Here is a 144,179-nt window from a genome sequence, read left to right as displayed (position 1 = left end):
GTTGGCAATTGCCTCGTTCGCATTATGGATGTCCTGCTAAGCATTAAAGGTTTCCCTAAGCTCGCTCATATTCATGATTTTTAATTCATTTCGTTTTGATTTGCGAAATTTTAAAAGTAAGCAAAGCCAGATCACCTGTTCGAGCCACTGACATGTCGGAGTAGCAGTAGCTAAAAACTAATGCGCCTATGGAATTCGGCTATAACACTAAGGGGAGACCCTTAGTCCAAAACACATTATTTTTGGAAACATCAATGTCTTGTCGATGTTTTTTCAAAAACTCTGATAAAATCGATGTCCGCGAAAATCTGTTTCTCCACCTCTATCGAGTTGGAACAAAAATCGATTATAGCTCGATATTACTATCGATATTTCCAAATATTCGCATTATAAATGCACTTACGTGAGTTTTGTTATCGCAATTAGCCTTATCACGCAAAACTATCGTATACACTTATTTAACTTTGTACAAAAAAAATATTTGTTTCAATTTGTATATGAAAATTAAACGAAATTGGGACAGCAACAGTAATGCTAACAAACCTATAGTTTATAGGAAGGATAGGAAGGCAATGATGAAAAACATATTTCCAAACAGTAAACCGAAATGTTTCCAATACGCTGTGTGTATTTACAAAGGCTGTCTTGAAGAGTTTGTAGGAGTAATATCCTTAATCATATTTCAGGCATTTGAAAAAATCCAACAAGTAACAGCCTAGTTATACTTACGCACGTCCCCTATCAATATCGGAATAGGAGCAATGAAGCAGAATAGGCTGTTACACCTAAACTATTTTTTTTTGAATCAAAAATTGAACTGAATATTCTGCATAAATTTCAATTCAATCCGAGAAAAACTAACGGTCGTTTCAAACGATAGGCCTTGCCGGTCAAAACTCAAATTCTACTGAACTGATCCTTTTGAAAATTTGAACATTACTTCTTCACTTAAATAAGCATGTAATGAAGAGAATTTTATTTTCTTCTATTTTTATACCCTTGCAGAGGGTATTATAATTTCAGTCAGAAGTTTGCAACGCAGTGAAGTAGACATTTCCGACCCTATAGGGTATATATATTCTTGATCAGCATCACTAGGAGAGTCGATCTAGCCATGTCCGTCTGTCCGTCCGTCTGTCCGTCCGTTTCTACGCAAACTAGTCCCTCAGTTATTTTTATTATATAAGTCGGAACGAGCCGGGTCGGACGACTAAAGCATATAGCTCCCATAGGAACTATCGGAAAAATAAATGAAAAATTTTTTAACTTTGCTGTTTTTTAATTTTTTTTTTTGCGGGTCGCGCAGGTTCGCGCAGGTTGCGGATAGCGAATGGCCCTACAAGGTCAGTTGTGAGTAGCAGTCCCGGGTAGGACTAAGGTGTAAACCGGTCCGTGGCAAGAGTCAGTAACTGCTGCAGACACAGCGAGCGTTGGCTCCTTCTGCGTAAAGTAAATTCACCTATGCGGAAAAGCGGAGTGCCGCGCAGACACTCCGATCCCATAAAAGGAGCAAAGTTGCCAACCCCTCAGTCGAATGGCTGAAGAAGGTGGAATGGGCAGAGGAGGTGTTCCCGAATTATGGCCAAGAACGGCTGAATAATGAGACCGCACAGCCAAAGAGGCAGCGATCCATAGAATTGCCTGGATCGAAGGTTCTACCAGCCCTCTCATATACGGACAAGTGGAGGAAAGTGGAGGGGTATCTGGCCGTCATTTGTGTGGCACTGTTTCGGGGCTTCCCACTAAATTCGCCATTCTGCAAGGTGGTGGGCTGCGACAGTCAGAGATCAGCTGACCTCTACAAGATGATGACAGCTCAGCTTGGAGAGGTCTACAAAGGGGCGAAAATTGTCACACTTGACTGGTGTGACGTCACCAGTAGACCCTGAGCGAGGATTTGGCTGCCGTCCATGTTGCAAAAGTGCAACCCCCATCTTCCCACGCACGACTGGAAGGTCGTAAGGGTGGAGCCATTTGAAGGGCCGATCGGCCAGGCCATAGTCGTGCTGAACAAAGAGTAGGTTTCCCCAATGGAAGCTGCTTACGGGGAGCTGAACTTCGGTTTCAGCGCGATCAGTACACCAATTTACAAAGGGCGCACCTTAGTATTTTTTTGCTTCATAATTTCAGCAAGGGAGACAACACCGTTTAACTACCAGCAGCCACGATCAGGCTAACATTGGCCAACATGGCCTTCAAAAAGGAGGACCCCCCAGACAAGCTAGTCAGGAGGACTGGTCGAAGATCGCGAGGTGTTCAAAATAGGCCTGGTAATCAGCTGCGACGCAAACGCTCACCACAGTCAGTGGGGAAGCCCTTCAAGCAACAACAGGGAAGAGTGTCTTTTTAGTTTCATCCATGGCTCAAATTAACAACCCCACTTTTATCACAAGAACTAGACAAGCGGTCATTGACCTTACCTTAGTATCGGGTCCTCTACTCGACGCAGTGAGAGAATGGGAAGTCTCGAATGAGAACTCCTTCTCTGACCATAGATTCATAGAAACCACGCTATCACTAGACGCTCCCACTCCAGTTGAGTTAGTTTACCTCAGACGAACATGGAGCATCTTTCCATGGAGCCCCCAAATGAACAAAACAATCTATCTAGCCTAGACAATCTAATAGGAAAATTAACTGAAGCTTGTAATACGGCCTTTAAAATAGCCTACCTCCTAAAGGAGATTAAAAAGCTCCTTGGTGGAGCTTGAACTGAATATTCTGCATAAATTTCAATTCAATCCGAGAAAAACTAACGGTCGTTTCATCCGATAGGCCTTGCCGGTCAAAACTCAAATTCTACTGAACTGATCCTTTTGAAAATTTGAACATTACTTCTTCACTTAAATAAGCATGTAATGAAGAGAATTTTATTTTCTTCTATTTTTATACCCTTGCAGAGGGTATTATAATTTCAGTCAGAAGTTTGCAACGCAGTGAAGTAGACATTTCCGACCCTATAGGGTATATATATTCTTGATCAGCATCACTAGGAGAGTCGATCTAGCCATGTCCGTCTGTCCGTCCGTCTGTCCGTCCGTTTCTACGCAAACTAGTCCCTCAGTTTTAAAGCTATCTGCATGAAACTTTCTTTTTATTGCAGGTAGTATATAAGTCGGAACGAGCCGGGTCGGACGACTAAAGCATATAGCTCCCATAGGAACTATCGGAAAAATAAATGAAAAATTTTTTAACTTTGCTGTTTTTTAATTTTTTTTTTGCGGGTCGCGCAGGTTCGCGCAGGTTGCGGATAGCGAATGGCCCTACAAGGTCAGTTGTGAGTAGCAGTCCCGGGTAGGACTAAGGTGTAAACCGGTCCGTGGCAAGAGTCAGTAACTGCTGCAGACACAGCGAGCGTTGGCTCCTCCTGCGTAAAGTAAATTCACCTATGCGGAAAAGCGGAGTGCCGCGCAGACACTCCGATCCCATAAAAGGAGCAAAGTTGCCAACCCCTCAGTCGAATGGCTGAAGAAGGTGGAATGGGCAGAGGAGGTGTTCCCGAATTATGGCCAAGAACGGCTGAATAATGAGACCGCACAGCCAAAGAGGCAGCGATCCATAGAATTGCCTGGATCGAAGGTTCTACCAGCCCTCTCATATACGGACAAGTGGAGGAAGGTGGAGGGGTATCTGGCCGTCATTTGTGTGGCACTGTTTCGGGGCTTCCCACTAAATTTGCCATTCTGCAAGGTGGTGGGCTGCGACAGTCAGAGATCAGCTGACCTCTACAAGATGATGACAGCTCAGCCTGGAGAGGTCTACAAAGGGGCGAAAATTGTCACACTTGACTGGTGTGACGTCACCAGTAGATCCTGAGCGAGGATTTGGCTGCCGTCCATGTTGCAAAAGTGCAACCCCCATCTTCCCACGCACGACTGGAAGGTCGTAAAGGTGGAGCCATTTAAAGGGCTGATCGGCCAGGCCATAGTCGTGCTGAACAAAGAGTAGGTTTCCCCAATGGAAGCTGCTTACGGGGAGCTGAACTTCGGTTTCAGCGCGATCCGTACACCAATTTACAAAGGGCGCACCTTAGTATTTTTTTGCTTCATAATTTCAGCAATGGAGACAACACCGTGGAACTACCAGCAGCCACGATCAGGCTAACATTGGCCAACATGGCCTTCAAAAAGGAGGACCCCCCAGACAAGCTAGTCAGGAGGACTGGTCGAAGATCGCGAGGTGTTCAAAATAGGCCTGGTAATCAGCTGCGACGCAAACGCTCACCACAGTCAGTGGGGAAGCCCTTCAAGCAACAACAGGGAAGAGTGTCTTTTTAGTTTCATCCATGGCTCAAATTAACAACCCCACTTTTATCACAAGAACTAGACAAGCGGTCATTGACCTTACCTTAGTATCGGGTCCTCTACTTGACACAGTGAGAGAATGGGAAGTCTCGAATGAGAACTCCTTCTCTGACCATAGATTCATAGAAACCACGCTATCACTAGACGCTCCCACTCCAGTTGAGTTAGTTTACCTCAGACGAACATGGAGCATCTTTCCATGGAGCCCCCAAATGAACAAAACAATCTATCTAGCCTAGACAATCTACTAGGAAAATTTACTGAAGCTTGTTATACGGCCTTTAAAATAGCCTACCTCCTATAGGAGATTAAAAAGCTCCTTGGTGGACCCAAAACCTCTCGGAACTCAGATCTAGCTGCAGAGCCCACATCAATAGGGCAAAGGCTATATGCGAGGATGCGAAATGGCAGCAATATAAATTTAAGATAGCTTTACATAAGAGAGCAATTAGAAAAGCAAAAAGATCTGCTTGACAGATTTTCTGCTCAAATATAGAGGAAACAACTGAGGCCGCCAGGGTCAGGAAAATACTCTCGAAATCATCCCCATCTCTGGGATACCTGCAGATAGTAGACGGCTCATGGTCTGACTCGAGCCAAGAGTCCTACTTCTAGACATTCAATTCCCAGAAAGTGTACCGGCGGAACCTCTCCCAGAAAATGAAGCTGGCTCAGGCATCAATCTGGACACGCTTCTATCCGAACGAAACATAAAATGGGCCACAAACAGCTTCACCAGAAATTGATCACCTATCACCTGAACATATACAACATGCAAGACAGCCGGCCATTAATTGGCTAGGAAAAATTTTCCGAAATAATCTAGCAATAGGAACCCTACCGTCAACATAGAGGGAAAAAAGTGGTCTTCATATCTTTCAGACCGATAAGTATGACCTCCTTTTTTTTTTAAAGTTTTGAGCGGTTGATTGGACTGCACATAAGGACTAACATCTATCCGAACGAAACATAAAACAGCTTCACCAGGGATTGATCACCTATCACCTGCACATATACAACATGCAGGACAGCCGGCCATTAATTGGCTAGGAAAAATTTTCCGAAATATTCTAGCAATAGGAACCCTACCGTCAACATAGAGGGAAAAAAGTGGTCTTCATATCTTTCAGACCGATAAGTATGACCTCCTTTTTTCTTAAAAGTTTTGAGCGGTTGATTGGACTGCACATAAAGACTAACATCGACCCAAAATAAATATCGGCAGCACAGCATGCATTCTCAAAAGGAAAATCCACAGAATAAACGGTAGTCAGCCAAAGCGATAAGGCTCTCCGTTTCAAGAAATTTGCACTAGTTGCATTCCTAGACATAGAAGCCTTCACAATGTACTTACCACAGCCATGATCGAATCCCTCGGACCCCAATTGCGGAACTAATCCATAAATTGCTGATAAGCAGAATGGTAACATCTACATTGGGAATTTCAACAAAATCCCCTCAGGGAGTGGTACTGTGCCCCTACTATGGAACATCGCAGTAACTGCTATGTAAATTAGAAGGAGGCGGATGCAAGGCTGTGGCATATGCAGACGAAGTAGCCATCATCTTTACAGGCAATCTGATAACCGCGAAGCTAAAAATATGCTCTGACTGGACTGCAGAGAAAGGACTGGGAGTAAATCCCTCAAAAACTGAACTAATGCTGTTTTCTAATAAATATAAGGTTCCACAATTAAACTCCACATTCTCTCCTTCAGTAACAACGCTAGATACCTGGGGTTAGTACTAGACAAGCGTCTGAAATGTGAACATAGAAATAGTCAAGCCTATTCTTCTTTACGTAGTATCGATCTGGTGGCCTGCGCTAAATACGCAGACAACCACAGCAAACCTAAACCAAGAGAGAACGATAAAAGCAACAATTGCCCTCTACACTTGCAAGAAAGCCATCCGCACAAAATGGGTCATGACCCCAAAAATCGTCAACTCGATATTCATAGCAATAGTCAAGTCTATTGTACTCTACGGAGTATCTATCTGGTGGCCTTCGCTAAATACGCAAAAAACCACAGCAAACCTAAACAAGGTTCTGCTGATGGCATCCCTATGCATAAGTGGTGCCCTTCGCAGTATCCCATACAACGCGCTGAACGCTATGTTGAGCCTTCATAGTCAGGACTTAGCCGGCATGGAACGGGCTAGAATAGCGGCGGTTAGGTTGAGAGACACCGGATAATGGAAATACCATACTTATGGTCATGTCAGAATTCTGAAGCAGACAAATCAATCCTAAACAAAACGGACCTATGTAAACCAATATAATTTGACAACTCCCCTTTTGAAATCCAAGTAGAGAAGACTGGGAGCACGGTCAGCCGGAGCCCACAAAAGCACATAGCATCTACAGTGAGGGCTTAAAACTAGATAACCACGTCGGCGGAGGTATATACTCTGATCAACTTAACAATAGGAAATCCTTCAAGACTTCCTTAACACTGCAGCGCCTTCCAAGCCAAAAGAAAAGCATGTAAATAACATCAACTGTCAAAGAAGGTTGATTAAAATATACAGCGATAGCCAAGCTGCTATTAGGTCTATATATGAGACCAACACAAATTCTCATACAATATCAAACTGTCGCAGAAATCTGCACGATATGGCTCCGCAGTGTAACATTAACCTGATATGGGTTCCTGGACATCGGAACATCGCAGGCACTACTATACCTCTCCTTCCGGATAAGGAAAACATTGGTATGTCGATGAATACCTGTTAGATAAATATAAAAAACCATACAAACGACAAGCCAATCTGGCATAGCAGATCTTACATTCTACCAGGCTAGCCGCATTTCTCGCCAAACATGGCCCATTATAGAATCGAAAAGAACGACGAAATTACTAAGACTCAAACGTAACGAGTGCGGAATGATAATACGGGTACTCACAGAACACTGGTTAGTGAGTTCACATGCCAACAGACTGGGCGCACCCCAAAATAATTTCTGCAGCAGCTGCAAGGACGAGGAGGAAGAGGAATCGGTGGAACACCTGTTCTGTTCCTGTCCGGCCCTATGCAGATTGAGATTAACTCACCAAGGAGATCCCTTCATGATAACTCTCTCAGAACTTGATAACACAAGCCTAACAAGAATAATAACGTTAATAAAAGCAACCGCATGGGAGCTATGCTAAATCAGCTGCATCGGAGCAGCAGACACTAGTCGCGTGTAGCACCACTAGCCTATGACGATTACAAGACTGGAACTATAAGGATCCTGGCTAGGAGCTAAGCTAAGCAAAGCTGTTAAGGAAACACTGAATTTCAGAACAGACTCAACATTTTTGTGGACGGACTCTGAAATTGTTTTGTGTTGGCTGAAAGCCAACAGCAAAAGGTTCAAAACGTTTGTAGCTTAGTGCCAGGAAAAAATCTAAGAACTTACAAATTCGAGTGAGTGGAGGCAAGTACCCACAAAATTAGGCCCCGCTGACAAAGCAGCAAAGATATCAATCTTTGAATTTTCATCAAATGAATTTTGGCTGATATGACCAAAGATCTATGCAAAAGTCTGGATCAATGGTCATTAGTAAAAATAACCTTTAGTCGAGAACGGTCTGATGGAAATGACAGGGAAATTTTTAAGGGCAGTTATTTATTTTTCCAGACGTCACAAGGTTCACTAATTGGATGAGATTTTTAAGAACTAAAGCTTGGGCTATAAGGTATTTGGCAAGCTTTAGCCAAGTAGAATAAATTTTCCAAGTATTGTAGAAATTTTTATTTTTCTAAATATACGACAAGATTGTTGCCAACAGTGAAACTTAAGCGCAATGAATCGGTGTCAACTTAAATAAGGACAATTGTTGAGACTCAGAGGGAGGCTAAATAACTTATGTGACGAAAAAAGGAATGTAGTTTTTTAAAATCAAATTATCTTTAGTAGTGATCATCCTAAAACAAATCTTATTATATAGTACACATTACCATGTAAAACAATGCCATATGTGAATAGAAACTGTAATTGCCAATATCGGTGAAAGGTTTTGGATTACAAAATGTTGGAATACAATCAAACACGTAATAACTCAGCATTGTAAAAACAGAAAAACTAAGCCGCAATCTCAATTAATTAGACAGCTTCCAAGATGTCGCGTTAAGCTAACCGAGAGAGAGTTTTGAAATTTGAAATTAAATATTTCGGCCCAATAAAAAAACCCAGAACAGAAGCCATATTAAGCGGTATGGGGTTATATTTACATGCATGGCAACACGGGTGGTGCATCTTAAGATAGCTTAAGATAGGATAAGTCTTCCGGCAATGCGTTTATGCATGTATTTTGTCAATTTGATTGAAGGCGTGGACTTTCAAAGAAATTATATTCAGACAATAGTACCAAATTAGAGCGAGCCGACAAAGACATGGCCAGATGCCAAAATTACACAGTTTCTAACGACAAAAGGTTGCACGTGGTATTATAACCCGCTCTTGTCCCCTCACATGGGAGGAGCTTGAGAAAGGCTCATACAATCTGTTAAAAAATATTTAGAATAACTAAATGAAAGGTTTCTTAGAGAGTAGTTTTTAAAAACACTGTTGATGAACAGTAGACAACTTTTATTTGTGCCTTTAGACTCTCTTTCTGCGCCAAACGATTTGTTAATAGGTCCTAACTATCGAGAATCGTTTTATACTAACAACACAAATATTGATTTGAGACTTTTAAATATGTGGAAATCGTAGCAAGGACTAGCGGACATTTTTTTGGTTAAAGTGGAAAAAGGAACACACACAATTTCTTATTTGTAGTCGTAAGTGGACAAAAGGCAGTAATGTTTTAAAAGAAGGTAATGTGGTCTTGTTGATGAAATCTGATTAGCCTAGAAATGTATGGCCAAAAGGTATTCGTGCTTCATAAACCATTTATTTATTTATTTATGTATTCGCCAATGGATGGATAAATCCTTATCTGGCTAACTTAACTTTAAAACTAAATATTGTCAAAATATATACATCAAAAGATGGGCGTGTACGAATTTTCAACAATTGTAAGATTAAAAACAATATTTATAGAAGACCTACTGTAAAATTATTTAAGGTTGATGTAATACCCAACATATTGTGAACTCTAAATATACCCGTCGACTATATTCAAGTTATTTACGTCTCCAATACTTGAAGGAGGAATTTTATCGAAAGTGTTGTGAGAAAGTTGCCACTTCTTAAAAATTTCTTCACTTTTTGTCAAGCTATTGGTCAAGCCAGTCGACAAGCGCACAAAGTCTTGAAAACTGGGAAAAATATGTTCAAAAAACGGTTTAAAAAAAAATTAACAATTACAATTTAATTTATTATTTATCTTTCATACTTAATAGTATGAAATTCATGTAACAGTGTTTAGTTTCTATGACAACTTTTTTTGGGTGCTCACTTCTTTAAAGCGGATGTGTGCAGACGCTATAAGCGAATATTTCGGCCTATCGGTATGCAATGTTCTGATACTATCACCCCTAGCTCAATTGTTTAAGCCAAAATTCAAAATTAAACAGAACGCTTACAACGCTTCAATAAAACCTTAGTACCTTTAAATTCAAGGGGGAGTAGGGTTAATTAGTGTAAAAAATAGCACATTTGAAGAAACAGTTAAAATCTGTTCTTAAATACCAATGGTATGATACCAATATTCCAATAGTGGAAATACGGCGACGACGGCAATTACTCTAAAGCGTTTCGGGAAAAAGTTGAATTGCGCAGCTGCGCTCAACTCGCTACTGGAACATCCGAAACCTTAAAATCAAAATGATATCAAAAGATAATTAATAACGCCGATTTTCGAAATTGAAGTTTTGCCCTTTTTTAGAACACTAAGAAGTTATACGTTATTGTTATACCCTTGCATATGGTATTATAATTTCAGTTAGAAGTTTGCAACGCAGTGAAGGATACATTTCCGACCCTATAAAGTATACAAATCAGCATCACTAGGAGAGACGATGTAGCCAGGTCCGTCTTTCCGTCCGTCCGTCTGTCCGTCCGTTTCTAAGCAAGCTATTTTGAAGCTATTCGAAGCAATTTTCATGAAACTTTCCCAAAAGTTATCTTCCTTATGCAGGTAGTATATAAGTCGGAACAAACCGGATTGGACGACTATATCATATAGTTCGCTTAAATACAATCGGCGAAAAAAAATTACAGCTTAGCTGTTTTTAAATTTGTCCGTCTGTCAGTCTGTCAGTCTGTCCGTCAGCCCGTCCGTTTCTACGCAAACTAGGCTCTCAGTTTTAAAGCTATCTGAATTAAACTTTCCTAAAAAATGTCTTTCTATTGCAGTTAGTAAATAAGTCCAGATAAGAAGTCGATAAGAACGAGACAGATCGAACGACTATAGAATATAGCTTCCATAGGAACAACCGGAAAAATAAAAATACAAAATTATAACATTGTTGTTTTTAATTTTTTGTTAGTTCTTAGACATATAGTAACGGTTAACTATTTCACAATTACGGTTTACATTTCATCAAAACCGGACGACTATAACATAAAGCTTCCAAGGAAGCAATAAAAATATTAAAATACCATTTTTTTTAAATGTAACTTTTTTATTTTGTAATTTTTTTTAATTCTTGTTGACTTATTAATAATTTGATAGTTCAGAATTACGCTTTTAATTTTATTAAAATCGGAAAACGATATTAAATAGCTGCCAAGAAACTATCGATTAATTGAGCTGCAAACCATCATAGCTTCAAAGTTTTAAACATATAACAATATTTCTATTGCATAAATAGCTGCAAGGGTCTATGAACTTCGGCTTGCCGAAGTTTGCTTCCTTACTTGTCTTTCTATATGTATTAACTTTGTTAACAATTATGTTAGTAATGGTTTGTTTTAATTTCATTTAATTCGGGGGTGTGCATTAAGATATATATTTTTGTTTTGAATTGGGCAGTGCTTTTACTGGCTAACCGGGTTCTTGTGCAAGCTAAGTTGTTTTTTCTTTGGGATACACAGATGCGTAACATAGAAAACAGATAAGACGATTTCAGATCCATGTTAAATTTTTCGGCAAGCTCCGTAATATTTTTTTGTTCAAATATTAAAGACATATCTGACGATGTTGTTAAAAATTACTTTAATTTAATTATATTTTCCACAAACTTCGAATACATAAAACAAAGAGGAGGTCTGAAAGGCTTTGGCTATTAGGAGACGAATGTTACTGGGCACTAAGTTGTCGGAGCATTCCATACGTTTTGCCTACTGTGGCATTTATGTGATCTTTCCACGCCTAGGTTTGAACATTTGGTGACACACTCAATGATCGAGTTTTCAATTCAAAGGCTTGGCAAAATCTGCAAATCTCGTTTTTTTCCTAAAAATTTCTAAGGATTTTGTTTTGTCTGGATTAAGGACCAGACCATTTCTGTGGGACCATTAACATATATTTGACAGTTTATCGTTACACACATTAACACATTCAAATATTTGATAAAATAGACAACTTACATACTTTTGGACGTCATCTGCATACATATGTACATCGCAGTTAGACAATACAGAGAATAGAAAATAACAAAGGCCCAAGAGCTGAACCTTAAGAGACCCTACGACGAGTTTTAAAAAAGAACGAAATAGTAGTTGCAGATTAATCTGGTTGTAGACGATTTACAATATACAACAGCAAGAGTCGAAAATTTTTACATATCGAGCAGTTTAGTGCAAGAAATGTCAAAGTAAACTGTATCAAACGGCATAGAATATTTTGCACACCCCATATGAAAAATAACAAGAATTGAACAAGCTTAAACTACTTAAAAAGTTAAAATAAAATAAATAGTAAACTACAAAATATTTTTCGCATACGAGGTGGTGAAGAGAAAGCCGAGTAAACACGGCTCTAAGAGTTTTTAGTCTCATCATCTTCATAGTCTCTTTTAAAAGGTTGTGGTTTTCTACAAAGAGTTACTCATTAATGTTGAACGGTGATTGCGAGTCGATTCCGAGGAAAGCCCAGACCAGTGATTGTTTAGTCTGGCGTCGCCGCTCCCCAGCAGTACGCAGAAAGAGTAGTTTATCCTGTATGGAGTCAAATTTGGGGTTCGGGGCACTACTTCCGAAAAGTCCTAGTATTCGATTAATTTCAAATTTTCAGGGTCGATGTATTTTGGGGTCTTGATTACGAATATATAGACCCTTTTTTTGTTTTTTGTCAATAAATCCAATAACACAAACTTTTTTAAATAAACCTTTAAGCTTTTGAGATCTAGTTGAAATACACATTAGTGACTTTGCGTAAAGCTGAAAGTTTGGGAAAAAAATGCAGAAAACTGTTTCCTTCAAACCGTCTTTTTAAAATGAGCACGCAATTAATTTTACCGGTCTTGTATCACCAAACTTGTATCGGTATTCCAATTTTGAAACAAATGTACAGAAATAGTTTTTTAAATTTCTGAACGACAAGTGCAGTAGTTTTGACAAAAATGCTGATTTGCTACAAATGCAGATTACATAAACAAAATAAAGTTTTCACACGGCAATCTTAAAACATAAAACTAAGATTTACAACCATGATAAGTATTCTTCATTTATTTATTTATCTCTAAAAATGCTGATAATTGTGAGTTTCTAGCTGAAATTGGTCTTTATTTTGTACCAGTCAATTGGAATTTGTTGTTATACAACAAATATTAACTCATTCGCTCAAATTCATTGAACTGGGTATTTAAATTTAATTTATTCTTACTGGTCCTCAAGAACTAGTGAATGGTTCGAAGGGAGGCTTAGCTGAGGCCACCAGGAGGGTCGCAGGTTGCGGATAGCGAACGACTTTCTGGGAAGGTTAGTTGCGAATAAGCGCAAGCAAATAAGCAACCCCGGACAAACAGCGGGTATACCGATGGAGGTATACCGACAAGACGCTTGTTTGGCCGTCTTAACACCGTAGCCTTACACACCCTCTCCCTCACAACTACCTACCTCCATCCTATCCCCCACATCTCACCTCGGTGCCGGACTAAGTTGCCATCCGACCCGTGCCGATAGTCAGCCTGGCTGGAGGCCCGAGTTAACAAATAGCCCAGTCGCAAACGGAGGGTTCAGGCAAGTGGCGACCGTCTGTCCTAACTACGCCTTACCCGGGTACGGCGGATCTCTGCCCGGGCGGACTATATACTTCTCCGCAACTCGTGGGACCCCATGAAGAAGACAACAAATACAAAAATCCCGCAGGATATCCCTGCAACCGGTGTCGCAAGAGGACAGATCACTCGACGGCGACAGACCTCAGGCGGCAGCGCACCCGCCTAGGACTTCACCAGCAGCCCAGGCGAGAAGACCTGCGCAGTCATTCCCAGCCAGGGAGCGTGGTGCGCCAGCAGGAGCTACCCTGCCAGCACGCCCACCTCTCGAATCTGAAAGGCCAACCTCTATCAGACAGCTGAAGAAGCAGGACGCTCTTCCAGCCCTAGGACAGCCCGGAGGACTGGACGACCCCAACAGGCGTGGCCTGCCAGGGTCGAAGGTAAAGTGGTACCTTAGGTATCTCATGCAGGGCATGACACCGGAGGAGGCCTTGAAGAAGGCAAAGGAGCCGAGGGAGCAGCCGGCATTGGGGGCAGCACCGGCTGGCAAACGGCTGAACACCAGCCGCACACCACCAACGGATACCCCCAAGAGGTCTAGGCACGGCACAGGGGCTAGTGAGACGTCCTCACGGGTCCCTGGGCAAGAGGGGCCTAGCACATCGGAGGCTGCCAAGAAAGCTACGCTCATCAGGGTGGCCATACTCCCGGAGGGTTTCCCGGCGGCCAGCATGTCCGCGGTGGAACTATCCGGGTCATGGACGAGATGCTCACGGCAGCGTGGAGCGGTCCGGTCGTTTTCAGGGGAATCAACTTCAGGGTGGGTTACCTGATTATCGACTGCCTGGATCAAAGCTCAGCTGAGTGGCTTAAGGTTGCCGTACCTCACCTGCGGACGTGGAAGGGAGTACCCCTAGAAACCCGCACGGTAGCAGACATCCCGGCAGCTTACAACGCCACGTTGTTCTGCCCGAGGAGCTCAGACCGAACCAATGAGGAGATACTAGCCTTCATTGGTTTCCAAAACCGTGTCGAGACGGACGCCTGGAAGTTCATCTCCAGGAAGAACGACGGAGCTGGTGCACTCCTGGTCGTAGGGATGGACCAGACCGGAAGGGATGAGATAGTGGAGCGTGACCACAAGCTCAACTTCCGGTTTGGCCACGTCACCGAGAGCGGTCTGAAAAAGACTAAGAAAGCTTCGGAAGAGACGCCCAATAACGACATCTGTTAGGCTGTCGAGGATACCCTCGGACCACTGAGCGTGGAGCCGAAGTTGCAGAGTGGGGAGCAGGATGGACAATCCATCACCAGCATGGACATTGGGGACGACCAAGGGGATGGACACCCTATGTAATCCCAAGAGCTGGCCCAGGAGCTCCTCCTGGACGACAGCTGCGAAGAAGTCGAGGTTACCGTGATAGACGGTGGTGGAGAGACTTACTCTCTCTCTTCCCCAGACATCACGGAGCACCAACATCCATCGGGCCAAAGCAGCATCTGCTGTCTTGGCGAGGATGTTTACCTCCCAACACCTCGGGCTAGCCCTTGTACAGGAGCCATGGTGGCACCATGGCATTAAAGGCCTGTACACGAAAGACACTAAGGTAATATGCGATCCAGGAGGATTACCTCTCAGATCATGCATCGTTATAAGGAAATATATCAATTATAGTATCTTTTCAGAGTTCATGAGCAGAGACTGCGTCGCCGTAGCCATCAACGGCACAGGAGCTGCACCAAAGCTAGCAGTGGTCTCCGCCTACTTTGCCGGGGAGGAGGCCTGTCCACCGCCAGGAATACCCGGGCTTGTGGACCACTGCCTGACAAACAAGATCCCCCTCATCATAGGATGCGATGCCAACGCGCATCATGTGATCTGGGGCAGCACGGATGTCAACAACAGAGGCGAGCAATTACTAGAATTTATTTTAAACAATAACGACATTTGTTACTAGGGTACGGGAAGAGGTGCTAGACATAACTCTAGCAACCAATTCAATTAAACCCCACATTAGGAACTGGCATGTGTCACCAGAAGAATCCATGTCCGACACACAGGACAATTTTGTTTGATGTAGCCTTCAATACAAAAAGATGTAACCCTAATAGAAACCCCAGAAAATCAAACTGGTACAAATTCAGGTCATGTCTAGAGCTCAATCTTTCCAACGAACCGTCAGGATACCCTAGACATCCCTTGGAATTAGATAGAGCGGTAGACAACCTAGGTCACGAAATAGTGAATGCCTTTAAAGACAGTTGTCCTCTAGGCAGACAGAAGCGGGAAACAGACGCACCATGGTGGAATGCTAGTCTTGAACGACTACGAGTAACCACTCGGAAGCTCTTCAAAAAACCAAAAACTGATAGGAACTGGGAACTATACAGGCAAAGCTTGACGCTCTACAACAAAGAGATCAGGAAAGCCAAACGGAAAAACTATAGGAACTTCTGTGAGGCAATAAGTAACGTCAACGAGGGCGCGAGATTGCACAAAGCAATGGCTAAAAGTGCAACGGATAGTAATTTAGCCCTGAGGAAAGGGAATAACACCTTCACCTCCACGGATCGGGAGAAATTAGAATTGCTATTTGACACGCATTTCCCGGGAAGTACTCCCACTACGGGAAACATAATGCGTGATCAACATAGAACCCCTAGGACAGTAGCTAGTGACTGGGCAGCAGCCAAGTCTATAGTTACGCCCGAGAAACTCAAATGGGCTATTGGAACCTTCCAACCATTTAAATCACCGGGATTAGACATGATCTCTCCAGCTTTCTTACAGCAGGGGCAGGAACTACTCCTAACCCGCCTAAGAAGACTAATGGTGACCAGCCTAGCCCTTGGGTACATCCCAAGTGCATGGTGCAGCGCTAGGGTGGTCTTCATCATCCCCAAGATCGGGAAGAAAGACATCACCAGCCCAAAGTCCTTCAGACCTAACAGCTTAACTTCGTTTTGTCGTAAAACGTTGGAAAAACTGGTAGACTACAATACCAAAAGAACAGCTCTCAGAGACTGTCCGCTGCAAAACACAGAGCATGCATACAGAGCAGGCCGTTCAACAGACACTGCACTTTATCAACTATGTCGCACCCAAGAAGGGGCAATTGACAGCAAATCGCCAGGGGCAAATTTGAAGCGACACTCTGCGACATCGTCCAACTCGGACTAAAGACAACGCTAGACTGGTGCAGGGAGGTTGGACTCAACTTAAATCCTGCTAAGACAGTCATCGTTCCCTTCACAAGGAAGTACAAACTACAGAGAATGAGACAAATCTCACTGCTAGGAACTCCTATAGAACCTAGCCGAAACAGGCTGGCCCTCAGATGGATTCCGGGATATAAGGATATATCCGGAAATGAACTTGCCGATAAAATGGCAAAACTAGGAGCCGAACAGCCCCTGATAGGACCAGAGCCCTACTGTGGCATAGGGAGGCACACTATAAAGGAATACCTTAGGAAAGAGGAAGGCGCCATGAGGCAAGAACACTGGAGGAATACCCCAGGCCTAAGGCAAGCCAAAACTCAAATAAATAACAACAACAAGAAGAGGTTCAAGGAACTTATTCAACTATGGAAAAATTCACTAAGGATCGTTACCGGATTACTGTAGACTGAAAAGTTACCTAGGTAAGATGGGAATAACCAGCAGTAGAACTTGCAGATTCTGCGACATAGAGGACGAAACCTCTAAACACATCATCGCAGACTGTCCGGCATTAGCAAGTATAAGATGTAAAATCTTAGGAACCAGAACTCTTACACCTGAGCTCCTAGGAAGAATCAACCCACTAAAACTCCTCGACTTTATTGGGGGTACAATAGATCTTACAGGTCGCGGTACACTAAACACCCCGATACTAATAATAATAATACTGAGAAATCAAAAATATTACTTTATAGGAGAAAAACTAGCAGTTCAGATAAGGCCAACCAGAACAGGTGTAATAGATGCAGAGTGTCAATGCTTCTGGAGATTGTGACTCAAGAAAAGAAAATTATTAATTTGCTGTTCTACATTTTAATTCGGTCAATGATATTATACAGCTGCCATAGAAACGAGCAAATAATTTATCGCAACATCGACATCGCTTCCTTGTTCTTAAATACTCATAAATATAATCGTTTTATAGAATACAACACAATCAAGTGCAAAAATCGGGTCAAACGGCAAAGAAGAAATGACAATTCCGCAAGCGGGTTCGGCCATGCAGACAGGCATGGATGAAAATCTCGGGCTATTAAATGAAAATAGATTTTCCATTCTAGCGGAAACTTAAGCCCCCACCTATCTTTATTCGGAATAAGATCTCCAACGTCCTAGTCAACAAAATAGTTGAGCTTGTCGGAAAAGATATCTTTCATGTTCCGCTTATGAAAGGTAATATAAGCGAAACCAAACTTCAAACTAAAACCGAAGATGATTTCCGAGCAGTGTCGAAGTACTTAAACGATGTCAAAAAGAATTACTACACGGACCAGCTGAAAAGTTGCAAAGGCCCCTCCGAAATTATAGAGGCTTTAAAAAAAACGGTTTTTGCGCAAAAAATTTTATAAACATTATGAACAAAAAAAAAAGAAGCCGCAACCACTTTTCAAGGTCGAGCTGGAGCCAGACAGCAGAACTTTGAAAAAAAAAGGCAGTGCACTTACCCGATCTACAAGTTGCGGTACCTTCTGCACCGTAGTATCACAGTAGAAGAGCCGCACAAACGGAACGGCCAGTGCAATGCACAAATTGCCAGGAATACGGACACACCAGGGCTTACTGCACCCTCAGGTCAGTTTGTGTAGATTGTGGAAACTGCCACGGCTCCGAACCCTGCCCTGCCGACAAGGAAGACTCTCTCACTAAAATGTGTGTAAGCTGCCAAGGAAACCACCCAGCAAACAACAGAGGCTGTCCAGTCTACAAGGAGATGAAAAGTCGGATGCAAGGAGCGACAACGGTACGCCAGAACATTAACATGAAATCACAAACGACACCGGAAGTTTTCTTCGCAAAAGCAGCCAGGTAATCATTTGGCCCTTCATTTCCTACGCCAGTGCTCTAAGATCAGGCACAGCTCACATAGAGCCGAAAATTGATAACATAAAGCAGGCCATGGGACAGCCACAAAGTACCATGGAAACTATGATGATAACTTTGCAACAAAATATGATGGAATTTATGTCCTTCATGAAATCCACCATACAAACTCTAATGCAAAACCAAAATATCTTGTAACAAATGCTTGCAGCTCAGCAGTCAAAATAAATTATGCCTAGCCTTCGAATAACTCTGTGAAACGCCATCGGTGTTTCACGCCATAACTCAATTTCTGAACGAAAACCACATCGACGCATCAGACACCACTTTCACCAACGGTTTGCAAAAAATTAATTGCAAGCTACATCGATAAAATTACAGTTTGGCAACTGCAACCTTGCCATTGCCGCTGTCTACTGCCCACCCCGTTCTACAGTCTCCGAAGACCAATTCATGGACTTCTACAATTCACTTGGAGAGCGATTCATAGCAGCAACACTGGGGATCCCGCCTTGTGACCCCCAAAGGAAGGCAACTATATAATGCACTCATCCTACATACTGGCTTACAGATCCTAGAAAACTACCTGATTTAAGTGATTTTGCTGTGACAAAAAATTTTTCTCGCAATCTAATATCTGCAAAATCGCTTTTGGAAATATCATCAGACCACTCACCAGTGCTAATTACTCTTCTTCAAAGCCCGGAATTAATCGAGCACCCTTGCAGACTGACGTCGCATCGAACCAACTGGATGAAGTTCAAAAAGGACGTAGGTTCCCACATTAAACTAACTAACTAGCTCAACATCAAGGAGGACATCGACTGCTATGCCGATGCACTGGAGTCTGTACTCGTCGCAGCAGCCAAAGTCTCTACACCGCAAGGGAGGGATGGGCACACACACCAGCACAAAACTAACCTTGAAATCAAACAGCTTGTTTTGTGATTTTGCTGTGACAAAAAATTTTTCTCGCAATCTAATATCTGCAAAATCGCTTTTGGAAATATCATCAGACCACTCACCAGTGATAATAACTCTTCTTCAAAGCCCGGAATTAATCGAGCACCCTTGCAGACTGACGTCGCATCGAACCAACTGGATGAAGTTCAAAAAGGACGTAGGTTCCCACATTAAACTAACTAACTAGCTCAACATCAAGGAGGACATCGACTGCTATGCCGATGCACTGGAGTCTGTACTCGTCGCAGCAGCCAAAGTCTCTACACCGCAAGGGAGGGATGGGCACACACACCAGCACAAAACTAACCTTGAAATCAAACAGCTTGTTTTGTGATTTTGCTGTGACAAAAAATTTTTCTCGCAATCTAATATCTGCAAAATCGCTTTTGGAAATATCATCAGACCACTCACCAGTGATAATAACTCTTCTTCAAAGCCCGGAATTAATCGAGCACCCTTGCAGACTGACGTCGCATCGAACCAACTGGATGAAGTTCAAAAAGGACGTAGGTTCCCACATTAAACTAACTAACTAGCTCAACATCAAGGAGGACATCGACTGCTATGCCGATGCACTGGAGTCTGTACTCGTCGCAGCAGCCAAAGTCTCTACACCGCAAGGGAGGGATGGGCACACACACCAGCACAAAACTAACCTTGAAATCAAACAGCTTGTTTTGGAGAAAAGACGTTTGAGGCGTGCTTGGCAAACCAGCAGATCGGCATCCTCAAAGCATAGCCTTAAGGAAGCTGGTCGCAGACTTACCAGGGCTCTAAGGCACGAAGAAGAAAAAGCACAACGCCAGTACATTGAGAAACTTTCACCCACCAGCATCCCTTGTGGAGGGCCCACCCAAATCTAAGTGCGCCGGCCAAAACAGTAACTCCCATAAGAGACTCTTCAGGCAGCTGGGCCAGAAGCGACAAAGACAGAGCTTGTACATTTGCTTTACACCTTCGAAATGTTTTTTGGCTGAAAATAAATTCATTCATGCAAATAATTCATTCACACTACCGTCGCCGTCAATTCAAATTGGAACTGAGACGCCGCCAATTCTGTTTCAATTAAACGAAGTTGCAAAACAAAAAAGGCCTCAGGAGGTGATCTAATAACTCCTAAGTTGCTCATTGAACTCCCAAACTGTGCAGTTGAGGTAATTTGTAAACTCTTTAATATAATTACACGACTTGGCTACTTCCCAAAAAAATGGAAAAAGTCGGTAATCATAATGATCCGAAAGCCAGGAAAAGATCACACAATACCAGCTTCATACAGACCGATAAGTTTACTCTCGTGTCTGTCACAACTGCTCGAAAAATGCCCATTGACGCGCATAATCCCATATCTGAAAGAGCACAACGTTATTCCGGCACATTAATTTGGCTTTCGAGAAAGCCATTGAAAAATAAACCAAGTCAACAGATTAACAAGATATTCCCACGAACGAGCGGCTAACTACTTCTACATTCGCAGACGATACCGCGCTCATAAGTCGGTCCAAATGCCCAATTCAGCCAACAGCACTACCAGCTGATCATCTCGTGGTAGTGGAGAGGTGGTTATCAGACTGTCATATAAAAATAAATGCGCAAAAGTGTAAACACATAACGTTTACTCTTAACAGACAAACGTTAACTCTGAATAACACGCCACTTCCACAAGCTGACGATGTAAAGTACCTTGGCGTCCACCTAGACAGGAGACTTACATGGCGGGGACATATCGAAGCTAAGAAAATTCATCTAAAACTAAAATCAAATAGCCTCCATTGGCTCATAAACGCTCGCTCCCCCCTCTGCCTGGACTTCAAGATTCTGCTCTACAATACAACGCTTAAGCCAGTCTGGACTTACGGCTCTCAATTGTGGGAAAACGCGAGCAGCAGTAACATCAACATTATCAAAAAAACTAACTTTGTTATTTTGTTTCTCCTCGTACTTGTGATTCGGAATTCCAAAAAATCAAAGTCGTATAAGGGGTGTTCAGGTCTAAAAATTTTAAAAATTCGATTTTAATTGCATGTTTTTGAAAGTTTAAACTTTCTAAATATGATCCATAAAAGAATTTTCAAAATCGAATTATTAAAGGAGATATAGCCGATTTTGTGACGTGGCGTCCGAGCCATTATAAATGTTTGCTAAACTTTAAACACATTTTTCTCGAAACTACTTTTTTTCAAGTGGCTGTTTCTGGATCAAGTGGCTGTTTCTGTTATTGGACCAGTGAATACGCTACTTATTGTGGCGTCTTATATACCGCCGAAGAATACCTATTCTTTTTACAAGGCCCATCTGGAGAACGTGACCAATATCTATGATAATCTACTGGACCAACAGCATCTCTGCGTTATTGGTGATTTTAACCTGTCATCCCTTACCTGGGCGAAGAACCCTGACGCGCATTCCTTACTGCCAAGTAACTTGCATCAGCCACATGAGGTTCTTTTCATCGACAATCTATTCAGTATGGGCTTAATACAAGTTAATAATGTATTTAATGATTTATATAAGCTCTTAGATTTAGTATTTCTTAGTCCCGATATAAATTTTTCCTTAGCTTAATGTAATTTACTTATCAGCAATTGCGATGTTCATCATAGGCCATTGCTTCTAAAATTAGACTTTTATAGTTTTTCGCCTTCAGCGGATAATTTTTCCAAGTTCATTTTCACTGAAAGCTGCCTTCGTTCTATCAGAAGCGATATTTCCTCAGTTGACTGGCAATCAATTCTTTCGCATGTTAGTTTGAAGTTGTGTTATGATCACTTTTTAGAAGTTTTTTTAAACATAATTAAAAATAATGCACAAGAAAAAGTGGAAAATTCATTTAAGCTGCCTTGGTATACAAAAGGCCTAAGAAAGCTGAAAAATCTTCGCAATAAGTTTTATAAAAAATTCTAAGTATCGCGTGATCTGTGTGATTGGAATAGGCACCTGCAACACAAACGTGAATTTGAGTTTTTAAATAAATTTCTTTACCATCAGTACATAGCAGCCGTCGAGAGCGGGTTGAAACTCCAAAACCCCAAATCTTTTTGAAGGTTTGTCAGATCCAAAAAAAACGTTTTTTCAGTACCCTCTGATATGTACCTTGGAAATTTAACTTCTCATTCTGATATAGAAACTTCAAATCTTTTTGCTTCTTTTTTTAAAGCTAATTTTGAACGAGCAGAAGATTGGCATGATTCTCAAACCCTTGATTCAATTACAAGATTGGTAAACATAGGTTGCGATGGGATTCCTGCTTATGTCCTCAAATGTTGCATTGAAGAGCTATGTGTACCCTTGAAAATTATTTTTAATCTATCACTTTTGCTGATAGATGGAAGGTTGCATACGTGACTCCAATTCTAAAATCCGGGCCCAAGAATAACATTGCCAGTTATCGCCCTATTGCTAAAATAAGTAATATTTCTAAGCTTTTTGAGAGTATTGTTGCCTCCAAACTTTCGTTTCTTCAAAAAAGATACATAAGCAACTGTCAACGTGGTTTTGTATCAGGTCGGTCAACCACGTCAAACCTAGCAGTTTTCAGCAAATATTGCATTCAAGCCTTTAGTAAGCACTGCCAAGTTGATACCGTATACACGGATTTCGCTAAAGCTTTTGATAAAGTTTGTCACTGTGCCTTGTTGGCAAAACTTGCACATTTGGGCATTCACTCAGCTATGTTAAACTGGATAAGATCTTATCTAAACCATCGTAGCTACAAAGTGAACATTAATGGAAAATTTTCGGAACCTTATTTGGCAACATCTGGCCTTCCGCAGGGGAGTGCTTTGGGACCCCTGATTTTCATTATTTTTATAAATGATGTACAAATCAATATCTCTTCAGAATGTCTCCTCTATGATATGACGATTTAAAAAATTTTTGGAGAAGTCGAAACTCCAGCAGTCTTACTATCACTGCAGTTAGACTTAGATTTCTTGAGTTCATGGTGCCGCCGAAATTTACTTCCGCTAAATATTAATAAATGCTTTTATGTTAGCTACAGTAATTGCGTATACAACCTTATAACCACGTACGGTATTGCAGGGCAGCCCTTAAATGTTCAACAAGGATGCTTAGATCTGGGTGTAATGTTTGATTCTCAGCACACTTTGATTATATCATGCCTAAAGCGTACGCTATGTTTGGGTTTGTAAAGCGGAACTCAGCGTTTTTCATGGATCCCTATACGAGGCTTGCGCTCTATTCAACATTTGTGCGCTCTAAAATAGACTACGCGGCTTTTATCTGGAATCCCTCAGCCAATATCCACATAAATAGAATAGAAAGGCTACAGAAAAACTTTCTAAACTTCGCTCTCTTACCCTTAAGAATTTCTGAACCCTTCCCCCCTTATCAGCAGCAGTGTCTCCTCGTTCACCTTCCCACACTTGCCAATCGCAGAACAATCATCTCCATCTGTTTCATCGCCGACCTGGTGGCCGGAAAAATTGACTGTCCAGAACTTCTTTCAAAAGTAGGCTTTAATGCTCCTGCTAGGCACCTCCGAGATTTTTCTCCCTTTATTGTTGAGTTACGCAGGACTAATTACTCACCAAACGAGCCAATTTATAGAGCCTTGTGTAAGTGCAATAAACTTCCAACTAACATGCGGCTTAATTATTTTTTTAGCAAGTCTGATTTTAAACCTAAATTGATCGATTACTTTTGTCAATGTTAGTGCGTAAGAATAATGTTAAATATATAAGTAGCCAGTTAAGGAATGAATACCGTTGGCGAAATAAATAAATAAATAAATTAGATTTTCTTTAAAATATCTAAACTTTGATTAATATTCGTGTAGATTTAAAAATTTTGATGCTTTGACGTAATTCTGAAATCTAAAACCATTATAGTAATAAAAAAGAATTAAAAAAAAAAATTAAAAAATAGAAAGGTAAATTTTTAAATTTTTTTATACAAGGTAAAATAAAATAAAAAGTAATTTATTATTTGAACAACAGATGACTTTAGTGATCTGTATCTAGAGTTGTATAAGGCGTTAGAAAGTTTAGCTTTTGTACTATAAAAGCTTCTTAGAAAAGTTTTGTGATTGATAACATATACGCTTTGAGAGTTCGATAAATATGGAGACCGGCAAAGAAAAAATTCGCTGTATTTTACAATTTAGCATTGATATAGGCAAAAACGCAAGCCAGGCAGCTGAAAATATAAATGGAGAATATGGCCCTAATACTGTAACTACCAACCATGCACAATTCTGGTTTCGTCGATTTCATTCTGGGAATTTTGATGTTAAGGATGAGGCATGTTGCAGAAGGCCAATCGTCAAAAATGCCGACAAAATATTGGAAATCGTTGCTCAAAAACAGTTTGGAACCATTTAAAAAAGGCTGGATACACAAAAAAGCTCGATGTATTAGTGCCACATGAGCTTTCAAAGAAAAACTTTGGGATGCTGATCAAGAATATATATACTTTATAATGTCTGAAATGTCTCCATCACTGCGTTACAAACTTCTGACTGAAATTATAATACCCTTTGCAAGGGTATAATAACAAAAACACAAAGCAAACACAATTTAAAAAAAAAAGACAAACAAAAAGTAAAAATAAACAAGAAAGGAAGCAAACTTCGGCAAGCCGAAGTTCATATACCCTTGCAGCTATTTCAAAAATTAAATACTCTTGAAAACGTTAAAATTTTGCGTGTATGCTTAAAAACATTGAAGCTATTATGATTTGCAGCTTAATTTTGATAGTTCCTATGGCAGCTATACGATTGTTTCTATGGGAGCCGATTTTGTTGAAATTTAAACCGTAATTCTGAAATATTTAACCATTACTATATCTCGAAGAACTAAAAAAAAAAATTAAAAAACACCAAGGTTATAATTTTTTTTTATTTATTTTTCCAATTGCTCCTATGAGAGCTATATGCTATAGTCGTCCGATTTTGATGAAATTTAAACCGTAATTCTGAAATATTTAACCATTACTATATCTCGAAGAACTAAAAAAAAAATTAAAAAACACCAAAGCTATAATTATTTTTTATTTATCTTTCCGATTGTTCCTATGGGAGCTATATGCTATAGTCGTCCGATCCGGCTCGTTCCGACTTATATACTACCTGCAATAGAAAGACAACTTTTGGGAAAGTTTTATTCAGATAGCTTTAAAACTGCGAGACTAGTTTGCGTAGAAACGGACGGACAGACGGACGGACAGACGGACGGACAGACGGACATGGCTAGATCGACTCTTCTAGTGATGCTGATCAAGAATATACATACTTTATAGGGTCGGAGATGTCTCCTTCACTGCGTTGCAAACTTCTGACTGAAATTATAATACCCTCTGCAGGGGTATAAAAAAATTAAAAGCAATAATAAAAAAAGCCTTGTCCGACTTTTATTGTCATATTGTTTATTAGACGCGTTTTTTTCGAAAGTCGGTTGTCAAGACTTCAACCGATCTTCGAGAAATAATAAACAAGGTCTTAAATGAGAGACTTTTTTTTCAGATACAAATACTTTAAAAAAGTGTAACTTTCACCAAAATCTTCATTTAATACCCTTTCAGAGAATACTATAATTTCAGTCAGAAGTTTACAACGCAGTGAAAGAGAAGTTTGCCAACCTATAAAGTATATATATTCTTGATCAGCACCACTAGGAGAGTCGATCTAGCCATGTCCGTCTGTCTGTCCGTTTCTACGCAAACTAGTCCCTCAGTTTTAAAGCTATGTGCATGAAACTTTCCCAAAAGTTGTCTTTAAATCGAATTATTTAAGGAGATACAGCCGATTTTGTGACGTGGCGTCTTAGCCATTATAAATGTTTGCTAAACTTTAAACACATTTTTCTCGAAACTACTTTTTTAAGGTGGTTAACATGATATTTCAAGCTCAACTGAACCGGTTCCTTTGAAATTTGGTATATATCTTATATTTATAACACTCTATCGCGTCTACCTCGGATTAAAAAAATTTTGATTATAAGTACTTTTAAAATATTTGAAAATATTAAAACATATAAAAAAATGTATACTAAAATTTTTTTTATCTTAGAAAGTGCACCCAGTGAAAACAAGAGGCAAATAAGATTCTTACTTGAGGAGAAGAATATTTTTGTTTTTTTGTAAGCCAGTATATTCAGCATACATTTTTTGAATTGTAATGGGACCCGAAGGCGATTCGCCTCTCGCATTCTTTTCCCATTATTAGTAATGCAGATTGTATACGCCCTTCATTAAAAGTCGGCCATGCCTTTGCCAAAGTAATCCAGGCTGCAATTTATTATCTTCTGATTACTGGAGATCAAATAATGCACTCGCCATTTTTTATCTAAGACCCAAACTGGGTTGTTGAAGGGTGAACCAAATGGTCGTATTTTACTTTCTCTCTTCGGCAAGCCGAAGTTTTTATACCCTTGCAGCTATTGCCGAAATTAGATTTTCTTTAAAATATCTAAATTTTGATTTATATTCGTGTATTTTTTAAATTATTGAAGCTTTGACGTAATTCTGAAATCTAAAACCATTATAGTAATGAAAAAGAATTAAAAAAAAAAAATTAAAACATAGAAAGTTTAATTTTTTAATTTTTTTTTTATACAAGGTCAAATAAAAAGTAATTTATTATTTCAACAATAGATGACTTTAGTGATCTGTATCTAGAGTTGTATAAGGCGTTAGAAAGTTTAGCTTTTGTACTATAAAAGCTTCTTAGAAAAGTTTTGTAATTGATAACATATACGCTTTGAGAGTTCGATAAATATGGAGACCGGCAAAGAAAAAATTCGCTATATTTTACAATTTAGCTTTGATAATGGCAAAAAAGGCAAGCCAGGCAGCTGAAAATATAAATGGAGAATATGGCCCTAATACTGTAACTGCCAACCATGCACAATTCTGGTTTCGTCAATTTCATTCTGGGAATTTTGATGTTAAGGATGAGGCATGTTGCAGAAGGCCAATCGTCAAAAATGCCGACAAAATATTGGAAATCGTTGCTCAAAAACAGTTTGGAACCATTTAAAAAAGGCTGGATACACAAAAAAGCTCGATGTATTAGTGCCACATGAGCTTTCAAAGAAAAACTTTGGGATGCTGATCAAGAATATATACTTTATAATGTCTGAAATGTCTCCATCACTGCGTTACAAACTTCTGACTGAAATTATAATACCCTTTGCAAGGGTATAATAACAAAAACACAAAGCAAACACAATTTAAAAAAAAAAGACAAACAAAAAGTAAAAATAAACAAGAAAGGAAGCAAACTTCGGCAAGCCGAAGTTCATATACCCTTGCAGCTATTTCAAAAATTAAATACTCTTGAAAACGTTAAAATTTTGCGTGTATGCTTAAAAACATTGAAGCTATTATGATTTGCAGCTTAATTTTGATAGTTCCTATGGCAGCTATACGATTGTTTCTATGGGAGCCGATTTTGTTGAAATTTAAACCGTAATTCTGAAATATTTAACCATTACTATATCTCGAAGAACTAAAAAAAAAATTAAAAAACACCAAGGTTATAATTTTTTTTTATTTATTTTTCCAATTGCTCCTATGAGAGCTATATGCTATAGTCGTCCGATTTTGATGAAATTTAAACCGTAATTCTGAAATATTTAACCATTACTATATCTCGAAGAACTAAAAAAAAAATTAAAAAACACCAAAGCTATAATTATTTTTTATTTATCTTTCCGATTGTTCCTATGGGAGCTATATGCTATAGTCGTCCGATCCGGCTCGTTCCGACTTATATACTACCTGCAATAGAAAGACAACTTTTGGGAAAGTTTTATTCAGATAGCTTTAAAACTGCGAGACTAGTTTGCGTAGAAACGGACGGACAGACGGACGGACAGACGGACATGGCTAGATCGACTCTTCTAGTGATGCTGATCAAGAATATACATACTTTATAGGGTCGGAGATGTCTCCTTCACTGCGTTGCAAACTTCTGACTGAAATTATAATACCCTCTGCAGGGGTATAAAAAAATTAAAAGCAATAATAAAAAAAGCCTTGTCCGACTTTTATTGTCATATTGTTTATTAGACGCGTTTTTTTCGAAAGTCGGTTGTCAAGACTTCAACCGATCTTCGAGAAATAATAAACAAGGTCTTAAATGAGAGACTTTTTTTTCAGATACAAATACTTTAAAAAAGTGTAACTTTCACCAAAATCTTCATTTAATACCCTTTCAGAGAATACTATAATTTCAGTCAGAAGTTTACAACGCAGTGAAAGAGAAGTTTGCCAACCTATAAAGTATATATATTCTTGATCAGCACCACTAGGAGAGTCGATCTAGCCATGTCCGTCTGTCTGTCCGTTTCTACGCAAACTAGTCCCTCAGTTTTAAAGCTATGTGCATGAAACTTTCCCAAAAGTTGTCTTTAAATCGAATTATTTAAGGAGATACAGCCGATTTTGTGACGTGGCGTCTTAGCCATTATAAATGTTTGCTAAACTTTAAACACATTTTTCTCGAAACTACTTTTTTAAGGTGGTTAACATGATATTTCAAGCTCAACTGAACCGGTTCCTTTGAAATTTGGTATATATCTTATATTTATAACACTCTATCGCGTCTACCTCGGATTAAAAAAATTTTGATTATAAGTACTTTTAAAATATTTGAAAATATTAAAACATATAAAAAAATGTATACTAAAATTTTTTTTATCTTAGAAAGTGCACCCAGTGAAAACAAGAGGCAAATAAGATTCTTACTTGAGGAGAAGAATATTTTTGTTTTTTTGTAAGCCAGTATATTCAGCATACATTTTTTGAATTGTAATGGGACCCGAAGGCGATTCGCCTCTCGCATTCTTTTCCCATTATTAGTAATGCAGATTGTATACGCCCTTCATTAAAAGTCGGCCATGCCTTTGCCAAAGTAATCCAGGCTGCAATTTATTATCTTCTGATTACTGGAGATCAAATAATGCACTCGCCATTTTTTATCTAAGACCCAAACTGGGTTGTTGAAGGGTGAACCAAATGGTCGTATTTTACTTTCTCTCTTCGGCAAGCCGAAGTTTTTATACCCTTGCAGCTATTGCCAAAATTAGATTTTCTTTAAAATATCTAAATTTTGATTTATATTCGTGTATTTTTTAAATTATTGAAGCTTTGACGTAATTCTGAAATCTAAAACCATTATAGTAATGAAAAAGAATTAAAAAAAAAAAATTAAAACATAGAAAGTTTAATTTTTTAATTTTTTTTTATACAAGGTCAAATAAAAAGTAATTTATTATTTCAACAATAGATGACTTTAGTGATCTGTATCTAGAGTTGTATAAGGCGTTAGAAAGTTTAGCTTTTGTACTATAAAAGCTTCTTAGAAAAGTTTTGTGATTGATAACATATACGCTTTGAGAGTTCGATAAATATGGAGACCGGCAAAGAAAAAATTCGCTATATTTTACAATTTAGCTTTGATAATGGCAAAAAAGGCAAGCCAGGCAGCTGAAAATATAAATGGAGAATATGGCCCTAATACTGTAACTGCCAACCATGCACAATTCTGGTTTCGTCAATTTCATTCTGGGAATTTTGATGTTAAAGATGAGGCATGTTGCAGAAGGCCAATCGTCAAAAATGCCGACAAAATAATGGAAATCGTTGCTCAAAAACAGTTTGGAACCATTTAACAAAGGCTGGATACACAAAAAAGCTCGATGTACATGAGCTATCAAAGAAAAACTTTGGGATGCTGATAAAGAATATATATACTTTATAATGTCTGAAATGGCTCCATCACTGACTGAAATTATAATACCCTTTGCAAGGGTATAATAACAAAAACACAAAGCAAACACAATTTTTAAAAAAAGACAAACAAAAAGTAAAAATAAAAAAATTAAAAGAAATAATAAAAAAAGCCTTGTCCGACTTTTATTGTCATATTGTTTATTAAACGCGTTTTTCTCGAAAGTCGGTTGTCAATGTCTTAAATGAGAGCCTTTTTTTCAGATACAAATACTTTAAAAAAGTGTAATTTTCACCAAAATCTGCATTTTATACCCTTGCAGAGAATATTAAAATTTCAGTCAGAAGTGTACAACGCAGTGAAAGAGTCGTTTGCGACCCCATAAAGTATATATATTCTTGATCAGCTCCACTAGGAGAGTCGATCTAGCCATGTCCGTCTGTCCGTCCGTCTGTCTGGCCGTTTCTACGCAAACTAGTCCCTCAGTTTTAAAGCTATGTGCATGAAACTTTCCCAAAAGTTGTCTTTATATTGCAGGTAGTATATAAGTGGGAACGAGCTGGATTGGACGGCTATAGCATATAGCTCCCATAGGAAAAATCGGAAAAAAAAAAATGAAAAAATTATAACTTTGCTGTTTTTTAATTTTTTTTTAGTTCTTCGACATTTAGTAATTGGTAAATGATTCAGAATAACGTTTCATTTTTTCATCAAAATCGGACAACTATAATATAGAATAATATATATAGAAAAAAACCTAAAATTTGCACTTCAGCCAATGTTGCCTACTGCATACCTGCAGTCTAGTAGATCGGCGTTCGATAGCGAGCTTGCTCTTTATCAACGATGTTATAATTGGTAATATTGATAGTCCATTCATATTAAGCTCAATTAAATTCAATGTCCCAGCCAGGAGTCTCCGTACCGTCATCCCATTTTTTGAAAACGCTGCGAGGACCAATTATGCGCGGAATGAGCCAATCTTAAGAGCTTTAAGACTTTTTAACTCTTTGCCACTAAGTATTCGATTGGTTTGGGGATCCAAAAAGGATGTGCTTAGGCAATTGCTTAGCTGATAGCCAGACAAGGATTTAAACAAATAAATAAATAACAGAACATAAAGCTCCCATGGCAACAATAAAAATATTACAAATTTGTTAAATTTTAACGTTTTTATTTGGTAATTTTTTTTTTAATTTTTGTTGACAATTCAGATATACGCTTTTAATATTATAAAAATCGGAAAACGATATCAAATAGCTGCCATAGGAACTATAAAATATGTGAGCTGCAAATCATCATAACTTCAATGTTTTTAAACATATACGCAAGTAAATCATAATTTTAATGTCTTCAAGAATATTTAATTTTTGCAATAGCTGCAAGGGTATATAAACTTCGGCTTGCCTTTCTTGTTTCTCTTTAAATTTTGTTTTTTTTTTTTTTGAGTGGAATTCTTCTCGGCTGATCAGCTGGTTAAATATTTCAGAATAACGTTTTAAATTTCATCAAAATCGGACGACTATATCATATAGCTCCCATAGGAACAATCGGAAAAAAAATACAAAAAAAAATTATAACTTTGCTGTTTTTTTTTATTTTTTTTTAGTTCTTCGACATTTAGTAATGGTTAAATATTTTAGAATTACGGTTTAAATTTAAACAAATTCGGACGACTATATCATACAGCTCCCATATATAAAATAACTATCTAATATTTGAGCTGCAAATCATAAAAGCTTCAATGCTTTAAAACATACAAGCAAGTAAATCATAATTTTAATGTTTTCAAGAATATTTAATTTTTGCAATAGCCGCAAGGGAATATTTGGAATATTTATTTTTGTAAATTTCACAAAATCGTTATTAAATATGTATCTTTTCAAAAAAAATTTGAAATACAATATTTCATTTTATGTATGACAAAAATTAAATCTTAAATGGTCAGTTTTTTTGCGCGAGGAAACCCTTGTAACCTTTTAGTATGGGTCTTACAAGCATGTAGAACGCCAATTAAGGGGGATTTTCTACCTTGTGCTGCCGAAAAAGCGTAATTTCTAAGATTTTTTTGTTGAGTTCCTTGACCTGACTTTTTTTTAATTGTGGATACATCTTTATTTAACATGTTCGAAAAATGTTGAGAACCATCCAAAGGGGTGAGGGGGACATTGGCGCGCCAAACACCTCATTCTTGGCTGCAGAAATCCTGCCGTCGGTCAAACTGATCTGAAAAAAAATCAAGCATCATCTACTTTTATATACTTTTGTCTAAGGCCCCTACCAAAACTTTAAAATATTTTTGACACAAATTGTTGTGTAATACGAAAAATTGAGAATATTTTCTGGTAATTCTGATACGGGCCATAAGGAAGACATTATACACAACTCTGCCAAAATTCGTGACATTTTGTCAAACTTGAAATCTTCTATTCCGCTATTTCAAAATATGGTATTTCAGTAAAACCCGTTTGCTTGGGTATAAAGCACGCTCGACCCAGCTTCTTATACTTAGGATAATTTTCGTAATTTAAAAGATTTTGAGAATTTTTGCAATTGCATTCTATAAACCTATATGGAGATGTAGAAACTCTTCTATAAAAATGTTGGAATTTATATTGCAGATTTGAAGTAAAAACTAAGTAAAAAGTTTATAATAATCAAAGATAGCCAGGCATAGGACTTAGAAGTGCTGACCTAACGCCTACCTTCTTACTTACAGGTAGAATATACTTAAGTCAAAGACAAATTATAACTTTACTCCTGCTTATTAAAATTATTCGAATAGTTATACTTCAGAATAATTGTCTTAAAAATATATTCATAAAAATCAAAAAAAATCTTTTTTTATATCTGAAGGGTATACAAACTCCGACTTGCCGAAGCTTGCTTCCTTTTCTGTTTTTTCAAAATGCGTTTTCAAAATATCTTTCTAAACGAGTTATTAGAATAAAATGTGAACTAATCCTTCCACATACATTTCTTTAAACAACATATGTATGGGAAATGAAGGATTTTTCTTTCGCTTTTAAAAAAAATGTTAAATTATTTGCAACCAAATAGTGGCCGGCCCTTGGCCATGTTTATATAGAATTTCAATCACTCGAATCCGCTCACCTGTTATTGAGATTCATAAATGATAAATTTGTACAATTTTGAAGTACATTTTCTCAAACGCTAAAGCCAACACAGTGTAATGAATGCAAAACCAAATCAAGAAAACTGAATATTTTGCGAGTTGCAACTGAAAATGTTTAACAAAATTAAAATCCCTTTTTAATACACTCTGTGCACAGATCAGCAGACCTGCAAAGACAAAAAAGGATTGCATTATTTTAATGATATTAAATCAATAAATATTATTTTCCAAAATTGATTTCAGGACTAGAATTATCATCATATGATGACAGAGACGAAAAATAAAATTTCATCACACTAATTTTGTCAAAATAATATATGCAGCATACATTTTTGCAATGCGGTTCAAATATTTAAAAAAGTTTTTAAATAATTAGATTGCGTTGTCTCCTGCGAATCGGATGCATTTGTTATTTTTGTTATTGCTTAACAAATTAAATTTAAAAAAAACAGCTTTGAACAAATTAAAAAAAAAGAATTTTTTAATAAATATAAAGATAAGTTTTATGCTTTGTCAAAATAATTAAGAACATTTTAAAACACAGAATGTAATCATGAGAAAACCTATAAATAAATGTAGTGAGTGGCCGTCGAATCGATTGCTTTTGCCGCATATTTTATTTTCACATTGAATAATAAATTAAATATTTCTGAACATACCTTGGATCCGTAGATTTTTCCCTCTATTTCTAGCAAGTCCTAGAATTTTTAAAATATTAAGGGTTTTAGCCAGTAATTTCTGATTTACTACATACCGCATTTAACGTTTGAAAATTACCGGACACACGTACGATACCTAAAACGTAGCAAGACCTTTCCTAAACAGACTAACTTGAAAACCCTCAGTTGTATGATATAGACGCCTGATTTTTATCGCTTAATTATATTTTTGAGTGTGCGTAATGTTCAAATAACAATGAAGTTATAATTTACAAATTTATTTTTATACATTCATGTATACTTTCAACAGTATATAAATAGTTTAATATTAGTTTGCGTAGAAACGGATAAACATACTATATCGACTTGACCATTAATGCTAATGTATAAGGTCCCATATATGCAAACTCTGGTTTTAAGGGTATCCAAATGCAGGCTTTAACCGATAGATCAGTTTTCTGTGAAAAAAGTCTGACATTCTGTTTATATATAAGGTTTGAATCAGTAAGATTTTACAGGTTCCAGAAATAAGACTTCCTGTTTTTATAATTTGAAATCTAATAGCCAAAAAAAAGTTATAAAGTCCTGGCCCTGTTTGCCACAAAAGTGATAACCGTAAAATGCAAATTAAAATAATATTTTTAAAACCCTTCGTAAGAACAAATAACGAAAATCGATTTTCGAGTTGCAACTGAAAATGTGAAACAAATTTTAAATCCCTATTTAAACAATCTGTGGAGAAGTTGGCAAACCTGCAAATACAAAAAAGACGGCGTTGTTTGAATATATTTAATATCCATAAACATTTTTGTCTTCGAAAAAAGATTTCAGGACTAGAATTTTCATCATATAATGACAGAGACGAAAAATAACATATCATCACACTAATCTCGCCAAAACAATATATGCAACATATTTTTGTTAATATAACATGCAAAATCAGTGCAATGCATTTTAAATATTTAATTAATTGATTTTATTCTACATAATTTATTTGTGTTGTTCACTATGAATAAATTTATAAAACAAATAATAAATGTAATGAATTCATTAATTAATAAAAAGTTAACATTTAAGTTTTCAACCGATTGTTTAACTGTTAAGACGATTTAACAAAGTTGGGACAATTATTATTTTGGTATAAATTATCAAAGGATTTTGAAACATTATAAATTACTATAAACTTTTTGAAACACAGAATCTAGTCATTTAATAAAATGCAGGTAGAGGCCCTGTCGTATTATTCTCAGGAAATATTTGAGAAATTGTTTCCGCATATATTATTTTCACGGTTTATAATACATTTAATATTTCTTAACATACCTTGGGTCCGTAGATTTTCCCTTTTCTTTTTGCAAGTCCTAGAATATTCGAACAATTAAAAGTTATAATCAGTAACTTCTGATTACATACAATATACATACCACATATAGGGTTAGAAAAAAGCCAGACACACGCACAGTACCTAAAAGATGCAATATTTCCCAAAAGCCCACAGACTAACACAAACACCCTGAAAATTAGTTTATGCAATTTGTGGAGTAATGTATTTTAGCTCTGGATGCAATACATTGTAAAATATGCATGTTATATCCATTTTAGACAGCTTCCTGCACTGGAGGCTCATAACCTTCGGGGCGGTCGATTACAGCTCCCTCGGTGGACACGACGGCTTCGACAGATTTTCCACCACCGTCACCATGCAACTCCAACAGTTTTGAGACATCGAAACGTGGCTTCTTCAATACCTTAACTTTACGGATGTAAACATCATGCAAAGGATATATACGCTGACAACTTTTCTCAATATCTTTGGCGATCGAGTCTAATGCCAGTTTGTTGACCAGTTGCTTCAGATCGGCACCACTGACTTCGTTAGTTATTATGTCAGTCATTCTAGCGCGAATCTTGCGGACTTGCGATTGTTGAGCATAGCATGTTTTGCGCTGAGACTGCTGATCTTTGGCGGTAAATCCGATGCAAAACACTCGCAAAAGGTATCCATCGACAGTCTTGGCTTCAACAATAGCTTCAATAAGTGTTTGCCATTTTTTCACCATGGACCTAGCAAATATATAGATTTTCTAGTAACCAGTTACGCTTTATAAAAAAAAAAAAACAAAATAATAACTACTAATAATTAGACACTAACCTGTACTTGTCAGTAGTAAGATCCATGCCGTGGAAATTACACAGCACGTTGCGGTCTTGAACGTCTTCGGCAATAAGACGGAACTTACGGAAAGAACGTTCTGGATCAATATCCTTTTGCAAGTCTGCCAAAGAGACTTCAAAAACGCGACCCTTCAAATAATCGGATGCTATTCTTTGACCCTGGGTGCGGTTGACAAGCGTTTTACCGATTTGACGGGTTTGAAACATATTTGGGGCCTTGACATCGTACCAGTCCTTGCGAGAAAACGGGTCGACTACCTTCTTTTTGCCGCCCTTCTTGCCACCCTTGGAAAGACCTTTATTTTTGCCGACTGCCATGTTCAACGAATAAACCGGAAAAGGTCGAATCACGTTGACTGTAGTTGTCAAAAGGAGGAAATTAGTGTTGAGTAATGCCGAAATTGATATACAATTATTTAAGACCCATATGCACTAATCGACTTACGACCAGCACCCGCTGGTTGGGATTTTAGACAGTAATAGCGTATTTCCACGGAGATTCATCCACCTTCCACCATCCGTTAAAGGGATGGTCCATAAGTTTTTGCCGTTCCAAAAACTTCACAGTCAGTCCGCCGTTAAAATTTGACGGACTCCGTTGAAAACGGTTGGGATTTTTGACAAAGTCAACAGGTCAACCATTTTTGTTTATGTTTTGAGTCTGTTTGTTTGAGTCAACACAAATGGTGGTGCTCAAAAATTCTGATTAAATTTATTTGAATAAAAATACCGATACAAAGACGATTGGGTGTTCTCTAGTAATGTACAGGTTTTTGTAAATTTTTTCTTTAATTACCGCTTTATTTTTTTAAATTGCAGTATGTAATCCACACTGTTTTCGCTCCTACTGGTCAGCAAAAGCCGGTCAAACACTTTAAAAACTTTATGTTGGTCAGGTCGATTTTTTAGAGAACGATGACTATCGTTGATAATTAAGTCGCGGACAATGATAATTATAAAATAACCAAGTTTTCTTGAATTTCAGAATTATTATTATCTAACAACGAATGAAAAGCCAATACGTATTTTTATTTATTTAAAGCAAAACACACCAACCATGTTCGTTCGCATCTTTTATTATTAATGTTAAATCTTTAGAAACTGTGGTCAATTGAGAATAATTTGTTTGCTGTTTCTGGGGGTGAGGACCCCAAGCAAGTAAGTAAAACCTAACAAGGGAAAGTATCTAGGAGCGTCCAAATAGTGCAACTACTGTGAAGTACATTAACTTGTGGGGCGAAAAGCTGAGCAACCTGTGAGGGACGAGAAAAAAATTGAATTTAGTACTGCGTAATTATCCAGTTAATTTGATAATTTTACGTTTTATTCCTTTACGGTTTTTTTTTTCTTGTAGGCCGATTAGCTACGTTTGTAACAGCGATTACTCGCAAAAACTTTTCTGCAACAACTGTTTAAAAGGGCTGTGTGAAGATTATATTTGTTTGTCTGTCTAAGGTCGGTATGAAGTCTAAGTTGCAGTCAGCGTATTTCCACAGAGATCCATCCACCTTCCACCATCCGTTGAAAGGATGGTTCATAAAGTTTTGCCGTTTCAGAAACTTCCCAGTTATTTCGCCATTAAAATTTAACGGACTTTGACGTACTAATTTATGCGATAGTTAGCCGATGTTTCTGCAGTGCAACACTATTTCCACGCAGTCCATCCCTAAAAAAACGTTGTTTCCACAGAGCACATACACCTTCCGATTTCAGCTGATCTTAACAGCTGTAGCTCATCAAAACATAACCAAAGATGGTTGACCTGTTGACATTGTTTACGATTTGACAAGCCACAGCTGTTCAGATCAGCTGAAACCGGAAGGGTGAAGGTTGATGTGCTTTGTGGAAATCGGAGTTTCACATTTGTTGAAATTCCAACCGTTTCCAACTGATGGACTGTGTGAAAAAAGGGCATTATAGCCTGATTCCATTTGCGCCATTCAGCTAATGCAAATGCCACACCGACACTTGATCGGTGTGCAAATAAGAGTATTGAAAGTCATGATTGGAATTAAATATATGGAACTCAATAATGATCAAGAGAATATTCATAATTATATATTGATAATTGTCATTGACCAAAATATGTTGTTCCTGCGCTCGTTTTAGTTACCCTCATTCAAAATTCGAAATTTATTTATTAAATTTTAATTTCTCACATTGGTTTTTGACTATAAACTATTATCGGGGCTATACGAAGGAATTTGATTTTTGGTTTAACCAGAAAATAGAAGTCAATACATTCCAGTTGGGAATAAACACCTTCTAAAACAAGTTGTTTTACGGTTACATTGTAAGAAAAAAATCGGTTACATATTGACTAGAAACCTGTGGTTATAGCACAGTTGAGCTATAAAAATCTCGATAATTTAAACAAATTAAAACAATGAAATCCGTTCTATGGTCGACATTGAGCCAAACAATAATTAGATCTTTTGCTTAGAGGGTTATGTAATAGGCTGATTCCATTGGCGCATTAAAAGGCACTTAGCCTAATGCGCGTTTATTTATACAGGGAATTCCATAAGGCTAAATGCCGCATTTAAAATAAATGCGATTATTTAATGCTATTAAAAACCATTCGCCCCGAACGTTTTTAGAAAAATACCGGAAAATACTGATGTTTAACGATATTTTGTTCGTGCCATCACTACAACAACTGTTTTCTATATGCCAGGTTGGCACAATTGTTGATGTCTTTTGAATATAAAATTTATATTGTATAAAGATGACTGAAACCAAGAGTGCACGCTGCACTCACTAGTCGTGGTAGCGCCAATGGAATCAGACACATTTCAAAAGTCCACTAATGCGGAAATGAAATCAGGCTATAACATAACATATGGTAAAAAAAAAAATGAAGCATTTAATACAGTATGTAATTTTTTAGCTTTAATAGCATGCTTAAATGCTCTAGACTTGGTTGTTCCGCTCGATGTATTGATGGTGGCGAAAATAATCTATGGTGACCCGCAGCACAGCTGCCATCGATAATATCGATACTATTATCGATTGTTTTACAGCTCTATAGCAGAGTCCCACAGCGCCCATCCAAACGAAGCGGTTATGGGCTTATGACACTACATTGTTGGCCTCATTCATTGCTCATTTTCTGTTTTAACTATACGGTTTAACGTAAGTGCGAGCAAAACAGCCTATGACGATTCCAAAGAGCAATGAATGTGGAAAAATGTCAGAAAAAAAAAAATTACAATTCTGCTCATTTATTGGATTTGACGACAAAACGAAATGAAAAAGCGAGGCTTAAATGTATAAGTAATATTTTTTACCATAAAAAGGTAACAATTGAAAACTTTTAGAAGTTAAAATTAGCGAATTATACACAATATAACAAACAAAACCATAAAGTTTAATTTGAGCTTCAATGAATTAGTCAATGAATGAGGCGACCAATGTAATGTCATACCCGTATTAAGACTTTTGATGGAGCCACCATCCGTCAAAAGTCACAGTCGCGTAAGCAACGTTTTTTCAGGGGGGTCTTTAATAGCCTATTTTAGCTGATCCTAACAGCTGTAACTCATCAAAACATAAACTAATATGGTTGACCTGTTGACATTGTTTACGTTTTGACAAGCCACAGCTGTTCAGATCAGCTTATGGACTGTGTGGAAAGAGGGCATTAGTCCGCCATTAAAATTTGACGGACTTTGACGGACTAATTTATGCGATAGTTAGCCGATGTTTTTACGGTGCAGCCCTGTTCTAACGCAGTCCATCCCTGAAAACCCGTTGAGATTTTTGAAAAAAGTGAAACTCCGATTTCCACAAAGCACATCTACCTTCCACCATCCAAAAACAAAATGTGCGTCAAATTAGAGTCGGTGAGTTAGCGTCGATCGGGGAACAATGGAATTTGGAAACACAAGCAAGTATTTAAGATATGCCTCAGCCTCAGATTTTTCGCAAACAAAAAAGGGGGGCCAACATTTAATTACAAAGGGCTCCCCTTGTAGAGGTTGTGCCAATATTCACGGTACATAGGCAGATTAGGGATCGTCTAAAAACGTTTTGTGAATATCTCAAGGTAATGAAAGTGATTTTTGAGAAAATTGCGTAACAGTGTTAGGTGTTAAAAAGTTAAAAAAAAGAAGGCGCTCAAACGAACCACTGAACCAACACACAAACCACAATGTAAAATTCCATCCATGACATTAACCAAATTAAAAAAACTAAATTTTAGTTTATTTAATAGAGGTTGGGCCAACATGCACGCATTTTCATTAGATAAAGCGATTTTTTTTAAAATAAATTTACATATTTATTACATGCTATTCAAACCGTTTCAAGACATTCTTGATAATCAAGTGTTTTCAAACGTGCCATTTTTCCACGTGGTAACACTGGCCACGCCTGCTGAGTCCTTCAACATCCGAGACCTTTACCTTATACAAACGCAAAATTTTCGACGCTAACTTTTATTTTAACTAATATGACTTTTATAGAGTTTGTGCCAATATGAACGCATTCTCATTGGAAGAGGCCAAATTTTGACCTATATATACATTTATTACAAGTCCATTAAACCAAACAAGGTCTCAGAAATAAATTGTTTTTATGAATAAGGCACATTTTAAACGCTAAATTTACTTAATTTCTACGGCTTTCACAGACGACATGATGTATTGTACATATGTTGTTGTTTTATTTATAGAGTTTGTGCCAATATGAACGCATTCTCATTGGAAGAGGCCAAATTTTGACCTATATATACATTTATTACAAGTCCATTAAACCAAACAAGGTCTCAGAAATAAATTGTTTTTATGAATAAGGCACATTTTAAACGCTAAATTTACTTAATTTCTACGGCTTTCACAGACGACATGATGTATTGTACATATGTTGTTGTTTTATTTATTAGAACAAATTTTTGTGTTTCCATTTGGTTTTCATTCTCAAAAGTAACGGTGAATGCTTTCAACAGAGTGGCAGCTTCACGACGGACGCACAAAATAATAATGAATTAATTTCTTCCAATCCATAATCCAAAAAAAATGTATTTTTGAGACACCTATTAGTTTAATGGACTTGTAATAAATGTATTAATATGTGCGCATTAGGCTAAATGTTTTTTAAAGTAATTGAGTGTTTGTGTTTTTTGTACATATATTTTTCTAATATATAAAGTACACGATACTTTATACTTTGTATGTGTAAAATCTGAAGTGCTTTTCATGTTTTTTTTTTAAATAAAATGCTCAACATTTCATTTTATAGCCGGATTCCATTGGCGCATTACAAATCATTTAGCCCAATGCGCATTTATTTACACAGGTATTCCCATTAGACTAAAGCCTGATTTAAGAAAATGAGATAAATAAATGCGATTTAAAATCATTCCCCCGAACTTTTTTAGAAAAAAATACCGGAAAATACTGATATTAAACGATATTTTGCGTAAAAATGACAGAAAACAAGAACAAGCGCAGCAAATCCTGATCGCATTAATACTGGATCTCTGGCAGGCATAAACTCCCACATATACGGGAATCTTTGCTCTTTTTTAGAAATTGTATTCGCAAACCCGTCCTTGTTCTTGTCGTCTAAGTAAGCAAACACCTCGACACATTATGAATGTGCTGCAGAGCATTAAAGATTTTTGTAAACTCGCTCATATTCATGATTTTCAATTCATTTCGTTTTGATTTGCGACAATTTAAAAGTAAACAACCCCAGATCAGCTGTTGGTGCCATACACATGGCGGAGTAGCAGTAGGTAAATGCTAAATGCGCCAATGGAATCAGGCACATTTAAAAGACGCTTGTGTGAAAAGGATTTTGACATGATTATTTTTTAACATTTCTGTTAGTCAACGTTGTCTCTTAAAACTACTGTTAGACAACGTTGCTTTTTTTACATTCCTGTTAGACAAGGTTAATTTGTAACATTCCTGTTAGACAACGTTGCTCTTTAACTTTCTGTTAGAAAAAGGATGTATTCTTACATTTCTGTTAGACAACGTTGCCTGTTAAAATTTCTGTTAGATAACGTAGCCTTTTAAGATTACCTTTGAAAAATCGGTGGTCAATCGATATTTTAAAATGACCGGTATATCGATATAAGCATCGTCATTTCTTGTTTTATCTTGCTCAAACGGCGAAAAATTGATCAGCGCGGACGTAGGTACGGTTCTTTTAATTGGAGCGGGAATATTTGATAAATACCTATTTTGTGCCTGCTCGATTAAACATTAATGTTTTGCGCCTGATACTAAGTACAAAATGTGTAAATAAATGATAATGTCGTCGTGGTTACGAAAAATGCTTTGACGAAGAAATATTTATATATACAAACGTGCTGTGTCAGTATAAGTGTATGTAAATCACAAAGAAATATGTGAGTGTATCGGTATCTGTGTGCTTGCAGACATACGTGCGATCAAAGCTGCGTTCGGTACTCGTTGACTGGCAAAGAAAAGAATGAAAACTCGTGCAAGTGTGTAAAAAATATGTATGTACATACAAAAATGGTGTCTGATTAATTAAAGCTAAAGCGTGTATGCCTTTAATTGTAAAACCACATTCAGGGGCTATTTTTCTCTCGCATAACAGAACAGTGTCCGTTGGAACTCTGCGATGCCGACGGCTTGTTGGTAGTTCTTTAGTTTAAGAGAAAACGCGTTTTAAAGAAATATTATTTCTTTGTAATGATAAACAAATAGCAAGTACGAGTAAGTACAAATGCATGATTACTAATCTTAATTTTTACTACCATCGGTATTATACAACAAAGCAATTTATTCGCATAACTTCATTACTGTTGAATACATTTCACCAACAAATTTTATTATTTTCGCAAGTATCACTTTGTCTTTTATACATCCAATAACGTACGAGTTTAGTCTAAAAATTCTAAACCTTTGTGCACATCATTGGCGTGTTAAAACATCTAAGTGTATACACATTCATCTGCACATATACGTACACTCATATGTAGACATAAGATCCGATCCTCTGTTTCGAATCCAGAGAGGCGACAGTACTCACACAATAACACCATAACACGCATACCCTGATGTTTGTTTATTTATTTGCTGAAAATACAGTTTTCTGTATTCTGTTTTACGCATATTTTTTTGTTTAGACTCCGTCGTTTTCGTCTCTACCTGTTGATATACCACAATCTTGTCTCTAAATAGAAACTCGTTGTGTCATTAGTCTTGAGCCGATGCGTATTCTGTTTTCGTTATTGCCGCTGGCATCGTCGGTAAAGTTTTTACCTTAAACTAGTATGTAGTTAGCTATTTCCGTCCGTGGGTACTACCTGCATACATACCTACATATTCATTTAGTTAAAAATCTCGGACAGTCCACAGGACAGTCAGGTAGCTACCAAATCCGAAAATTGACAAGGACACAATGTATTTTGCTTTCCCTTTTACCTGATCATTTGTTCTCAGAAAAGTAAGAGTAAGAGAGAATTTGTCCTTGCAGAGGCAGGCAAGAACATAGTATTTTTTATAATTTCGCAGAATGACTAAATTATAAACGCGCACTCTTTATTATTCGTTTTTAACAATTTGCTGCAAAACTTTAGGGGTGCTTTAGGAATAGATGTACGATTTGATTCCCACTGAATTTTACTGCTATTTCTTGACTAATTTTTAGTGTGGTCTGTAGTCCAAGTAGTGACAAACGGCATCAGGAGTGTGGTAAGGGAGCCTACCACATTTCCAACTGCAGATGTAGCTATGTACCACTAAACCATAAAATAACCAAAACCACGATTTTCAGTAAAGCTAAGGGCTTATTCAACTAGATTTTTAATTTGCAAATCGGAGGGATTTTGGAGGTCCGTCGTTTCTACAACATAATATATTTAGTCCTTATAAAAAGGGAAAAAGAATTTTCAATTAAAATGAAGTTAAAACATGTAGGAAAATTATAATTATACATTTCCAACCGATTTTTAACCGAAGATTTCATTGTCACCCTTGAACATAATGCATTTGGCTAATATGGATCTTCCAAAACTTAAAACTTTAGACACCGGACAAAAGCTGAGTAAAGCGGAGTTTCGTGAGATTTTGAGGGATTTTTTTATTTAGGAAATAATCGAATATTTTAATACGTTTTTTTCGGGGTTCGAACCTAAACGATTGATAAGTTTGCGAAGCGTTTTGTCTATGTATATGCTGGCACAGGGTTCAGGCTCAAACTAAAGCCAATTTAAGTAATCTAACTCCGGAGGTCTGCGAAAAACTGTTTACATGTTCTGAATACCTACGGAAATTAGTATTATAAATTGTACTTGAATTTTTTGTGATTTTTTTTTAATTTATATGAATTTTGGACCAAGTCAATTATTTTAAAAGGCAATGACTTGTCCGTTATTGTAATTAAATTCGAAAGATGAGGGAGGATTGAAATCCATAGTATATAATTCGGAACGAGCCGAATCGGACGACAATAGCATATAGCTCTCTTAGGAATAATCGTAAAAATAAATAAAATAAAATAAAAATAAAATAAAATAAATAAATAAATTGTTTGATGTTTTTTAAAATTTTTTTTGTAGTTCTTCGAGAAATAGTAGTTGTAATTTCATTAAAATCGGACGACTATATCATTTAGCTTCAATGAAAACAACAGAAATACTAAAAAAAAATGTAACTTTAAAGTTATTAATTATTTTCAATTCTTTGGACATAGTAATGCCTTAATAGTTTAGATTTACGCATTTAATTTTATTTAAATAGGAAAACGATATCATACTCATATGTCTAAAATGTTTTAGATATTTTAAAAAATATTTAGTTTAGACAGCCAGGCAGCTTACATTAAGCTATAAAGTCATCCTAAACGTAGTTGGTTAAAGTAAAAGAACATTTTAATAATTTAGGTTTTTGATAATTTTTATTATTTAAAATCAAGTCCGCTTTGTTATTTTATTTTATTTAAATTACTTTGCTAAACTAAAAAATTTTCATTATTAAAAAAAATAAAATATAAAAATAAAATTTAAAAAAAGCACGGAGGCAAACAACTAAAACAAAGCAATATTACAAATTAAATATTCTTTAAAATGAAATACCCTTTATCTCTACTGCAGCGAATACCGGCAAGCAGCGGCCGAACCGCGGCCGAGTATCGGCGGCAGAAGGGCGGTAAGGGCGCGGCAGAGCGGCGATAGAGGACTTCATAACTTCTAATATTAGCTCGATTTTAAAAATTGTTGTGTCTACCGATAGGTATGACCGAAACACACACACAGAGTATCTTACATGTCTCAGAGTGACGAGACAGACGTGTTTGGTGTTTTGCGATTTGTGGGCGTTAGTGTGCGTAGCTTCGTTTGCGTAGGGAAAACTAGAATCTGTAAATCCCAAATCTCTAGCTTTTGTAGTTTCCGAGATCTCGACGTTTATACAGACAGACGGACATGGCTAGATCCACTCGGCTATTGATCCTGATTAAAAATATATATACTCTATATGGTCGGAAACGCTTCCTTCTACCTGTTACTTTTAAACGAATACAATATACCCTTTTACTCCACGGATAACGGGTATATATAATTGTTTTGTTTTAATTTTATCCGATTGTTTCTGGGGGGAATATATATACGTCCGTCCGAATCGACTCATTCCGACTTATATACTACCTGCAACAGTAAGACAACTTTTGGGAAAGTTTCATGTAGTTAGCTTTAAAATGAGAGACTAGTCTGCGTAGGAACGGGAAAGACGGACGGATGGAAATCGAATCGTCTGTTGATGCTGATCAAGAATATATATCAATAACCAAATATCTAGCTTTTATAAATTCTGAGAACTTGTCGTTTATACGAACGGACAGATAGACGACCATGGCTTTTATCTGTATGTCACATACCTTTCAACGAAAACAATAAACCCTTTTACTTTACGAGTAATGGGTATAACAAAATGCCTTCAAGTCAAATAATTTTTTTTTTTTAAGTACACTTATTAATCATCAAATTCCTGTTTCTTTATTACCTTTTGTGTTATTTCAGAATCGCTTTTGAAGAGTATGGATAATTTCACACGGTGCAGCCAAATGCAATACATTACAGTAAGGAAGGCCTTTAGAGTCTACGTAACTTTTGCAGTTGATATAATTTAGTCAAAATTAACTCAACCGTCAAAAACCTGGAACGGAGTAAAACATGCCTCATACACACACCAGGCATGGATCATCTGGAGATGATTTATGCAGTACTGACGAAGTGAAGATATTTAAAGACGAAGGAGACCGTGAAGATGATAAAATATCATCTGAAAACTTATTGGTTGAAGAGAAGTCAAGCTTGATAGATTTAACTGAAAGTGAGGTAATATTAAACCCCCACAAACCCTATTACACTAAGTTAAAATTTGTTAAACTGGTTCGATTTATTTTGCGAGACAACCGACTGTGCGTGTGAAAAATTACTTTTTTTCGGGTTGAACCATTTCTGAGATTAAGTCGGCATATGGTATAAAACAATCTCTCACAAAATTCAGTCAGCTTTTAACTACTTTTGCCAAATGTTATTTGAATTAAAAATAATTTAGGGTTAACTGCTTATAATTTCTTTTCTATAGGTGATCACATTGTTTAAGAAAATCATTTTTCATCAACTTTCCTATACAACTTATTAGGAAAGGTTTTCCAGCTTAAATGCTAAAGCACGTTATTAACACACGAGTAAAAACCATTTTATTTTATTGAAATTACATTTTAATAACATAAATCTATTTCTTTATCACCTTATGTTTTTTATACCCTTGCAGAGGGTATTATAATTTCAGTCAGAAGTTTGCAACGCAGTGAAGGAGACGTTTCCGACCCTAAAAGTATATATATTCTTGATCAGCATCACTAGTAGAGTCGACCTAGCCATGTCCGTCTGTCCGTCTGTCCGCCCGTCTGTCCGTCTGTCCGTCTGTGCGTCCGTTTATATGCAAACTAGTCTCTCAGTTTTTATGCTATCTGCATGAAACTTTCCCAAAAGTTGTCTTTCTATTGCAGGTAGTATATAAGTCGGAGCGAGCCGGATCGGACGACTATAGCATATAACTCCCATAGGAACAATCGGAAAAATAAATGAAAAAAAATTATAACTTTGCTGTTTTTATACCCTTGCAGAGGGTATTATAATTTCAGTCAGAAGTTTGCAACGCAGTGAAGGAGACGTTTCCGACCCTATAAAGTATATATATTCTTGATCAGCATCACTAGGAGAGTCGATCTAGCCATGTCCTTCTGTCCGTCTGTCCGTCCGTCTTTCCGTCTGTCCGTCTGTCCGTCTGTCCGTCCGTTTATATGCAAACTAGTCTCTCAGTTTTAAAGCTATCTGCATGAAACTTTCCCAAAAGTTGTCTTTCTATTGCAGGTAGTATATAAGTCGGAACGAGCCGGATCGGACGACTATAGCATATAGCTCCCATAGGAACAATCGGAAAAATAAATGAAAAAAAATTATAACTTTGCTGTTTTTTAATTTTTTGTTTAGTTCTTCGACATATAGTAATGGTAAAATATTTCCGATTTACGGTTTAAATTTCATCAAAATCGGACGACTATAGCATATAGCTCCCATAGGAACAATCGGAAAAAATAAATGAAAAAAAATTATAACTTTGCTGTTTTTTAATTTTTTGTTTAGTTCTTCGAGATATAGTAATGGTTTAATATTTCAGAATTACGGTTTCAATTTCATCAAAATCGGACGACTATAGCATATAGCTCCCATAGGAACAATCGGAAAAATAAATGAAAAAAATTATAACTTTTCTGTTTTTTAATTTTTTGTTTAGTTCTTCGACATATAGCAATGTTTAATTATTTCAGAATTATGGTATAAATTTTATCAAAATCGGACGTCTATAGCATATAGCTCCCATAGAAATAATAAAAATATATAAAATAACTATCTAATAATTGAGCTGCAAATAATCATAGTTTCAATGTTTTTTTTTAGCACATACTCAAGTAAATCATAATTTAAATGTTTTCAAAAGTATTTAATTAATGCAATAGCTGCAAGGGTATATGAACTTCGGCTTGCCGAAGTTTGCTTTCCTTCTTGTTTAATTTTTTTTTAGTTCTTCGACATTTAGTAATGGTTTAATATTTCAGAATTATGATTTAAATTTTATCAAAATCGGACGACTATAGCATATAGCTCCCATAGGAACAATCGGAAAAATAAATGAAAAAAAATTATAACTTTTCTGTTTTTTAATTTTTGTTTTAGTTCTTCGAGATATAGTAATGGTTAAATATTCCAGAATTACGGTTTAAATTTCATCAAAATCGGACGACTATAGCATATAGCTCCCATAGGAACAATCATAAAAATAAATGAAAAAAAATTATAGCTTTTCTGTTTTTATGCTATAGCATATAGCTCCCATAGGAACAATCATAAATATAAATAAATAAATAAAATTATAACTTTGGTGTTTTTAAATTTTTCTATAAGTTCTTCGACATATAGTAATGGATAAATATTTCAGAATTACGGTTAAAATTTCATCAAAATAGGACGACTATATCATATGTTGTTATTGATTAAAACTAACAAATACCAAAAACCAAAAGAGTGGTAAATCATGCATTTTCCTGTGCTGAAGAATTGTCGGTCTTTTTTTACACAATTTTTAAGGGCACAATAATAAAGGTAGCCGAAAATAAGTGATTGCTATTGTTAGTTTCAAAAAGTATTTAAGACTTCATCAAAAGTTTCCTTTGCTTATCTAAAAAATTGTGATAAATCTTTAAACGGTGGAAAAAGTTTTTTGCCGGTTTTATCACATTTTTTTTTACACTCAATAAAAGGAGTGAGGTGTGTTTTTAATAAACGTTTCTAGTATATGTACAACGCTTTCGCTGACAGCCAGGTCAATACATTTTTTTTATTTATTTTATTTACATTTAGCATATTAATGACAAATCTAAATTATTATTTTTACGAAACCTGGTTTAATAGTTTTTAGCGACCATTCTATCATTATGGCAGTCCTTGCAACTAAAGAATATAGTCGCATGATTTTAAACACTCTCAACAGTCCTGCTCAAAATTGTACTGCTGAAATGGCATAATTACTTCGTACTTTGCCCCATTGTTTATATTTAAGTACATACGCGTATGGCTTTCCCGCCTTTTATGAAATTGCTAATAAATAACACGATTAAATGTTTCTAATAAGATGCAATCAAATACAGTTCAGAGGGTGCTGTCAATTTGCCAAATGGGTTATAGAAAGGAGAAGCAACGTATACGTTGTTGGCGCATTATTACTTATATTATATAACTTTGAAATATTATTCTTAATATGGTTTAATATTTGTTTTTTCTTTGCACGTAGGAAAAGGGTCAAAAAATTGCCAGACCGGACCACAGCCCTGTTTTTAGTAAGTATATTTTTAATATAAATAACATTTAATATCACTGGTAAACAGAAGAATTTAATTCTGTTAATTAAGCTAAGCAGAGTTGGCCTTATAAGTTTTGGTATTTACGTTATTATTAATTAAAAAGAATCACTTTATTAGTTTATATTATAAAATCTTTATGAATATATAGTAGATTAAATGCTCTTTATGTTCGGTTTTGTTTTTATCCTTCTTAAGTTATGTTGATGTACCGATTCTTTTGATGTATGTTTTTATAATTTGTTATGTATTTGCAATTTTCTTGGATTTTTATTTGTTATTCACACTATTGATTGAGACGATTTACAAACTATATATACTTGTATATTAAAATAAGATATTTATTAAATGAGAGTATTCTTTGGAGTTTTTGTAACTAAAATGCATAAAAGGTTTGCATATAAACATGCCATTTGTATGTATGCAAGCGTGTTTTACTTGTATTGCTTTAACAAAGCCTGTCGACATGTGCTTGTGTTGGGATGTAGACCGCGCAGGGAATTAAACGTAAAAGAGAGTATTTTCACTAGAGTAAGAGAGATAGAGCACTTCGGTAGAGAGATAGAGGTAAGGTACGAAGGTGCGTCGGATAAATAACCGGCTACGTAGACTTAACGTTTGGCATCCACCGTTTTATGCTGCTAACAAGGTGATGAAGATCGTTAACCGACACGCTACTTCAGTTCTCTGGTTTTCTGTTGATATATTTTGTTTGTGTATGCGTAAAAATGAACGAAAAACCCCATAGTCCATACATGCATAAACAAAGTGTTTTTTAAACTGACAGCCTTAAAAAAATGTATAGAAATTATTTTACATCTTATAAGTTAGTTGTGAAATAGTGCTATCTTAAAGTCTTTTGTAACCTTCTAAGAAAATATATAACGAGTACGTGTTCACACGTTTTTCAGTATATGTTTAAAAATTAATGAGTTTTCGAATTTACTGTCTCGTTCAGCTTCTTTGACTCAAAACTGTTAAGGTTGTTATGTTAGCGATTGAATTGTTCGCTGTTTGCCTATTTCGTTTGGTGTAGGGGAGAGGTCTGTAGGATGGGACACCTTTTGATTTTTCACTGCAATTTTGTTATAACTTTGTGAAATAAATAGTGTTATAGACCGAGTTTGATAGTTTAGCTGTAAAATTTAATTAGAAAACCGTTTACCACGTAGTAAACTTTTTCCCCCGGTGCAAGAAAAATAACAAAAAAATGGTCATAAAAAATAAAGGCGATTGGAAAAAAATTTACCTGTATGTTAATCCATGTCTAAAATTTATTAAATTACCAAAAAAAATCAAGCTTTTTACACCCAGAGGATGTTATAATTTATATTGCAGTTGGGTAGACGCTTCCTTTAAAGTATACAACTGCGGTCATAAAATTAGTTGTGCACCGTAGGGGACCTTCCCCTGAATTTTGGCAAAAATAAGGCAAGTTTATATTTATTTTGGAGGAAAATTAAAAAGCGTACGAACTTTCGGTTTCCATGATAAAATTCTTTTATTAATCAAGAACTGGAAAAAGTAAAAAATTCCGAAATTCAAAATGGCAACTACAAATTGCCGACTTTAGTGAGCCTCTGAGCGCGAAACCTGGTCCCCAAACAAAATCGTTGGCATTACTTGAAGGTGATGAAATTCCCTATGGCTTGAACTAGAATGGTAAAAATCGACGCAAAGTTTTTTAAATATTGGACATATGAATTATAAAGTTAACTTTTTGGTACTTTTTTTCATCTTAACCCAGTTTAAAAACATAAATAACGAACTTTGTGTACAAATTTTTATACCATTGCAAAGGGTATTATAATATTCTTGATCAGCATCACTAGGCGAGTCGATCCGTCTGTCCGTCCGTCTGTCCGGCTGTCCGTCCGTTTCTACGCAAACTAGTCTCTCAGTTTTAAAGCTATCTGCATGAAACTTTCCCAAAAGTTGTATTTCTATTGCAGGTAGTATATAAGTTGGAACGAGTCGTATCGGACGACTAAAGCATATAGCTCCCATAGGAACAATCGAAAAATTAATAAAAAAAAAAGAATTATAACTTTGCTGTTTTTTAATCTAAAAAGTACAATTTTGCTCATTGATTGGAGTTGACGACAAAACGGAATGAAAAAGCGAGGCTTAAATGCATACGATATAATTGTTACCATTTAAAGGTTACAATTGAAACCCATTAAACGTTAAAACTAGCGGGATAGACACAATATAATAAACAAAACAATAACGTTTGAATTTAACGTTAAAAAGGCAGTGTGACCGTGAACTTATTACCAAAAAAAATCTCAATTAGTATCCATATAGTTGTCTCTGTCTCTGAGCTTCAATGAATCCGTCAATGAATGAGGCGAACAATGTAGTGTCTTATCCGTATTACAACTAGCGGAGGTCATTAAATAAATTGAAAAGTAATCAATAGGAACAATCGAAAAAATACTAAAATTGATAACTTTGCTGATTCTTATATTTAAGTTATCAAGGATATGGAAATTAGAAACTTAAAAAAATACGCATTCCTCTTAATTAAAATCGGACGACTTTATCATATATAACCAATCAAAATTAATGAACAAAAAACTTATATTTCTTTTCGCTGTTTTTCAATTTTTATTTAAACCGTTTTTGAACAGGGTTCGACATAACCATTCTCGTAATGGTTAAATATTTAAAAATTACGGGTTTAGTTTTATGAAAATGAAACGACTACACCATACCGGACTATCGACTACAACATTCGGAAATATATATGAAAAAAATATAACTTTGCTGTTTTTCAATTGATTTTAATACAGTTCGATGTATAGTAATGCTAATAATTATCTCAGAATTACGTTTTTTATTTTGTTAATAAGTTTTATCATATAGCTGTCATAGAAACAATCGAATAATTCATCGGAAATTAATCATAGCTTCTCTGCTTTATAGGCATAAAAATAGGAATATAGTAGTTATATAGAATGTTTAATTTTCGGCTTGCCGAGGTTTTGTTTATTTTTTTTGTTTTTTTTTATACCCTTGCAGAGGGTATTATAATTTCAGTCAGTCGGCTTGCCGAAGTTTGCTTCCTTTCTTGTTTTTTAATAATATAATATATTCCTTTTTTGTTAAAACAAAAATTCATTTAAACATGTTATATTGAGTTCTATCGATTTTTTCACTCATGTCAGAGAGCATAATAAGGTCAAAGAATTGTAAAATCTTTGTAGTTCACGATTTATAGAAGACTACTTTCGAAACAGAGGCACAATCATAAAAACTAAATTGGACAAAGTTTATCAAATTTAAACCTTAACATGTCTTTGCAAACATTTATTTAAAAACTTAACTCCCGAGAAATCCGATTTCCCTGTTAAGCCTTTTTCTGTTCAATACGAAAGCTGATTTCAAAACCCAGACCAAGTAACAAGAAAACTTTTACAGCTGTTTTGGTCTGATTCGATCAAGGCAACCATGGTTTTGTGCTTAGCAACGTGTTTTTGGTCTTAACCAGCACTCTGAAATTGTTTCCCGTTTAGATAAATTACAGGTGTCAAGAAAACCGATTACACGGTACTTTCAAGTTAAATAATTTCGGACAACAATTTAACTGGTTAATTTAACTTATTAAAATCTATTACATAATTTTTTTTATTACTTTTTAGATAAACTGGATACTCACACTCATAGCTTCAATATGGGATACTTAGTTTCGCCCTATTCTTATGCAAACGGTACTCCAAGTGGCCTACCAGTAACAATGGTAAGAACTTATTTATCTTATGATTTCTTGTTTTATTTTCGATTATCTTATGATTTTTTTTCGATTACAGTGTAAGAAAATTATTAGATTTTTGAAAACTAAATTACTTTATTTATTTTAATTTCCAATATCGTTTTTTTTAACTTCAAAGGCTTTCTTTCTATTTCTTAAAAGCGCAATAATATTTGGCAAATTTAGATCGAACCGAATTTAAATTTTAAGTACATTTTATAAAACTAGAAAACTAACAAAGTAAAAATTGAGTAAAAAAATTAAATTTGCAGGTTTTATAAATTTCCCAAACAAAAGTACTTATCAAAACAACAAGAAAGGAAGCAAGCTTCCACAAGTAAGCTTCCACGCTTGCAGTTATTGCGAAAATTAAATATTCTTTTACATATCTACATATCCAATTATATGCGAATATGTTTAAAGACATTGAAGATTATGCTTTTAGCTCAATTATGGCAGTTATATGTTAAAGTTTTCCGATTTTAATAAAACTAAGCGTAATTCTGAATCATTACTATGTCCAAACAAATTTTAAACAAGAAAGGAAGCAAACTTCGGCAAGCCGAAGTTTATATACCCTTGCAGCTATTGCAAGAATTAAATATTTTTGAAAACATTAAAATTATGATTTACGTGCGTATATGTCTAAAAACATTGAAGCAATGATGATTTGCAGCTCTTTATTAGGTAGTTATTTTATATAATTTTATTATTTCTATTGGAGCTATATGATATAGTCGTCCTATTTTGATGAAATTTTAACCGTAATTCTGAAATATTTATCCATTACTATATGTCGAAGAACTTATAGAAAAATTAAAAAACACCAAAGTTATAATTTTTTTTATTTACTTTTATGATTGTTCCTATGGGAGCTATATGCTATAGTCGTCCGATTTTGATGAAATTTAAACCGTAATTCTGAAATATTTATCCATTACTATATCTCGAAGAACTAAAAAAAAAATTAAAAAACAGAAAAGCTATAATTTTTTTTCATTTATTTTTATGATTGTTCCTATGGGAGCTATATGCTATAGTCGTCCGATTTGGATGAAATTTAAACCGTAATTCTGAAATATTTAACCATTACTATATCTCGAAGAACTAAAAAAAAAATTAAAAAACAGAAAAGTTATAATTTTTTTTCATTTATTTTTCCGATTGTTCCTATGGGAGCTATATGCTATAGTCGTTCGATTTTGATAAAATTTAAATCATAATTCTGAAATATTAAACCATTACTAAATGTCGAAGAACTAAAAAAAAAAATAAAAAACAGCAAAGTTATAATTTTTTTTCATTTATTTTTCCGATTGTTCCTATGGGAGCTATATGCTATAGTCGTCCGATCCGGCTCGCTCCGACTTATATACTACCTGCAATAGAAAGACAACTTTTATGAAAGTTTCATTCAGATAGCTTAAAAACTGAGAGACTAGTTTGCATATAAACGGACGGACAGACGGACATGGCTAGATCGCCTCTACTAGTGATGCTGATCAAGAATATATATACTTTATAGGGTCGGAAACGTCTCCTTCACTGCGTTGCAAACTTCTGACTGAAATTATAATACCCTCTGCAAGGGTATAAAAAAACTTAAAGTTAGAGAAGTTTAATTTTTTTTTTAAAATTTATTAGTTAATTAATTTATTGTTATTTCCCATGGGAGCTATTGGATATAATCGTCCGATTTCAATCCAATTTAAAACATAATTCTAGCATCTAAAGCATTCATATCTTACTTAGCACGACATTAGATTGTAGTACAGTAGCGGACAAAGGAATCCGGACACCTAGGGTATGGCCTTTATATACTTTGATCGGTTGGGATCTTTTTTCGTGTTATCTATTAAGTATTTAGTTTTAAATCGTAAGCTTTTGGTGTAAGTGAACCATGTCGAAAATGACTAAAGCTGATAAAGGTGCCATATTGTCTTTGCAATCGAAAAAATTAAGTCTCCGCGATATTAACGCTAAAGTTTGCTTTTCAAATAACTTAAGACTAACTCAAAAAATTAATAAAAATAATTTTGTTCGAGTTTTTCAGTTTTTTTTTAAGTATCAATAATCTTAGTTTAGGTTTTTTTCCTAAAAATAACCTTATTGAAATTGAAAAAAGAGTTGTTTTAATATAATTTTTTTAACAAAAATATTTTGAAACAATAAACACAATTTAAAATAATGAAGGAACCGGATTGCCTGTCCGGATTTCTTTGTCCGCTACTCTATTTTTGTTTTTTATGCATTTTGAATTAGTCCGTCCGCTCCTTTATTGTCCCTTTCCTTTCACCTCTCGCGCGTATCAAACGCTGCATGCATCAACATACAAATTAAAGAAATAAATAAATTAACTGTTATTATGTCTCAAAAAATTAAAAAAAAAAATTTTTAACAAAGAAAAGTTATGTATTTTGTTAAAAGTTTTTATTCTCTTGTGTTCCTAGCTACATGCTATTATCGTCCGATCAGGCTCGATCCGACTTATATACTACCTTTTGGGAAAGTTGCATGCAGATAGCTTTAAAACTGAAAGATGTCGAATAATATAATATGCAAAAGGTAGAGGGTATTGTTTCCGATATTATAAATAACATATTTATGCTGATCAGGATTATCATTGTCGGCCCGTCCGTTAGTATAACGTCAGCATCTTGGAATCTGTGAAAGATTAAAGCCGATTAAATAGACGTTGGTGGGGTAGATTAATGGTATTGGAATCAAAAATGTTGTATGTAAAAATTTTTTAAAAATTATTTTAAATGAACAGTAAATTTATTGAAACATGAGAAGAAGCTAGCTTCGGTAGCTGGTGTTCCTATAACCTTACAGTTATTATATAAATTTTTTTGCTTTAATTAAAACGTATTTTTATACCCTTGCAGAGGGTATTATAATTTTGTCAGAAATTTGCAACGTAGTGAAGGAGACATTTATATGTATATTTATTCTTGATCAGCATCAGAAGGAGAGTCGATATAGTCATGTCCGTCCGTCTTTCCGTTTCTACCCAAATTAGTCTCTCAGTTTTAAAGATAGCAACTCAGTTTAAATGTAACATTAATAAATATTTAAAATAAGCCAAAATATATTTAAAATCAAAAGTATCTAAAACAAAATTATTTAATTAAACAAATAAACAGAATTAAAATTAGTTATATCATAAAGACTAATGCAAAATGTTAATATTAACAATAAATAATAAATATATATAAAATAAAATCAATTTTGTTAGAATAAGATAGATCTTAAGTCATCAAACAAAATTTTAACATTTTCAACCCATTTTGACTAGTGCAATAAATATAACCTTAACCTTGTCGCACTAGGATTAATTAAATTAAATTATAAATATCTATTATTTCAAATAAAGTTAATGACTTGAGCAAATAAGACTTTTGCACGTAGAATATGCGAAGTTTTTAGAAGCTTTGAATTTTTTACTTGTAACTATCTAAGCAAATTCGTATAGTTATAGTTAATACTGTATACTCATCGACACTTAAATTTTTGACTTTGTCGAACGTATAAAATTTTCAGTGGGGATTTCCTTTTGGCCGTAGCGATTTTGTATCAATGACCATTATTATTTGTTTCGTTTTTCCCTTTTTTATACCCTTGCAGAGGGTATTATAATTTCAGTCAGAAGTTTGCAACGCAGTGAAGTAGACATTTCCGACCATATAAAGTATATATTTGTATTTGTATTTGTATTTTTTATAAAATTTCATCCAAAAGCTACAAGTTTGGAACTTATAAATTAATGCGCTAGTCACTAAGAGTTTGCAAATATTGAATTGTTACATTAAACTTAAAACTAATTTGCATAAAAACTATCTTAAGTCGCCTTCTATTTTTACTTTAATTTACGTAATAGTGTTTTTAAGGTGTGTAAATAATTTTATCTTGAATTGCGTGGCACTGCTAATATCTTTAAGATGGTTTGGGAGCTGATTCCATGATCGAATAGCATTAATTAAAAATTGTCTTTCGGATGTCAATGATCTAGTAAGATTATTTGCTCTTCTAGAGGATGTAAATTGAAGTTTTTCAAAAAGATACGAAAGTTCTTTTTGGAAAATAATTTTTTGCAGAAAAATTAAGTTTCGCATCTTTATCCATTCATTTAGCGAGATATCGAATATTTTCAGCGAAAATTCGAATACGTGATCTCTATGTGGTTGGTTGAATATATACCTGGCTATGAAATTAAATAGAACTTTAATTTTGTTCTTACTGGCAGTGTCACAGTTTGAAAAAACTTCTACTCCATAAAATAGCGCTGGGACAATGCAGGTTTTAGCTATTAGTAAACGTATATGGGTGGGCAAGCAATTTTTAGTTACGGCTAATGCCCTTATTATGCCATATGTTTTCCCTACAGACTTTGTAATATGATCATTCCAGGTAAGAGTTCTGTTGAATGCAAAACCTAAGTTTACAGCTGTATCAACGTACTCAAGTGGCGTTCTATTCATACTCAGTGGCTGCAAATTGTTAAAAATTATCTTTCTTTTACTTATGACAAGACATTTTGATTTTGATGGGTTGATCCCAAGTATATATATTCTTGATCAGCATCATTAGCAGAGTCGATCTAGCCATGTCCGTCTGTCCGTCCGTTTCTACGCAAACTAGTCTCTCAGTTTTAAAGCTATCTGTATGAAACTTTCCCAAAAGTTGTCTTTCTATTGCAGGTAGTATATAAGTCGGAACGAGCCGGATCGGACGGCTATAGCATATAGCTCCCATAGGAACAATCGGAAAAATAAATAAAAAAAATTATAACTCTGTTTTTCATTTTTTTGTAGTTCTTCGACATATAGTAATGGTTAATTATTTCAGAATTACGGTTTAAATTTCATCAAAATCGGACGACTATATCATATAGCTCCCATAGGAACAATCGGAAAAAAAATGAAAAAAAATTATAACTTAGCTGTTTTTCATTTTTTTTTAGTTCTTCGACATATAGTATTTGGTAATTATTTCAGAATTACGGTTTAAATTTCATCAAAATCGGACGACTATAACACATAGCTCCCATAGAAATAATAAAAATATATAGAATAACTAATTCGGCTTTACCGGTTAAGAATAACGCATACGAAACTGGTTGGATACCCTGATTATATTGCTAACTAATCAATAAACAAAAGCAGACTTAAAACCCTTTGAAATGATTTTTTTTTAACAATTTAAGGAAATAACCATTAATTGTCGTTCATCTGCACTTTGAATGAATGAAAATATTTTAAATATCTGACCTGTTTCGCAAATTAAAAACAAGAAAGGAAGCAAACTTCGGCAAGCCGAAGTTCATATACCCTTGCAGTTATTGCAAAAATTAAATACTTTTGAAAACATTACAATTATGATTTACTTGCGTATATGTTTAAAAACATTGGAGCTATGATGATTTGCAGCTCACTTATTAGATAGTTATTTTATATATTTTTATTTTTTCTGTGTGAGTTGTATGATATAGTCGTCCGATTTTGTTGAAACTTAAACCGTAATTCTAAAATATTTAATCATTACTATATGTCGAAGAACTAAAAAAAAATTAAAAAAAGTTATTATTTTTTTTTTGTATTTTTTTTTCGAATGGTCCTATGGGGGCTTTATGATATAGTCGTCCGATTTTGTTGAAACTTAAACCGTAATTCTAAAATATTTAATCATTACTATATGTCGAAGAACTAAAAAAAATGTAAAAAAGTTATAATTTTTTTTGTATTTTTTTTCGACCGTTCCTATGGGAGCTTTATGATATAGTCGTCCGATTTTTCTATGGGAGCTATATGCTATAGTCGTCCGATCCGGCTCGTTCCGACTTATACTACCTGTCAAAGAAAGTAACTTTTGGGAAAGTTTCATGCAGATAGCTTTAAAACTGAGAGACTAGTTTGCGTAGAAACGGACGGACAGACGGACAGACTAACAGACGGACGGACGGACGGACAGACGGACGGACGGACGGACGGACGGACGGACGGACAGACGGACAGACAGACGGACGGACAGACGGACATGGCTAGATCGACTCTCCTAGTGATGCTAATCAAGAATATATATACTTTATAGGGTTGGAATTGTCTCCTTCACTGCGTTGCAAACTTCTGACTGACTTACGGTTTAAATTTCATCAAAATCGGACGACTATATCATATAGCTCCCATAGGAACAATCGAAAAAAAAATTATAACTTAGCTGTTTTTTTAATTTTTTTCTTAGTTCTTCGACATATAGTATTGGGTAATTATTTCAGAATTACGGTTTAAATTTCATCAAAATCGGAAGACTATATCATATAGCTCCCATAGGAACAATCGGAAAAAAATGAAAAAAAAATTCTAACTTGCTGTTTTTTAATTTTTTCTTAGTTCTGCGACATATAGTATTGGTTAATTAATTTAGATTTACGGTTTGAATTTCATCAAAATCGGACGACTATATCATATAGCTCCCATAGGAACAATCGAAAAAAAATGAAAAAAAAATTATGACTTAGCTGTTTTTTAATTTTTTTCTTAGTTCTTCGACATATAGTATTGGGTAATTATTTCAGAATTACGGTTTAAATTTCATCAAAATCGGAAGACTATATCATATAGCTCCCATAGGAACAATCGGGAAAAAAATGAAAAAAAAAATTCTAACTTGCTGTTTTTTAATTTTTTCTTAGTTCTGCGACATATAGTATTGGTTAATTAATTTAGATTTACGGTTTAAATTTCATCAAAATCGGACGACTATATCATATAGCTCCCATAGGAACAATCGAAAAAAAATGAAAAAAAAATTATGACTTAGCTGTTTTTTAATTTTTTTCTTAGTTCTTCGACATATAGTATTGGGTAATTATTTCAGAATCACGGTTTAGATTTCATCAAAATCGGACGACTATATCACATAGCTCCCATAGAAATAATAAAAATATACGAAATATCTATCTATTAATTGAGCTGCAATCATCATAGCTTCAATGTTTTTCAACAACGCAAGTAAATCATAATTTTAATGTTTTCAAAAGTATTTAATTCGTGCAATAGATGCAAGGGTATATGAAGTTCGGCTTGCCGAAGTTTGCTTTCTTTCTTGTATTTTTTATTAATCTATGGAACATTTTCTAATTAAAACGATATCAAATAGCTGCCTTAGGAATGATCGAATAATTGAGCTAAAAATCATCATAGCTTCAATGTTTTTAAACATATATGCACATAAATCGAAATTTAAGTGCTTTAAAGAATATTTAATTCAAGGAATAGCTGCAAGGGTATATAAACTTCGCTTGCCTTCTTGTTGATTTGTAAATTCGGAAAGACGGGCGGGCCAGCTGTCCGCCCGCCGGGCTTGACTAGGTTGACTCGCTTATTAATGCTGATCAAGAATGTATATACTGAATAGGGTCGGAAATATTTTCCTACCTGTACTGCAAACATCTGAATGAAATTAATATAAAAACCTTCTGATAAAGTACTATATAAAAAACATTTTGACAGATGGTAACCAGTTTCGAGAACAGAAAAACGCTCGGATAAAGAAAGACTAAACTTTTATTTTCAATAAACTTGATTGTGTTCGTATGGGTTTTACGGATTTAAGATGCATTTTTTTTGGGAGCCTCAAAGCTTGAATTTCGAAATACTACTCCATTGTTGTCAACCTAAATTTGGGGGTGGCTCTCGAGTATATAATAAAAACGCCTGCACTCAGCTTTGGTGGTTGTTTTTATTGTTTTTCTTTTATTCCGCTTGTTTCTCATTACATAACACATTGGAACATCACAGAGTATACATATGTGTGCATGGGATATCTAATTTAATTTAAGTTTATATGCAAGCCTGAGATAGAGACGCAGACCTTAAACAATACGATTTTGAACGAAAGGACAAAAATTTGGAAGTGTGTATGTAAATTAGTGAAAGTCGAAGATATCGATTTAAAATAAGGACTGGCCTTGTGTCCTAAATATCCTTAAAAAATGAATTTGCTTTAAAATGTATTGTAATATTCGACAAATGAACTAAAAGCAGATATTTATCCCCGTACATAACCCCTGCACCAAGTTCATCACAAAATGACAATGGCAAACCTTTTGAGGTATCCAGTGTTTCCCACCTGGGGTTTTTCGGAGCTATAATTTTTGTAGTATATTGAATAGTTTTTCGATTCGTTTCGCCTACATATCTTATTTACGGATATACTTAAAGCTTTAAAGATTTTAAAATCGACAATATTAATATTTTAAGGGATGAAAAGTCTGTAGCGTTACAGAACTGAACACAATTTGTAGTTTTCCTTGAAGGTAATAGTTCGTCTTATTCAATGCCTAAAACACAAGTGACTTTTTTACTATGCACCTCTTATTTTATGTGGTCTGATGTGAAAACAAGAACGATGATTGCAAATATGAGAAGAATTAAAACAAATATACACCGTTCACGTCTTCTATTTCAATGGGGTTGGTACGTAGCGGCTGGCGGCACGTTTCATATTCGTTAAGCAGCGGCGACATCAAAGCATTTTTCAGTTTCTGTACTCAACGCAGCTTGTTGTTATAATTGTTTGTGTGCTGCTTATTTGTTTCTATTTTATTCGTCAAGCCGTAATAAGCATGACTATTATCAGTGGTAAATTAAAAGTCCACATATATAAGAATTCGGCGTGAATCATTATTAATTTAAACGTTATATTCTGCAAACAGCCAGTTTTATTGTTTTATGATTTGTCATTACTTTCCACACAGTCTTTTATTGGGTGTCAAGTTCTTTCAATGTTTTCATTAATGTAACTTGTCAAAATAATTTTGCTTTTTTCTGGGAACAGGGAAACAAAGTTCAAAATATATAAGCTAAACAAAATATTGTAACTCTATGTCTTTGCTTCTTGTTCGTATACTCTATGCAAAGGGTATTATTGTTTCGGTCAAAAGTTTGAAATGCAGTGAAGAGGACATTTCCGACTATATTTGCTTTATATATTTATTAAATATAGTCTTGATCCACATAACAGGGAGAGTCGATTTAGCCATGTCTGTCTGTCTGCTGTCCGTCCGTCCGTATTTATGCGAATATACTTCGAGATATAGTAATGGTTTACTATTTTACTTTTATAAGCAAATATAATCAATTCTTCACACTTATTTAGGATAATAATTAAAATTAATATTTTTAATCTGTGAATGAAGCTGAGTAGAGTGACTAGGGCATTAATTTATAAGACTTGTCTTGTAGCGCTAGGATAGGAATAACAATACATTAATAAATAAATTAAAACGGATAGCGAATAACTTCCATTGGAAGAAAGGACCGACAACTTTACTCGGAAATCGTAATTTTTGTTTTTAAGCATAAACGCATAAAAATCAAAATACAGTCGTTTTAAAGAATATTTAATATTTGTAAAAGCGGTTGTTTCAATGTTTTTAAACATATATGCAAGTAAATCATAATTTTAATGTTTTCAAGAATATTTAATTTTTGCAATAACTGCACGGGTATATGAACTTCGGCTTGTCAAAGTTCGCATCCTTTCTTGTTTTTTACTTCTTTTGGATATATTAATAGTTTAACAATTCAAAATTACGCTTTTAATTTTATTATAATCGAAAAAACGATATGATATAGTAGCCATAGGAACTATCAAATAATTGAGCTAGTAGCATCACGCCTAAAAATGTATAGCTTTAAAACTGAGATACCAGTTTGTGTAAAAACGGACAAACGGACATAGCTAGATCGACTCACCTTATGATGCTGATGTATATATATATATATACATATATATATTGGGGTCGAAAATCTCTTCTTCATAAAAAATGCACAGAAAACTATCAAACCACATTTTTTTGAATTGACAAAAATTAGGTTAATTACTGTTATTTACCAATACTCATATTAATTATATTTAGAAATGTCGAACTGCAACTTCGGTTTCCCCACTAATTTACAAACATATTTTAATATTACGTTTTGTTATACTAGGCCAACAAAATTGGATTGCCTCCGTTTTTCTGCCATAATGCAGATCCATTAACGACACCACCTCCAGCCCATTGCGGAATTCCACCATATCAGCTTGATCCCAAGACTATGGGTAAGTCTATATTAATTAATAAAATATATTTTCATAACAATATTATTCAGCTTGTAATATTTTTAATAAAATTGCTGGGAGTAACAGTTTGCATATTAATAGAATACCGAAACTTCATCAATTTTCGTTAAAATTATAAATTTCGAAAATGCTTAAAGTTGAATTGGTAAATTAAGAGAAAAATTGTATAGTGTGATGCCCAAAACTTCTACACTTAATAAATTGTTTGCGGTTTTCACAGATTAGCTTATCAATTTATATTATAATATATAATATATAATATATATTATTCAAACGTAATTAAAAACAAGAAGGAAAGCAAACTTCGGCAAGCCGAAGTTCATATACCCTTGCAGCTATTGCATTAATTAAATACTTTTGAAAACATTTAAATTATGATTTACTTGAGTATGTGCTAAAAAAAACATTGAAACTATGATTATTTGCAGCTCAATTATTAGATAGTTATTTTATATATTTTTATTATTTCTATGGGAGCTATATGCTATAGACGTCCGATTTTGATAAAATTTATACCATAATTCTGAAATAATTAAACATTGCTATATGTCGAAGAACTAAACAAAAAATTAAAAAACAGAAAAGTTATAATTTTTTCATTTATTTTTCCGATTGTTCCTATGGGAGCTATATGCTATAGTCGTCCGATTTTGATGAAATTAAAACCGTAATTCTGAAATATTAAACCATTACTATATCTCGAAGAACTAAACAAAAAATTAAAAAACAGCAAAGTTATAATTTTTTTTCATTTATTTTTCCGATTGTTCCTATGGGAGCTATATGCTATAGTCGTCCGATTTTGATGAAATTTAAACCGTAAATCGGAAATATTTTACCATTACTATATGTCGAAGAACTAAACAAAAAATTAAAAAACAGCAAAGTTATAATTTATTTTCATTTATTTTTCCGATTGTTCCTATGGGAGCTATATGCTATAGTCGTCCTATCCGGCTCGTTCCGACTTATATACTACCTGCAATAGAAAGACAACTTTTGGGAAAGTTTCATGCAGATAGCTTTAAAACTGAGAGACTAGTTTGCATATAAACGGACGGACAGACGGACAGACGGACGGACAGACGGACATGGCTAGATCGACTCTCCTAGTGATGCTGATCAAGAATATATATACTTTATAGGGTCGGAAACGTCTCCTTCACTGCGTTGCAAACTTCTGACTGAAATTATAATACCCTCTGCAAGGGTATAATTATAAGGTTAAGGGTAATGAAAAAACATAAAAATATCTTTAAAAAAAGTCATGTGACGTTACTTATAAGGTATATTTTACTAGTTGCAATTGCGTAGCAGGATCATGAGCCAAGTTGACCTAGACCCAATATAGATATGTATATATATTATATATATATATATAGTATGGAAACCTAATGCAAAAACAAAAAAGGAAAACAACTACGGCAAGCCGAAGTTATATACCCTTGCAGCTATTGGAAACATTAAATACTCTTTATAACAACAAAATTCCGATTTCGATGACTGTTTGTTTAAGAACAGTAAAATGATTTTCTGCTAAATTATTTGATCGTTCCAATACCAGATGTATATCATTGTTGTCCGATTAAAAAAAAATCAAACAAAAACACCTCCTAACGAGGTAAGAACAAAGTGACTTGCACCTTCCAAACTCCAACTTCAAAAATTAAAATTACTCCTCGTCGAAAAGAATATACAGATCTTTGCTGTTACCTGAAACATAAAATATTGCGCTTGTATCTTTGTTTTAAATAAATATATCTATTTAAGTTTATATTAAAATATATTAAATTATAATAAATAATAAAAATATATAAAATAACTATCTAATAATTGAGCTGCAAATCATTATAGCTACAATGTTTTTAAACACATACGCAAGTAAATCATAATCTTAATGTTTTCAAAAGTATTTAATTTTTGCAATAGCTGCAAGGGTATATGGGTATATGAACTTCGGCTTACCGAAGTTTGCTTCCTTTCTTTTTATACCCTTGCAGAGGGTATTATAATTTCAGTCAGAAGTTTGCAACGCAGTGAAGGAGACATCTCCGAACCTATAAAGTATATATATTCTTGATCAACATCACTAGGCGAGTCGATCTAGCCATGTCCGTCTGTCCGTCCGTCCGTTTCTACGCAATCTAGTCTCTCAGTTTTAAAGCTATTTGCATGAAACTTTTCCAAAAGTTGTCTTTCTATTGCAGGTAGTATATAAGCCGGAACGAGCCGGATCGGACGACTATAACATATAGCTCTCATAGGAACAATCGAAAAAAAAAAATTAAAAAAATTATAACTTTGCTGTTTTTTAATTTTTTTTTTAGTTCTTCGACATATAGTAATGGTTAAATATTTCAGAATTACGTTTTAAATTTCATCAAAATCGGACGTTTATATCATATAGCTCCCATAGGAACAATCGGAAAAAAAAATACAAAAAAAATTATAACTTTGCTGTTTTTAAATTTTGCTATTAGTTCTTGGACATATAGTAATGGTTAAATATTTCAGAATTACGGTTTAAATTTCATCAAAATCGGACGACTATGTCATATAGCTCCCATAGAAAAAATAAAAATATATAAAATAACTATCTAATAATTGAGCTGAAAATCATCATAGCTTCAATGTTTTTAAACATATACGCAAGTAAATCTTAATTTTAATGTTTTCAAAAATTTAATTCTAGCAATAGCTGTAAGGGTATATAAACTTCGGCTTGCCGAAGTTTGCTTCCTTTCTTGTTTTAATTTTTTTTAGTGCTTCGACATATAGTAATGGTTTAATATTTCAGAAACACGGTTTAAATTTGACCAAATTCGGACGATTATAACATAAAGCTCCCATGGAAACAATAAAAATATTTAAAAAAAAATATAAAAAAAAATTTACTTTTTTATATTTTAATTTTTTTTTTTTAATTTTTTTTTTTAATTTTTATACCCTTGCAGAGGGTATTATAATTTCAGTCAGAAGTTTGCAACGCAGTGAAGGAGACGTTTCCGACCCTATAAAGTATATATATTCTTGATCAGCATCACTAGTAGAGTCGATCTAGCCATGTCCGTCTGTCCGTCCGTCTGTCCGTCTGTTCGTCTGTCCGTCCGTCTGTCCGTCTGTCCGTCTGTCCGTCTGTCCGTCCGTTTATATGCAAACTTGTCTCTCAGTTTTAAAGCTATCTGCATGAAACTTTCCCAAAAGTTGTCTTTCTATTGCAGGTAGTATATAAGTCGGAACGAGCCGGATCGGACGACTATAGCATATAGCTCCCATAGGAACAATCGGAAAAATAAATGAAAAAAAATTATAACTTTGCTGTTTTTTAATTTTTTGTTTAGTTCTTCGACATATAGTAATGGTAAAATATTTCCGATTTACGGTTTTAATTTCATCAAAATCGGACGACTATAGCATATAGCTCCCATAGGAACAATCGGAAAAATAAATGAAAAAAAATTATAACTTTTCTGTTTTTTAATTTTTTGTTTAGTTCTTCGACATATAGCAATGTTTAATTATTTCAGAATTATGGTATAAATTTTATCAAAATCGGACGTCTATAGCATATAGCTCCCATAGAAATAATAAAAATATATAAAATAACTATCTAATAATTGAACTGTAAATCATCATAGTTTCAATGTTTTTTTTTAGCACATACTCAAGTAAATCATAATTTAAATGTTTTCAAAAGTATTTAATTAATGCAATAGCTGCAAGGGTATATGAACTTCGGCTTGCCGAAGTTTGCTTTCCTTCTTGTTTTTTTTTAATTCTTTTTAACAAATTAATAATTTGACAGTTCAGAAATTCGCTTTTAATTTTATTAAAATCGGAAAACGATATCATATAACTGCCATAGAAACTATCAAATAATTGAGCTGCAAATCATAACAGCTTCAATGTCATAATAATATTAATGTTTTCAAGAATTTTTGCAATAGCTGCAAGGGTATATGAACTTCGGCTTGCCGAAGTCTCCTTCCTTTCTTTTTTTACACTCACAATAAAAGTAATACTTTTTTTATACTCACAAGATAATTAAATATGAACAAACTTTTGGTTGGTATATATTTATTCGTTCAACATATGTCGATACCGAATAAACTTTCCAACCTTTTAAACTTTTTACGGTAAATAGATGTCAGATTTTTGTTGAGCTAAAATTAATATTTTTGATATTCCGTTTTTTTTCCTAGGAGCTATTTGACATAGTCGTCCGATTTGAATCAAATTTAAACCGTAATTCTTCAAAAAGAAACCATCACTAAATATCGAAAAACTACCAGAAAAATGTAGGGTCGGAAATATCTCCCTCACTGCGTGGCTAAATTCTGACTAAAATAATAATACCCTCATTAAATTGACAAGGTTAGGGGTCTATAGGGGTCTATTCAGTCACTAAAGTATTATTATGGATAACAACATAACAAAACGAAACATACGTACCTGTGTGGGTTGTTTTGAATATTTGCGGTTTGTCGGTGTTTTTTCCCATAAAGTAACCCGGCACAAGTTATTGACTTTCTCACCCTACACTTCAACGACAGAATTCATAAAAATTATGAAGTAATAATTGCGTATGATGCGATTTCATTTGTACACATCAAAAATTCTGTGGCAATGATTCTGCCAAATTTCCCTTGTTTGTTCGCTATGAATAGAAATTGTGGTGGGTTAAAATTGAACCCCAGTTATAGGGCTACGTTGGTTTGTCGATCAAATGAGAACCAGCGGCGTAAATAAAAGGCCTGCACTTAAGAGGTCCAATGGATTACACGGCGTTATGAACTTTAACAATGATCAAGTATTCATAATTGAATAATACAATAAAACTTGAGCCAGCTAGATGATATGGCTGAAGGGCATAAACCCCTGTTACGATTAAAATAATTACGTACTTGACTGAGTTTTGTTTGTTTTTGTTTAAATATGGAGTTACAAATTAATATTACGGATTTTCTCTCTAGATTTAGTGTGAATATAAGTTACAGTATAATTACGCAATAATAAGTAAAAGGAGTGTATACATGATAATCCATTCGTTTAAAATGTTCAGAGCTTTTAAAATTCAAAGTACAAAATCTTTTGTAAAAATTAATTTTTAAGCCCACTGACAATAATTTATTTAGAATTTTTTAAAATTTTTATATAAAGTAAATATATCCCGTCTGTCCGTCTGCTTTAAATCTATTTTGATTAAATGTGGCAAAGAAATGTAAGTATATATTTATATATATATAAGTCGGAACGGGCCGGATGTCATATAGCTTCCACAGAAACAATAGGGGAAGAGAAAAACAAACTAAATTTTTTTTTATATTTTTTGTAAGACTCTTCAAAATATAGTAATGGTTATATATTTTTGAACTACGGTCTTAATTTTATTAAAATCAGAGGATTATATCATATAGATCCCATTGGAGCAATCAAAAAATATATGAAACATTTAATATTTTTTTGTGACCTGGTTTTGTTATTATGGTGTGTTTTGGCTGGCTCAAGGTTTGGTTGTTTATAGTGTCTATTTTTCTTTGTTCAAAAAACACTTTCTTCTCCTTTCTCCAATATTTTCAAACGTCTTGAGGGCTTTACAACATATTAGCAAAACATAAGCATTAACATTGACATTCACTTTTTTGTAAAAAAATATTCGGACACCTACTAGGATACACAATGACCGTTCTTTTCGCTGCGGAGTTATAAACTTCACCTTGTATACAAGAAATTAAAACTTATTTGGTACCAGAAACCTATGCCTAATATATTATTACTCAAAACACCCGAAAAATATGACAATAAATACGGCCAAAAATTTCATTAGAAGGGTACTGGAGACGAGTGGTACTGGATCATGAAAAAGAAAGATTTCTTTCGATCGACAATAAATTCATTAATCAAACCAAATACTAATCAGGACAAAACACATTAAAAGGAAAAGAAAAGACTGAAAAAATTTACAAATCTGTGATATATACACCACAGTTTTCTGAACGCCTTATTCGATCAAACGTGTTTAGCAAAGATTAAATTACAATAGCCCACAGACCAAAATCATGTTCCCTTGCAGCTACTGCAAAAATTAAATATTCTTGAAAACATTAAAATTATGATTTACTTGCGTATATATTTAAAAACATTGAAGCTATGATGATTTGCAGCTCGATGGTTCCTATGGCAGCTATATGATATCGTTTTCCGATTTTAATAAAATTAAAAGCGTAATACTGAACTGTAAAATTATTAATAAGTTAAAAAGAATTTTAAAAAAAAATTACAAAAAAAAAAAAAATTGGCTAGATCGACTCTCCTAGTGATGCCGATTAAGAATGTATATATTTTATAGGGTCGGAAATGTCTCCTTCACTGCGTTGCATACTTCTGACCGAAATTATAATACCCTCTGCAAGGGTATAAAAACGGCTCTTGTTGCCCACTGTGCGGAAACAAGACATTCGCCAGACTTTGCGTCGGTCAGCATATTACAACAAGAAAACAATTACAACAAGCAGTTTACTCTCGAAATGCTTCACATTAACAATACACCCACGCACACTAGACTTTACTTTAAAACATACACCGAAAAGGTGGCGCACATCTACAGACATTTACTTGAATAAAATAGGTATATGATATCGTTTATAAAATTAAAACCGTATTTCTAAAAAAAACCATTACACCAAAAAAAAATAAAATAAAAGTTAAAAAGTTAAAGTAAAAGTATTAATTAAATAATAAATGTTTTCAATAATGTCTGCCATTGTTCAAATGGGAGCTATATGATATAGTCGTCCGATCCGGCTCGTTCCGATTTGTATACTATGTACAATTACAAATTTTTGGGAAAGCTTAATCCAGATAGCTCTAAAGCTGAGAGACAAGTTTGCCGAGAAACGGAAGGTCGGAGGGACTTACAGACAAGGTCAGAAAACTCGAATCAAGAAAACATATCAAAAATATCTTTAATTTAAAAAATATTTATGTTTTTTTATTAATTTCAATTTTATTTTTCTGAATCCAGCAAAGTTGCCACCGAGGAAGACCTTATTAATACAAAAGTTGCTATCATTTTTGTTGCCTTATTTTAGTCTCTAGGACCTCAAGAGAATGCTTGCTGGATAGAAATTTACAGTCAAGGAATTCCGCTGTCGGTAAATTTATTTTTAACAAGCTTTCTTTGTGACTTGAGACATTAACGAAATGCTTGGTATTTATTATTGGTATTGGTTGCATAGCGGTAAGTTATTTGCAAAGAGGCAGAGAGTAGAGTTTATCAGAGGGGAATTCGACTATAGCGTTCTATCTGGTTTTCAGCTGACAAATGCATTGCTGGCTACAAAAACGGCTAATTGCTGAGCTATTAGTACAACACAAATAGGGGCGTTTTCCTTTTTAAGGGTATACATTGAGACCGCCCTCTGTGCGAAATGGTTAAAAGAACTTCGCACATGACCAAAAACTACCCCCCTGAACCGTGCAACTCAAGCCTTAAATCGGGTTTTCTAGCATGTTAGGCATTGTTTCATTCACATTGTCAAAGATTTTCCCAGCAATGATATATGCTTAAAAAATATTGATGTTATCAAATGTAATTTAAAAATGTGGATAATCTGCTTGTGTTGTTTTTAAAATTTCTAGTTACTTTCAATGCAATAAAACAAGAAGGAAGCTAGTTTGGCAAAACGAATTTTATATATTTATGTAATAATATTTAGATAAAATTAAAATGTCTGCATCCGATTTTAATTAAATTAAAAACATCTTTAAATTAATATATTTTTTGTTATACTCTACACAATCCTAGCTGTTCTGAAATGTACATGCTGCAAACTTTTCATATGTGAAATTAAAAAAAAATCTTGGGACATACAATTCGATAAATAAATAAAACAAATAAAAAAATTATATATATTTTTTTTTAATTTCGACAGTAATTAAATTTTGTATATATTTAACAAGAAATTAAACCTAAAACAAAATTTTCGTTTTGGCAAAAGGTTGTTAGTTTTTTCATTATTGCTTATAATTCTTTTAAAATTAACTGCCGTAGTTTATACGCGTGTCATAATTTCAATAAAAAATAGTTCAATACAAAACAAGAAAGGAAGCAAACTTCGGCAAGCCGAAGTTTATATACCCTTGCAGCTATTGCAAGAATTAAATATTTTTGAAAACATTAAAATTAAGATTTACTTGCGTATACGTTTAAAAACATTGAAGCTATGATAATTTGCAGCTCAATTATTAGATAGTTATTTTATATATTATTTCTATAGGAGCTATATGATATAGTCGTCCGATTTTGATGAAATTTAAACCGGAATTCTGAAATATTTAACCATTACTATTTGTCGAAGAACTAATAGAAAAATTTAAAAACAGCAAAGTCATAATTTTTTTTGTATTTTTTTTTCCGATTGTTCTTATGGGAGCTATATGATATAGACGTCCGATTTTGATGAAATTTAAAACGTAATTCTGAAATATTTAACCATTACTATATGTCCAAGAACTAATAGAAAAATTAAAAAACAGCAAAGTTATAATTTTTTTTGTATTTTTTTCCGATTGTTCCTATTTTAATATAATTTAAAACATAATTCTGAAATATTTAACCATTACTATATGTCGAAGTACTAAAAAAAAATTAAAAAACAGCAAAGTTATAATTTTTATACCCTTGCAGAGGGTATTATAATTTCAGTCAGAAGTTTGCAATGCAGTGAAGGAGACATGCTATGCTATAGTCGTCCGATCCGGCTCGTTCCGACTTATATACTACCTTCAATAGAAAGACAACTTTTGGGAAAGTTTCATGCAGATAGCTTTAAAACTGAGAGACTAGTTTGCGTAGAAACGGACGGAGTTTTGGGAGAGTCGGTCAAACGGGCTCAAATCGCATGATCACGGCCAGTTGACATCATCAAAACGTGAAACTATGACCCTTTCTCTGTTAAAATGTTGCCCGAATTCGGGTTCTTCTTCACACTGGCAGAAACAGCAGCAATAATTTCGGACGATCACACATTTCAATGGTGCACAGGACTAATAATATATTTCATGGACCCAGTCTGTTCAATTTTAGGCACTACATTAGCAATGGTGTGCTTAAAGGCAGTCCACGACGACCAAATTTTGATCGTAATGCTCGAAAGACACGTGCCTAGGAATCACCATATTTGTAGTATAATTTTACAAAATTTGTTTTTTTTTGTGTGTAACCACTATATATATTTTTTGTTAATTAGTTGCAACATCTAGTATTAAGATTTCGTATAGTGCCATGTTTTAAAAGATAAGCCTTACTTAGTTTGCGGCATGATACAAAAAAGTGTGCACTTAACACTTGAAAAATTCTTCCCTTATTTGAAATTGATATTGGTTCATAATATTATTTTTAAGGGTTGCGCGACGGACGAGAACAATTGTCAAGGGAGGGCATTGCTAATAGGGCATGACCCGTTCAATGAGATCTACTAAGGGCAAAAAAAAAATAATGCTTAAAAACATGTTGCACACAACCACATAATAATGACATCTTTCTGTCGCTAGATTAATTCATGGATGCCATCGTTTTCTATAGGGCGCAATAGAGCCCGCGGGTGATTGCAGTAACCGTCTCCTTACCCTTCATTGTTGGGTTTCCTGCCGCAACGTATAACAATTGAACTTGAAAATGACAACAAAAGAACACATTTTTAGGGCAACAACAAGAGACACAATAGTGAAGCATGAAATAGAACTTACAACAAATTTTCAATTAAAATAAAAACGGATTGGAAGGGAATCTGAAATTGCTAAATAATCCTATATTTACACATCTACTTTACGGTTGATAAGAAAGCAAATGCGTTTCCTCCCCTTTGTACATAAGTAGGTCATTTTATCAGATAATCAAGCGCAATGTCTAACATGACAAATGTTCACAATTTTTTCCACGCTATACTCATATATTTGCATATAAACTGTGTTTAAAGTATTCATTTTGTGCCGTAGAAAAATACATTTACAGCTCAATTACGAATGGTCAAAAATGTGTTAAAAGTTATGGAAAACTTAGAGATTTGTAAGATCGAGGCACAAGAAAAGAATTATACAATTTATTTTATAGAAACCTATAGAACCTCGTTTAGCAACTATGTTATTCTGTAAACAATAAAGGAGCAAACATCGACAAGCCAAAGTTTATATATGTTTGCTTTTTCAAAAATTAAATGTTTTTTAAAACATCTAAATTTTGAAATAATATGTTTAAAACATTGAACGATTATTTTCAGCTTAACTATTCGATCGTTGCTTTGGCAGCTATATGATACCGTTTTCCGATTTGAATAAAATTAAATGCGTTACTCTGGTAAACCATTATCATGTCCAAAAATTAAAAAAAAACTTTTTTTTTTAATATTCCGTTTGTTCCCATGGGAGTTATATGATATAGTCGTCCAATTTTGATTAAAACGTAATTCTAAAGTAATGAATTATCACTTAATATCGAAGAACTTACGAATAAAATTGAGAGACAGCAAAGTTATTATTATTATAATTTTTTTAGCGATTGTTCCCATGGGAGCTATGTGATATAGTCGTCGGATCCGGCTCGTTCCGACTTATATACTACCTGTAAGAGAAAGACAACTTTCATGCAGATAGCTAAAAAACTGAGAGACTAGATTGCGTAGAAACGGACGGACGGACAGACGGAAATGGCTACATCGACTCTGATCCTGATCAAGAATATATATACTTTATAAGTTCGGATATGTCTCCTTCATTGCGTTTTAAATTTCTGGCTGAAATTATAAGCAAGGGTATAAAAAAATTTCACAAAAGGCAACGCACAAAAAAAATTTATATATTTAAAAAAAATTTTTTTTTTTTTAAATAATTTCCTATTAATGCTCAATAATAAGATATTTTCTTATAAAAATAAAAATAACATAATTTTCAGGTTTAACTCGTCCGGCGTTATACCCATTTACAGGAGGTCAATATCCGTACCCAATGCTAAGTTCTGATATGACTCAAGTGGCTTCGTGGTATGTCTTTTCTAATGAATTTTTGGATTTAGTTAATATATACATATATTTTTAGGCACACACCCTCTGTTTACTCCGCATCCAGCTTTAGAACTCCTTATCCCTCGACTTTACCGATAAATACTACGCTTTCAAGGTAATAATAAGCTTTCGGAACATTGCAGGTAGACTTAGCCACCCATGTAGTACAGTAACTAAAAGTTTTAAATACGAGTAATTTGATGTAAAATACTTCCCACATTTCACACAAATGTTTCTTTTGATTATACACATTTATTTACAAAAATTAAAAGAATGCACCATAGGGCTCAAGTAGTAGTATTTGAAGAGTATCTAGGATTTTTTTTTTGTAATTTTTATTATTTATCCCGTGGCGGCGGTCTGTCGGAGTCTCTTAAATTATTGATGATATGATATTAAAAAAAAATTAAATTGATTTATTAAATTTATTAGTTTAATATGTCTTATTATGAAATTAAATTGAAAAAATACGCGATTTTGAATTTATAGCACGGTTTTAAAGTCGGAGGTACCATTTTTTCATAAGAAATCACATCAGCAAGTTTTAGTCCGATCGACAAGAAATTTTCACAGGATATTCCTGAAATGTTTTACTTTTATATACAAAACTAACAAACAAATTTTTTTTATTCATCGCATCGTCTGTGGTGCTCATCACAGCTTGGTACTGGTTTCTCCGAAATCTAAAAACCAAAATTATATACAAGTTAAAAATTCGATTACATATAATAAAAAGTTCGGTGAAGTAGTTTTCAAGTTCTGATGGGCGGGCACCGTCTTTGAAAACGTGAGTTGTGGGAAAATCTCTTTAAAGTTTTGAACAAATGTAAAGTAGCACTATTGAACGAAAATAAAAATAGACAAACCTCCGGTTTACTTAAAATTTTGACTAAATATTCTTGAGTTATCATTTAAAAACTCCCTATTTAACAAATTTGACTTAAAGGTTAGTTTTCTCTGCTGTCTGCTGTAATCATAAATGGTAGCAAGTTTTAATATGAGAAACAATATTTTTTAAGTTCAAGAAGTTTTAATTAAGGGAAGGGAAGAGTAGATAAAACTATGGGCCAAAAAATTAAACTTGGTCTGGGTTTGCATCAACTTCATAATATAACAAAAAAAAAAAACAAAAGAAATTAAAATAAAATTGCTTACTTAATAATGGCCTGCATTATTTTTTAATGTCCAAGTAGATATTCAATAAATTTACTGGTCTAGTGATAATAATAAATGATTTCACTTTACATTGGTAACTAAAAAAAACGTTTTCTCAAATTAGAATATTCCTAATGTTTTTTTGTTCATTTGTACATGTGCTGGCTGAGTTAACAGTTTTGTCCAATTTGTAATCAAATATTTCCATAGAATAGCAATTTTTTATATTTTATTTGCAGTGATTTCCCATTCCGATTTTCACCTAGCCTTTTGCCTTCAGTCCACGCCGCATCGCATCATGTTCTAAACGCGCATTCTGCTATTGTGGGCGTCAGCCCCAAACAGGATTGTGGAGCTCATGACACAACAACGAATAATAGATATCCGAGGTAAGTCCAAAACCTAAAACACTTTTTCAAGCTATAAGACTGGTCTTAATTAAATAAAAAATTGTTTTATTGAAAGTATCGAATTTTGATTTATTAACATTTTTTACTGCGCTTTTGACGTTTTAGTTTAGGGGGTGGGCAAATTACATCCGCCATCTTTAATTTACCAATGGCTTTCTTCAGTGCACATATTCACATATACACTTATAAGGAGCAAATAGGCAGACTTGGGGTTATATATAAAGTCTCTCATTGGTCCTCTCATTGATATAGCGCCTGCGCAATTTACAGCCACCCCTAAATTGAGACAAACTCGAATTTCATTTCCCCTAACTTCGAAATCCTTACTCATACATTCTCGAAAACAACCATAAACTTTTAACACTCTATGCAATATTGTTTGATTCAAATAAATTTTTGTCCGAAAAGTATTTATCTGTATTTAGAAACTTAAAGTTTAAATCAACTAGTAGAGAGTCTGTAGCCGTTTACTTTAATGTGTTTAAAAACCACATACATAAAAATTACACAATTCTGTTAATCTATGTTAATAAAGTTATACATATAAATATTACAAATTAATAAAAATTTAACTACTTTAAACAAATGTTAAGAACTGATTATAAGAAATGACTGGGAAATCATAATTTTTAATGATAACTTCATTCCAAAATTATGTTTCCAAAACAAAAACATTTTAATTATTTGTTTCTTTTTACAAAGTACCAGCTATATCAAAAAAAAAACATTCTCTTAAATATTATGCTTAAATTTGATTGCGTTTGTGTTAATTTTTCGATCGTCCCTATGACAGCTATATGATAAAGTCGTTCAAATTTTGTATTTGTATTTTTATACTCTTACAGAGGGTATTATAATAATTTCATTCAAAAGTTTGCACAGCAGTAAAGGGGTCCTTTCCGATACTACTACTATGCTTTACCAAATAATTTATAACTTCTCTGATTCTTAAATTATTTGAATATACTTCTAGAATTTAGTAATTTTTTATTTCACTGGCTTACAAATTGAAATCGAAAAAATCCTCTGTTTGATCAAAGCTGGATTTTCCTGAGGAGTTTGACTCCCTGATTCAGAAAAAAGCAGTCAGAATTTTTTGTATTGCACCGTTTTTATACCTTTGCAGAAAGTATTATAATTTCAGTCAGAAGTTTGCAACGCAGTGAAGGAGACATCTCCGACCCTATAAAGAATATATATTCTTGATCAGCATCACTAGGAGAGTCGATCTAGCCATGTCCGTCTGTCCGTCCGTCTGTCCGTCTGTCCGTCCGTTTCTACGCAAACTAGTCTCTCAGTTTTAGGGCTATCTGCATGAAACTTTCCCAAAAGTTGTATTTCTATTGCAGGTAGTATATAAGTTGGAACGAGCCGGATCGGACGACTATAGCATATAGCTCCCATAGGAACAATCGGAAAAATAAATAAAAAAAATTATAACTTTTCTGTTTTTTAATTTTTTTTTAGTTCTTCGACATATAGTAATGGTAAAATATTTCCGATTTACGGTTTAAATTTCATCAAAATCGGACGACTATAGCATATAGCTCCCATAGGAACAATCGGAAAAATAAATGAAAAAAATTATAACTTTGCTGTTTTTTAATTTTTTGTTTAGTTCTTCGAGATATAGTAATGGTTTAATATTTCAGAATTACGGTTTTAATTTCATCAAAATCGGACGACTAAAGCATATAGCTCCCATAGGAACAATCGGAAAAATAAAAGAAAAAAAATTATAACTTTTCTGTTTTTTAATTTTTTGTTTAGTTCTTCGACATATAGCAATGTTTAATTATTTCAGAATTATGGTATAAATTTCATCAAAATCGGACGTCTATAGCATATAGCTCCCATAGAAATAATAAAAATATATAAAATAACTATCTAATAATTGAGCTGCAAATCATCATAGTTTCAATGTTTTTTTTTAGCACATACTCAAGTGAATCATAATATAAATGTTTTCAAAAGTATTTAATTAATGATATAGCTGCAAGGGTATATGAACTTCGGCTTGCCGAAGTTTGCTTTCCTTCTTGTTTTATTTATTTTTCCGATTGTTCTTATTGGAGCTATGTGCTATAGTCGTCCGATCCGGCTCGTTCCGATTTTTATACTACCTGCAATAGAAAGATAACTTTTATGATGATGATTTTCCGATAAATTGTTCGATCGTTTCTATGCCAGCTATAAGTAATCGTTGTCTGATTTTAATAAAATTAAAACCGTAATTCTGAAATAACAATATATTGCTATATATTTAAGTACATTTAAATCAATTGAAAAACAGCGAATTTATAATTTTCCCAATAGGAGCTATATGACATAGTCTTCCGATTTTAATGAAACTAAAACAGTAATTCTGAAATATTAAACCATTACAATGAAATTTAAAAAAAAGTTGAGAAACAGCGAAGCTAAATTTATATACGCTTATATACGCTTATATACGCTTTTTATTTTATTAAAATCAGAAAACGATTTTATATAGCTACCATAGGAACGATTGAACAGTTGTGCTAAAATCTATCGGTAGACTCCAACATTTTTAAAATCGAGTTAATATTTTAGTGGTTATTGAGTTATTAAGTCCCCTGCCACCGCTCTGCCGCTGAAACAGAACAAAAGAACTCTTAGTAGGGGTGATGTACGCTCTAAGCTTCTATTTTGGCTATGCATTTCAACAGATGGCGCCATCTAAACTATAGTCTACATAATCAAAAATACCTGATTTTTTTTTCGCTGGATAACTTTAAACATTACTACATTTAAAAAAAAGGCGCCTGCTTAAACCATTGAACATGACTTAAGGCGTTAAACTCGTTTTTCTAAAATAGTGTTGTCAAAGTCAACATTACTCGAGAACGGCTAAACCGAATGTAATGTTGGTATAAAATCAATTTTGTTTTCGACAAACCGGCATTTTGTCAAACTATTGTATTTTGCCGGTTTTTTTAATTCCGAAGCAACCACATCAGAGATAAAGTAGTCAGCGCACAACCTTTTTTTGAGACAGCTCCCAGAGATCAGCTATACCTCCTTTCCAAATAAATATTTTTACCAATACTAAGTCTTAAAATACAATTAAAAGATACGACGAAAATTTTTAAAAAATTCTCCTTTAATCGGCCTTCTAACTGTATGTAAACCCCTTAAGAACATGCCGACAAAGTTAAAATCTTTTCCTCTAATATACAGTTAATGATATTTAATTGGATTTTTTATAGTAGCTACATTACAATTTTTTTCTCCAATTTTAACACTTTTTACAAGTTCTAAAATTTACTTTAAATTAGAAAAAACAAGAAGGAAAGCAAACTTCGGCAAGCCGAAGTTCATATACCCTTGCAGCTATTGCATTAATTAAATACTTTTGAAAACATTTAAATTATGATTTACTTGAGTATGTGCTAAAAAAAAACATTGAAACTATGATGATTTGCAGCTCAATTATTAGATAGTTATTTTTATATATTTTTATTATTTCTATGGGAGCTATATGCTATAGACGTCCGAATTTGATAAAATTTATACCATAATTCTGAAATAATTAAACATTGCTATATGTCGAAGAACTAAACAAAAAATTAAAAAACAGAAAAGTTATAATTTTTTTTCATTTATTTTTCCGATTGTTCCTATGGGAGCTATATGCTATAGTCGTCCGATTTTGATGAAATTAAAACCGTAATTCTGAAATATTAAACCATTACTATATCTCGAAGAACTAAACAAAAAATTAAAAAACAGCAAAGTTATAATTTTTTTTCATTTATTTTTCCGATTGTTCCTATGGGAGCTATATGCTATAGTCGTCCGATTTTGATGAAATTTAAACCGTAAATCGGAAATATTTTACCATTACTATATGTCGAAGAACTAAACAAAAAATTAAAAAACAGCAAAGTTATAATTTTTTTTCATTTATTTTTCCGATTGTTCCTATGGGAGCTATATGCTATAGTCGTCCGATCCGGCTCGTTCCGACTTATATACTACCTGCAATAGAAAGACAACTTTTGGGAAAGTTTCATGCAGATAGCTTTAAAACTGAGAGACTAGTTTGCATATAAACGGACGGACAGACGGACAGACGGACGGACAGACGGACATGGCTAGATCGACTCTACTAGTGATGCTGATCAAGAATATATATACTTTATAGGGTCGGAAACGTCTCCTTCACTGCGTTGCAAACTTCTGACTGAAATTATAATACCCTCTGCAAGGGTATAAAAATAGTTTATAATATCGAAGAAGCAAAGAAGCCAAGTTCGGCAAGCTGATGTTTATATAATCTTGCAGGTACTGCAAATATTAAGTATTCTCTAAAACATCTTAATATTAATTTACATGCCCATTTAAAACACTGATGCTATTAAGATTTTCAGCTCAATTATTCGATCGTTCCAATGTTAGCTATATGATATCGTTTTCCGATTTTAATAATATTAAAAGATTAATTTTAAATTGTTAAACCAATACTTTTTTTTTTATACCCTTGCAGAGGGTATTATAATTTCAGTCAGAAGTTTGCAACGCAGTGAAGGAGACACCTCCGACCCTATAAAGTATATATATTCTTGATCAGCATCACTAGGAGAGTCGATCTAGCCATGTCCGTCTGTCCGTCTGTCCGTCTGTCCGTCCGTCTGTCCGCCTGTCCGTCCGTCTGTCCGTCCGATTCTACGCAAACTAGTCTCTCAGTTTTAAAGCTATCTGCATGAAACTTTCCCAAAAGTAGTATATAAGTCGGATCGAGCCGGATCGGACGACTATAGCATATAGCTCCCATAGGAACAGTCGGAAAAATAAATAAAAAAAATTATAACTTTGGTGTTTTTTAAATTTTTTTTTAGTTCTTCGAGATATAGTAATGGTTAAATACTTCAGAATTACGGTTTAAATTTCATCAAAATCGGACGACTATAGCATATAGCTCCCATAGGTACAATCGTATAGCTGGCATAGGAATTATCGAATAATTAAGCTGCAAATCATCATAGCTTCAATGTTTTTAAACATACACGCAAGTAAATCATTGTTTTAACGTTTTCAAGAGTATTTAGTTTTTGAAATAGCTGCAAGAGTATAAGAACTTCGGCTCCGATTAATAAAATTAAAAGCGTAGTTCTGAACTGTCAAATTATTAATTAATCATAAAGAATTTGTAAAAAAATTACAAAACTAAAAAGTTAAATTTTTAAAAATTTATGGGAGCTTTAAGTTAAAGTCGTATGATTTTGATGAAATTTAAACCGTAATTCTGAAATATTGAACCATTACTATATCTCGAAGAACTTTAAAAAAATTAAGAAACACCAAAGTTTTAATATTTTTTTATTTATTTTTCCGATTGTTCCTATGGGAGCTATGTGCTATAGTCGTCCGATCCGGCTCGTTCCGAGTTTTAAACTACCTGCAATAGAAAGATAACTTTTAGGAAAGTTTCATGCAGATAGCTGGAAAACTGAGGGACTAGTTTGCGTAGAAACGGACGGACAGACGGACATGACTAGATCGACTGTCCTAGTGATGCTGATCAAGAATATATATACTTTTTGGGGTCGGAGATGTCTCCTTCACTGCGTTACAAACTTCTGACTGAAATTATAATACCCTCTGCAAGGGTATAAAAAGATAAACTACAGTCAAGATGACTGACGCAAGGTTAAGGGGCTCCAATGTCTCTCAGTTTTAAACTTATCTGCATGAAACTTTCCCAAAAGTTGTCATTCTATTGCAGGTAGTATATAAGTAGGAACGATACGATCGGAAAAATAAATGACAAAAATTAGTACTTTGCTGCTTTTTAATTTTTTTTTTAGTTCTTCGACATTTAGTAAAGGTTAAATATTTTAGAATTACGGTTTAAATTTCATTAAAATTGGACCACTATAACATAAAGCTTCCATAAGAACATAAAAAATAAAATAAAATAAATGTAACTTTTCTATTTTTTAATTTTCTTTTAATTCTTTTTTACTTATTAATAATTTGACAGTTCAGAATTACGCTTTTAATTTTATTAAAATCGGAGAACGATATCATATAGCTGCCATACGAACTATCGAATAATTGAGCTGCAAATCATCATAGCTTCAATGTTTTTAAACATATACGCAAGCCAATCATAATATTAACGTTTTCAAGAATATTTAATGTTTGCAATAAATGCATGGGTTTATGAACTTCGGCTTGCCGAAGTTTGCTTCCTTTCTTGTTTATTATAAATATACCCATATAATTTGAAATTTATATTGTTAAAAGAATATTTAAGTTTTGCATTAGATTCAAGGGTATATTAACTTCGGCTTGAGGAAGTTTGCTTCCTTTCTTGTTTATAATACGTTGGAGTATTAAGTATGTTTGACACCAAAAAAAAATACTCCAACTACATAATTTAAACAGAATCAATGTTGTATATTGACCTTAGCCAAGCACCCATTCGCACGACCAAACAATGTACAATTGTACGTAAAACATTCGTGCAGTAAAGACATTTCCATCTAATTTACATGTAAAAAGACTTCGTATTACACATCAATGTATGTATACATAAAACAATATTGCAGAGGTAGAATAAAAAGTAGTGAGTCAGATTGTTTAATCCTAATTTAATAAAATATCTGTTAATATTAATTAATTGTGTTTAAATGTTATTCATGTAAAACGTTTGTAACTTATCTAATGTTAAAATATTTTATCGAAACGGGTAAGATATAAAATTATAAGAGTAGGAAAGTGTCTGCGCAATAGCTCTCACGCATTTATTTTCATTCGTACCGTTGGTTTGTCTTCGCCTCTCTTGTTCAGATAGACTTCGTATACCTTCATCGTTAAGTTTTATTTTTAATGGCCGAAAGAGAGTAATTCGGCAATTGTTGTGGCAGTATATACAATTTTGCGAAAATCTATATAAGCAAACAATTTTTGGCTTTAAATAATTCAGAAATATTCGGGAACAATAAAACACCGTATTGTCAATTCATAAATAAATAATACCGTAATCAGTGGACCCTTGGAAAACAATAAAAATATTACTACAAAAAAAAAAGTCTAGTGCGAAGAAGTCAACAGTGAAAATTCATTGAGGAAATAAATAATATTAAAAAACGCAAAAACTTGTTTACAAACTTATAACAATAATTAAACAGTGTTTTATCATTTTATTAATTTAAAATATAATTGCCTTCAAACAAAGGCAAAGAGCAAAATACTTAACAGTGCTCGGCTAAGATGGAAGATAAAATGAGTAAACCCTTGGATGACGTAGAAAGGCTTCGTTCTCGACATAAAAATATATATATTTTAGAAAAAATAAATTAAATACACATAAACAGCAAAAAGCTCCATGACCTGTATTGCAACAGGCGGGCAACAGGGTAACTTTGGTTAACACTCCGATATCTAATTGGTGGTAGAGAACGTTATTATATTTATTTATGAAAAGTAATTAACATTACATCTGCCAATATTAATAACTATTACTACTAGGTTATTGACCCAATAAAAGTCACACAAAAAAAAAAACATCGCTTATTTTCCAAAATTTTTCGGTACCTTTATAAAGAATATGACTATTAAAACTTGTATGAAACAAAAAAAAGTGCAACAGCCAATATACAAAATAAACACTTCAGAAAAAACTCAATGCAATTTCTCAAATAACACTGAGTTGCTAATAAATTTATTTAATTAATTCAAGGAGTAAAATTTCATCCGAACATTTAAGAAGCTTTTGGAGGTTAACGGATACGCTGCAGTTGCAGACAAATTAAACAAAAACTCATTCGAATTAGAGTTTTTAGCTTAATTTTCACCATTAATTAATAGACGTAGTCTTAAAACGTATAGTAAATGTATAACTAGTTGTCGGTATCCAACGGATCTTTACAGAAGTTCTATTAAAATACCTATAATGCCAAACTGTGGGACTTCCAATGGTGAAAGGACTTTGGACTCAAAGGAATTAATCAACAAGAAAAACTGCCGCGATGGAGAACTACTAGTTAATCAGTTAAAAAAATCTTCAAAATCCCAAGACCAGGATGTTGTTAATAAAACCTATGATTACTATACAGCATTGCCAGACATTAGTACCCAACAAAATAATCGCAATGAGTTAGAAAAATTCTTTGCTGTTCCTTCAAGTAATTCGTCCGGAATATCGTCGTCATTATCGGAACTGCTTTTGCGCCAGCCAAAAGCGACTTCCCAATATTGGCAAACAGCACTTGCCTCAGAAAAATGTCAAGAACAGGTTTTTCGCAATCGAAATGAACTGTTTTCTTGCATATATACTAATAGTATGCTAAACCAACAGAATTGCTCACAGCAACAGCTTTTAGCCACACAACTATTCTATGCTCGACTTTTTCAACCACAGTTAGCAGAACGGGATTTCGGGTCGGAAATATCAATTGAAAAAACTATAAATATGGTTAATTTTTCAGGGTTAAAAAAGCCCATAATTCGTCAAAATGAACTTCCACCAACGCCATCTTCGCAAGATAATAATAACAACATTGAATTACTTAATGACGGCGACGATTGCTTAAGATGTGGTGATCAACCTTCACTTGAATTTTCTAATCAAAGCCAAAGCACAAGGCAGGGAAACATGCAAGATTTTGAAAATTGTAATCCTATTTTTAATAATGCACCTAACTTTAAGCTCAGTAAGGACGCTAAGTCTGCAGAAGGGTACGACCTACAACACGCTAGTGAATTTATACGGGAACATAAGAACGTACTTGTTGACGTCAAAAATAGACTAGAACAACTTTCTCTATTATCAGCTAAATTTAGAAAGAGTCTGAGTGTGCGCCTTTGCCACGTCGATATGAGTAATGGTTCTGAATCAGCCCTTGAAGCGACTGTGGGACGACAACTAGATGGTAATTGCAAGTCAATTGAAAGCGTTTTGGATCAAGTTAGACGACTTTATAATCAATGGAGCAGCGCTGAGCTCTATTACCTTCGAAGCTTACAACGCTTAGGACTCACATCAGCAGAAGGGCCTGAATTTAGTCCAACGCAAACTCATAACATTATGGCTCTGGCTGCAATAGCATTATCTAATGAAAATGAGCTTTTAACTAAGAAAACTACCTGCATTCAAATTAACTCTAAAAACTTGGACACTAAAGGCGACTCTGACTTGTTACCTCCTTTAACAAAACCTAAGACCCTGAACGAAATAGAGGATATTATATTACAACTAGCTTCAACTGTTAATATGCATCAATCTTATATAGATAGCACCACACCTGATGCCTACAGTGATAGTGCTAAAAGCGATTCCGAAGAACCCGCTATGTCACCGACCTGCTTATGGCATACGAAAAAACGGAGCTTTCGACGTAAAGAGGAGGAAGAGCATTGCACAACTGCAGCTGAAATAATTTTAGAATATGCTTCATTGTCTTCATCATGTAATGCAAACAAAGCTCGCGTGCCTGATACTTCCACCTCTGGGTCAAACTGCACTGATACTATTGAGAATTGTAATCCCATAACACAATCTCCGATTTTGGTCAATAACATACGAGAAGGTTCCGCTGTGTCAATCATTACCGACCCAGCATTTTTTTCCGAGTTTTCTACTGCACCTTCTAGCACCCCGACAAGTAGTAATAGTGGCTGCTCGACTGGACTGGTTTCTGGAGTTTTAGGATTAAGTCACAATCGACGAAAACCAAAGTTCGCCCGGCGCATTGAAACCCTGACTTCAGAATCTTGTAAACCTAATATTTTTATGGGAAGTTGCGATCCGGCAGTCTCCTACCAAGTTAAAATATCGCCATCAATTACAACATTGGCTAAAACTTCAGAAAATTTGTCACCTCCCATTTCTAAAACCACGTCGTCAAATAAAGTTGCTGCTGTAAACACAACGCAGGAGCGTTCAATAGCCAATATGTTCAAAGCAAGGCTTAGTGCGTTAACTGCAGTTACTGGACCAACCGAGACTGAGACTGAAATTTTACCCATACTTGATGCTCCATATGACTTAAGTATTGGAACCAAGATAAAAGACATGTAATTTAAAATGCCTTTCTCTAAATTACATTTAAGAATTCAACTTATACAATTTATTCTCAACTTAAAATCTACATAGCGTTGTTTTTATTTTGTTTTCGCTTTTCAGTCCAAAGTTAGCAAAGCAGTGATTTACAAACATATCATAAGGCGAGTCGTCATAGCCATTGTCCGTCTGATTCTACGCAAGCTAAAATTCTAAATTAATAATTTTGGAATTTTTATTTTAATTTTAGTTTTGATTTTATCAAAATCTAATGTTTACATAAAATAGCTGTAATGCACAAGTGATTAGGAAAACCATTGGAATATCGAATAGACATTGTTCATCATATACGCATATAACAAATATGTTTTATGACTTCGAAATAGATTTTCAACTTTAAAAAATGACTTTACTATTAGCTGGTATAGGAACGACTAAAACATTTAGTAAAAGAATTCAACATAACTTACATAAGATAGATATGGGCTACATAATTAAAATTAGCGTTAAAAACAGATTTTTCGTAATCTTAGCTATATCGCAAAACCCTTAGCTGATGGAACTTAAGTTTATCTGGTAGTATGGAAAAGTTCGATTTTTTGTTTTATTAAAATTAGCAAACTTAATAATATAGCTGCCACAGGAACGATCGAAAAATCAGGGGCCAATCGACAGAGCTTAATTTCTTTTATACATATAATCATGGAACCCTAAATTAGTCGTTTTAAAGAATATTTTTATTTTAGCAATATGTAGGAGAGCAGTCGACGGACTAAGCTCAAAAGAAAGACTCCAGAAGCACAGAAATCAAAACAAAGAAAAGAAAAGACAAAAGTTTAAATAGTTTTGTTAATATTTATCAATAACAGAAAAGAAAGCAAACTTTGGCAAGCCGAAGTTCATATACCCTTGCAGCTATTGCAAAAATTAAACATTTTTGAAAACATTAAAATTATGATATACTTGCGTATATGTTTAAAAACATTGAAGCTATGATGATTTGCAGCTCACTTATTAGATAGTTATTTTATATATTTTTATTATTTCTATTGGAGCTATTGATATAGTCGTCCGATTTTGTTTAAATTTAAACCGTAATTCTGAAATATTTAGCCATTACTATATGTCGAAGAATTAAAAAAAAAATAAAAAAACAGCAAAGTTATAATTTTTTTGTATTTTTTTTCCGATTGTTTCTATGGGAACAGTTTTATACCCTCTGCAAGGGTATAAAAATAAAGCTCTCACTCTCAAAAATCTACTACTGTCGCAGCGAATGAATATTGAAATTTTATGAATTGAACGTTTTTAACCATTTTTTTTGGTTTGACCTTAAAATAATAAGCTGCGACTGAATGTTTAAAACAGAACCCAATGCAAACACCCCTTTTTTATGGCGCTGAAGCAACATTTTAGTCATGCAAAATCATTGTTTAATGTGCCTTGGCTTCTGTATACTTGACAACCAATTGGCCAAAACAGCGTAAACCGTATCGCAAACGATAGTAAAGCGAGATTTAAACGTGTAACGATCCGAAAACGATACAAAAACGAATCAATTGTCTCTCAGTTTGTTGCAGTGAAAGTATCATGTTCGATAGCTCGAAAAGGATCGTTTGCGAGCACTTTGTGATATCTTTCAATAACCATTTTTAATATCATTAACGATCCGAAAATAATATTAATATTAAAAATAATTAAAAATAATATTTTTTGATTGCTCATTTGACGACCTTGGAGAACACCCTCTATGCATTTCGTATAGATTTAAATATATATAGATTTTAAGGAAAGTTAAACCACAATTATACTTTTCTTACGGACCATGTCGACCCAAACTGGTTTCGAACCTAGGATCTTTGGATTTGTAGACGTTTTAGCAAATTGCGCTACACTGGCTTCACATTCGGCAATGCACTAAAGCCATATAAGGAATCAAATATTTTAAATCAAATGGCTTTTAATAGCTAATATATTACAGTCAGCTTGATAATAAATTAAAATGAAAACAAAACATTAACAAAAAACAAACAACATGGAAAAGAAACTGTTCTTCTATTCTGGGATTGAACCTAGAACTCTATAGCTACCCAGCATCTTGACGCGCATACGGACGACAGGCGGACACGTTTAGATTGACTCGGCTGATGATCACGATTAAGATTATAAATAACGGAGGGGTTGCCTCCTTTGACCTGTTACAAACATTTCAACGAATTCACTCACTTTTAACTTTTTACAAATGTCTGAAAGGAAAAAAATTGTATTTGGAAAAGTTATATCAGAATGGGCATGAAATTCATTTGTAGAACTATTAATGTTCTTTCTTTCTATACACGTTATTTGGCACATGTATTTTTATATCCTTGCAGAGGGTATTATAATATCAGCAGTTTGCAACGCAGTAAAGGAGACGTTTCCGCCCCTACAAATTATATATATTACTAACTAGCACTTACTAACCTTGTCCGTCTGTCTGTACTGTATGTGTACTTTATATGGTCGAAAATGCCTCCTTCACTGCAAGGGTGTAAAACAATGATTACTTCGCTGTTTTTTTTTTTTATTTATTATTCATGAAGAAGTAGTAATGGTCATATATCACAAATCTCAAAAGAGACAGACAAAAGGGCATGGCTAGGTCGACTGGCTATTGATCGTGATAAAGAATATATATCTTTATTTATATCTCAATGATGACAATCTATTGCGCACAAAGAAATTTTGACACCTAGGGTATAGGGCGTAAAACTTGTAAAAAAGGTTTAATCGAGTTGGATTTTTTTTCGTATTATCTATGTAGTGTTAAGCTAAATCAAAATTATAATTCAGTTCGATTTTTATACCCTTGCAGAGGGTATTATAATTTCAGTCAGAAGTTTGCAACGCAGTGAAGGAGACGTTTCCGACCCTATAAAGTATATATATTCTTGATCAGCATCACTAGTAGAGTCGATCTAGCCATGTCCGTCTGTCCGTCTGTCCGTCCGTCTTTCCGTCTGTCCGTCCGTTTATATGCAAACTAGTCTCTCAGTTTTTAAACTATCTGCATGAAACTTTCCCAAAAGTTGTCTTTCTATTGCAGGTAGTATATAAGTCGGAGCGAGCCGGATCGGACGACTATAGCATATAGGAACAATCGGAAAAATAAATGAAAAAAAATTATAACTTTGCTGTTTTTTAATTTTTTTTTAGTTCTTCGACATTTAGTAATGGTTTAATATTTCAGAATTATGATTTAAATTTTATCAAAATCGGACGACTATAGCATATAGCTCCCATAGCAACAATCGGAAAAATAAATGAAAAAAAATTATAACTTTTCTGTTTTTTAATTTTTTTTTTAGTTCTTCGAGATATAATAATGGTTAAATATTTCAAAATTACGGTTTAAATTTCATCAAAATCGGATGACTATAGCATATAGCTCCCATAGGAACAATCATAAAAATAAAAGAAAAAAAATTATAGCTTTTCTGTTTTTTAATTTTTTTTTTAGTTCTTCGAGATATAGTAATGGATAAATATTTCAGAATTACGGTTTAAATTTCATCAAAATCGGACGACTATATCATATAGCTCCCATAGGAACAATCATAAAAGTAAATAAAAAAAAATTATAACTTTGTTGTTTTTAAATTTTTCTATAAGTTCTTCGACATATAGTAATGGATAAATATTTCAGAATTACGGTTAAAATTTCATCAAAATAGGACGACTATATCATATAGCTCCAATAGAAATAATAAAATTATATAAAATAACTACCTAATAATGAGCTGCAAATCATCATTGCTTCAATGTTTTTAGACATATAAGCAAGTAAATCAAAATTTTAATGTTTTCAAAAATATTTAATTCTTGCAATAGCTGCAAGGGTATATAAACTTCGGCTTGCCGAAGTTTGCTTTCTTTCTTGTTTGAGATATTTTATATAATATCAAACACAATGACGGAAAACCAGTCTGAAATTGTTAAAAGATAAATTAGACATGTGTGTTTAATTTGGTTTTAGTTTATTATTTTACCGTTCATACAATTTGCTTAACAAAAATGAAAAAAAATAATTTTTAACCTTATCGTAATTATATGATGTTGGATGGTTATGATGTAGGAAATAAGAAACTATAATTATAAATACATTAGTGCTATAAGAAAACAACATTTTAGTAGTTTATGGCAGTGCCTTGACGAATACCAACATCAAAAATTCGTTTTTTCATTGAGTTTATGAGGTTTTCAAATAAACTTGGCTCAAGCTGGCTCCATTCATACAAAATAGCTGTTTTTAAGTCCTGAACGCTTTTGTACTTGGCATTATCTTTATAAACTCGCCTTGCTAGTACTCCCCAAATATTTTCTATAGGGTTCAGAGCCGGAGAGCACGCTGGCCAGTCCATAACTTCGACAGAACAATCTCGCAAAAACTGTGCGGTTTGAAGGCTCGCATGGATTCGCATTATCCTAAATACTCTTGAAAACGTTAAAACAATGATTTACTTGCGTGTATGTTTAAAAACATTGAAGCTATGATGATTTGCAGCTTAATTATTCGATAATTCCTATGCCAGCTATACGATTGTACCTATGGGAGCTATATAATATAGTCGTCCGATTTTGATGAAATTTAAACCGTAATTCTGAATTATTTAACCATTACTATATGTCGAAGAACTAAAAAAAAAAATAAAAAACAGCAAAGTTATAATTTTTTTTGTATTTTTTTTCCGATTGTTCCTATGGGAGCTATATGATATAGTCGTCCGATGTTGATGAAATTTAAAACGTAATTCTGAACTATTTAACCATTACTATATGTCGAAGAACTAAAAAAAAAAATTAAAAAACAGCAAAGTTATAATTTTTTTTTGTTTTTTTTTCGATTGGTCATATGGGAGCTATATGCTATAGTCGTCCGATCCGGCTCGTTCCGACTTATATACTACCTGCAATAGATAGACAACTTTTGGGAAAGTTTCATGCAGATAGCTTTAAAACTGAGAGACTAGTTTGCGTAGAAACGGACGGACAGACGGACGGACAGACGGACATGGCTAGATCGACTCGCCTAGTGATACTGATCAAGAATATATATACTTTATAGGGTCGGAAATGTCTCCTTCACTGCGTTGCAAACTTCTGACTGAAATTATAATACCCTCTGCAAGGGTATAAAAATTAATTATTATATTAAAAATTTCTTTTTCTTTTTACAAAATGGGTTTACCGAACACTAAATATTTCTGATTTTGGTTTACAGAAACTTGGACACAAAAAACTCATCGAGTACACAATCCAACGACTCTAAAGATAGTTCAAACGACAAAAAAAAACCCCATATTAAGAAACCACTGAATGCGTTCATGCTCTATATGAAGGAAATGCGTGCTAAAGTTGTTGCCGAGTGTACACTGAAAGAATCGGCTGCTATTAATCAAATTTTGGGGAGACGGGTAAGACATTTATTTACATCATATATATTTTATATATTTTTTACGAAGTAAGTTTGATCCAATTTCAAATGCAATTAAAAATGTTTGGGTCTTTATTACCGTTTTCGGAACCGAGTTACGTCAAATTAACCCATGAAATATGAAAAACAAGAAATTAGATTTATTCAATTTTCCGATAATGCGTAATAAATTATAAAAAACAGCTTCTAATGGATTACCTTATTAATAATACTTTTGTAGTGGCACGAACTTTCCCGCGAAGAGCAAAGCAAATATTACGAAAAAGCTCGACAAGAGCGTCAATTGCATATGGAGTTGTATCCAGGGTGGAGCGCACGAGATAACTATGGTTACGTGTCAAAAAAGAAAAAGCGAAAAAAAGACAGATCGACAACGGATTCGGGAGGTACTGCACAAAATTCTCAAAATGTTACACTCCTTTCTTTTTATTGCATTTCACTTTTATATTATTTCATTTAATCACTACACACATACAACTTAAAGCACACATCTAACATTAAAAACTAACCCAATAAATCTAGAAATAACAGTACAAATCAAAACAAAAATCTTTACGTAATTTGTGTAAATACTTGAGTTACATTAGAATAGTGTAAAGTTTCGTAACTAAAAATGAGTAATCACAAGCAAATCTACACTTTGCAGATGTATAACCTAGCTTTCGTAGATTTGAAGATAGTTTAGAGGAGTTTAACCATAGTTAAATGTAAACATAGAAAGTATTCTTTAAATGTCTTTAAATCGCGATCGGTCAACTAACTTTTTTGTTTTTAATGTAAAATAAGAAAGACAAAAAAGCAGTATACTTATTTATATACTTATAGACGTAATTCGTTAAATTAAAATATTAAATATTGCAAATCAAAGGAAAATGGTGTGATTCAAATGGTTGAATGAATAATGTTATGATCGCAATAGACATAACATATATTTTTTGTGGGTGTAAATGTTTCAGTAAGAAATTGTACCTTACCTTAGGATATTTATGAACGCCTTTTTTAAATCAATCAGCAGTCGTTGCAGAGCTATAAAATAAGAATAAAATAAAAATGTTCAATAAAGACTAGTAAAAAAATAAGAACACAAAACACAAACACAATTAACATATTACTCTAGATTACAGCCAATATGCCTGTTCTATCCCCTATGCTATAAAAGTAAATATATTACCAAATTTTGTTATTTTTTGTATTTAAATCTTAAATAATCTTTTTTGACTTCTAAAATAATAGAAATGCTTGAATTTATAAATAAGGGCTCGTTACGCGATTGGCTGTAAAATAGTGCTATTAATGAACAAATATTGGCAAAAGAGTTATACTAAAAAGCATAAGAAAAATTTAGTTGAAACATAATATTTTCTTATAATTTGTAATTTAATAGATTCTTTTCTTAAGAGTCTAACAAACGATGGTTGATTACCATCCGAATCTTAATTAGGCATCTGGAATAGAATTGGCGAAAGCATGCGCCCGAAACCGTATTGAAGATCGATCAGTCCCAGCTTTTTAAACCTCGCATTAGAAAACGATCGTTGATTTACGCAGTTCAACTTATAACATCAGCCTTTAAAATTATGTTTCACATTCTGAAATAACTAATTAATACTAGTAGAAGTTCAATTTGGTTGTTTCACGTAGGATCTTTTAACACGAGTTAAGTTTTGATAAGATTTTTTCTATATTAGTTGAGTTCCACGACTATTGGAAACTACAAACTTCAAACTAAATAATTTCTCCACAAAACAATCAGGGCTTAGGTGACCCCAAAACAAGAAGCTAACAGTTATTTTACTCTGTCTCTCTACATCAGCGACCACCACTGCCCTATATCTAAGAAAAGGACAGTGTTTTGCTGGCAGAGCGGCGGCAAGGGTGCTTCTAAACAAAAGCTCGTTTTGAAAAATGTCTGTGTCTACTGATAGATATAGTTAGTTAAATATACAGGCCAATAACTAACCTCTACAACGTCTCAGACGGAAGTGACAGACTTTCGCGATTTGTGGGCATTTTAAAATAAACTTGCGCTGCGTAGGCATAGCTAGAATTGGCATGCGAATTCCCAATTTTCTAGCTTTTGTAGTTTCCGAGATCTCGACGTTCATACAGACGGACAGACAGAGAGACAGTCGGACATCGACTCGGCTATTGATCCTGATCAAGAATATATATACTTTATATGGTCGAAAACTCAACGAGTAACGGGTATAAATAGATCATGAAGAAAAATAAAAAAAACGTATTCCGTCGAAAAACCATTCTAGAAGTTCATTTTACATTCAACTCTCTAGCTCTTATACTTTCAGAAGACAGCCATTGCTAGATCGACTAGAGTGATTATGCTGACAATATAGGTGGAAACATATAAAATTCACTTTTTCCTTCTGATCAAAATAATTTGTATACCCTTGCAGAGGGTATTATTATTTCAGTCAGAAGTTTGCAGCGCAAAACTATAAAGTTTATATATTCTATTTCAAAATATAAATACAACAAACAAAATATGTCACTTCTCATTTTTTTAAAATGTTTTTTTTTTAAATTCTTTTTGAAATATTAATATTTTGAAAACGATATCATGTAGCTGCCATAGGAACTAATTGATCTGAAAATCATCATAGCTTCAATGTTTTAAAACATATACGCATATAAATCGAAACTTAGATGTTTCAAAGAGTATTTAATTTTTTCAAAAGCTGCATACTTATACTTCGGCTTGTCGAAGGTTGCTTTTTTAATAATATGGTTATTTCTAAGGAGCTATAAGATAAAGTCCGATTTTGATGAAATTTAAACAGCAAAGTTATAATTTGTTTCATTTATTTTTCCGTTTGTTCCTGTGTGAGGTGTATGCACTGTCGTCCGATCCGGCTCGTTCCGATTTATATACTACATGCAACAGGATGACAACTTTTGGGAAAGTGTTATGCGTAGAAAGGGACGGACGGACGGACATGGCTAGATCGACTCTCCTAGTGATGCTGTTCAAGAATACATATACTTATAGGGAAAAGACTCCTTCACTGCGTTGCAAACTTCTGACTGAAATTATAATACCATCTATAACAAGAAAGAACGATGTTCCCCGATGTTAAATACCCCTTACTCAGCTAATAAATTTAAAACTAAATTCTCCCCCACAAAACTATCGGAGTTTGGGTGGCGCCATCTGTCGAACTGCATAGCCAACACAAGAGCTTAGAACGAGCAGCCCCCCACCCCTCGCTAACAGTTCTTTCGTGCTGTCTCTTTACATCAGCGATTACCGGCAGAGCAGTGACCGAACAGCGGCAGCGGGGCGGCAGAGTACTTAATAACCCTATAACTATAAAATATTAGTTTGATCTCGAATTTTTGTGTCTACCTATTGATATGACCGAAACACAGACATGGTCCAACATACATGATTTCAGAAACTATAAAAGCTAGAGATTTGGGATTTGAAATTCAGATTCGAGTTTATTTCAAACTGTAACGGCCACAAATCGTGTAAGTCTGTCCCATCAATCTGAGACAAGTTGGACCTTAGCTATTTGACTCTTTGTGTGTGTTTCGGTAATACTTTCGGTAAACGTATTATTTTAGACGTTATAGAGTTATTAAGGGGTTGTGTGGTTCTTAATAAATTCTATAACATCTCTAGATCATTGCTTCCGCTTGGCTGCAGCTCTGCCGGGGATCGCTGATGAAGAGTGACAGAACGAAAAAACTGTTAGCGGGAGGTTGGGGTGCTGCACGCTCTTTGCTTCTAGAGTTGGCTATGCAGTTCGACAGATGGCGAAACCTTAACTGCGATTGTTTTGTAGGAATATATTTAGTTAGAAATTTGTTAGCAGAGAAACGGTTATCTTATAGTCGACTATAGCCTATATCTAGAACCCGCATGTTAAACACCAGGTCTCTGCTCTTGTAGTTTTCCAGATCTTCACGTTTTAACGGACAGGAATCCTGATAACTTATACTTATAGTGTTGGTAACGATTCCTTTTACATGTTTCATACCTTTCAAGGAATGCAAATACTCTACAAAATTTGGTGCCAATAACTTCCCAACCAAGTGGGAACGGCGTTATGAGTTATAAAAACGGAAAAACCATATGGAACCATATATATTTCAAAATAAAAACCGTAATTTTCTTTTGCGAAAAGAGGAGAGTGAGGACACATATTTTCATTTGCAATGTTGCTTAAAATTGTTTATATGTTACTTTTTACCTATATAATTTGTCTTGTTTTGTTTTTGAGAATAGTACTTCGAACATTTTTTGAAACGAGGAGGGCTAAACGTGATTTTAGACATAATGGCAATAATGCCTAGACTTTTCCACAGGTTACTTTCCGCCCCTACGATTAAGCACTTGTTTTTTGCCGTCCTTACAAATTTACCCACCCTAATGTGTATATAAAGTTTCTTGCTAAGATATAAAAGTTTATGTTTGGTCAAAGCTATTAAATTAAGATTAGAAAAAGTATAAGGGTATAACTAAAATATCAACAGAAAGGTATTAAAGACTTTTTAATTTATTAACTTAAAAAGGTCCCGACTACATCTATCCGTTATGCGCTTCTGTTGTTACTCTTTTTATATTGATACACATTAACCTACAAATACCAAAAACGCAGTTGGTACTTAGATTTAATATAGTTTTTTGTCATATATATTTGTTTACTTTATTTTGTACTCACTATTTCGAAATCTTTAGTATAGTTCTATATTTATAGGAAGTTCTGTCCTAGATCTTCTTCTTTGATACATTAGCAACAACTGCCGCTGTGTGAAAGGTTCAAAACAAGACTTTCTCTGTTGCAAATTTAAATTGATCAGAATAATAATTTATTAAATAAAATAAATAAATAGCTCAAACAATCTGCGACCAAACAGTTTGGTTATATTTGTTTTAGTTAAATATTTGTTTTAGTTAAATTTGTTTATTGTAAATTGAGTTAAATCAAGTTATTTGTCTGTTATTCGAAATTATTTCTCAACGAAGTTATAATTTTATTTTTTTAATTATTCCGATTGTTCTTGTGGGAGAAATATATTATAATTTTTTTAATTTGAACCGCTTACATACTAACAGAAAAAAAAATATGAATTTTGGAAAAATTTTGCGTAGCTTTAAAACTAAAAGACTAGTTTGCGTAGAGACCTACGGACGGACAGACAGTCATGGCTGGATTGATCTAATGCTGATCAAGAATATATATACTCTATAGAGTCGGAAATGTCCCCGTCACTGCATTGTAAATTTTCGATAAAATTATAACCTCTGAAAGGGCATTAATATCGGAACGCGATATCAGCATAGCTGCTAAAGGAACGATCAAAGTCGGATTTTTTGTATATTTTATTTTTGAAATGTGTATCAGTACATGTAGTGACGATGAGCACCGGTAACCATGCGCAAGGAGACTACTATATATAGCCGCAGTATTCGAAATCATCTAAGAATAGTCCGATCCTGTTATAATATAGAAATCAAAAAGAATTACTTTTATAAAAGTTTGTGCATATTAAGAGTTTTAGAAAGTCATTTTGGAGAAATGGGTGTGAAAGTGAGAAAAAATGTTTGTCCTAAACTGGAGCTTTTCGGGCCGGTGGACATGGTTGTATTCTGGCATTAAATACGCGTCCAACGACACCACAATTATCTTAATGTGATAATCCGTTAAAAAGATATACAATAAACAAGACAAATACAGCGTTTTATAAATGAGAACGTTTTTCCGTTTTTGGTTTGTATGTGCGTTTAGCGGGAAAACGAATATAAACTCTAGATTTCACACGCCTCCGACTTCCCAACGTCTAAAGCTACGGTGCTATATATCTTTAAAAAGGTATTTTTAATGGTAACATTTTTCTCTAAAAATTCGATTTTGAAAGTTATTCAGCGTTTAAAAATGCAAACCATGTTTTTTAATTTGCGTTTTATGCTTATTTGAATGAGCAGAAATCTATGCAAGTCCAATTCGATTATGAAAAATTCTTATTGGACTCAATAGTGATAACATATTATTAATATAAGCAAGGTTAGAGGGCAGAATTTTATTCTCCGGTTTTTTCATATACTTGTCATTTGGGAACAATTCCTAGTCATGGTGCTGATGTACTTTAATAAAAAAATGGGTTCTACTCCTTTATAAATTAAAAACAAAAAAAAGGAAGCCAACTTCAAAAAGCCCAAATTTGTATACCCTTGCAGCTTTTGAATAAAAAATAATTATTCGTAATTTTTTAAAAACATATAATGATTTTCAGCTCAATTTCTCGATCGTTTTTTTTTTATAGCCCCGATTGTTTCCATGGAAGCTGTATGATATATTCGTCCAATTCTAATCAAATTTATATATTAGTTAAATTTTTTTTTCCTTTTTTTCAAGATTGTTCCAATATATAGTCGTTTGAACAGCCTTGTTCCGACTTATATTTTACCTTAAATAGAAAGTTTACTTTTGGGAAATTTTTCTGCAGACAGATTTAAATCCGATAGACTAGTTTGCGTAGAAACGGACGGAAAGACGGACATGGCTAGATCGACTCTCCTAGTGATGCTGATCAAGAATATATATACTTTATAGGGTCGGAAACGCCTCCTTCACTGCGTTGCAAACTTTTGACTGAATTAAAAACAACAAATACTTCTGATATTAAACAAAAATACCTTTTGACGAGGTAAAACTAACATGACGATCGCACCATCTACTCCAAAAACTTCTGATTTCACATTTTGTGACTACTATTTTTATTTTACCAAAAAACAAGAAAGGAAGCAAACTTCGGCAAGCCGAAGTTCATATACCCTTGCAGCTATTGCAAAAATTAAATATTTTTTAAAACATTAAAATTATGATTTACTTGCGTATATGTCTAAAAACATTGAAGTTATGATGATTTGCAGCTCAGTTATTATATAGTTATTTTATATATTTTTATTATTTCTATGGGAGCTATATGATATAGTCGTCCGATTTTGATGAAATTTAAACCGTAATTCTGAAATATTTAACCAATACTATATGTCGAAGAACTAATAGAAAAATTAAAAAACAGCAAAGTTATAATTTTTTTTGTATTTTTTTTCCGATTGTTCCAATGGGAGCTATATGATATAGTCGTCCGATTTTGATGAAATTTAAACCGTAATTCTGAAAAATTTAACCATTACTATATGTCGAAGAAGTAAAAAAAAAATTAAAAACAGCAAAGTTAAAATTTTTTTTTTATTTATTTTTTCGATTGTTCCTATGGGAGCTAAATGCTATAGTCGTCCGATCCGGCTCGTTCCGCTTTTATATACTACCTGCAATAGAAAGACAACTTTTGGGAAAGTTTCATGCAGATAGCTTTAAAACTGAGAGACTAGTTTGCATAGAAACGGACGGACAGACGGACATGGCTAGATCGACTCGGCTAGTGATGCTGATCAAGAATATATATACTTTATAGGGTCGGAGATGTCTCCTTCACTGCGTTGCAAACTTCTGACTGAAATTATAATACCCTCTGCAAGGGTATAAAAATTACTTTATTGTTATTCAATTTGTTTTCTACAGCAATGTTTCTGTAAATAAGTATTACGATTTTGACAAAAACAATTTTTTTTAAGTATTGAAAAAACCAAGAATTGAATTAAATCCCCTTCCAATAAGACTTTATTTCACGGGCTGCATTGATTCGATGAATGATTCGATCATCACCTTCAGTTCGTGTAATCGTGTATGAAGACAACCTTTTTTTATAGTGTGATCCATTTTCTTATTGGCAGGACATATTTTTATAAAAAAAATATATACGTACAAAAAATCGTTATAATATCTAGAATTATTCTGTGGTAAGCCGATTAATACCGCAGTCACAAAATTACAGACTGTAACTGTAACATGATTAATATTACTGATGTAGGCATGTAATATTTTACCAAAAAATTTTTTTTTTATTTGTTTCTGTCTTTTTTTTTTGGTTATATAGGGTTTTCCGTTTAGTCTTTTATTAGGTACAATTTAAGACCAGCTATAGAATTTTATAATTGTTTTCAAATTAAAAATATTTAAATTAAGACCATGCAGAACAAAATATTACCAAAATGCTTCAAAACCAGGGCTGTGAACCGATCCAAACCCATTGCTCTAGCTTTTGTAAAAAATCCTCACAAAGGATTTGTTTGCAAACCTGAAACCATACTCCTGTATAACTAACTATCCGTAATGTGAACACGAATTTGGTTTGAATCCTAGATTACGTGCTAGCCAAACAATTTCGGTGTTCAAAGCCCTGGTAAAACACATATATATAAACAATACCATTGAATTGGCTGAATATGTATTTCATAATTTCGGTACATCTTGCATACTATTATTATATAATATGTTTTTCGCGAAACTTCGCGTTTATCCCACACCCAGTGGCATGCCTTGGGGCGTGAGGAGCAGGCGAAGTATTACGAGTTGGCGCGAAGGGAGCGACAACTGCACATGCAAATGTATCCCGATTGGAGCTCTCGTACAAATGCCTCTCGAGGCAAAAAACGGAAGCGGAAGCAAGATACCAACGACGGAGGTTAGATACATTTTCTTAAATTATTCTACGAATTAAAATCAGTATATATAACGACAGAAAAGATCAATTAAATATTAACATAGTTATTTATGAGAAAATAGATAGAGTCCAAATGTATTTTCCTTGTTTAAATAATTTCGAAAATTTAATATATGTAAATACTACTTACTCACTAAAAAATGTGTTATTCATATACGCTTTGAAATCAGAATCAAAATAGTAAAAATATATTGGAAAAATAGATTGGCAGCCACATATGGTAGTATATGTACATACAAACTTGTCGGTATTCAAAATTCAACAAAAACCTGATTCCAAATCTTTTAGGAAACATTTGTCTATATAAATTATTTTGTTAAACTAATTTTTAGTGGCATGAATTTTCCTAACATCCTAAAAAATTTATTATAGTGCATGTTGAAAAACTAGTGTAGTAATCGATAATTAACAGTTTAAAGTAGCATAACAATTTCTGCATGTGTTTTCAAGTATGCATAAGTTTTATTTGTTTATTTAAGTTAAGTATGTCAAATAAGTTTAAAGAATTATAAAACAACAATTTTGTTTTGTAATCGTAATCATCAATCATGATTTTGTAAAAATAATTTAAAGCAGAGATAACCCATATTAGATATTGTTCATAATCACATCAATTTGTAACCGATATATAGCTTATTAACATTACTAACAGAAATAATTGAGATTATATTACTATATTAAATTGGCCTTTGTTTTCCTAGGTAATAATATGAAAAAATGTCGAGCCCGTTTTGGACTGGATCAACAGAATCAATGGTGCAAACCATGCAGGTATGTTTCAGCTTTTTTAAAGTACGTTGTTTTGTACATTAATTGACTTAAAAACGTTGCTGCAAAGGACGTGTTACAAGATTCACGCAAGCATTTTCCACTCCGATGGCGTTAAAAACTTCAATTTCAAATTCATTTTTTTTTTTTAATTTCTAAATTATTATTGAGAGCATTACAGACTGAGCCATAGAATTCGATGCTGTTGTACGAAATAAAAATTATTTTTATCAAATTACTTTGTGTGAACCGCACTACAATTACGATGCAAAGAAAAAATTTGTTTCAAAATATTTATTTTTTCTATATCGTGTCCCCTTCGTGTAAAAATAAATGGTATATTCAATTTGTTTAAATGTGTGTAATATGATTAAGAAGTCTTTGTTTTTGGATCCAATATTAAAGCCAACCAATATTAAAGCCAATTTTAAAAAAGAAAAATATATGGAATTTAAATTGTAAAATAAAAATTGAAAAATTACAATACATTTTTTTAGAAAAGAATCTAGAACAGGACAGAACAGTGTTGTCTCCAAATTTAAATTCATAATTTTGCTTAGTTCTACCATGTATGTATATTATTAATTTAGTTGCTTTTGAGATATTTGAGGTTGTCATAAACTGCCAAGCTTTTTCATCATAAATTCATTCAGAACTCATACACGACATTAAAGTTCGAATTTAATTACTTTTTTATTCTGTTTATTATATTTTTGTCAGCTTCTGCTATCGCTAGAATTCGAAATTCAACTAACTACAAGAGAATTTGAGCATAGAGCGAGAGTGACTTAACAGACTGCGTTCTAACTTAACAGCAACGAGTAATATTGAGAGAGTAAGATACTGCTCTATTTACAAAAGCTTTTATTAGCTTTAGCTCCGAACATCCTCCCCCTATTGAAAGATCTTGGCTTTCAACACGGTACTCAACGGAAAGGGTGCAAAACTTTGTAGGCGTCCTTCTAATTTTTCTTGTCGCGACTCGAACAACGCCATCTGCTCCTGGGATGACTTCGGCGACTCTTGCTATAGGCCATTTCAGCGCTGGTAGGCCTTCATCCATGTCGTTCATCTTGTTTCTCTTGACCGATGGTCCCGTTGAGCACCACTTGGCACGCTGTTGAATTACTGTCAAGTACTCTTCACTCCATCTTTTTCAAAAGGCTAGCCGGATGAACATAGCTGTCAACAACAACAAGAGCTGGCTCAGCAAACATAAAGAGTGGTCGCCCAATTAAAAAGTGTCCTGGAGTAAGGACACCAAGATCGCCAGGGTTATCTTAAAGTGGTGCAAGAGTACGGGAATTAGCTATTGCCTGGATTTGCCATACCACGGTGCGAAGCTCAGGGCAGCTGATCCCAACGAGCGATACAAATGGTGCTTAGCCATTTATACGGCGACCTTCCAAAACGCTCCGAAATGAGGCTAGCGAGGAGGTATAAAACACCAATCAAAACAGCTTGCCAGGTATTAATCATGTACTTTCTCTTTGTGCTGCTGGCTTCCAAACAGTTGCGGTAATGCCTTCAGCTCGATCCTAGCGCCAACAATTTTGGACACATTGTCAGACCAAATGCAGCGTGGAGATCCGCGCGTGGCGACACTTAGAAATTCAGCAGTTGAAAGATCCTTGACAAACTCCATCCGAACCTCTTGGTGGAAAAATAAATGAAGACGCTTATATAGCATTTTGTTGGTGATTTTGCACATACGCTCATTTTCTGCAGATCAGCCATAACATATTTGACGAGACGAGGTCTTGCTCTACAACAAATTATGGATTTTAGGCCAATTTAGGCCAATAATCGGCCAAGCGAATAAGAGGGGGCAGTGATTGTGGGCCTGCGTGACGAGCCTCAATGCTGAGAGTGGTGTTCCGAAGTCGACAGCCTAAGCGAATTAATCAATGTTCATGTAAAAAGTATAACAATGAAGGAAGGCTGCTCGAAGGTTCTATCGCCTGGAACTAACTGTGCCTTTTGAACTTTTCGCATGAATACGAACTATTTGGCGAACATTGTATCTGAATCCAAGAGACATATCAGAACAGGAAGCCTTTTTTCTGGAAGACACGGCTTAGGTCACTTGCTCTTTTCCTGATGTAGAAAAGGTGGCCCACGCATCCATAAGCTTGAGGGGTATTACTTTGCTCCTGGCAGCAAAACATAGCGCGGAAATTCCCCTCAGAAACTGCCTTGCAAAACTCCGACCATGCTGTTTCCAACGATTGCGGCAAACTTTCATCCTTTTTTCAACTTGTGCCTCTACATTCTTTGCAATATTATTTTTATCTTTACTTTACTGTTAAAGTGGGCCCGACTAGCCCTAGTGGGTCGCTTGTGTGGCTTCCAGATTCAATATGACGCGAAAATATGAATAAAAGACTATCTCGATGTGGTTCCCATACCAGTCCAAGAGTGTTTGTTATGTCCGTTGGGAATACGACGGAAAAATCTGATGAATTGGTGCACCACTTTCTAATTCGAAAATGTCCACGCTTTAAAAGACCAATAGTCTGGTGGATAATTTTTTAAGACTCCGAAAATCATAACGTCCATACAAAAATCACGTAAGATTATGGCTGAACCCAGGGGTCAAGAAGCACATTCACCCACCGCTAACTTGTATAGCTAAAAAATTATGCTGGTTTTGTTCCGTATGTTACTGTGTCCAATTTGAATAACTGAGTATACTGGGTTGGAGAATTCCGCCAAAGGATAAACTTTAGCATGTAATCAGGAGGAGCAACGCGTACACAACGGTACTTTTTACAAATGTCGCCTGTAGGAGTCACGTCAAATGAGCGAAACCAAGTGGGGGTTATGAAGAGCTTAGCTTGAATTGTAGATGAAGTGGCTGCAGATTCCCAAATTCCACCCTCTTCTTTCAATTATTAAAATATTTACATTGGTGTACTTCCGAACTAGGCACTAACAAAATGTGCTTCCTTTATAAGGGCTTATTAAACTATTAAATAAGAATCACCCAACAAGATAATATCTAGTGCTTCCTTGCTTGCCAGTAGATTTTTTGGATCTTATCGCTGCATCGCTGTCTACAAAAAAGTTGACCACGTCATGTGGACGTTCTGTGTTCTGTGCAACCTTCGCTGCTTTCCTTATGGCAAAGACCTCTGCCTGGAATATGCTGCATTGGCCCGGTAGTCCATAGGATAGCCTGATCTCTGGATCTGTGCAGGAAAAGCCCGCTTCTACTCTTCCTTGCATCTTGGAGCGTTCGGTGTATATATTGATGTGTTGGTCCTGTTCTTGGGTTCTTTTCCAGTCATCAGATCCCAAAAAAGCTGTTCTTTCGAATTCTAAGTGAGTTTGAGGGATTATTTAGTCGGTTGTACTGACCAAGTCCCGGCCTATTGAACTGTGACCCAATCCTTGCAGCGACATAGTGCCTGCTGCAACAAGGCCAGGATATATAGGGGGCCGATTCCGAGTATAGTTTCGAGTGCTTTTGTGGGAGTTGACCTCAGCGCCCCCGTGATGCAGAGCATTGCTTGCCGCTGAGTTTTCTCCGTAAGCTTTTTGTATGTCCTCTTTTCTGTAGCCTACCACCACACTAGTTCTCTATTAAGCAAAGTCGGACGCACACCGAGATGTAGAACCATTGCAATAGAGCAGGTGACAGGCCCCACATGCTGCTAATCATCTTTTTCACCCGTTCCTCTACATTGGATCTCCATGTCAGCTGGCTATCTATTACTATGCCGAGGTATTTGACCTGTGTTTTTGGGGTCAGCCTGGTTCCATCGATTTTTGATGGGGTCCTTTTCGGCACCTTGTATCGATTATCCGCGTTGATACTGAGTCCTATCTTTCCTGCCCACTCACATGTGTGAGTTAAGAGTTGATTCCAACAAGGAGCTAAGAGTCGTAGGGCAAACTCCAGTTAAAATTAAGCCTATGTCGTCTGCCTATGCTGTTATTTTCGGGGCTCTTCTCTTGAATCTCTTGACTAAGTCATTAACCACCATAATCCATAGTAGGGGTGGGAGGTCACCTCCTTGTGGTGTGTCTCTGTGTGCACCAGAAAGGTGGTGCCCCATTATAATTGTACGCGTCTGCAACTTAGAAGGTACCTTATCCAGAGGTTGATGGCGAGGTGCGTGTTGGCTTCTAAGCGGTCCATTATCGCGTCTGACCTTACGTTGTTAAATGCGCCGGATATTTTTAAAAATACTCTCAGGTTCTATTTTCTTTATTTAGTTTATTCTATTTTTGTGGTTGACCGTAGAATTTTCTAATCCATTTTTTTTCAACTTCTGCTATCACTGGAGTTCGAATTGCAACTAACTGCAAGAGAATTTTGCGTTTGCAATTTAATAAAGAGAAATATTGAGAGTGAAAGACTGCTCTATTTACAAAAGTAAAATATGTACATGTACGTTGAAGCCCCGTCCATGTTTATATTGGCACAATGTCGCGACTTTAATTTACATGAAATATAAGACGACACTTAACCTCTTCGATTTAACTAAATTTTTCATTAATATGTAGAAAGCTCGTAAGAAAAATAAAATATTTTTGTTTATGGCCAAAATAAAATTTTACAAATTGAACATAGTCAATAGGTTGACATCTGTTGATTTTGCCTGTTACATACATTTTTACAAAGATATACTCCAAGGTTTTGATGTCTTGCGTGAATTTTGTTTATGTTAAGTGATATTTTTATTGAGAAATTGTTATGCACCTATTAGAACAATTACGAAATTCTCCACATTTTAACACAAGAACATAGGCTTACACCGTTATATTTACTATAAAGTGTGTCAGTATAAGCAAAGCGACAAATATTATTAATTGCACGAAATGAAACCCTATATAGAATACCTCATATGTCTTTTCGAGCCACATCGTACTTGACTTTTTTGTTTGCCATTCTGCTATATCCTTTTAACTATTCTTTAATTGGGGTAATATGACCTTACTTGACGCAAAAACAAGACTGTAATTAGATAATAACTTTTTTTTTTATGTTTTACATATTTTGTTGTTTAGTTTAAACTAATATCCATAAGTGATACTAAAATAATGATATCACAACCTATAAGAAGAAAACTTTATGAATAAAATGTAAATAACAACGAAGGTGGATTTCGCCTTCAAGTGACTTTTGAAGCAAGGACAATATCCAACCACTTGCCAAAAGGACAGCGCAGGGAAGAAATATGAATTCGAGTTGATGAGTTGCAAAAAGCAACAATTATATTTTCGAAAACTTTAAGTCCTTGGGAGATGTTTATTTTGCTGTCAGGAAACAAACGCAGTCTAAAAACTAGTAAAACGACTCATAGAAAAATATTCTTATCTAAGGGGTACTCTGGTCTAGAAGCTTGGATTTTGGGAATTTTTTCAAGTAATTATGTTTTTTTATTGTCATTTTAAGAATACAAAAAAATAAAAAGAAAAACAAAATTATCCGAGATACAGCCCGGTGGAGTGCGACCTCGTTGACATGATTTCAACCCTTGTAGAGATCGGAAAAAAAATCAAGCAAATTTTTCATTTAATAAGTTGCCGCGATCGGGTTGACCAAATTTTTTAACTTTTAAAAATGTTTTAAAAATAACTACAATCAAATGTTTTTGTAGTCCTGGGCAGACGCGATAGAGAGATACAAGATATATACCAAATTTCAAAAAAAATGGTTTAATAGAACTTGAAGTACCATGTCAACCATCTCAAAAAAAAAAAAATTGTTTCGAGAAAAACGCGTTTTAAGTTTAGAAAATATTTATAATGGCTCGGACGCCAAGTCACAAAATATGCACTTTCACTTTCAAAATATGCAAAAAAAAAAGAAAAATCGAATTTTTTAAATTTCTAGATCAGAATATCCCCTTAGGACTTATAGCGGATTCCACTTGCACATTTCTCACATTCTGTCAAACGTATTCGGAACAAAAAACAAAGCAAACTTCGGCAAGTCGAAGTTAACATACACTCGCAGCTTTTATAGAAGCCAAATTTTTCAAATAAAATGTCTATATTTTGATGCATTTTCCGATCGTTCCTACTTTTGTTTATAAAATTAAAATTTTAAGATACAAAAATTAATTAAAATTTAAAAAAAGTTAATCGCTATATACTTTAAAACAAAGATGCTATAATTCTGAGTGTTTCCGATTCGGAACGTTGTGACCCAATTAAATACCTGCAAACGAAATAGGACTTTTGATAAAGTTTTATTCCGATAGCTTAAAAACTGAGAGACTAGTTTGCGTAGAAACAAACGGACGGAGAGACGGACATGGCTAGATCGACTTTGATGATGATAAAGAATATATACATATACTTATAGATGTCTTCAGATATAGTATGTCGGAAGGTTTTGAAAGATTTTTACTGCAAAACTATAAAAAGTGTTTTAAAACTCATTCGCCTCGAAAATATTTATTGAAAATGGAGATGCCACAATTAATTTAATAGTTTGTGCTTTGGAATGCATTGTTTTCAAGTTTGCGATTATCCGGTTTAATTCCGGTTTACCATGCACATTCGACGTGAAATCACAAGAGCTTGCAAATAACAATATTTTTTGTCAGCCATTGCGAAGTGTCCGAAAGAAATTCGTTTATCTACAGACACTTTAATGTTGAGTCGGTAAAAAACGCATTCATAAGAGTTTTGCTTAACATATGTTCCGCTTAGAGTTAGACACTTTTTTTCGAGTTCTCTTTAGTTTAGTCTTTCATGGACTACTTTGATCAATTACTTCCAACAGAAGTGTATTTTTAAAAGTTCTTTAAATTTAATTCAGAACACAAAAATCATTGTAGGTGTATTACACATTGTGTATTATAATGATTTTATTATCTGGTTGGTTATCCTACATAATAATTGTGTTCACATCTTCGATCTATTTCTGTTTCTCGCATGCATGCAAAAAAAAATTTTTAGGACACTTATTTTAAGCAGTAATTTTTTAAAAATAGTTTTGCAGTGAGCGCATCCTTGTTGGTACTGAGGAACGAAATAGTGAGTTGAACACATACATGGTCAAGCAAAACGAAGAAAGTGTGTGCAATATATTTTTTTTGTCAATTTGCAGACTGCGTTCCAAAATTCAACTGACTGAAAAGTGAAAAAAATGTAATGGAATCCGACCATTAGATAGATCCCAACTGCCCTTTCAGTTCGTCAAAAAAACTCAAAACGCTTTTTATTAGAGTTACTATTTAAAACAAGACCTTAAAAGGGCCCTGCTTAGGCGTCTAAACAAAATTTGGGCTTTGATTGTTACGCAACTGTACAACCTTTTACAATTTTTTAAAAAGTATTCTAAAATTCTTACATTATTTAAAAAAATGAATTTAAGTTTTTTCATAATTAAATAAATTTTTTTCAATTATTTCCGTTTTGTATGATTTTCTATAACTGGCGCCAGATGAAATCATTTTGTAAGTTCTTTTTACTGCTTACAGTTTATGCAGCCATTTTTGGTTTATTTTTTTTTATATATAATTTTCCGTTTTACCTTTCCCAAATAATTTTTTCGTGCAAAAATTGGTCCTTGCCTTTCAACGCTACAAAAAATATGTTTGTATATGAAACAGATGCATCTCTATCAGAGCTCAATTATCGGTTAAATTTGAATGGATTGATTTAAAATTTAAAAGACGTATTTCTCAAGAGTTAAACGTCAAAACGAATAAAAAACACCTTATACGAAATTGTAAAACCCAATAGTTCTTAGGGTCAATCAGCACCAAGGGCTGATAAAAAATTAACCTCGTTATTTACATTTTAAAAGCAGTCAATTACATATGTACGTTTTATTTTTTGACTTGAGTACCAGTTATCTTTTTGTCGGGCTACTCGACTATAACGGTCTTACTTTTATTTATTTTCAAGTGACCAAAACACATTCACACATATATATGGTATAAAAAATAGCTAAAAATGTTGTTGATGTTTTTTACACTTTTAATACTAATGGTTAATCACATTAATTTTTGACTTTTTATTGACTCTCTTTGGCCAATAATTAAGTCCCAACTTGGGTGTCATTTCATCTGTAAGCAACAATGGCAGCAGCGTTGGCATCACCAGTAGTACAGCAGCCAACAGCATTGGTGTTGGCATGCTGACACCTATTGTAAGTGGCATAGGGGGTACGGTAATGTTGCCCAACTCGTCATCTTCGTCCTCCTCATCATCATCCACCTCGTCTTCTCATACACATGTACAATTGATGTCTACCAGTAATGGAAACGGAGTGGCATCTTTAAATGGCATATCGGTCACAGCTGGAGGAGGTGGTGGTGCAGCAAGCGCATGTTCACAACAGCTGTCGCCTCAGGCACCACCGACATATGTCAATTTGTAGATCCAGATTAATGAATGCAGCGGCTAAATAAAAACATCGGACGATCCAGGAATCAATATACTGAATAATTGATGACGAGTTTTTACATCTTAAAATTGCTTCAGCATCCAAACCAGTAAATAACAAATCAAAGAATTAAAACAAAAGCATATCAGGGTTTACAAAATAGCTCCTGTTTATGTATATAGTACTTCATCCACTATATACATGTACTTAATGCATGAAAATTATTTATTGATTTATTGGTTTGCAAACATTTTAGAGCCAGTTATATTATTTTTTACGTATTGCAAATTTGTCCTGCCAGGGAATCGCGGCAATATAAAACGTACTTTGTGTTTTCTTTTGGATGCTCGCTTAGAACTAGATACGATTTTGTTGTGTTTTTCATCATATTAAAATAACCATCTATAGCTTATTTTAAGTTAAATGTCTATATGCCTATATAACAATGAAGAATTGACAATTTTCTTGTTTATTTTACGAAAGTTTTATGTCAGCTATATGATATAGTCATTCAGCTAATATATTTTATAGCCGTATTACTATAATAAAATTAAGTTCAATAATGCCTGTTTAATAGCATTTCTACTCAAACACCAGAAAAGAAGCGAACTTTGGCAAGTCGAAGTTTACATACCCTTGCAGCTATTATAAAAATAAAATAAAATTCTATTAAACGACTATATATCTATATGTTTCAAAACACAATGAAGTTGTCGATTTTCCGCTAAGTTCTTCGATCGTTTCTCCGTCAGCTAAATGATATCGTTGTCCGTTTTACCAAAATTTAAACCGTAATTTTGGAATAATAATCGATTACTCTATACATTTAAAAGGAGCTATATAATAAAGTCGGCCGAACGGGCTCGTTCCGACTTTAATGTTAATCTAGATAGCTTTAAAACTGAGTATTTTGCATAGAAACCGACGGACAGACAGACGCATAGGAGGACAGACCGACAGCATCCTAGTGATGCTGATCAAGAATGTACTTCTTAGGGTTGGAAATGTCTCCTCCACTGCGTTGCATACTTTTGACTGAATTTATAATACCTTCTGCAAGATAAAGAACATTTTCTGATATTGATATAATCTGAGCATTTGCTAATATGGCATCTAAATGGTATGACCTTTTAATACCCATTATTCATAGAGTATAGGGGTATATTGTATTCGTTGAAAAGTATGTACCAGGTAGGAGATGGGGCTTCCGACCGTATAAAATATATTTAATCTTGATCGGGTCTGCCCATGCAGAACAAGTTTATTTTTAAACTGGGCCACGGCCACTGTCATGTCACTCTAAGACAAGGATGTGCTTAGTTATTGCGTGTGTTTCGGTGAGTGTTGTCAATTCACTTTGGCATATGGCGCAAGATAAAACGGGTATTTCTTCTCTTCTTTTTAATTCATTTTCCGATCAGGTTACATCGACTCACCTGTTCTTGGTGATAGTGCTTGAGAACATATATTTTTTACAATAAGTGTCACTGCGTTATACAAATATTATATCTCCTCAAAAATTAACTGAACTCGAACGCCTTATGCACATGTTAAACGCAATGAAGAAGGAAATCTTAAGCTGAGATATTTTTTTTCAAATGACCCTGTTTTTTTACCACTCTTTTTTTCTTACAAAATTGTATGATCGGTTTTGTGTGGTGGCCCGAACACCCGCCCTAGTTATCTGTTACTCGTAAAGTAAAAGGAAAAATTGTATTCGTTGAAAAATATGTACCAGAGAGAAGCGTTTCCGACCCTGTTAAGGATACATTCTCTTGATAGAGATCAACAGCAGAGTCGATCTAAAATGTCTTTCTGTCTGTCTGTCAAGATCTCGGAAACTATAATCGCTAGATCCTTTCGCGACTATAGATTGGACGTAGCCACGTTTTTATACCCTTGCAGAGGGTATTATAATTTCAGTCAGAAGTTTGCAACGCAGTGAAGGAGACGTTTCCGACCCTATAAAGTATATATATTCTTGATCAGCATCACTAGTAGAGTCGATTTAGCCATGTCCGTCTGTCCGTCTTTCCGTCCGTTTATATGCAAACTAGTCTCTCAGTTTTTAAGCTATCTGCATGAAACTTTCCCAAAAGTTGTCTTTCTATTGCAGGTAGTATATAAGTCGGAGCGAGCCGGATCGGACGACTATAGCATATAGCTCCCATAGGAACAAACGGAAAAATAAATGAAAAAAAATTATAACTTTTCTGTTTTTTAATTTTTTTTTTAGTTCTTCGAGATATAGTAATGGTTAAATATTTCAGAATTACGGTTAAAATTTCATCAAAATAGGACGACTATATCATATAGCTCCAATAGAAATAAAAAAATTATATAAAATAACTACCTAATAATGAGCTGCAAATCATCATTGCTTCAATGTTTTTAGACATATAAGCAAGTAAATCATAATTTTAATGTTTTCAAAAATATTTAATTCTTGCAATAGCTGCAAGGGTATATAAACTTCGGCTTGCCGATGTTTGCTTCCTTTCTTGTTAAATATACTTGCACTGCATAAGAATTACTAAAGTCTGCATATTAACTCTGAAATCGCTAGCTTTTATAGTCTCCGAGATCTCGACGTTCATACGGACGAACAGTGTGACTCGGCTATTGATCCTGATCAAAAATATTGATCCTGATCAAGAATATATATACTTTATAGGGTAGGAAAAACCTCAATCTACCTGGTACATTTTTTCAACGAATACAATATATAAAAATGTTTTACTCGCGATTTTGCATGAAGTAATGACTTGGTTTATATTTTTACTAAGGTTTTTATTCGGCAATAGCGTGTTCACTTATGGCAAATTATCACTTGACAATAATAGAGTGCCGATGACCTCATTTAGTTTAAACTCTATGAGATGTGTTTTCATTAATAAATATTAATATAATATTTGATAAGATGTACTTAGGTAGTTTTTTTATTTGGTCCGTTTTAAACATAAAGAGTACTATTTTGTTTTTAAGGCCTCGATGTCAACCTGGGTGACAAATTAATGTGAAATAAGAAATAGGCTCTAAAAGATAAATTATTCCTATGTTCAAGGTATACCGTTTTTATTAAACATTATATTTTAAAAGGCATAAAATAATATAGTTTTTAAATTATTTTGATATTTTTTTTTATCAATTCCAACATTTTTTAAAATTAAGCTTTGTGAAACCCTGATATCTGCTTTGAACAAGATCTCATTGTTGTTTGTTCTTGTTGTGCGAAGTGATTTATTTAAAAAACCGTTTCATTTATACGATTTATTTTTTAATCCTAAGCTATTTTATTGATTTTTAGTGATGTGCATAATTGTGCTTACCTAGTGCTATGTACTGCGATACCTTAATGTTATGAACAAAATTTAATTGGCCTTCAAGTTAAATTTGTTTTTTTTTGTGACGCAGAACTGCAATTTTGTGCCTTGAGAACAAGTTACTTTTTAACATAAAACAAATTTAAGCACGATATATGTTTGAAGTTGTGAATTTTTAGTTCATGTATTATTAAATCGAATCAGTATTATCTAACCTAATTTCATATTTATCATACTTAAATTTCATAATCATAATATATAGAAGAGACCATAAATATTTTATTACTATTTTGTTACAGCCAGTAACTGCAGCTAAAAAAAAATTTGCAGTTTGAAAATATTCAGAATGATAGTAATTCGTCTTCTGGTGTTTTCGTCCATATCTAAGTTGAAGTTCATAACTTTTTATAAAGCACTTCTTTGTAAAGCTACAAGCGTTGATAAAAACAATTTTAAAAGTTTCATCGCTAAAAAAATTTGTAAGGGTATGCCAAGAAGAAGGGAATGTAAATAAAAGCTATAATTTACAAAAAAAATGAGGCCCATAAAAGCTTTCAAGAAAAGCTTGCAAATCTAAAAGTTTAATAATTATTTTTCTTTATTTTTATTATAAATATAAAATAAAAGAAAATGTTTTTTCATTTTTATTATAAAAACTGAAAATAACAATGTAATGCAAACATCTCATAAACATTTTCAATAGAACAACATTTTATTTTTTATATTTATTTAAAAAAGTTTAATTTAAAAACTAATTAATTTTTATTGTAAAAATTTAATAAATTGTTCTTATATTTACTTTTTTTTTTAATTATATTCATTATGCTCCCTGCTAGGAGTACCTGAACTTTTAAAGGGCTAACCCAGTGTAACTCTTTTTCAAAAATCAATATTTTCATATAGTTCACAATTTACTAGGTCGTACCTAAAATAATTTTTGAATGGCAGCGTTCTAAAGAGCGACCGCTCCCTATTTTTCGTGGGTTACACTGGTATAACACCTTAAGGGAGTATTATATGGTTTTTTATATACATTTAAAAAAAAAAAAAAAAAAAGAATTTAAAAAAAAACACCCAATATTTGCCGACATACAGGCCTGTGGAGTGGGGTCTTTAAAAAAAAGCTGCGTCCTGGTTGACATAATTTCATGTAAAGATCAGAAAAAAATAAAATCCAAACAAATTCTTCATTAATAAAGAAGCCGCTATCGGTTTGACCTTTTACCAAAAAATTAAAAATATCAAAGCAGCCTCGATTTGAAAACCAAAAATGTTTTTTAACCAATTTTTCGACCTTTTCAACTATTTTTAAAATACCAATAATCAAATTTTGTTCAAGCCCGAGGAAGACGCGGTAAAGATAAACAAGATATATACCAAATTTCAAAGGGTTCAGTACTTGAAATATCATGTTAACCACCTCAAAAATAGTAGTTTCGAGAAAAACGCGTTCATAATTTTTAATGGCTCCGGTGCCACGTCACAAAATCTGCTGTATTTCATTATATAATTCAAGTTTTAAAAAATCTTTTTAGAATCATATTTTAAAAATTCTATGCATTCAATATAAAAAAAAATAAAAAAAAGGTTTTTTTTTTAATTTCTAGACCAGAGAACCCTCTTAAGGATACTTTAAAGCAAATTTTGATTTGTCACAAAACCAGAGCTCGCAAATAACCGTCAACCGATTTTTCCAATTCAATCTGCACACTGACAAAACATAATTACATTTTACACGGACATTCCTTGACAGAAACTCTTTTGTAGTTCGCTCGCGGTTTTCTGTCCAAGTGCTCGACTCAACAGAATAAACCAACAACAACTCCATGAGACACTTTCCATTGAGTGTTCATATCAAAACTGTTTTTTAAAGTCGACTGCGAAATAAGTGTCTCCAAAAAGTGTTGTTTTTACTGCGAGCGAGAAAGGAAAAGGAAGTGGCTTGATTAAGATCTTATGTAGGAAAGGAATAAAATTCATTTTACAGACAAACATTTTTTTTTATTAGAAACTCATTTAAGCAACTAGCATTAGCATAGAATATAGGTGTTCTGCTAAGTGCATATGAATAGGAACTAAGTTACGCTGGCAAACACACAGAATAACTCGTAAATACATAAAAACACTTTGGTCGAAAGTGACCGATCAAAGTCCGTAGAAAATCGTTTTTTTATTTGCGAGCTCTGCACAAAACTTAAAACTTTAAAACTAGCAATTTTAATAAAATACGTATTAACCCGAACTTTAAGGCTGCATTACGGCTTTATCTGTTGTGCTCCTTCGTCATATGAGTTGGTGAAAACATAATCGAAAAATATTCATAACAAAACGATCATATTTTTTGACACCTTGACTGCTTCATCTACGTTTTACTTTATACAAATTAATGGATTTGAGGGCATACTCTATGCATGCATCTTCACTTTTTCGCTTAGGTTAACCAAGAAAAGAGACAAACTTCGGCAAGCCCAACCTTTGCAGCTTTGCGAAAAGTAAATATTCTGTAAAACATCTAAACATCAAATTGTATACGTGTATGCTTAAAAACATAGCGACTAAAATAATTTTCAGCTTAAATATTCGATCGTTCCTATGGCCGATTTGAATAAAATTAAAAGCGTTATTCTGAATTATTTAACCATTAGTATATCCAAAAGAAATAAAACAATTTTTAAATAGAGAAGTTCCAATTTTTACTTTAATTTTTCAATGGGAAAATAGCTGATCAGGAATACTTTGTAGGGTCAGAATTATAATACCCTCTGCAATGTATCAATTAAAATAAGGATCGAGAACTCAACATTCGTCCGTCCTTTAACGAAAAAGAAGCACTAAAATTTTAATTTTCAATAATTTATCATTTTTTTAGCACTATTTACTTATAAAAAAATATTGCACACTTGTCGTTTTTGCGTTTTAGTAGAAATGCTGTGGCATTCCAAACCCGAAAAATAGTGGAATTGATCTTGAAAAATGCGAAAATGCGATACTACAATACAATTTAATAAATGCATAAAATAATGTGGTTCCATTTCTAGGCATTATTAAATTTTATTTGTTTTATAATAAGCATTTTAAACTTTGAAAAAATTTGTATAATCACTTTTACTTTCCATAAATTCCAATTGTCAAACATGTCAACCGCATTACTGGATTAATTCTAATTTTACTTTTCGTTGCAAGTTACTATTTTAAATTTTAACCTATTATTGCAGGGTATAAAAAATTTCAGTCTATGTATATGTATTCTTGATCAGCATTGCTGGGAGACCAGATCTAGCAATGACCGTCTGCCTGTCCGTCCGTTTCTGTGCAATCTCCCAATCTCCCTATTTAAAAGCTTTCTGATTGAAACTTTCTCTAAAAAGTCTTCTTTCTATTCTACTGGCGGGCCCACGAAAAAGTTTTCTTTTAAAACGGCTACAAAAAAACGGGCTGATATAGTCCAACGAGGTCAAAACGTGAGACATCGCCATTTCCGCAGGTTATTCGGTTTTCAAACGTACACGCTTTTTTAATATCTTTATGTAAGCCACTCTGTAGTTAGTATATAAGTCGGAACAGTCCAGACGAACAGGATCGGACGACTATATCAAATAAATCTCATAAGAAAACGCGCTAAAACAATTTTTTTTATTTATAAACTTTCTGTTTGTTATTGACATGTAGCTTCCACAGAAATGATCGAAAAATTAAGCTTCATTGTTTTCAAAAATAAATTAAATGTTATAATATAAATAAAGTAACTTTATAAAATATAAGATTTAAATGATTTAAATATAAATTATGTGAAATGCAAGGGTATACAAATTTCGGATAGCCTGATTAGGCCCTGTTTCTTGTTGTAAGCAATGAAAAACACAAAATATACTCCCCAATTTTTACTAAAAAAAAAAGATGGCTAAAATTTTAACTTTTTTAAAACAGCTGACCGATTCGTTAATTTATTTCGTAAATTAAATTTATGCTAGAAACGGAATTTTTAAACCCTGCCTTGTTGTTCGAAAATTATATTTGTTCATCATAAAAAATTATTACAGAAAACTGCGATTTCTGTTGGTTTTCTTGAAAATTTTAAGAATTAACTTTTAATGTTATAAAAATACCATTAAAACAACCGGGCATGTGCAAAAATCTGTTAAACTGACTTAAGTTGTACATGGCCTGTATTAAAAACAACGAAAACAAATTTGGGTTTTTTCTCAGAAATTCTTTTTAAGACGTTAAACAAAAATAATGTTGTTTGTTTTTATAAACATAGTAATTTGGATTAAATTTATAACAAAATTGTATTGTTATATATGCGTTAATGACGTTCTTTCACGTTTGTAGACAGATGCAATCAAAATAATAACACTTTTTATACCTCTTTTCAAAAGCAAAAAAAGTAGTTGAAAGCGATTTTTTTTTTGTTTTCTTAACGGTAACACTATAAACTCGCTAAGACTTATATATATTACTCAATTTAACGTTAACATTAATAGATTTTTATAGTAAATCAACGAAATTTAATAGTTTTTTCTCAAAATTCTCTAAATTTTTTTAAATATTTATTTTAAGCTGTGAAAGCCCTTTAAAATTTTGTTTTTTAAGCATTTTATGTGTCCTCAATGCTATTACTGTGACTGCAACTGTTCCCAGGTTGCTTCTACTGGAATAATTTGTTTAAACAAGATTAACAACTTAAAAAGATTATAAATTATGACAGTGAGGTTGTTTAACTTTACCATACAAACGTGTACCCTATTGCACAATTGTTATGCCTCTTTTTCATTTAAAAAAATTTTAATATATAACTTTAACTCATTATCTAATGAATTTCGGTTTGTTACAAAAATCAATAAGCGCTTTGGCTTAAGGTACGGCTTTTTTGCCTCATTGAAGCCAGTCGCTCAAAACCCCAGAGCCCGGAAGTGTTTTAATATGTCTTAAATCTGATATAAATTGGTAAATTTATATTCAAAGCAAGCTTGAATTTTAATATTAGCTTGTTGTTATTATTGTGTTCTGTCGATTAAATGTGTTATTAATGCAAAGAAAATGTATTAGTAGTAAATATTTTTAATGTTTTTAAAGGAAATTATTTTTAAAATGTTGAACTAAGTACATTTTTTTATTTTACATTAAACATTTTTGTTTCGCAGATTTAAAATATTTACCATGCGTATATTATTAAAATCTGACATTTGTGACTTTAAAGAGCAAACATTAATTTTAAGAATTAATTTTAATATTGAAATCAAAATAGCAATATACGCATGCAATTACAATAATATTCATTTTATTTTGTTGTTTATCTGTTTGTGATTTCTAAGGGTACAAACCCTTACTGCATGAATTCCCAAATTTTTGTGTATATATTATTCGGAATGTTTCAATACTTGCACTTTTAATTATTTGGACTTAACTTTGTTATTATTTAACTTATATCTGTTTGTTTCTTATTTTACACAGACGCAAAAAGAAATGCATTCGTTATATGGAAGCGATGAATGAAAATGGACCCACCGAAGACGGGAGCGGTATTGATGATCACGGAAGCCAACTGAGTGATGACGACGATGACGACTACGATGATGATAAACTGGGCGGAAGTTGTGGAAGCGCTGACGAAACTAATAAAATAGAAGATGACGACACCGAATCCCTTAACCAATCCATGTCTAGCCCAGGCTGTCTTAGTGGATTGTCCAGTTTACAGAGTCCATCGACGACAATGAGCTTGGCAAGCCCAATTAATATGAATACCAACCCAGCAACTAATGTTTTGTTCCCTGCCACCTCTAATGCGCTTTTGATCGTCAGTGCAGATCATCCTACTACACAACAACGGTCCACATCTACGTCAGGATCGAGCAGTGGTTCAACCAGTAGCATAAGCACTACTCCAAATACCTCAAGTACAGTTTCGCCAGTCACAGCTACGACGGTTCCGCCTACAAGCTCAGCTCATGAACGAGCCATGATGCTTGGAAATCGATTTAGTCACTTGGGAATGGGGCTAAGTCCTCCAGTAGTTAGCACAGGTAGCAGTAAGCCTGAACCATTTTTCCAGCCGCATCCAACAGTTTGTAATAATGCAATATTTTCATTGCCATCGATTGGTAATAGTAGTTTAAACCATTCTCCATTGCCAAACATTTCCCGAAACCCCATTGGTGCTAACCCACGGGATGTTAATAATCCCCTAAGCATCAATCAGTTAACTAAGAGACGTGAATATCAAAATGTTGAATCGATTAAAGCTAGTGACTCACAAACAATTGTTGCTCATGCCGCTACGTCCATTATTCATCATGTGGCAGCCCACGGCTACCGCGCGAACCATTCGCTTTTAAGTAACAATTTTAGTCAACATTTCCATCAGCAGTTAACTGACCATATCGAAACAGCCAAAAGAAGTGAGCCGACAATCCTGTCAGTAAGTACACATGCTGTAAACAACAGTGAATGTCATAAAGCTTCTGATCCTCAAGCAAAAGCATCTAGCAAGACCCCAGGCGCAGGCGCTTCAGAAACTGGCGTCATTAGCGTTTCATAACAGATCGCACTGGATCTTTACATATAAATATTCATAGTTGTGTGAGAAAATAATTCCAATAATAAAACGTGCAATAATTATTATTCTCGATGTCCCTTCGCCATCTTCTCAAACGAGAGGCCATTAATGTACTTGTGCCAAGATAAAACCTGCAATATTTCTTTTTAAATAATTAATATGAACATAACGATCATAACATAGATCATAGAATTTGTGCACAAATCGTTTACAACAACTCCAATAGAGGCCAACCATAAATATTTCTTAAGATAAAACAGAAGCAGACAGACAGACAATGCCAAATAGATCAGAAAATAAAGAGACAGTATACACTGAAGCCAACAATCGATTATCAACATCTCTTATTTGGTTAAATTGCATGTCGCTTAATGTTCCAGTTATTAAATTTAAACAAAAGCGAACCTATATATACAACATTTTACTATACACAAAATACGGTTTCAATATGATTTATTGTTTGCTTTTATTATTAGTTTGGATCAAGAAAATCTATATATAAAAACTTTTATTTCCGGAAAAAAACTTAAAAAACCTTAAAGGAGTGGTGCGTTAATTTTGTAATTACTTGTTTGTAATGCTGTAATGTAAACCAACAGACTTTATGGTGGAGAATATGGTTCAAAATTATATCAAACCGAAACTAACTGCAGTTCCAATATCGGGGTTTGTCCTTGAAGTAGTTGTAATTTTATAGGTGTATGACTATTTCGGTAAACTTGAAAACGTTTTTCGACAGCAAAAAAAAGGTAACTTGGCAACCTAGGCTTCATAAATGTAGTACCATTAAAAAAATCATCTGATTTTATAAACTATTAAATTGGCTCAAATTTTTTCAAGTAATATTTCCGTTTTTTGGTTAAACAAAAACAAAGTTATTTAAGTTTATATCCATGTGTTGTAAAAAAGTGAAATAATACAGATAAACATACATATAAAACGACAGATTTGTAAATAGGTAATAGGTTTTCACATAGAATTTACTGATAATGCTTACGAATTTATTGACTTTAAGACCTGATAGCTACTATTCCATGTAAAGCAAAACTTGACATACAACTTTTAAATATTAATTTTCTGGTATTAAATATGAGATAACATTTAAATAGATACTTTGGTCTTAAAACTCATAATTATACGCACTTTTATACTAGTCTTCATTCAGTTATTAAACTCTTAATCAATTATATAGGTATGAACAAATGCATGTTTTACGTCAGTATTGGGCTTGTCGTAAACGTTTTTATAATAATACATAAAATGGCTAAAAAAGTGTGTCAGTAATAAAGAAATGCATATGTTTAGTTTGCTGAACACTCCCATGTAAGCCTATATTTGTACATCTGTACTTAATGTCTGCGAGACAATCCAATAAATTGCTTTTGTAGAAATAAATAAATACACACATTAATTAAAGCTAGAGCCTTATATAAATCCATAGCATACAAAACATATTTGAAAAAAACATTAAACATATTGATATATAAATGTAAATTCAAACGTCTAATTTTCACGGGCATTGTACTCTGTATACCTTAATCATTACATAAAATAATTTGTCTCAAATAATCAAATTAATGGTTTCCCGAAATTCTTAAAGCTTTTCAGCAGCATCACCATTTACTTATTTTACATTAGGCTACCATGAATGTATGTAAACAACTTATAATGAATCATTTTTCAAGTGCGCCACCTACTTTTCCATTTTTATACCCTTTTCAGTCAGAAGTTTGCAACGCAGTGAAGGAGACATTTCCGGCCCCATAAAATACACATATTTTTGATCAACATCCCTAGGAAAGTCGATTCAGCAATAAACTTCTGATTTGAATCACTGATATTGACCAGCCTTAATGATGTGTTCGTGAAAAACAAATCACAATTTACGTTTTTCCGTACTTATTTAAAAATATTTGTTTTGTAAATCAAACTAAATTAGGTAAATTCATATATTTTCAGGGGTAAAAAATATATATATATATAATGTTTATTTAACATTACTTTGCTACTTAGATTATTCGTTTAATCATTTCAATGTTTTTTGCACAGCATGACAGTTTCATAAAAAGGCGTACATATTTTTCAGAGAAACCAATAAAAAATATGGCCTACACAACACACTATACTAACAATAAAAGAATCAGAAAATTGTGTTACCAAATAAAACACCCGTATCACAATATCCCATAACATGTTGATTTTTAAATAATAGGTTGATTTTTTAAAAGTTAGTTAGCTTAAGTTTAAAATGGAAATGATTATTGCCTTGCATTTATCTTGGGCTCGGCTAATTATAGAAAACTCACAGTCCGGTTCAGTTCCAATATAGTTACAAAGGAAAGAATGGGATGAAAGTTTTAGCTAAGTTTGCAAGACAAGTTATAAAAAATTCTAAAAAATAAAAAATGATTTTTATGCTTACACTAATTTACAAAAAAGGTTCGAATTAAAAAAATGTGTATCTTACTTAGGGTTGCAAAGAGACCAGTTTAATAACAAGGACCATATTGCTTAACGTTCCTGATAGACAGCTTAGTAACAGCCTTGCTCCAAGTTTCATTAAAATTAAAATATTTTTTTGCAAATGCATTGTCATGAAATTTAGTTCTTTCTCTAAACATGCAATAACTTTAACAAACACTAACAGTTTTTTCGCTCTCATCCGTTCTCGAAATATATGTACCTTGTTTTCTCATATATGCAGTGACGTCTAAATCTAGAATTTGCACGTTAATTCCCAAGTCGCCGGTTTTTATAGTTAACGGGTATACAAATATTACAGAATTATGGTATAAATTTTATCAAAATCGGACGTCTATAGCATATAGCTCCCATTTGAACAATCGGAAAAATAAATGAAAAAAAATTATAACTTTTCTGTTTTTTAATTTTTTGTTTAGTTCTTCGACATATAGCAATGTTTAATTATTTCAGAATTATGGTATAAATTTTATCAAAATCGGACGTCTATAGCATATAGCTCCCATAGAAATAATAAAAATATATAAAATAACTATCTAATAATTGAGCTGCAAATCATCATAGTTTCAATGTTGTTTTTTAGCACATACTCAAGTAAATCATAATTTAAATGTTTTCAAAAGTATTTAATTAATGCAATAGCTGCAAGGGTATATGAACTTCGGCTTGCCGAAGTTTGCTTTCCTTCTTGTTTTAAATGATATCAGGAATGGGAAAATTGGATTTTCGTTAGTCTAAATTATTACACCTATTGCAAGAAAGCATAAATACTGAATTTTTAAATTGCTAACATTTTTTTTAAAAAGGGAAATTAAAAAGGCCATTTAAATGATTTCAATCTTGACTTTATAAATAAAAGTTAATTTTTAAACAATATAAGCACAAAATCAATGCCAATAGAGAACTATAGTTCTATTATAATTTAAAAATCGATTTAAAAAACATCTAAAATTTGAGCCGTTATAACAACTACTGGCCTTTTATACCCTTGCAGAAGGTATTATAATTCTTTATCAGCATCACTTAAAGAGTCCATCTAGCCATGTCCGTCCGTCCGTTTCTACTCAAACTTGTCTCTCAGATTTAAAGCTATTTGCAATAAACTAAGCCAAAGTTGCCTTTCTGTTGCAGGTAGTAGTCGGATCGACTATGACATATAGAACCCATAGGAACAATCGGAAAGATAAATTTTAAAAATTTTAACTTTGCTATTTCTGAATTTGTTTTTTTTTGTTCGTCAAAATACTAGGTTTAATATTTTAGAATTACGATTTAAATTTCCTTAAAATCGGCCTACTTTAGCACATACATTTCAGAATTACGTTATTTATTTTATTAAAATCGGAAAAAGATTCCATACAGCTGCCAGAGGAACGATCGATTTGCGAGAAGCCTTTAGGAGGACTAACCCCCAATCCTTACCTGAATAGTTATCTATATTTGGTCCCTTTTGTATTTACAAACTCCATTGAATATCTCACTATTTCCATTAATCAAGAAAAAGGATGGCAGTCAAATTTAAAATGAAAACTATTTTCGTGCATCAGTAAGATGATTGAATTAAAAAAACTGTAAGAAAAGGTATTACGGATTTTAATTATATAGCAAGCCCAGAAATTCAATAAATATAATGCTGTGATACACTAATTGCCGTTTTATATAAGGCTCTAGTTAAGTGTATGTATATAAACTCATATATATATATATAAGAATTCAATCGCAAACTTTTTTCAGAATATGAAGATTCTGTGTTACAATAGTTTGGTGGTCTTGATTGTATAAAAGAAACAATGTATTAATAATATAATCAGAACAATGTATAAAGCCATTGCCAATTTAAAAGACTGTTGAACACATATTATATATGTTTTACACTGATAATTTATCTATTAATAAAAAACTATATTAAGCTTTAATTCATAAACACTTTTTTATGTTTATGTTAAATAAAAAATGTATGATGCATGTATTATATATGCAATTAGTTTAAAACTTAATTTTAATAAATGAAATATACAATGTGTATTTCTTTCATGCTTCCATATTCTGTGTTTTAAACTATTGTTTTTACTGAAACGATTTTGCAATATCAACTGTTTAATTTCTAGGAGCAAATTTAAAGAATACTATTTATTTGTTTATTAATTTGCATGTTTTTGTATTTACGTGTATTTCAGTGCAGTTTAAAATTATATTCATAAATTACAAATTAAAAAAAAATATGAACTAATATCTAACAAAAGATGGTAGGAGCACTATCATTAAACATCTTTCGAAATACGTTGATCCCAAATTCATACTAAAGTGGACCCAAAACGAATATTAAAACATATAATATTTATGTACATAAATAAATAATAATTTTAATTACTTTTATAATGGTTAATTAATGATTTTATTTGCTGTATAAAGGTTATGTTAAAATTAATAAATCTAATATAATGAATGAATGAATGTCCGCAATATTCATTATATTATCGGTCGACTGATAGGTTCTTAGCCTTAGCTGAACTCTAGATAGAGGCAAGGGTTAGCAATGTGTATTTATAATGAATGTTATACTATACCTAAGTGGATATATAAACAAATTACTATCAATAAGTTGATAGCAATCACATGCATAACTGTTTAAGTAAATACTACTTAAATTAATATATAAGTAATGTAAGAAAAATATGGAATAAGTACATATACACTATATTAAAAAGAAATAATGTTGAAAGTATAAACATATTTTTTAATACAGCAGGTGTACTGGATTGGGAAATATGGTACGCATCCGATTTCAGCTTTCATAAAATGGGAAATTAAGCAATGAAATTGCATGCCGAGCTTAAGGTTAACTAGAAAAATGTTTTCTGTCAGCACACTAAACAATAAATGTAAAAAATTTCATTTAATTTTAATATGAAGGTATTGATTAAATTTGGAGCAATTAAAAATCAATTTGTTTCTTAGAAATAGTGGAGAAAGTGAAAATTGCTGTTAAACCCAAAAATATCTTGCAAAATCCGTCGGAGTGACTCCACTACATTGAACGTTTAAATGAAACAGTATCAAGAGCTAGGAAATCGAGTGCCATATGTACTGAAGTCAGGTGACGAGTGGTTAAATCGGGATTCAAAATGATAGGAGTCTGTGATTAGGGTCGTCGGCCAAAAGTTTGTACCAAGTTTTTGCTGGGCGAGCCTGGTGGCTGGCCAAAAAGGCAGAAACTAGGTATAGTTGCTGGGCGGCCCCGGTAGGGAGGCTCGTATAGCATCCAAAAACTCGAAGGAGCCGTCGCAGTCTCAGACCCCACTGAGCAGACTGTCAGGAGCGACGCCGCAGCAGCCAACGAGACTAAGAAACACCTAAAATCCCTCGGTCATAGGCACTCAGGCAATATAAATTTGGTGAAACAACCAAAAATACAGATCGTTTTTTTCTTTTAGGTCCAAATGGACGTCAAGAACCATGTTGTACACGATGTATCGGGAAGGTGTAGAGTCGCACTCGATATTGGAAAGTTCCTCATTTTTACCAATTCAACCATCAAGCGATACAGACGTGTTCTGGGGAAGGCTATTGCCAGTTGTATTTAACGCTACTGTTCATCGTATTCGTCTGCTTAATTGGAAAATTATTGGAAAAGAATATACGCAGAAAAAGCTCGTTGAATTTTGGTGATCCGAGAAGGGTAATACAATTTTAATCAATGTGGACACTTCCAAATCTAATTTTTGTCTTCCATACTAGATTGGCACCAAGTAAGACTATTAAAATATTCATTGCCTTATAATAAAAGAGTAATAAATTTAAGACCTATCCAGACCCAACCGGAGACTTTGAAATAGGCACCACGCAGCAGTCGCTGCAGGCCATATTTTTACATCTCTACAAGGAGCACAAAAAGATATTACTTCCTGCATTTGAACCGTTCAGCATTGCGATCACTCCAAAAAGTAACTACGCGTTATAGCCAACATCACGCGGTTCGCAAGTTAGAGCAGAAGCCAGCGCAGAAGCTTAGCGCAGCGGGTAAAAGTGTGTGTGACCCTCCTGAGCTTGGTGTTACGCCCATAAATAGTTTTCTTTACCTGAATAAAAAGAAGCACGAAAAAAAGTGTATATAGGCATATCATCTCAAGAGGCTGCAACTGACTCGTTAGTTAAAGCATTGCTTATGCTGTATTTTTTGTTGTTTTTTTATATTATTATCTTATGTGAATATCGGCAACGAAGCAAAGCAAACGCTAATGTCTGCAAACAAACTAAAAAGAAAAAGTAACTATAAACCTTAAATATTCCTGTATAACAAGGGGTATATGTACAAAAACATACAAGTATTCAACCATTACTATATGTCGAAGAACAAAAGAAGAAAATATTAGAAAACAGTAAAGTTATCATTTTTTTCATTTATTTTTCCAACTGTTCCAATGGGAGGTATATGCTATAGTCGTCCAATCCGGCTCGTTCCGACTTATATACTACCTGCAATAGAAAGACAACTTTTGGGAAAATTTCATGCAGATAGCTTTAAAACTGAGAGACAAGTTTGCGTAGAAACGGACGGACAGACGGACATGGCTAGATCGACTCTCCTAGCCATGCTGATCAAGAATATATACACTTTATAGGGTCGGTCACTGCCTTGCAAACTTCTGACTGAAATTATAATACCCTCTGCAAGGGTATAAAGATAAATACATATGTACAAAAACCTATTGAAGTCAAATGGTTGAGAAGCGAGGAAAAACAAGAAAGGAAGCAAACATCGGCAAGCCGAAGTTCATATACTCTTGCAGCCATCTCAAAAATAACATATTCTTGAAAACGTTAATATTATGATTGGCTTGCGTATATGTTTAAAAACATTGAAGCTATGATTTGCATGATTTGCAGCTCAATTATTCGATAGTTCGTTTGGCAGCTATATGATATCGTTCTCCGATTTTAATAAAATTAAAAGCGTAATTCTGAACTGTCAAATTATTAATAAGTAAACAAGAATTTAAAAAAATTAAAAAATAGAAAAGTTACATTAAAATAAAATTTTTATTTTTTATGTTCTTATGGAAGTTTTATGTTATAGTCGTCCAATTTTAATGAAATTTAAACCGTAATTCTGAAATATTTAACCATTACTATATGTCGAAGAACTAAAAAAAAAATTAAAAAGCAGCAAAGTTCTAATTTTTTTCATTTATTTTTCCGATCGTATCGTTCCTACTTATATACTACCTGCAATAGAAACACAACTTTTGGGAAAGTTTCATGCAGATAGGTTTAAAACTGAGAGACAAGTTTGCGTAGAAGCGGTCGGGCGGACCGGCGGACAGATAAACGGACGGACAGACATGGTTGGATCGACTCTGCTATGATGCTGATCAAGAATATATATACTTTATAGGTTCGAAATTGTTTTCATCACTGCTTGGCACACTTCTGACTGAAATTAAAATACCCTCTGCAAAGGTATAAAATAGGTCCCCGGTACGAACCATTAACCATGTCTCTAGAATATGACTTCAACAGTAGCGTAGATAGGGGGGGATCAGGGGGATCAATCCCCCCCCTTGGGACTGAGAATTATAAGATAATATAATCTCAAAATTGAAAAAGAAACACATTTTACGCGATTAGTACAGCATATTAAAGTTTCGAATGCCCGAGTTATGTTCAATACTGTTGACTTCTTGTCGACCGACAAATTCTTCCTGGAATCTTTTAGCTTGCCAGCGGTCGCTGCGTTTCCCAGGATTTAAGCAGTTTTGGCGTCTGCCTGCCGGTTTGTTGTTCATCAGGAGGGTTCGTGGAAAATATGATAACTCCAGCGCTTCTAACGGACCGACCAATCATGCGACCTCCAAGTGATACCTCAGTCAGTCACAGTGGCTCTCAGTTTACTAGGTGCTGCGGCGCTGAATCAGCTGCATATAATAGTTTCGAGCAGTTTCGAGTATGCATTTCGTTTATATTCTATTAAAATGAAGCGATTTTTAGTAAAGTAGTACCTTTAAAACCATTTTGCAAACCTCCAAAAACTGAAGACAATGAAGAAGCGCAATCATCTGTCGAAATAGCCGTGAAAAAACCTCGGTATGCTGCATCGGGTAGTAAAAATACGGGCGATCAAAGCTCATGTATTGAAGGCAATAAAAACGTTAAACAACATAACCCTCATCCGCCTTATCGGAACGTAAATAAACACGACGTCGGTATTTTATTGGCATCAGACTTAGTGAATCTCAGAGGCTGGACTTATTAACAAATGCTTGGGTTCCGCCGAAAAATTACTTTTTTCCATTGCTGCAAAAATTCGAAACTCGAAAATTAAAATTTTGATGAATTTTCCTGGCTTGCTTACTCAGAATTGCATCATGGTGCATTTTGTGTTCCGTGTGTAGCATTTGCTGTAAGCGGCGGCAAAGGGTCACAACCTTTAGGTCATTTGGTGAAAGTGAAATTCGATAATTGGAAGAAAGCAAAAGAGGTGTGTACCATAATTATCATCCGAGCCAGAAATCGTACCCGGGACCTCTCAATTTCGCGTCGAGTGCTCTAACCAACTGAGATACTTCGGAATCCTAATTTGCTCGCGGAAAACCTCCAATTTATGTTTACTTTTTGTCTAACTAGAGATCGACATTATCACGAATTTGTTTATCCGTCAAAAAACCTTTGACGTTGACGTTCAATAAATTGAGTGGAAATATTGGAAAAATCAATTTATCTTGAAATTGAATTTTCACCCACTGAAAAATCATCATTTTTAAATTTTATTTAATGACTTCTAATTTTTCAGACTTTTCAAGAACACCAGAAAAAATATTATCACATCAAAGCAGTTGCTGACAGCGATAATTTTCTGCGTATTGCAAAAAATGAAAACCAATCTGTTGAAAATATGCAGCAATTAGCGAAGAACAGAAAAAACATAGTTCCTGTTATTGAAGCTATTATCGTTCTCGGGCGGCAAGAGTTGGCTTTGCGTGGACACCGTGATAGTGGCAAAATAGTCATCCAAAATGATTTTACCGGACCAAATAAAGGGAATTTCAGAGCCTTATTGAAATATAGAGCCAAGGGGGATTCACTTCTTCTCAGTCAAGCCCTACTGTCCAAAACTAAATTATCGGTGCATGCTATGAGATATTGACTCGAAAACTGATAGCTGCAATCAAAGCTGCGAAAGTTTACTCTGTTTTGATGGATAAAACTCAAGATGTAGCTACTATTGAGCAAGTTACCAATTGCATTCGATACGTGAGTAAGAAAGACGATGGCCAGCATATTGTACATGAAGATTTTGTGAAGTTTATCCCAACAGCTTCCACTACAGGTAAAAATCATATTATAATATAAATCCTTCCAGAAATTTGTTTTTTTTTCGCTGCAGACGCACTTTCTAGAGAATGATTTGTAATTGTACGATGTACATATTTACAGGTAATGTTCTTGCCAAGCTAATGGTTGAAAATCTTCAAAAAAATCTTCTGGATATTACTTTCTTGATCGGCCAAGGATTCGACGGGCGAGGAATATGTCTGGTCAATATAATGGCGTTCAAGCAATTATACGTGACAAAACCCCGAACCCCAAACCCCGAAAATTATTTACCACCCACACAGACTGACGTCACACCAGTGGCGTAGATAGCTTTTTGATATGGGGGGGGGGATATGACTCAGAGTAATATCCTGTTTTTTTGTAAGTTTTATTTTACACTGCGATAATAATCCGCGTTGCACAGTCGTGTACAGAAATTGGTCACATTTTTCACATTGATAAGTTGCATTATAAATAAATTCTCTTATCGAAGAAGAAATTCAAGCTTTCGCGATTTTTTTTGCTATCAATGACTTCGTCAGCTGTGATTCCAATGTCACGATGCATTGCCAGAGCTGCCAAACCATTCAAGCGGTCCTCTAATAGATAAATCAGACACTAATTCGAGTTATTATTGATGCATATTCGATAGTATCCAAACATTTAGATGGAACATGATAAACTCACTTCTTTTATCGTGTTTCTTTGAATTTTTTTATCCGTTTCAAACTTGAGAATGTTCGTTCCGCAGAAGACGTAAATACTGGCAATGTAGCTAATATTCTTAGCAACATATTGATATTTGGGAAATTCTCTTCTGGACAATCATCCAGCGCTTTCAACGAATTGTTAGGCTTGATGTCGCCTTTACGGATCAAATACTTCTTCCACATTTTCAACTCGATGAGAACAGCAGTTGGCCCAGAATCAAGAAATTTTTGATAAAACTCGACAGTTTCTATAAATTTCTCAGCTGCTTTCTCGATTTCAGATATATCATGCTTGAAGAGCGCCGAAAACCCTTCTAATATTTTTTCGTGATCGATAAATCTCTCGCCAAGATCCATGATGTAGAAGTCCAAAAATGGATTGAACACCGTGACACGGAAGTATTCTTCTGCACTCTGAACATCAGGATTTTTTGTCTGCTCACGATTCGTTTGTGTTTGATTTCAATGTCCAAAGTTTCAGCAATTTTCTTGGCAGCTTCGAAAATTTCAGGAAACGTATCTGCTTCTGCTCGAATCCTTTTCAGTTCATCGCGTAAATACTTGACGAGATCCATAGATTGGACCAAGTCTAAATCAACCTTTTGAAATTCTCGACTCAGAGGCAAAGAAAGTGGGTAAATCAAGTTGATAACCTGTAGACTGATCAAAATTCGAAATCCATTGCATTTTTTAACTTTTTCGCGTCAGTTTCCGAGGTTCTCATTTCGTCAAGAGTTTCGTAGACAAATGGAAATAATTGATGAAAATCCATCGAGTCAGATTCAATCTCTTCACAGTTTTCACACTTGGAGTTTCATCAGATTGTTCAATAGTGTTCTCTAGAACAGCTCTTCTTTTAGGTGTGTGGAAGAAATTGTAAACCATTTCTATGGTGCTCAAGCAGTCTCTGATGGCAGGTACCTTGCTGGTGATAGATTTAGCAAGATTCAAAGAATGTGCTGCACGTCACGTATATTTGCTTGAACGCCATTATATTGACCAGACATATTCCTCGCCCGTCGAATCCTTGGCCGATCAAGAAAGTAATATCCAGAAGATTTTTTTGAAGATTTTCAACCATTAGCTTGGCAAGAACATTACCTGTAAATATGTACATCGTACAATTACAAATCATTCTCTAGAAAGTGCGTCTGCAGCGAAAAAAAACAAATTTCTGGAAGGATTTATATTATAATAAACTTCACAAAATCTTCATGTACAATATGCTGGCCATCGTCTTTCTTACTCACGTATCGAATGCAATTGGTAACTTGCTCAATAGTAGCTACATCTTGAGTTTTATCCATCAAAACATAGTAAACTTTCGCAGCTTTGATTGCAGCTATCAGTTTTCGAGTCAATATCTCATAACATGCACCGATAATTTAGTTTTGGACAGTAGGGCTTGTATATTTGTCACGGTTCCCTGGACCTTCTAAATGACTGAGAAGAAGTGAATCCCCCTTGGCTCTATATTTCAATAAGGCTCTGAAATTCCCTTTATTTGGTCCGGTGAAATCATTTTGGATGACTATTTTGCCACTATCACGGTGTCCACGCAAAGCCAACTCTTGCCGCCCGAGAACGATAATAGCTTCAATAACAGGAACTATGTTTTTTCTGTTTTTCGCTAATTGCTGCATATTTTCAACAGATTGGTTTTCATTTTTTGCAATACGCAGAAAATTATCGCTGTCAGCAACTGCTTTGATGTGATAATATTTTTTCTGGTGTTCTTGAAAAGTCTGAAAAATTAGAAGTCATTAAATAAAATTCAAAAATGATAATTTTTCAGTGGGTGAAAATTCAATTTCAAGATAAATTGATTTTTCCAATATTTCCACTCAATTTATTGAACATCAACGTCAAAGGTTTTTTGACGGATAAACAAATTCGTGATAATGTCGATCTCTAGTTAGACAAAAAGTAAACATAAATTGGAGGTTTTCCGCGAGCAAATTAGGATTCCGAAGACGCGAAATTGAGAGGTCCCGGGTACGATTTCTGGCTCGGATGATAATTATGGTACACACCTCTTTTGCTTTCTTCCAATTATCGAATTACACTTTCTCCAAATGACCTAAAGGTTGTGACCCTTTGCCGCCGCTTACAGCAAATGCTACACACGGAACACAAAATGCACCATGATGCAATTCTGAGTAAGCAAGCCAGGAAAATTCATCAAAATTTTAATTTTCGAGTTTCGAATTTTTGCAGCAATGAAAAAAAGTAATTTTTCGGCGGAACCCAAGCATTTGTTAATAAGTCCAGCCTCTGAGATTCACTAAGTCTGATGCCAATAAAATACCGACGTCGTGTTTATTTACGTTCCGATAAGGCGGATGAGGGTTATGTTGTTTAACGTTTTTATTGCCTTCAATACATGAGCTTTGATCGCCCGTATTTTTACTACCCGATGCAGCATACCGAGGTTTTTTCACGGCTATTTCGACAGATGATTGCGCTTCTTCATTGTCTTCAGTTTTTGGAGGTTTGCAAAATGGTTTTACAGGTACTACTTTACTAAAAATCGCTTCATTTTAATAGAATATAAACGAAATGCATACTCGAAACTGCTCGAAACTATTATATGCAGCTGATTCAGCGCCGCAGCACCTAGTAAACTGAGAGCCACTGTGACTGACTGAGGTATCACTTGGAGGTCGCATGATTGGTCGGTCCGTTAGAAGCGCTGGAGTTATCATATTTTCCACGAACCCTCCTGATGAACAACAAACCGGCAGGCAGACGCCAAAACTGCGTAAATCCTGGGAAACGCAGCGACCGCTGGCAAGCTAAAAGATTCCAGGAAGAATTTGATCATACACAAATAGCTTCGTACAGAGCATTTAGCTTACTCTCTCCTTTATGGAACCATAGAGCAAGTCAACAGAATAACATCAGAAATACGAACTGCATTCGAATATCGGGAATACAGCAGTGCAAGCCAGACCCAGTCTGGCTTGATGGTCTAATGCATAAAATTGAAACGATCTTGCCCGAATACACCCACAAGCTTCTTGAGTCGTACTTCTACAGAGTCTTCTCAGCAAGGTGCAACGATACAATATCTAACGACTACGTAATAGAAGCAACGATACAATGTCTGACGACTACGTAATAGAAGCTGTAGTTCCTCAAGGAAGCGCCCTTGATCCAATTCTTTTCGTCATATACACAGCGGATATTTCCCCCAACGAGCGTTTAACAACATCTACATTCGCAGACGATACCGCGGTCATTGGTCTGTTCAGATGGCCAACTCAAGCAACAGCACTTCAAGCTGATCACCTCGTGGTATTGGAGCAGAGGTTGTCAGACTGCCGTATTAAAATAAATGACCAAAGGTGCAAACATATAACGTTCCCACTCAACAGGAAAGGGTGTCCTCCACTATTCCTGAATAACACGCAGCTCCCACGATGACGATGTAACGTATCTCGGTGTCCACCTTGACAGGCGACTTACGTGGAGGAGACACATCGAAGCTAAGAAAATATATCTAAAACTAAAAGCCAATAGCCTTCAATTGATTTTAAACGCCCGATCTCCCCTCTTCCTGGACTACAAAGTCTTGCTCCACAACTCTACGCTTAAGCCAGTCTGGACTTACGGCTCCCAGCTGTGGGGGAACGCGAGCAGTAGCAACGTTTTCATTAACCAACGCGCTCAATCAAAACTATCACTCAAAAAAAAATATCCAAACAAATAGCGACCTATCACACCAAGCATACCTTTCATCCCAATCATCTCGCCAGGAGTTAGGGTTCTCAACCTGACCTTCTAGCTCATCAATAGTTATTGGAGCCCCTTAATCTTGCGTCAGTCATCTTGACTGTAGTTTATCTTTTTTTACCTGTGCAGAACGTATTATAATTTCAGTCAGAAATTTGTTAAAAATATTATAACTTTGGTGTTTCTTAATTTTTTTAAAGTTCTTCGAGATATAATAATGGTTAAATATTTCAGAATTACGGTTATAATTTCATCAAAAACGGACGACTATAGCATATAGCTCCCATAGGAACCATCGGAAATATAAATAAAAAAAAGTATAACTTTGGTGTTTTTATACCCTTGCAGAGGGTATTATAATTTCAGTCAGAAGTTTGCAACGCAGTGAAGGAGACATTTCCGACCCTTTTAAATATTTATATTCTTGATCAGTATCACTAGGCGAGTCGATCTAGCCATGTCCGTCTTTCCGTCTGTCCGTCCGTCCGTCTGTCCGTCCGTCTGTCCGTCTGTTTCTACGCAAACTAGTCTCTCAGTTTTAAAGCTATCTGCATGAAGCTTTCCCAAAAGTTGTCTTCCTATTGCAGGTAGTATATACGTAAGTCGGAACGAGCCGGATCGGACGACTATAGCATATAGCTCCCATAGGAACAATCGGAAAAATAAATCATAAAAAATTATAGCTTTGCTGTTTTTCAATTTTTTTTAAGTTCTTCGACATTTAGTAATGGTTAAATATTTCCGAATTACGGTTTAAATTTCATGAAAATCAGACGACTATAGCATATAGCTCCCATAGGCACAATTGAAAAAATACATGAAAAAAAAAGTTGAACTTTTCTGTTTTCTAATATTTTTTTTAGTTCATCGACATATAGTAATGGCTAAATATTTCAGAATTATGGTTTAAGTTTCATAAAAATCGCACAACTATATCATATAGCTCCCATGGAAACAATAAAAATAAAAAAAATTTTTAAATTTAATTTTTTTTATTTGATATTTTTTTTTAGAAATTCTTTTTGATTAATTAATAATTTGACAGTTCAAAATTACGTTTTTAATTTTATTAAAATCGGAAAAGTCAATCATAATATTAATGTTTTCAAGAATATGTTATTTTTGCAATAGCTGCAAGGGTATATGAACATCGGCTGGCCGAAGTTTGATTCCTTTCTGGTTTTTTTTAGTTCTTCGACATAATAGTTAAATATTTTAGAATTACGGTTTAAATTTCAACAAAATCGGACGACTATATCATACAGCTCCCATAAAAATAATAAAAATATATAAAATAAATATCTAATGATTGAGCTGCAAATCATCATAGCTTCAATGTTTTTAAACATATACGCAAGTAAATCATAATTTTAATGTTTTCAAATATATTTAATTCTTGCAATAGCTGCAAGGGTATATGAACTTCGGCTTGCCGAAGTTTGCTTCCTTTTTTGTTTAATTTAGTTCTTCGAGATATAGTAATAGTTCAATATTTCAGAATGACGGTTTAAATTTCGTCAAAATTGGACGACTATAACTTAAAGCTCCCATAGAAACAATAAAAATATTTTTCAAAAAAATTTTTAAAAATTTAATTTTTTAATTTTGTAATTTTTTTACAAATTCTTTATGATTAATTAACAATTTGACAGTTCAGAATTACGCTTTTAATTTTATTAAAATCGGAAAACGATATCATATAGCTGCCATAGGAAATATCAAATAAGCTTCATATAGCTTCAATGTAAACATACATGCAAGTCAATCATAATTTTAACGTTTTCAAGAATATTTAATTTTTGCAATAGCTGCAAGGGTATATGAACTTCGACTTGCCGAAGTTTGCTTCCTTTCTTGTTAATTTAAGATTTAATACACTTATTCTTAGTCTCCTTAAGGAGAATTTTATAAATAAAATGTAAATGTACCAAAAAATTAAAAGAAAACAAGAAAGGAAGCAAACTTCGGTAAGCCGAAGTTCATATACCCTTGCAGCTATTTCAAAAACTTAATACTCTTAAAAACGTTAAAATTATGATTTACTTGCGTTGTAACGATCCTGCCTTGCTGAGGTGGCTCAACGGTGTCCAGAGTCTCGTTCCAACATTTATTTATGTCAGGAGTGGTTGCTGGAAGAGGTCGACCCGGTTCAAAGAGTATGACACGTAAGCGGGTTCAGTGAAATCGAATCGGTATGCGTTTATTAAGAATTATCTGTTACATATTATATATAGAGTTCGTGCTGCAGGGGCTCGTCCGCCCGTAGGTTGTCGGGGTCTTCCGCGTCGTCGTTCGGCGTCGTCGTTGGGCGTCGTCGTCGCGGTGGTGGCGGCGGTGGCGGCGGCGGCGGGTGCCCTGTGGATGAGAAAGAAAAAGCCACGTCCCTCTTGGCTATGCTTATGTCTATGAGGATGAGACAGTTTGGAGGCCGCTTGGGTATACCAGTTTCGAGCAGAGGGTGGAGGCCGCTTGGGTCTGCCAGTTCCGAAAAGAAGGTGGAGGCCGCTTGGGTCTACCAGGGGATGAGAAGTGTCGCGACCACGAGGGGTCGGCCTTGCCGATCTGATCGGTCTTAGTTCCGGGCGCGCAGGGCCGGCGGTGGGCCTCGGAGAACCGAGTGGTGGTCAGGGCGCGTTGCGGACCGACTCAACCCGGGTGAGAACCAGGTGGGATCGGTTCGGCAGACGGCCGAGGAGCGCCTCGGAGAACCGAGTGGTGGTCAGGGCGCGTGGCGGACCGACTCAACCCGGGTGAGAACCAGGTGGGATCGGTTCGGCAGACGGCCGAGGAGCGCCTCGGAGAACCGAGTGGTGGAGTCCCCAGAAGATCGGGTGTCACTAATGACGGTCGGTCTTGGGGTTTGGGATCCCAAAGGTCGGATATCACTGATGACGGCCGGTCTTTAGGGGGGTGGAGAAGGAGTCCCAAAGGTCGGATATCACTGATGACGACCGGTCTTTTGGAGGGTGGGAAGAAGGGGAAGGGGGGGAAAAAGCTAACTACAATGTATTGGGCGGACGGGGTACTAGACCCTATCCCGAAAAAGACTCCGCAGTTAACTCTCAGAGAAGTTTGCTCACTCCAAAGTGTAAGCCTTACCTTCTCCGATCGCCGTCGGCCGCAGAGTGATCTGTATGGGTCCCCGGCGCCCTTTTTATATCCTCCCGGCCCTCGCCAGTGTGACTGTAGTTTCATAATCCTATAGCCATGGCCATACCGCGTGTGGCTTGTGGTGGCTATTGGTCAGTGTGACCGTTTCCTTTGTTTGGCGCGCCCGCCCGGATATTTAAATTTGAATATTTCCGTTTAACTTAAATTTATTTCGGCTTCTTGCCTTTGTACGGTATTGAACTTATAATCATTTTGGCTTCTTGCCTACTTAACGACTATCTATAGCTACTGCTTATGTTATTATATTATATTTACTTTGTGCGCTCCTGAGCGTCACACCTCCCCCCCTCTTGAGAAGGCAAGAAGTGTCTTATCGTGATACGGCTTCCCCTTCCAAAGATGACCTTCCACGTCTTCCGGTCGTCCTTTACTAGTATACTCTGCTGTTTTCCCTTTCTCCTCCTGTTCCATCTCTCTTTAATTTCGTTGACCGCCCTGGCTGACATCGTCGCATCTCTTGGTACGATCCACCCCATCTCGTTTGTGAACCACTCCACTTGTGGCGCCTGTGCTTCTGGGCGTGCCTCTGTCTCATGGCTTGATGTTGCTTCCTCTGCCTGTGCATCCGCCGCTTGCGTATCCATGTCCATCGGGTGTAGCTCCAGGATGTCCCGGTCTGGCGACGGTGTCCTTGCCCGTTCTCCCTGTTGCTCCTGGACACCCCTGTCGGCCACTGCCTCAAGGGGGCTGCGAGGAACATGGGCGATCCGGGTCCGTCCGCCTCTATCGGTCACCACGGCCGTTCTTGCTGGCGGTCGGGCTGTCTGTTACCCCTCTGGTCGTGACTGCTCTTCTCTTTGTGACAGAGCTAGCCTGCACATTGGTGGTCTGAGGCGAGTCGGTGCTGTCCTGACCCGTATGCCCGCCCCTGCTGGTCTCGCCGGTATCAACCTCGCCGCTGTTCTTTCTTGCTGTAGCCGTGTGCTGCTCTCCCGGAACTTCTTCTTTGTGACGTCGAATTTGTTCATGTTGTTGTTTTCTGAAATTAATAATACATCGCTTGTGTTAACTTCTGTTTCTTTCTTATCCAGGTTGGTTAGTTCATGGTTAGTGTCAATATACATTTTTAAATCTCCAATGTATGCGCGTTTTGCTTTCTTCGATTTACAATTTTTTAATATAACTATCACCGGTGCGTTGAATTTTTCCGCTGCGTTGGATAGGTAGTGTGTTTTGCACCAGACTAGCTGTCCTACACTTGGCTTCCATTCTCTTTTACGTAGGTCGTAATGGTATTTTTGTATCTCTGCTGCTCCTTCCATGTTCTCGATCGCTTCGCTTCTGATGCCTTGTAGTCTCTTCCACCTTGCTGCTACTGTTTCTGTCGCTAATCCTGACCCTTTGGTGACCTTGTCGAATAGTGCTCCCGGCAGTCGGAGTTCTCTTCCGTACAGTATTTAGGCTGGGCTGAATCCCGTTGATTCGGATGTGCTGCTGTTATATGCTAGCATTAGCTCCGGCAGATTCTCGTCCCACCTAGTTTGTTCCGCCCCTGCCATTTGTGATATCATGGTTTTTATGGTTCGGTTTGTTCTTTCAGTTGGGTTCTGCTGCGGCGTATATGGTGCCGTGAATTGTTGCTGTATGCCCCACTGTTCCATGGCGGTCTTTGTTTTTCCTTCCGTAAACTGGACCCCATTGTCTGATATCAGTGTTTTTGGCGCACCCACTCTGGCGATTATCCGTTCACGAAATATTTTCAGGAATGCCTCTGCCGTTGCGCTCCTTATTGCCGCGAGTTCGGTCCATTTTGAAAATCTATCCACTATCACTATTAGTGTGGTGTTTCCATGCTTCGTGCGTGGTAGAGGTCCGACGAAGTCGACACATACGGTTTCCCACGGTGCTTCGGTTATTCTTGTCAGCATTTTCCCCGCGGTTTTTTGTTGTGACAATTTGTATCGCTGGCAGCTCTCGCACGCCTTTACGAATTTGACAATGTCCTTCCGCATTCTGGGCCAAAAATATCGTTGCATAATCTTCCTCTGCGTTTTTAATATCCCCATGTGCCCCGCTGTTGTGTTGCAGTGGTTTTCTTTAAGCACCGTTTGAAATGCACAGCTTCCATGGTTGTCTATCCCTTTCTCTCCCGCATCTTTTGTAGAGTCTTTCTCCTTCTACTCTGAATTCTTTGATGCTTGGGTCTTTCTGCGCCTCCTCGTATGCCTCCTTCAACCAGTCGCCCTGACAGTTCGCGGACTTTATTTCTACTGGTGGGGCCCTGGACAATACGTCTGCTACTGCGTTCAATTTTCCTTTTCGGTATCTAATCTCGAATTGGAACGGTTGTAGTCCGAGCGCCCATCTGGCTACCCTCCCTGAAGGGCTTTCTATGGAGTTTAGCCATTTCAACGCTAGGTGATCCGTCACCACTACAAATCGGTATCCTTCCAGATACATTTTGTATTTGTTGATGCTCCAGTAGATTGCCAGGCACTCTTTTTCTGTGGCGCTATAGTTTCGCTCTTCCTTGCTCAGCTTCCGGCTTGCGTATGAGATGACATGTTCCCCCTCGGCGTCTTCCTGGGTTAATACTGCTCCTATCCCCAGCTCGCTTGCGTCTGTCTGTAGCTTGAATTGTTTGGTGAAGTCTGGGCATGCTAGTACTGGTGCCATTGTTAAACTTTCTTTAATCTTCTCGAACGCCTCCTGATGTTCTGTCAGCCATTCGAATTTTTTTCCTTTCTTTACCAGTTCTTGTAGGGCGCTTGCTTTCTCCGTGAACCCTGGGATGAATTTCCTGTACCATGATGCCATCCCTAAAAAGATGTGTACTTCCTTAGTGCCTTTTGGGGCTGGTAATTCTCGAATGGCTGCAACTTTCTCCGGGTCCGTCCTGATGCCTCTGTCGGTTACAATGTGTCCCAAGTATTTTAGCTCGGTTTGGAAGAAATGACACTTTTCCGCATTTATTTTTAGGTTTGCCGCTTGCAACCTTCTGAAAACCTCTCTTAATTTCTCCAAGTGTTCTTTTTTGTTTCTTCCGATTACCACGATATCGTCCAGGTATGCGAACGCGAATGGCTCCATCTCTGGGCCTATGACCGTATCTAAAGCTCTCTGGAATGTGGCTGGTGCTGTCGTGAGTCCGAACGGCATGACCTTCCACTGGAACAAGCCTCGTCCCGGTACTGTGAACGCTGTGTATTGCCGACTGAGACCTTAGTATCTGCCAATACCCCGATTTCAGGTCTAGCGTGCTTATGAACTTTGCTTCTCTTAGCTGGTTTAATATAAAGTCCATTCTTGGTACCGGGTAGGCGTCTTTTTCTGTTCTTTCGTTCAACAGCCGATAGTCCACACACGTTCTCCACTCGTTGTTCTTCTTTTTTACCAATACTACTGGCGCGCTGTATGGACTGTGTGATGGTTCAATCAACCCTAGCGCCAGCAATTCATCCACTTGCTCATTTATTATCGCCTGTTGTTTCGGGTTCCGTGGGTAGTATCGTTGTTTTACCGGTCTGTCGTCCTTCATGTAAATTTTATGTGTCGTGATATTACTGGTTCCCTTCATTTCCTCGAATACTTGCCTTTGTTGTTCCAGAAATTTGCTGATTTCTTCCTCCGTCGGCTCCGTATCGTCTGTGCTCTGCTCGGGTTCTATTTCTCCTTGTGTTGTTTCTGCCTCGGTGATATCTAATTCCAGGTTGCCGCATTGGATTCTTGTGTGCGTTTTGGCCAGAAAGTCTATTCCTAATAATATTCCTCCTGTCACCTGATTTAAGATGAGGAAGTCCAACTCGAATTCTTCTCCTGCGAACTGTATGTTGGTTGTAAAATCTCCATCTGATCTTTGCTTTGATCCGTTCGCTAATGTTATTTCTGTCCTTCCCTTCCTCCATTTTCCATATTTTCTCAATTCGTTGTATCTTCTCTTGCTGATCACACTCCGTGAAGCTCCTGTGTCCACTGTTCCTTTTGCTTTTATTGGTCCGATTTTTACCGTGGCAAATATTTGGAATCCGTCACAACTTAATTGTTCACCTGTCGCTGGTATTTGTTTTTGGTCCTGAGCTGCCAGCGTTATCTGCTCAGGCCTCTGGCGTTTCCCGCTCCAGCTCGGCAACATTCCGTTGTTCTTGTTCCATTTCTGCCGCATACCCAGCAAAACAGTCTTGGGGGGTTTGTCCAGGTTCTTGCGGCGTGCCCTGTTCCTCCGCATCTTATGCAGATTTCCGTCGTCAAGTTCTGGTTTCCTCTTGTTATTGGTCTGTTGGTTCCTTCCATAGTTTCTATTTCTTCCACTTCTTCTGCCAACTTCAGGAATTCTGTTAATGTTTTAAATCCCGACCGTCTCGTGTAGAGCTTTATTTTACTTCTGCAGTTTCTGTATATCCGGTCCAGCTTTGTCTCTTCTGAATACTCTGTAAATCTCATTAGTTTCCTCAGGTTCATTGCGTATTCCGTTGTTAGTTCTGTTTATCGCTGCCGTAGTTGAGTGATTTGTGTTTCCAACTGTTCCTGATATCTTGGTGGCAAAAAGTATTCTAACAGTTCCTCCCTGAGGTCCTCCCATGTCCTTATCTGGTTCGGTGTGGTGTTCCACCAGTCCACTGCTACTCCTTCTAGGATGAATGGCATCGTCTGGATCAGGGCATCTTTGTGTATGGCCCATTCCTCCATCTTGCTGATGAATTCCAAGGGATTGGTTGTTCCTTGGTAGCGGATCCCCCAACTCCTTACTCGGTCTAGGATTTCCACTTCTACATTTTGTTCCTTTCTGTCCGGTATGTCTGGAGTTTCTGATTCCCGCCGTGGTGGGGTGATGGTTTGTTTGACCCGTATGTCGATCTGGTTCGCCATTGTGTTGAGTTCCTCCGCTGGTGTGCTGCTCTGATCCGTTGCTCCTCTTTCCTTCTTGTGCTTCTCTGCTAGTACTCCCAGTCTTTGCCTGATCGTCTCCGTGTGGTTTGGGTTCTTTGCGAATGCTGACAGTATCTGTCTTAGCTCCTCCACTTTTCCTGTTGTGTCTAATCCGAACTCCCTTGCGTACTCGATCAGATCCGCCTTAGTTGCTAGGCGCCATGTAACGATCCTGCTTTGCTGAGGTGGCTCAACGGTGTCCAGGGGCTCGTTCCAACATTTATTTATGTCAGGAGTGGTTGCTGGAAGAGGTCGACCCGGTGCCCAGAGTATGACACGTAAGCGGGTTTAGTGAAATCGAATCGGTATGCGTTTATTAAGAATTATCTGTTACATATTATATATAGAGTTCGTGCTGCAGGGGCTCGTCCGCCCGTAGGTTGTCGGGGTCTTCCGAGTCGTCGTTCGGCGTCGTCGTTGGGCGTCGTCGTTGGGCGTCGTCGTCGCGGTGGTGGCGGCGGTGGCGGCGGCGGCGGGTGCCCTGCGGATGAGAAAGAAAAAGCCACGTCCCTCTTGGCTATGCTTATGTCTATGAGGATGAGACAGTTTGGAGGCCGCTTGGGTCTACCAGTTTCGAGCAGAGGGTGGAGGCCGCTTGGGTCTACCAGTTCCGAAAAGAGGGTGGAGGCCGCTTGGGTCTACCAGGGGATGAGAAGTGTCGCGACCACGAGGGGTCGGCCTTGCCGATCTGATCGGTCTTAGTTCCGGGCGCGCAGGGCCGGCGGTGGGCCTCGGAGAACCGAGTGGTGGTCAGGGCGCGTTGCGGACCGACTCAACCCGGGTGAGAACCAGGTGGGATCGGTTCGGCAGACGGCCGAGGAGCGCCTCGGAGAACCCAGTGGTGGTCAGGGCGCGTGGCGGACCGACTCAACCCGGTTCGGCAGACGGCCGAGGAGCGCCTCGGAGAACCGAGTGGTGGAGTCCCCAGAAGATCGGGTGTCACTAATGACGGTCAGTCTTGGGGTTTGGGATCCCAAAGGTCGGATATCACTGATGACGGCCGGTCTTTTGGAGGGTGGGAAGAAGGGGAAGGGGGGGAAAAAGCTAACTACAATGTATTGGGCGGACGGGGTACTAGACCCTATCCCATAAAAAGACTCCGCAGTTAGCTCCCAGAGAAGTTTGCTCACTCCAAAGTGTAAGCCTTACCTTCTCCGATCGCCGTCGGCCGCAGAGTGATCTGTATGGGTCCCCGGCGCCCTTTTTATATCCTCCCGGCCCTCGCCAGTGTGACTGTAGTTTTATAATCCTATAGCCATGGCCATACCGCGTGTGGCTTGTGGTGGCTATTGGTCAGTGTGACCGTTTTCTTTGTTTGGCGCGCCCGCCCGGATATTTAAATTTGAATATTTCCGTTTAACTTAAATTTATTTCGGCTTCTTGCCTTTGTACGGTATTGAACTTATAATTATTTCGGCTTCTTGCCTACTTAACGACTATCTATAGCTACTGCTTATGTTATTATATTATATTTACTTTGTGCGCTCCTGAGCGTCACAGCGTGTATGCTTAAAAACATTGAAGCTATGATGATTTGCAGCTTAATTATTCGGTAGTTCCTATGGCAGCTATACGATTGTACCTATGGGAGCTATATGCTATAGTCGTCCGATTTTGATGAAATTTAAACCGTAGTTCTGAAGTATTTAACCATTACTATACCTCAAAGAACTAAAAAAAAATTTAAAAACACCAAAGTTATAATTTTTTTTTATTTATTTTTCCGATAGTTCCTATGGGAGCTATATGCTATAGTCGTCCGATCCGGCTCGATCCGACTTATATACTACCTGCAATAGAAAGACAACTTTAATGCAGATAGCTTTAAAACTGAGAGACTAGTTTGCGTAGAAACGGACGGACAGACGGACGGACAGACGGACATGGCTAGATCGACTCTCCTAGTGATGCTGATCAAGAATATATATACTTTATAGGGTCGGAGATGTCTTCTTCATTGCGTTGCAAACTTTTGACTAAAAATTATAATACCCTCTGCAAGGGTATAAAAAGAAACCAAACCCAATTCCCAAAAACATGATTCAGCTGCACTGAATTCCTTCGAGCGAAATTTTCTTTGCATAAAAGGTCATGTTATACTGTCTATGTCTATGATTAAACAAAACATCTTCCTTTTCCTCATGAAGAAACAATTTTAATAATGATGACATACAACGCAGACCTGGTCGGAAGAAAACAAGAAACAAAACTTATAGAGATTAAAAGCATCAATCTTCCTAGTAACCAATTTGCTTATTGTTTTGCTAGTCTTTTTTTTTTAATCTTAAAATAAATAAATTATTTATTTATTGTTAATGTATATACCTTGTTGCCCGTTGCTTTTATTAAAATCTTGAATCTACTAAACAGAGTTTATATTAATTAAATAAAAAAAAGACAAAATTATTTTTAGAGGATTTTTGTTAAGGATTAAGTCTTGAAATGGGTGGTCTAAATAAATATATGAATATGAAATCTTATCTTAATGGAGCCCATGAAACAAAAGGATAAAAGAACTGTAGGCATCGCCGTCAGTGGGCTATGCGAAAGGTGATCATGGTAGGGTGGGGATACGTACACTGAATACTACCACAGTGTCCCCGTTCGTCCATTGTTCTTAAATTTTAGTGCCATGTCTATTTGCTTAGCTTTCTTTGCCTAAAATTTTGTTCTTTTTAATTTTATTTCTACTTTTCCTTATAAATGCACGCGATATTATTACTATAAAATGTTAAGCATCAGAGTAAAGATCAGTTGATTTCTTCCCACCTACACTACCGAACTGCTAAGCTGGAACAAGCGCGTGCCTCACTGCTCTCTCTATTAACTTACCATCAGCTCCATGTATACTATGAACGTTTCATGCTGCATA

The 144,179-nt window shown here is 34.9% G+C and overlaps 2 protein-coding genes and 3 long non-coding RNA genes across 22 annotated transcripts; 1 reads left to right on the top strand and 4 right to left on the bottom strand.

The window, feature by feature from the left end:
- Nucleotides 1-32,096: 32,096 nt before the first annotated feature.
- LOC128263733 (uncharacterized) lies at nt 32,097-34,833 on the bottom strand. Its single transcript, XR_008268503.1, has 4 exons — nt 33,933-34,833; nt 33,838-33,876; nt 33,157-33,345; nt 32,097-32,268 (listed from the first exon to the last, which is right to left on the bottom strand). It is a non-coding gene; the product is annotated as an uncharacterized LOC128263733 (long non-coding RNA).
- A 526-nt stretch (nt 34,834-35,359) lies between these two features.
- LOC128263732 (40S ribosomal protein S3a) lies at nt 35,360-36,378 on the bottom strand. Its single transcript, XM_052998856.1, has 2 exons — nt 35,990-36,378; nt 35,360-35,901 (listed from the first exon to the last, which is right to left on the bottom strand). Exons 1-2 carry the CDS (start codon nt 36,328-36,330, stop codon nt 35,436-35,438), a joined length of 807 nt encoding a protein of 268 aa, XP_052854816.1. The 5' UTR covers nt 36,331-36,378; the 3' UTR covers nt 35,360-35,435.
- A 692-nt stretch (nt 36,379-37,070) lies between these two features.
- On the bottom strand, nt 37,071-42,161 carry LOC128263735 (uncharacterized). Its single transcript, XR_008268506.1, has 2 exons — nt 42,045-42,161; nt 37,071-37,265 (listed from the first exon to the last, which is right to left on the bottom strand). It is a non-coding gene; the product is annotated as an uncharacterized LOC128263735 (long non-coding RNA).
- LOC128263730 (protein pangolin, isoforms A/H/I/S) lies at nt 42,034-124,240 on the top strand. Of its 17 annotated transcripts, XM_052998852.1 has the most exons (13): nt 42,120-42,707; nt 46,013-46,330; nt 49,353-49,398; nt 53,064-53,161; nt 63,169-63,280; nt 74,253-74,340; nt 74,396-74,476; nt 75,756-75,905; nt 91,220-91,412; nt 99,835-99,988; nt 100,729-100,798; nt 108,806-109,257; nt 117,926-118,067. In XM_052998852.1, the coding sequence occupies exons 2-12, from the start codon at nt 46,166-46,168 to the stop codon at nt 109,140-109,142; spliced, it is 1,494 nt and encodes a 497-aa protein (XP_052854812.1). In that variant the 5' UTR covers nt 42,120-42,707; nt 46,013-46,165; the 3' UTR covers nt 109,143-109,257; nt 117,926-118,067. The 17 variants fall into 17 exon arrangements, with proteins under 17 accessions (XP_052854809.1, XP_052854812.1, XP_052854811.1 ...); XM_052998849.1 differs by lacking the exons at nt 99,835-99,988; nt 108,806-109,257 and adding an exon at nt 91,653-91,818 and having other exon boundaries at nt 42,034-42,160; nt 117,926-124,240; XM_052998851.1 differs by lacking the exon at nt 108,806-109,257 and having other exon boundaries at nt 42,126-42,707; nt 117,926-124,240.
- Nucleotides 124,241-127,034: 2,794 nt separating this feature from the next.
- Nucleotides 127,035-128,180, bottom strand: LOC128263734 (uncharacterized). Of its 2 annotated transcripts, XR_008268505.1 has the most exons (4): nt 127,998-128,180; nt 127,864-127,936; nt 127,532-127,805; nt 127,035-127,475 (listed from the first exon to the last, which is right to left on the bottom strand). It is a non-coding gene; the product is annotated as an uncharacterized LOC128263734 (long non-coding RNA). The 2 variants fall into 2 exon arrangements; XR_008268504.1 differs by having other exon boundaries at nt 127,864-128,180.
- Between the last annotated feature and the right edge of the window lie 15,999 nt (nt 128,181-144,179).

Source organism: Drosophila gunungcola, unplaced genomic scaffold (genome assembly GCF_025200985.1).
Source record: "Drosophila gunungcola strain Sukarami unplaced genomic scaffold, Dgunungcola_SK_2 000018F, whole genome shotgun sequence".
NCBI lineage: Eukaryota > Metazoa > Arthropoda > Insecta > Diptera > Drosophilidae > Drosophila > Drosophila gunungcola.
This window is presented reverse-complemented; position numbering and strand designations above follow the sequence as displayed.

Excerpts from the sequence above, each read along its gene's own strand:
- LOC128263730 (XM_052998838.1), top strand. The coding sequence starts at position 83,851 with ATGCCAAACTGTGGGACTTCCAATGGTGAAAGGACTTTGGACTCAAAG. Across the intron at positions 85,974-91,219 it reads GGAACCAAGATAAAAGACAT|AAACTTGGACACAAAAAACT; the intron begins GTAATTTAAAAT and ends TTTGGTTTACAG. Across the intron at positions 100,799-117,925 it reads CAATGGTGCAAACCATGCAG|ACGCAAAAAGAAATGCATTC; the intron begins GTATGTTTCAGC and ends TATTTTACACAG.
- LOC128263732 (XM_052998856.1), bottom strand. The coding sequence starts at position 36,330 with ATGGCAGTCGGCAAAAATAAAGGTCTTTCCAAGGGTGGCAAGAAGGGC. Across the intron at positions 35,902-35,989 it reads CTTACTACTGACAAGTACAG|GTCCATGGTGAAAAAATGGC; the intron begins GTTAGTGTCTAA and ends TATATTTGCTAG.